Source organism: Malus domestica, chromosome 14, assembly GCF_042453785.1.
Source record: "Malus domestica chromosome 14, GDT2T_hap1".
NCBI classification, from domain to species: domain Eukaryota; kingdom Viridiplantae; phylum Streptophyta; class Magnoliopsida; order Rosales; family Rosaceae; genus Malus; species Malus domestica.
Window position 1 is genome coordinate 2,469,730 of NC_091674.1, and position 140,918 is coordinate 2,610,647.

General features: G+C 37.6%; 13 protein-coding genes, 2 long non-coding RNA genes and 2 pseudogenes across 22 annotated transcripts; 9 read left to right on the forward strand and 8 right to left on the reverse strand.

Moving 5' to 3' along the window:
- Positions 1-26,274: 26,274 nt before the first annotated feature.
- On the forward strand, positions 26,275-31,300 carry LOC103430956 (heat shock 70 kDa protein 4-like). Its single transcript, XM_008369098.4, has 3 exons — positions 26,275-26,660; positions 29,558-30,890; positions 31,026-31,300. Exons 1-3 carry the CDS (start codon positions 26,456-26,458, stop codon positions 31,027-31,029), a joined length of 1,542 nt encoding a protein of 513 aa, XP_008367320.3. The 5' UTR covers positions 26,275-26,455; the 3' UTR covers positions 31,030-31,300.
- A 9,297-nt stretch (positions 31,301-40,597) lies between these two features.
- On the reverse strand, positions 40,598-41,487 carry LOC114821050 (uncharacterized). Its single transcript, XR_003768467.2, has 2 exons — positions 41,275-41,487; positions 40,598-41,150 (listed from the first exon to the last, which is right to left on the reverse strand). It is a non-coding gene; the product is annotated as an uncharacterized lncRNA (long non-coding RNA).
- A 2,197-nt stretch (positions 41,488-43,684) lies between these two features.
- LOC103414883 (heat shock 70 kDa protein 18-like) lies at positions 43,685-48,269 on the reverse strand. The gene is made up of 2 exons (XM_029092837.2): positions 47,228-48,269; positions 43,685-45,090 (listed from the first exon to the last, which is right to left on the reverse strand). The coding sequence occupies exons 1-2, from the start codon at positions 48,156-48,158 to the stop codon at positions 43,979-43,981; spliced, it is 2,043 nt and encodes a 680-aa protein (XP_028948670.2). The 5' UTR covers positions 48,159-48,269; the 3' UTR covers positions 43,685-43,978.
- A 5,184-nt stretch (positions 48,270-53,453) lies between these two features.
- Positions 53,454-56,770, reverse strand: LOC103454034 (14-3-3-like protein G-BOX factor 14 lambda; annotated as a pseudogene).
- A 6,109-nt stretch (positions 56,771-62,879) lies between these two features.
- On the forward strand, positions 62,880-65,702 carry LOC103454016 (F-box/FBD/LRR-repeat protein At1g16930-like). The gene is made up of 3 exons (XM_008393602.4): positions 62,880-64,347; positions 64,555-64,740; positions 65,221-65,702. Exons 1-3 carry the CDS (start codon positions 63,256-63,258, stop codon positions 65,536-65,538), a joined length of 1,596 nt encoding a protein of 531 aa, XP_008391824.3. The 5' UTR covers positions 62,880-63,255; the 3' UTR covers positions 65,539-65,702.
- Positions 65,703-66,091: 389 nt separating this feature from the next.
- LOC108175198 (uncharacterized) lies at positions 66,092-69,081 on the forward strand. 3 transcript variants are annotated; one of them, XM_070812073.1, is made up of 4 exons: positions 66,183-66,330; positions 66,436-67,543; positions 67,729-67,914; positions 68,501-69,081. In XM_070812073.1, the coding sequence occupies exons 2-4, from the start codon at positions 66,890-66,892 to the stop codon at positions 68,789-68,791; spliced, it is 1,131 nt and encodes a 376-aa protein (XP_070668174.1). In that variant the 5' UTR covers positions 66,183-66,330; positions 66,436-66,889; the 3' UTR covers positions 68,792-69,081. The 3 variants fall into 3 exon arrangements, with proteins under 3 accessions (XP_028948824.2, XP_070668174.1, XP_070668175.1); XM_029092991.2 differs by having other exon boundaries at positions 66,092-67,543; XM_070812074.1 differs by lacking the exon at positions 67,729-67,914.
- Positions 69,082-70,303: 1,222 nt separating this feature from the next.
- Positions 70,304-73,025, forward strand: LOC103454033 (F-box/LRR-repeat protein At4g14103-like). 2 transcript variants are annotated; one of them, XM_029092996.2, is made up of 4 exons: positions 70,304-70,502; positions 70,615-71,689; positions 72,113-72,298; positions 72,470-73,025. In XM_029092996.2, the coding sequence occupies exons 2-4, from the start codon at positions 70,646-70,648 to the stop codon at positions 72,728-72,730; spliced, it is 1,491 nt and encodes a 496-aa protein (XP_028948829.2). In that variant the 5' UTR covers positions 70,304-70,502; positions 70,615-70,645; the 3' UTR covers positions 72,731-73,025. The 2 variants fall into 2 exon arrangements, with proteins under 2 accessions (XP_028948829.2, XP_070668118.1); XM_070812017.1 differs by lacking the exon at positions 72,113-72,298 and having other exon boundaries at positions 70,318-71,689.
- Positions 73,026-74,091: 1,066 nt separating this feature from the next.
- Positions 74,092-76,458, forward strand: LOC139191329 (F-box/LRR-repeat protein At3g59190-like). Its single transcript, XM_070812018.1, has 3 exons — positions 74,092-75,558; positions 75,734-75,916; positions 76,029-76,458. Exons 1-3 carry the CDS (start codon positions 74,494-74,496, stop codon positions 76,290-76,292), a joined length of 1,512 nt encoding a protein of 503 aa, XP_070668119.1. The 5' UTR covers positions 74,092-74,493; the 3' UTR covers positions 76,293-76,458.
- A 1,337-nt stretch (positions 76,459-77,795) lies between these two features.
- On the forward strand, positions 77,796-81,311 carry LOC103454014 (F-box/LRR-repeat protein At3g59190-like). Its single transcript, XM_070812019.1, has 5 exons — positions 77,796-79,215; positions 79,396-79,578; positions 79,690-80,458; positions 80,643-80,825; positions 80,938-81,311. Exons 1-3 carry the CDS (start codon positions 78,148-78,150, stop codon positions 79,924-79,926), a joined length of 1,488 nt encoding a protein of 495 aa, XP_070668120.1. The 5' UTR covers positions 77,796-78,147; the 3' UTR covers positions 79,927-80,458; positions 80,643-80,825; positions 80,938-81,311.
- Positions 81,312-81,353: 42 nt separating this feature from the next.
- LOC139191330 (uncharacterized) lies at positions 81,354-81,974 on the reverse strand. The gene is made up of 2 exons (XR_011575343.1): positions 81,836-81,974; positions 81,354-81,719 (listed from the first exon to the last, which is right to left on the reverse strand). It is a non-coding gene; the product is annotated as an uncharacterized lncRNA (long non-coding RNA).
- Positions 81,975-83,377: 1,403 nt separating this feature from the next.
- On the reverse strand, positions 83,378-85,867 carry LOC103454018 (F-box/LRR-repeat protein At4g14103-like). The gene is made up of 3 exons (XM_029092145.2): positions 84,396-85,867; positions 84,000-84,179; positions 83,378-83,827 (listed from the first exon to the last, which is right to left on the reverse strand). Exons 1-3 carry the CDS (start codon positions 85,443-85,445, stop codon positions 83,567-83,569), a joined length of 1,491 nt encoding a protein of 496 aa, XP_028947978.2. The 5' UTR covers positions 85,446-85,867; the 3' UTR covers positions 83,378-83,566.
- Positions 85,868-89,875: 4,008 nt separating this feature from the next.
- LOC103454019 (F-box/LRR-repeat protein At4g14103-like) lies at positions 89,876-91,920 on the reverse strand. Of its 2 annotated transcripts, none has more exons than XM_029093241.2 (3): positions 90,812-91,920; positions 90,490-90,687; positions 89,876-90,373 (listed from the first exon to the last, which is right to left on the reverse strand). In XM_029093241.2, exons 1-3 carry the CDS (start codon positions 91,868-91,870, stop codon positions 90,104-90,106), a joined length of 1,527 nt encoding a protein of 508 aa, XP_028949074.2. In that variant the 5' UTR covers positions 91,871-91,920; the 3' UTR covers positions 89,876-90,103. The 2 variants fall into 2 exon arrangements, with proteins under 2 accessions (XP_028949074.2, XP_008391830.3); XM_008393608.4 differs by having other exon boundaries at positions 90,220-90,356.
- Positions 91,921-97,123: 5,203 nt separating this feature from the next.
- LOC114821141 (NDR1/HIN1-like protein 10) lies at positions 97,124-97,711 on the reverse strand. The gene has a single exon (XM_029093057.2). The coding sequence runs from the start codon at positions 97,709-97,711 to the stop codon at positions 97,124-97,126; it is 588 nt and encodes a 195-aa protein (XP_028948890.2).
- An 814-nt stretch (positions 97,712-98,525) lies between these two features.
- On the forward strand, positions 98,526-107,768 carry LOC103414884 (uncharacterized). Its single transcript, XM_070812411.1, has 5 exons — positions 98,526-98,544; positions 98,674-98,975; positions 99,729-99,779; positions 106,910-107,089; positions 107,209-107,768. Exons 1-5 carry the CDS (start codon positions 98,526-98,528, stop codon positions 107,491-107,493), a joined length of 837 nt encoding a protein of 278 aa, XP_070668512.1. The 3' UTR covers positions 107,494-107,768.
- A 12,052-nt stretch (positions 107,769-119,820) lies between these two features.
- Positions 119,821-120,620, reverse strand: LOC103454037 (uncharacterized; annotated as a pseudogene).
- A 10,760-nt stretch (positions 120,621-131,380) lies between these two features.
- Positions 131,381-134,143, forward strand: LOC103424259 (putative F-box/FBD/LRR-repeat protein At5g44950). 3 transcript variants are annotated; one of them, XM_029092882.2, is made up of 5 exons: positions 131,408-131,643; positions 132,106-132,812; positions 132,951-133,210; positions 133,476-133,652; positions 133,741-134,143. In XM_029092882.2, exons 2-5 carry the CDS (start codon positions 132,161-132,163, stop codon positions 134,008-134,010), a joined length of 1,359 nt encoding a protein of 452 aa, XP_028948715.2. In that variant the 5' UTR covers positions 131,408-131,643; positions 132,106-132,160; the 3' UTR covers positions 134,011-134,143. The 3 variants fall into 3 exon arrangements, with proteins under 3 accessions (XP_028948713.2, XP_028948715.2, XP_028948714.2); XM_029092880.2 differs by having other exon boundaries at positions 131,381-131,643; positions 132,106-133,210; XM_029092881.2 differs by having other exon boundaries at positions 132,101-133,210.
- A 2,913-nt stretch (positions 134,144-137,056) lies between these two features.
- LOC108172124 (uncharacterized) lies at positions 137,057-139,924 on the forward strand. 2 transcript variants are annotated; one of them, XM_029092920.2, is made up of 4 exons: positions 137,057-137,355; positions 137,767-138,867; positions 139,086-139,265; positions 139,364-139,924. In XM_029092920.2, the coding sequence occupies exons 2-4, from the start codon at positions 138,511-138,513 to the stop codon at positions 139,622-139,624; spliced, it is 798 nt and encodes a 265-aa protein (XP_028948753.2). In that variant the 5' UTR covers positions 137,057-137,355; positions 137,767-138,510; the 3' UTR covers positions 139,625-139,924. The 2 variants fall into 2 exon arrangements, with proteins under 2 accessions (XP_028948753.2, XP_028948754.2); XM_029092921.2 differs by having other exon boundaries at positions 137,064-137,355; positions 137,762-138,867.
- The last annotated feature ends 994 nt before the right edge of the window (positions 139,925-140,918 follow it).

Consider the following 140,918-nt stretch of genomic DNA (forward strand, 5'->3'; position numbering starts at 1 on the left):
AAAGAAAGGTGCATTATTGTGGACTAGTGGGAACTCAATGTCATGACTCATTATCTTTGCAAGCGCGCGGAAGTTTTACAAAGTTGTCCGACGTATTATTTAAAAGGAAAACTAATAAAAATGACTTGAAAACTTTAATTTTTAAACAAAATAAAAGGTAAAGTGAATAGTATCAGGTTTGACTTTTTAGTATAAAATTGTAGTTTTTCGTTAAAATGAATAGTACCACGAGCTTTTCGTTAAAACTCTCTTATTTAAATTATAGTATACTGCTACTCTCATGGCTTTTTCTTAATGCTTTCAAGACTAATTGCAAAAGGTCCGACAAATAAAAAATTTAATTACAAAAGGTCCCAACAGGAAACTAGAAGAGGAGGCGAAATTACCGGCTTGATTAACGTATATATTGGTGAGAATCTAATGCCCCAAAAACCTAAGGGTCAAGAAAACAAATATATTATAACAATTTGTATATGGATGGATTATTAGTGTATTTTAAATATAAAAACGAATAATCTTTACACCTATTCTCTATGTCTTTTCCGTTGTGTATATATTTATTTATGTCGATTAATATTGTCTTCAAACTTCCTTTTGAATCTGTGATTCGTGTGTAGGTTATTACCACAGGTCCACAAGCTTTAAATAATGGAGAATGTTAAAGAGACAAAATTTAGAGATAAAATTTACAAACTAAATAATGTGTCACTAACATGAATGAGCGCGCTTATCAACGCTTAAGTAATAAATCAATTATTAACTTTCATGTCTTTTAGTTTTTAAAATTTTATCTATAAATTTAATCATCCTAACACTACCAGTTGTATTTATACACAAAAAAGAAGAAGATAATCTTGCGTCAAACCAGACCACATCTTGATTAGTTTAGTTTGGTTCGGTTTGGTCTATAAGGAAGCGACCTAAACAAGCCACACCGGTACACTTGGCATTTATTTATTGGTTTACACTATGGACAATCATGTTTCATCTCATAGATATAGGGTTGGGATCCAGAAACAAATTTTTTTTACTCTTTTTGAGCATTTAGGTTACATAGCATACAAAGGTCTGGATTAAGGATGATGTTGCAGAAAGTTAAAGAAAGAAAGAAAGAAAGAATAATGTTGTACAATTATCATACAGATGAGCCAAAAGCCCACTTTTAATAATACTGATACTGTCTCTAATTTGGTAATTATCACTTGTACAATCCGTCAGATGTGTAGTTTTATCACAAAAGGCTTCGGTATTACTTGGAGTGGAGTTCAGATATTTACATTCTTTTCTCAGAGATACGGCCGATGTGAGATATTTTAACCCCTCCCCCATGTGAGACCCAATTAATGGTTCACACGTCGGAGATAACAACCGCAGTTGAGGGGAAGATGTATCTGCTGGGTTTTTCCTTGGTCTTTCCCCTTCCCCTTCTTCTCGCTCGGTCTTTTCTTGCACTATTATTTCAAGAAAAGCTGATGATTTGCTCTTTTTCCAACTCTTCTATTTTTTTGCTTGCCCAAGTTCATTTCCAAGAGATTTACACCTTTCACAATTGTGCTTGTTTAGAAATTTAGCCATTGTTGGACGTACAAAAGAGTTCTCTGAGATCTGTAGATTCCAAATAGAGTTGGTGGCGGGTGCGGTGGCTAGGGTCTAGGTGGGGGTGAAGGATGAGGGAGGTCAAGGCAGGGATCAAGGCCCACTTTTTTTTTTTTTTTTTTTTAATTTTAGAATTTTTTTTCTTTTTAAATTAATTTTTCTTAATTTTTTTACATTTACATCAGCATAAATATGGAACCGCAATTACTACATCACCATTTAATGGTTAACTTAACATGAATTCTAACAGATGTATGAAATTGAAATAAAAAAATAAGTAATGTATGAAAGCGAAATTTAAAGATGTATGAAGTTGCAATTGATCCTAAACATGAACGGGTAAAATGTAATTTATTCACTTTTATTAATAATGACACACCCCGACCTGAATTTTAGTAGGCAGCAAAATCGAGGTGTGCTAAGCATCACCCAGATAGGTGATGAAGCCATGATATGCATGAAAGTATAACTAAAATTATCAACTAATTAAATTTACCGAAAATTCGGTAGAATTTTCTTTAAAATAGGGATAAGACCAAACTAAAACACCTGCAGAAAGTCACATTCATATTAAACACATCCCCGTAGAGCCGCACTAAGTGGGTCTCCGGTCCTCAATTATATACACAATAATAGTTCAGAGCACAATTGTCTAATTCCCGTTTACAGATAATGCTGAGCAAATAACAGACTCGATAAGGATGTGTCAACGCCTGAAAGGATTCCTCGACGTTAAAGATGCTCACATCAACTTCTACTAATTTTGGTTTACACTTGGAACTAATCGATACATATATACTAAACTAATACTTTCTGGTGGCAGCATACAATATCATCCACCAGCAATAACTAGTGGAAGATGCATAATATAATCATGTCATTGCTGAGTAACTCGAGGCAATGACAAGCTAAGAAAGCAATTGTGTAATCATGTCATTACTGAGTAATCTCAAAGTAATGACAAGCTGATAGTATAACTATAATACGCCCAATACACGTGTAAGTTGATATATAATCATCTACTAGCCGTAGCTAGTGGAAGTTGGAAATATAATCATCCACTAGCCGTAGCTAGTGGAAGCTGAAAATATAATCATGCCATTGCTGAGTAACCTCGAGGCAATGACAAGCTAGAAGGACATGTCCACAATGGGGACAAGCTGGTTATACTCATACATGTGCAAGTTGTGTCCTATGGCCGTGGACTTGTACAATACTCTAAGTCTGTATAGGTGTATGTGTACCGCAAGATAAGTAGTAATGAATCCAACATTCATAAAATCGTTATCGTCATCATAAATCATAAGCCATAAATCATAACTCATAAATCTAATAAAGTATGTACCAAGGTCGAATCATAAATTATCACATCCCGAACTCGGAGGCATGATACACCATTTAATTTTATATAATCTTATATATAGTTGCATCTAACTTTCGAGCTAAACTGCCTATATACTCCGTAAAGAAATCGAGCCAATCGTAGTTGACCCTCCATAAGAGAAATTCAACATACGCTACTTAGATCCATTTCCCTATCCCATTTCCAAAGTTAACAATCATGCAATACTGGAATACTTCCATTTTATAATTTCCCCAACAAGTCTAACATGAAAAAAATTAGCCAACGTAACGGTGAGAACATGAAAATCTTAACATCAATTACATAAAAAAATTATAATTGTCTTACTAAACTGTATTCTATTTCAGACAAATGAAATATATTCACCAGGCTATACTTAGAAAGATAGGAACGAATGCTTACATACATGCTCAAATGGGGAAAATTCGCGAACCCATTACAAGCAATTTCGAAACCCCAAATGGAGCAAACCAAGTGAATTTGACCAAACAACAAAGAGGGTTAGCTGCTAAACTAAAGCAACCCAGCACCTAAGAACCAAAAAGATAAAAAAAAAAAAAACAATTTCTAATTACAATTTTATAAGCCCTAATTTAGAAGGATATGAACAACACAAATATTTATCAGCACCACCATGAAAAACAATGAAGATATTTATTTGGGGGAACATTATATTAACAGATCAAACTACAACAGTATATTGGCAGATAATAAAATAAAATGTGAAATTAACTAGCAGAGGCATTAAACCTTAAACATAAGGAAAGTTGGATTCAAGATAGGAATATGGATTACCTGCTTAAAAGTGATCTGAGATTTAGAGAAAGGAGGTTCTAGAGAGAGATATGTGGTTATGATCATGACAAAGTAATCATATAAGGTGGTGGCAACAATGATAGTGGTGGAAGTGTCACTTTGTGATTTTCAGCAATATGGTGGTAGTAAAGATGGCATTTTTGGTGGCGATGATAATATTAAATGTGGAAATAGTGTTGCCAGCGTGGTGTTGATGTGGTGAAGTATGGGTGGCGGCGGTATGCTGTGTGACTATGGTGGTAGAGGCAGTCATAATAAAGGTGGTGTTGGTGGTGATCATTATGGGGTGGCGGTTATAAGTTGGTCGTAGGAAGTTGTGTTGGTGGTGAAGGTGGCGGTAATGGTAGTGGTGATGACTACAATAATGTGGTCATAGGAGATTGGACTACGGTGGTTATGATTGTGGCAAGTGGTGGTGATGGGACCGTGGTGATGGTTATAGTAAGGTGGTAATAGTCGAGGTGGTGTGGTGGTCGCAGTATCTATGTTGATAAGGTGGTGATGATGCTCATGGAAATGATGGTGGTGTGGCGATGATGACAATGATGATGGTGAGAGTGGAGGAGATAGTCATGATAAGATGATGGTGGTGACATGGTGGTGGTGGAGTATATTATTAAAATTGGAAAAATGAAAGCCATCAAAATCTTAGGGTAGGAGATGTTAGATTTGATATGACAAAAAACTTACTATAAAAGCACTCAAAGGGTCGGAGGAGATGTTAGACTTGATATGACAAAAAAACTTACTATAAAATCTTAGGGCTGTAGGAAATTTAGATTTAATAGTGTAGTTACTAGTGTATAGCTTTGAATTACTTTGTTAGGGCATGTGACTTACAGGGAACATGAATTGAAATCATTTTGATCTTTGAAATTTTAATGTAAACTACAATACGAGTATGAGAAGCATTTCACTTCTTTAACTTCCCATGTGTTCATTAACAACCTTTAAAAAGTAGTCTCTGAGTTGTTTGCATAGCAAAACTGCGCGACACTTGATGTGCTTTGACAAAAATTTTAACAAAAATTAATAGAGGTAACACATCCATACTAAAATAAGGTAGTGCATTTAGTAATGAAATTTCTCCAATGCACATTAAAAGTGCATATGTAAGTTACATATCTAAATAAGAGCCGTTAGATTCCGTTAAGTCAAATAATCTAATGATTTTTATTTAAATATGTACTAAAGAAAATATCGAGTTAGTAAACGGTCCAAAGAAAATTTTTTGGATGGCGTTTGCACATCGTCCAGTTTCTCTCCAAAACAAAAACAAAAACAAAAATAAATGGGCTTGGGTCATTGTCTTTGAGGTGTAGGTCAAAAGCCCAATTCAATATCCATTCCCTCATTCGGCTATTCTCCACCAGTTTTAGTTAAGCAAAACCCCAAATTAACAAAATTAGGGTTTCTCACTTCACTCTGCTCTGCTTCAAGAAGGGACCTGGAAAGAAATCCATCAAATTGAAGAGTCTGCAGAACCCAATATTGCTCGCTTATGATCCCACCGATTAGAGTAAGATCCAATTCTTATGGGTGCAAGAATTGTGACGGTAAAGTGGATACACCACTACTTTTTTTCGGTTTGGTTCAATGTGTAAAGTTCCCAAGTTAATTGGAGTTTTAGTGTCGATTTCTCATTGCATTGTTGTATAAACTGAAAACCCGAATACGTTAATGGGTAGTGCAAATTTTGAAGGCGAAGGTGTAGGAGCTTGTACTGAGAGTGTGATGGACAGGTTCAATAATCTTCGAAAGGAATTTGCCCATCTCATTCTTTCATTCATTAATATAAAAAACCTTACTTGTTTCAGCTGTGTGTCGAAAAGATGCAGAGAGCTTTCCCCGTCAACTCGGTCGTTGAATTTTTGTGGATTTTCATCGGCAGAGACAGCCACATGTGAGCTGAGGTTGAAGCTGTTGAATGTATAGGTTCTTGTTTCAACGTGGGAATAATAAGATACAGTCCTCTAGTCTTTCATGGGAAGCACCGTGCTTCTGTGCGAATGAGAATTTTCGAGTGGTCGCGTGGATTCAAATGGTGTAATGTTGAAGAGCTTTTTCTTGATGTAAGTTTACATGATTGGAAGGACCGGGTACCATTTCCCTCATGCACCTTTCTTTCTGCATCGTTGAGGTCATTAAACGTGGTGCAGCTGATGGGTATGTATATTAAAATACCGTCGTTTGCCTTTTCCTCTAATCTCAGTTGCTTGGAGTATAGGCGAGTCGTTTTTCAAATGGATCTCGTGTTCCTGCAAATGCATCAAGGAATTATCTCTTAGAGAAATTACTGGGATATGAAGTATCACGATTGAAAGTTCGTCCTTGGAGAGAGTAGATTTTTTTGAACCCTATTGGTCTCAAATCTGTCATTTCACTGGAGCCTGAAGTAGATGACTTTGAAAGCATATTTGAGGTTCTTCGTAGTGTACGCACTGTTGAAGTTCTTAGTCTATATATATGAATCAACCGTTAAGGTAAATGGAACCATCCTCTGGACTCAATTTTTATTTGTTGCAAAAACTAGATAATCTGCAATTTGGAAGGACTAAAGTTTTATTTTTTTTCCTCGTTTGGGAACAGTAGAAGTAGGTAATTTATGTTTCTTACGTATCAGTGTTATTCGAAACTTTGTTTGATGATCATCAATCATTATGATCTGGCTAACTAGAATAAATATCAGCCCTTATGTTTGAAGTTTGTGGTTAAAAGAATGCAGGTAACTGAGAAATATGATATAGCTTTTAACCGTATAACATTGCAGGCTCTGTTCAGGGAAGGATCCACGCCTGTTCAGTTCGATAATCTTTTTTATTTGGACATGAGTATTCGGAGCTTTTCTGATGAGGTCGTTCCTGCAGTGGTCTTTCTTTTAAGAGGAATGCCAAATTTGTGTACTAATCCTTATGAAAATAAATCCAGAACGAAATCGCGCTAAAGCTAGGGCGTCACCCGTAAGTGGCGCGCTGTGTAGTCCGAGCACAGTGATAAGTGAGCAAGGGTCGCTGTATCTCCATCGGCATCCGGATGCAGTGTTAAATGAGCAAGGGGCCATAGAAACTTCTTTTCGAACGACTCCACTCAAAGTTGTTTGGGAGTATATGCTCCTATCAACTTTACACAGGACACACAAAAGAAGTACTTTGATCATATTAGACGGGGGCGGGTGAAGAAGTTAGGACAGAAGGGTAGAGTTCAAGAGAGTAGAATGCGTTTAGGAATGTGGAATATAGGAACCTTAACGGGAAAATCTATGGAAGTAGTGGAAGTTATGGTGAGGAGAAGAATAAATATTATGTGCCTACAAGAAACTAAGTGGGTTGGTCTTAAGGCAAAAGATCTAGAAAACTCAGGGTTTAAACTTTGGTATTCGGGCACAAATAGAACGAGAAACGGTGTTGGTATCATCGTGGACAAGACCTTGATACAAGATGTTGTAGATATCAAGAGGGTAGGAGATAGAATCATGGCAATCAAGATTGTAATAGGACAAGAACTCATCAATGTGATTAGTGCGTACGCACCTCAAGTAGGGTTGGATACGAGTTTGAATGAGAAATTTTGGGAAGACCTTGGAGACTTGGTGCAAGGAATTGCTCAGACGGAGAAGTTATTTATAGGAGGAGATTTAAATGGACACGTGGGCAGGGAGACAGGCAACTATGAAGGTTTTCATGGTGGCTATGGTTTTGGGGAAAGAAACGAGGATGGGGAAGCTATCTTGGATTGTGCAATGGCATATGATCTCTTCTTGGCCAGCACCTTCTTTAAGAAGAGAGAAGAACATGTGATCACCTACAAGAGTGGGTCGTCAAAAACACAAATAGATTTTCTTCTAATGAGGAAAGGGGATTGTATAACTTGTAAGGATTGCAAAGTTATACCATGAGAGAGCTTGGCTAATCAACATCGCTTGTTGGTGATGGATGTCCATATCAAAAGAGTGAGAAAAAAGAACAAGACTTGGAAGTGCCCAAGGACTAGATGATGGAATCTAAAAGGAGAAAAACAAGCCATTTTCAAAGAGAAAGTAATCACCCAGTGTGTGTGGGATAGAGAGGGGGAAGCTAGCCAAAGGTGGGATTCCATGGCTAGTTGTATCCGAAAAGTAGCAAAAAAGGTACTAGGAGAGTCCAAAGGCTTTGCTCCACACCAAAAGAAATCTTGGTGGTGGAATGAGGAGGTACAAACAAAGGTGAATGCTAATAAGGAATGTTGTAAAGCCTTATACAATGATAGGACCGATGAAAATGGTGAAAGGTATAGAAGAGCAAAGCAAGAGGCGAAGAAAGCTGTGAGAGAAGCTAAGTCAGCGGCTTATGACGATATGTATAAGCGACTAGATACCAAAGAATGAGAGTTGGATATCTGTAAACTAGCTAGAGCAAGGGAAAAGAAGACAATGGACCTAAACCAAGTGAGGTGCATCAAGGATGAGGATGGAAAGGTTCTTGCTACAGCGAACGCGGTCAAAGACAGATGGAAAGGTTATTTTCATAATCTTTTTAATGAAGGACATGAAATGAGTACTTCTTTATGGGAATTGAGTAACTCAGAAGAGTGTAGAAACTACTCATTTTATCGTCGAATCAAGAAGGAAGAAGTGGTCGTAGCTTTGAAGAAGATGAAGCATAGAAAAGTAGTGGGCTCAGACGATATACCGACCGAAGTGTGGAAAGTCTTGGGAGAGACAGGTATAGCATGGCTCACTGACCTTTTCAATAGGATTTTGAAAACGAAGAAGATGCCAAATGAGTGGCGAAAGAGCACTTTGGTGCCTATCTACAAGAATAAGGGCGACATACAAAATTGCATAAACTATAAGGGTATTAAGCTAATGAGTCATATAATGAAGCTCTGTGAGAGAGTTATTGAGCATAGATTGAGGCAAAAGACACGGGTTTTGGACAACCAATTCAGGTTCATGCTAGGGCGCTCAACCATGGAAGCAATCTATCTCTTACGAAGATTGATGGAAAGATATAGAGATAGGAAAAAGGATTTACACATGGTCTTTATAGATTTAGAAAAAGCATATGATAGGGTCCCAATAGACATTCTTTGGAGGATTTTAGAGAAGAAATGAGTACGAGTAGCATATATTCAAGCAATAAAGGATATGTATGAACGAGCAAAGACTGCCGTAAGAACTCATGAAGGACAAACCGAAAGCTTCCCCATAACTGTAGGATTATATCAAGGCTCATCCTTAAGTTCTTACCTTTTTACGTTGGTAATGAATGAGTTAACAGCACATATTCAAGATGATATTCCTTGGTGTATGCTTTTCGCAGACGATATAGTGTTGATAGATGAAACTCAGGAAGGGGTAAAAACGAAGCTTAACATTTGGACAGAAATGTTGGAATCTAAAGGTCTTCGCCTAAGCCGATCAAAGACAGAATATATGGAGTGCAAGTTCAGTGCAAATGGAGGCCAAAATGAGTTAGGGGTGAGGATCGGAGATCAGGAAATACCAAAGAGCGACCGTTTTCGCTACCTAGGATCTATCTTGCAAAAGAACGGAGAATTAGATGGAGATCTCAACCATAGAATACAAGCTGGATGGATGAAGTGGAAGAATGCATCCGGCATGTTGTGTGACCGCCGTATGCCACTAAAGCTCAAGGGAAAATTTTATAGGACGACAATAAGGCCGGCGATGCTGTATGGTACAGAATGTTGGGCGGTGAAGCATCAACACGTACACAAAATGGGTGTAGCGGAGATGAGGATGCTTTATTGGATGTGTGGGCACACGAGAAAGGATAAGATTAGAAATGAGGATATCCGAGGTAAAGTAGAAGTAGCCGAAATTGTAGGAAAGCTGAGAGAAAATCGGTTACGGTGGTTTGGACATGTGCAAAGAAAGCCTACTGACGTTCCGGTTAAAAGATGCGACTACGGGACAGAGGTTCAGTGCCGAAGGGGTAAAGGAAAACCTAGGAAAACTTTGGAAGAGACTCTAAGAAAAGACTTAGAGTACTTGGATATAACGGAGGACATGACACAAGACCGAGCATAATGGCGTTCTAAGATTCATATAGCCGACCCCACTCAGTAACTTAGATTTTTCAAGTCTCTAACCAAGAAGTTTTCCTCACTCGGGAAATTAAGGGAACACTACCTCAACCTACATGCTCCACTCATAAAGCTTCAACATACAAGCTTCAACAAAAGAAAAATTCAAAGAACTTAGTGAAGAAGGCTTTGGTGTATTTAACACCATACGTTGAAATGAAGCAAAGCTTATTTATGGATATCTCCGATAAGTTACAAATATGTACATATACATGAGTCAAAATAAACGAACAAGAGGGAGCCTTCACAAAGGTTGTTTAGGAGAAGTCTCAGCAGTCGGTAGAGCCCCAGAAAAAGAAGGCACTGGAGGGGGATCATTCGGAGCCTCAATACGGGACAGAACCCTAAAAGGATGAGGCATCAGAGGTTGATCATTTGGAGCTTCATTACGCTGTACAGCTCTAGAAGACGAATGCAATAAATGCCTTTGGAACAAACCCACAAACCTCTGATGATCAAGTAAAATTTGACCATCAGATTCCTTCATCTGGTCAAGCTTTCTCTTCATGTTTGTAGCATAGTCATGTGCGAGCCGGTGCAACTGTTTATTCTCATGCTTGAACCCTCTAATCTCCTGTTTGAGACTCATCACTTCAGCCGCCAATGATTCAACTTGGCGAGTTCGAGTAAATAGGCGTTGGGCCATATTAGACATAGAACCTGCACACTGAACACTGAGAGCCAAAGAATCCTTAATAGCCAACTCATCAGACCGTTTAGAAAGTAGTCTGTTATCTTTGGGAGTGAGAAGGTTCCTGGCCACCACCGCAGCGGTCATATCATTCTTCATCACGGAATCCCCAACGGTAAGAGGACCAGTAGGAGATAAGAAGGATGGGCGCCATATGTTGTCTGGAGAAAGCGTGGCTGCCTCTTCAATAAGGTTCAAGTCAAAACGACAGTCGGAAGGGCCAGACATTTTCAAAGGTGTTGAAGAGAGAAGAGGTCAGACAAATCAAGATCTTAGAAGTGCAAGAATGAAGCTTCTGCTGGTGGAGATTCAAGTGTGCTTTGGAACTTAATGCCAGCCTCTGTGAAAATCTGCACTCAACGGAGCTTCAGAAATCGAAGAGGCGTCTGCTCAAAAATCAAAGTGGCGTTTGCTTTCTCAAAAGCTGGGCTGCTCAGAGACCACGAGGGCCGATCTCAGAAATCAAAGAGGCGTTTGCTTTCTCAAAAGCTGGGCTACTCAAAGACCACGAAGGCCGATCTCAGAAATCGAAGAGGCGCTTGCTTTCTCAAAATCTGGGCTGCTCAGAGACCACGAGGGCTGATCTCAGAAATCAAAGAGACACCTGCTTTTTCAGTCTTGTCAGCACCTGTCACATGCACACTCAGATTTGCGGAAATTACGGGCATTCTGTCAAAGATTTCTGGTGAAGTAGAAAGCACGTGAATCTTACTATTCAATCATCCACTTTCCACACGCAACATCATCTCATGAGTACCATAGATAACTTTGCCAAAGATCTCTGACAAAGTTTAGACACATGAAACTTGCAGCTCCCACTACATCGCTATGACCAAGAAGGGTAAAAGAATAGCAATGAAACAACACTAACAAAGTTTAGACACATAAATTTTGAAGGTCTAGATACCATTTTATTACCCACAAGGGTAAAGGAACATCACCACTGCTGGATAATTGGAAAGTCCCTGTGTGTCAACCTCTGTGCTCCATGGCAAGGTAGACTAGCAAACATGCCCAACCTTTACTCACATTCGAGAAAACACTCCCAACAAGATTGCTTGCTCGAAAATCGAAGAGACACCACCCTCCGAATCTCGAGAGCCAGACTCCCAACATGAATAATTTCTCAAAAATCGAAGAAACACCGCTATCCGAATCTCGAGAGCCAGACTCCCAGCAGGATTGCTTTCTCAAAAATCGAAGAGGCACCGTTCTCCGAATCTCGATAGTCAGATCCCCGACATGATTGCTTGTTCGAAAACCGAACAGGAACCGCTTTCTCAACTTCGAGAGACAGATCTCCTTGGATAAAGCTTGTCTGTAATCTTCACACGCAACATCAGCTTTCCAGATACCACAGACCCATTTTTCAAAGTGCTCTGACAGAGTTAAAACACGTGAAGCTGGCAGCTCCCACTACAGTGCTATGAGCAAGCAGGGTAAAGGAATAGCATTACTACTTGTTGTTAGGGAGACTCCTATATAAGTCGACCTTCATCCTCAACGGACAGGCAGACCTGCAAAAATGCTCAACCATTCCTCATTTTTGAGAGGGCACTCCCAACGAAGCCTCTCAAAATACTCAGCTTTCTTTCTCCCCGATAATACCTCTGCAAACAAGCTACACCAGAGCAAGAATATCTCATATCATCAGGGTTAAAAGTAAGAGTATCTCATATCATGCTTTTTCCCTGTCTTTTCCTTTGGCCTTGTTCTTACCTGCAAGACAATGAGAAAGAGAACAATCAGTCAACACTTGGAATCAAGCTTCCAGTCAAGAACTGACTGCCTGGAACCCCTTACCTGATTACTTACCTGGCATTGCTCTCGAGTACTCATCTTCAACATCTTATACTTCCAGAGAAGATACCACATCTGCCTGAGGAACAGATAGGGTAAGTGAGAGAGATACAAGGAAGCATGTGGAGACAAGCGTAACAGAACACGTGCCGATACATCCACTACTTTGTTAACAACAAAAGTATCCCATATCAACAAGGTCGAACGTACTCTAGATTTGATGGACTTGTTTTGACCCTCAAATTCTTCAGTCGGCCTTATACTTAGGAGGAAACCAGAAAACCCTCCAGCCGAGTTCAAGAATAAGCCTGTGAAAAGTTACTTCTTCAAAAGCAAAAGTATCTCATATCATCTATTCTCCTTTTTCTTCTCTTTATCCTTCATGCTGCCTGCAAGATAGGGAGAATGAGAACAATCAGCCGGAACTCGAAATCAAACTTCTGATCTGGGACTGATTGCTTGGAGCTCTGATTGCTTACCTTGTTTGTCACCTCTTTCAGTAAATCCCCTAGTTCGGCGACTTGGGGGACTCCTACTACATGATTTGTATCGCGCTTGACCAAGCCTGAAACTACAAGTAAGCTTCAAGTGAAATTGATACACTACCTTGTGCATCTCCACCAGTTAAAGATACCACTCCTGGATGGAGAAAGAGTACTTCCAGAGAAGATGCCACATCTACCTATGAGACAGATAAGGCAAGTGAAGACGATACCACACTTCAGTACTTAGAAGTTTCGTGATTACGAGATCATTCTCCTACAATATTTCCTAATGTCATTTGTACTAAATCATTCACTTGTACTCACTAAAGGAGAGCTTGAACCTATGTACTTGTGTAAACCCTTCATAATTAATGAGAACTCCTTTACTCCGTGGACGTAGCCAATTTGGGTGAACCACGTACATATTGTGTTTGCTTTCCTGTCTCTATCCATTTACATACTTATCCACACTAATGACCGGAGCAATCTAGCGAAGATCACAAACTTAATACTTTCTGTTGTACCAAAGTCCTCACTGATTTTGTGCATCAACAATCTTTAAGTCCTTACTTTTTTGCTTTGGTAATGAATGAGTTAACATGACATATTCAAGATGATATTCCTTGGTGTATGCTTTTTGCAAATGATATAGTGTTGATAGATGAAACTCAGGAATGGGTAAATGCGAAGCTTAACCTTTGGAGAGAAGTGTTGGAATCTAAAGGTCTTCGCCTAAGCCGATCAAAGACAGAATATATGGAGTGCAAGTTCAGTGCAAATGGAGGCCAAAATGAGTTAGGGGTGAGGATCGGAGATCAGGAAATACCAAAGAGTGACCGCTCGCTACCTAGGATCTATCTTGCAAAAGAACGGAGAATTAGATGGAGATCTCAACCATAGAATACAAGCTGGATGGATGAAGTGGAAGAGTGCATCCGGCGTGTTGTGTGACCGTCGTAGGCCACTGAAGCTTAAGGGAAAATTTTATAGGACAACAATAAGGCCGGCAATGTTGTATGGTACAGAATGTTGGGCGGTGAAGCATTAACACGTACACAAAATGGGTGTAGCGGAGATGAGGATGCTTCGTTGGATGTGTGGGCACACGAGAAATGATAAGATTAGGAATGAGGATGTCCGAGGCAAAGTAGGAGTAGCCGAAATTGAAGGAAAGATGAGAGAAAATCGGTTACAGTGGTTTGGACATGTGCAAAGAAGGCCTACTGACGCTCCTGTTAGAAGATGTGACTACGAGACATAGGTTCAGGGCCGAAGGGGTAGAGGAAGACCTAGGAAAACTTTGGAAGAGACCCTAAGAAAAGACTTAGAGTACTTGGATCTAACGGAGGACATGGCACAAAACCGAGCGCAATGGCGTTCTAGGATTCATATAGCCGACCCCACTTAGTAGGAAAAAGCTTTGTTGTTGTTGTTGTTGTTCAATTGGGTTGCTTGTTGACTTCTTTCTTTTACAGGCATCTGGGTTTGATATGGAATACTGGAAGCTACAAAATCTGGATTTTATTCATCACATTGAGGAGGTTACCGTAGATCTTTTTGATGGGTCTAATGGGATTGAGTTTGCAAGGTATATAATCGAGAATGCCAAGAACTTAGAACAAATGGTCATAAGTCATTTACCCGAGCAATCTGATGTTAGACAGAAGCTAAATGAAAGTAAGATGATGATGCTTTGACATTGTAAGATCTTTATACTAAGGTTTTGATATTCGAGATTTCAGTGTTTGAGATTCAACATGTTTACTGAGAAATAAATTTTGTTGCTGACACTTGTTGTATTTAGTTTTGTAACTCTCCTAAGGTTGTCTTGCTTAAGTTATCGTTTGATAATGAACAGTTAGGTCACAAATAAAAATCCGCAACATGGTCTTGAGCATGTAGAATTAGAGACGGCAACTTATAGGCTTGGCAAATGACTCGTGTTTGTTGTGTTCATGTTATTCTCGTTATCTTAACGAGTTGTGTCATGTCAAACATGTTATCTTAAAAAGTTCTTAACAGATGATCCAATGACAACTCGATTGGTTAACGGGACATGTTGTTTTGTGTCTGGTTAATGGGACATGTAAGAAATTGCCTAGGCTAATGTTTGGAAAACAGTATCTTTATTGGATTTTTAACAGGTGACTTGATAACCATCCAAAACGATAACTGGTTCTTAATGGACTACCCGATAACGATGCGACTCGTTAACAAGTTAGACCCAAAATCCATTATTTTTACGTTGTTTCGTGTTGGATTAACGGATCGTGTAAGAAATTACCAGGCTTAACAGCTTATATAGAATGGATTCATCATCACCTTACTGAACCAAATTAGACTTCGGAGCATCATTTTTTGGAGCTTAACACTAGAAAACCATCATCAGGGGGCCAAAATAGGGCTCTAAATCAAGGACCCCATTTTTTAGCCCAACCCACAATCCACTCCCTCGTTCCTTTTGCAAAAGAAATCCCCAAATGAACAAAATTAGGTTTATCAATCTCTCTGCTCCGTTTCTAGAGGGACCTGGCAAATTGGCAATTCATTGAAGTCCACGTGAGTAAGCTCGAATTCTATTGGGTACAAGAATGGTACGTACGACTACTTTCATAAATTATGGTTTAGTATTTTTAGTGTTGGATTTTCCCTTCCATTGCTCTATAATTTAAAATCCAATTTCTTCTGCAAAACCCACAATTTAGATGTCTACCATGTTCTAGGTATAAAGAAAAATCTGCTCTTAGTGGTGCAGTTAACATCATTAGAAAATTATGTCTTGTTTGGTTCACGAGATGTGAAGGTCTATTGACACCTTAAGGTCTCAGGGACGCCAACAATGGAAGGACAACGACTGCAGTCAGTCTATGTAATGTCAGTAAAAACTGCATCTACAAACAAGATAAGGAAGAATGAAACAACAAATGGCACATGAGGTTGGAATTGGATCCTCTCCTGAGCTTAGGATAGGGGTCCTCATGAACAACTCATCCGAACCGTACAAACTTGATCCAATGACTGCAATTATTATAACTTTTAGAGGGGCCCCCTGTTAGAAGCCGTTAGATCAACTTTCAATTGTCCGGATGGGCTGCTAAGGAAGATCCCTATCCTGAGCTCAGGAGAGGATCCAGTTCCCATGAGGTTGGGTCACATTTGTTGGAAAATAGTTATTTATTTAGTGTTTGGATTTGGGCTTAGCCCATTTGAATTAGGTTTTCATTTCCTTACTTATTAGGAACTAGGGTTAGTTTATTATAAATAGAGAGCTTTGTTATTCAGAGATATTAAGTCATTCACTATGTAGCCTCTTAGAGTTTTGTAACTGTTTCAGCATTCTCGTTTATTTAATATATTCTTATTTTGTTAGTCTTGTTCGTGACGCACATTCAATTTGGTATCAGAATAGGTTTGATTCTTCGGGATTTAATTTGCTTATGTTCAATATCAATTTGTCTGTCTCATCTGTTTGTTTGCTGTTCTGTTATCAATTGTCGTTGGCTTAGGTTGCAGAAAAAGTAAAGGAAAGAGTGTAGAAAAAAAATTTGTTTGACGACGGTTTTGATGAAGCTCTGACTCAAAAATCACAAACTCGGATCAAGTTCGTCTCTACCTTAAGCCTTCCTGTTAAACCCAACTTGCATGAACACACCATGTCAGCACCCGCCGCCACATCTGACTGAATTTGAACAGCCTGATCCATCGACCATTGCTGAGAAACCCATCCGCGCACTGCTGCTGCTTATGCACCCTGTCACCAAGCCTGCCGCTGCTGTCTATTGCGCCCTTCGAAATGTTTGCAACTATTGTTGGTAATTCTTATCTTTGCTATTTTTGTTGTTGATCTGTCAATTATATTGGAGTTCCTATGCATTCTGAGGATTGATGCACTTGTTTGGAGAAAACCAAAAAAAAAAAAAGAATGCACAGAAAGAAAAAAGAGGAAGAAGGAAAAAAGAGGAAAAAAGAATTTAAAAAGAGAAGAAATGGAAGAAACAAGAAAAGGAAAGAGAAAAGGTTTGAGGTTTAAAGGCCCAAATGGGCAAAAGAAAAAATGGGTTGTTTGGTCTTTTTTGGTTTAAAGTCCGAGGCCCACTAGTTGTTGGCCTATTTGGGATTGTTATGTGACCACTTGAGTATTGGAACCTCTTTGTCGCATTGTGGAGCATGTCTTTTTGTCTGTCCATATTGTGAAGCCTGCCTGTCTATCTGTCCGCGTTGCGGAGCTTGTCTTGTCGTGTCCACCTAACGAAGCTTGCATTGTCGTGTCCACCTAACGGAGCTTGTCTTATCTTGTCCACCTAAAGGAGCTTACATCTACATCTGCTTGTTGACAAACTCATGACATGTACCGCCATGAGTTTGTCGGGGGGTGTTGGAAAATAGTTATTTATTTAGTGTTTGGATTTGGGCTTAGCCCATTTGATTAGGTTTTTATTTCCTTGCTTATTAGGGACTAGGGTTAATTTATTATAAATATAGTGCTTTGTTATTCAGAGAGATTAAGTCATTCACAATGTAACCTCTTGGAGCTTTGTAGCCGTTTCGGCATTCTCGTTTATTTAATAATATTCTTCTTTTGTTAGTCTTGTTCATGGCGCATGCCAATTCAACTAGCTATCACAAGCTAGATGTGATGATGAAGAAATCAATGCTTAAGGGGCTACCTCAGCTTGATGTGAGAATAGACACAGTTTGTGCAGGATGCCAATATGGTAAAACACATTAACGACCATACTAAGAGTCAAAGTTCAAGCAAAAGAACCATTAGAGTTAGTTCACTTTGATGTGTTCGGGCCTTTCAAGCAACCATTGATAAGCGGGATGTAGTACATGGTGACATTCATTGATGACATCTCCAGGTACATGTGGGTTTTCTTTATGAAAGGAAAATCTAACACATTTCCAAAGTTAGAGAGACAATCGAAGGAGAAGTGGGAAAGAAGATCCATTGCCTACATACATATAATGGAGAAGAATATACCTCCAGTGAGTTTTCCTAGTACCTACGAGATTGTCGAATATGTCATTAGTTCACTTGTGCCAACACACCACCACAAAATGGAGTAGTAGAAAGAAAGAACCATATCTTGCAGAAATTTGTCGAAATATGCTACATGCGAATAATCTACCAGGAAGGTTTTGGGCTAAACCCATGGAAACTACATCTCATGTGATCAATAGGCTTCCTCAACCAAGGTTAGAATTTGTTTCGCCCTTTGAGAACTTGTAGGATATAAAACCTACAGTTCATTACTTTTGAGTATATGGATGTGAGTTCTACATATTTTCTCCAAGTCATTTTACGTAGCAAGTTTGGCAAGAAAGCAGTCAGATGTATCTTTGTGGGATACGACAGCCAGAGAAAAGGATGGAAATGTTGTGATCCTACGACTGGAAAGTGTTACACATCACGAGATGCGGTGTTTGATGAACCATCTTCTTGGTGTTCTAAAAAAATTAGGTGTTTCCTAACTCGAGAGAGAAATTGAAGATAAGTTGCATTAGAAGATAGGGGAGCAAACTGCTTAAATCTAATCAAGTTATGATGAGAACGACGATTCATCTGATGTTGATGATGTCGCGCAAGAAGTACCTTAAAATCTTGGTGTGTGTCAAGAAGTTGGAAAGGTTAAACCTAGTGAAGTGGGAGTATCAACCCACAATCATAACTAAAGAGAGTTAATAAGAATACGAAAACCAAATCCTAAATATGCCAACGTTGTCATAGTTGAAGGAGTACAAAAAAACTTGAGACGTTTGAAGAAGCATCACAAAGTTTTGAATGGACAAGAGCTATGAGAGAATAAATCAGTGCTTAAGCAAAATTAGACTTGGGCTTTGATGCCAAAGCCAAGAGATGTGAAACCCATATCCTGCAAATAAGTGTACAAGATAAAGTGTTGTCCTAATGGTTCAGTCGAGAGGTACAAGGCTCAGTTGGTGGTACGAGACTTTTCTCACCAGTAGAGACTAGTCTATGGTGAAACATTTAGTCTAGTGGCAAAGTTTACGACTATATGAGTATTACTTGCACTTGCAGCCAACAAAGATTGGAACTTGTACCAGATGGATGTGAAGAATGCTTTCTTGCATGGAGAGTTAGATCGGAGATCAACATGAATCAACCAAGAGGATTCGAGAACAAGATTCATCCTGAATACGTGTGCAAGCTGAGGAAAGCACTCTAAGTCTGAAACAAGCACTAAGGGCATGGTATGGTAAGATTGCAGAAATTTTAACACAAGTGGTTACTCTGTGGCGCATGCAGATTTTGGTTTGCTCGTCATAGCTAATGGACGAAAGTTAGTTGTTGTGTTAGTGTACGGGGATGAAATCACTGATGATGACGAGACAAATTCGTCTAACAAATAAGAATTTGTTTGTTCACTTTCAAATGAAAAAATTAGGACAACTCAAGCACTTCCTTGGGCTAGAGGTCGATCGCACACAAAAAGGGATATTTATGCAAAAGATTTGTTGGAAATTTTGGGATGCTTGAATGATAGCCAGTCTTAACACCGGCAGAACCCAATATATGTTTGGATGTGTGCACATGAAAGCAAAGACTTAGAAGACGCAACAATGTATCAACAATTAGTAGGCAGTTTGATCTACCTAACTCTGCTTCGACCTAACATTTCTTATGCAGTATTGTTGTGATGAGTCGCTACATGCGAAATCCAAATAAGCCTCATCAAGAAGTGGTTGGCGAATATTGAGATATGTAAAAAGAGTACAATTGACTATGGTTTTTTTGTACAAGAAAGGTGAAGACTATAAGCTGGTTGGCTGTTATGAAGCAAATTTTGCAAGAGATCATGACACTAGGAGATCAACCACTAGGTATGTCTTCAGAATTGGTTCTGGAGTAGTGTCATGGTGCAGTAAAAAATAGCCAACATTAATTGCAGCTTAAGAGATAGCATGTGTGGTACAGTTAACAAATTATATCTACATTAACCAATAGGTTACTCAGTACTATTATATTGCTACAATCAATTAGATATTCGTTTGGCGAAAAATCCAATCTTTCACGCAAGAACCAAGCATGTGGAGATACACTAACATTTTATCAAAGAGAATGTTCTACAAGAAGAAATTAGATGTGATTGATTAAGACAGATGATCAAGTTATGGACTTGTTCACAAAAGGTTTGAGTACCGGCAAGTTTGAAAAGTTTCGTTGTCAACTCAGCGTGGAGAAAAAAAATGAGCTAGTGTTGAGGGGGTGTGTTGAAGATCAACACCAACCCAAAGAATAAAGGCCTAACCCATGAAGATTAATTAACACTTGAGCTAGTAAAAATCTAGAATGATTGTGAGATTTCAACCTACATGCAAGATTAGTATAGTTAATTCTTGCAAAGGAAGTTAGTAGAATTAGCTAGGTATTTCTAGCATGGTGTTTCCATACTTTTCCAAGGCTCTATCCATGCCTATAAAAGGACAAGGTATCCACCTCATTTGAAGCAACAAGAAGCAAGCAAATAACCAAGAAGTGACAAGCAACCAAGAATGAGTCTCACTCTAAGTGTGAGCGTGAGATATAAGGTATTTGACAGGAGTATGAGCGTTCTAGAGTTTGTCTCTAGAAAGTGAGAGAGTGTCATAACTTCTACAATTGTGTCTTTGTGAGTTTGTTTGTTGTAATATTTATGAGTGTAATACAAGTAATTTGTTTATTTGTTTTGTCTCTAAAACACTTATATTAGAGTTGTGTACTGTAATCTTATTCAACAAAGTTTAGGGTGATTAATAACATCTTTGTTGCATAAATTGTAAATATTTTGTGACAAGAAGTCATTTATTTTACATATATGGTGGGCTATTTCAAATTTTGGTTTTATTTAGATATTTAAAATTAGATAGGGTTTAGTATAAATAATAAGAGTTGCAGGGGTCTATCACTAAGGAATTCTTTTTTTTAATGGACCAGTTTGAAGCAACGTGACATCCAAAAAGAAAAGTTTAAGATATATGCAGTTTTATCCCAGTCGTCTAATATCCTAGTGGATAGGGTGTTAAGTTTCTATCATGCTTCCCGCGTTCTATACTCATCCTCCTTTTAATTATTGTAATAGTTTCGAACCCTTCTCCTTCCCTTGATAATAATAATTAAAAAAAATATTATACTTTTCAACAGGGCTCTCCACAGTCCATATTTCCAAGTAAACGTGAGTACATGACCTAAGAGTACAAACTTAAACTCAACATCCATTCTTTGTGGTTACATTTTGAGCAGGTATTTATGTTCTGTGTTTTTATTTCTTGTTTACGTGTTAATATTTACCAACCTCATCCGAGTGTGCATATTTTGAAATGTTAGCGGCTCATTACTCGACAATTTTCTTTCGTAAAAGAACCCCTTATGCTTCACCATGTGTTTCATCATGTAACTGCTAGCTGTGAAAAGGAACCCTAGTGAATTATTCTTTTGAACTTGTTGAAATATAGAAAGTTCTCTTTAATAATCACCAGCACTTGGTTTATCTAATCTCTAGTTCTAAGTGGAGCCAATTTCTGGGGCTAATTAGTTTTGTGGTATATGGTATAGAAAGAAATTATTGATTTCAGAATTCGGTTGACTCTTACCAAGAAGATTTAGAAGTCATAGTCAAGCTATTCTTCATGCCTTTATGCTCTAACATGTGTAGAGATTTTATGTTTTATTTGTTAGATAAACGTACAGAAGGTTCCGCTTTGATTAATGGATTATTTTCTTTGCTAATTTGAATTTGTGATACGCTTAGATAAGCAGTTAGGTATTTATTTTGTCATACGAATGAGATGTAATGTGACTTAAAATTTTCTTTTTACATAGGCCGCTATTTCTGGATTCATCATTCACATTGAATTCCTTATCTCCTAATTAACATTTTAGTTATGTGAGCTCTTATTTCTGCTTTCTGGAGCGAATAAACCTTTAATTTCCTTTGCAATTGTGTGTTTCTATAATGTGTATATAATTGGCTCTTCTAGGTTGTACCCAATCAAGCTTGGTACATGGTAGTTATGTATTCGCATGTCGTTCATGAAGGTTTCATCATGTGCATATTTCTTCCCTTCATAATATTTTTATCTAACGTTTGTTATTGCCCAAGTACTACGTCTTTGTTGATTTTTTTACTTTTTCGAAGGATTAATGTGAAATGCTCTGTGGTTGATTACTTGGTGCTTTTCTTTTGTAAAAGTAGCCCTTGTTTTTAACCATGTGAGACATCATGTTGTGAGACATCATGTAAGCTTGTAACTGCTTTGCTAGGAGGGAATCATTACGGAGCGACGACGTGTTGCAATTGTGTGGATACAGAATGTGCCATCATTCTCTTTAAGATATAGAATGTCATATCTATGTGTTGCATGGTTTTGAATAGAAGAATTACGGAGCGACAACGTGTTGTAATTGTGTGGATACAATTTTGTATTTGGTTTGTGTATTTAAAACTTAGTCCACTTGCTGAATATTTTCTCTTTCTTTTGAGAAATATTCAGCCAAAAGGCTTTTCAGATATATGCGCTTTCTTACTTTGGAGGTTTGTGCATATTTCTCAACTTTTTCATTGGTGAATTGTTTTAAATATATGTTCTTTTCATTTTTATAGTATTGTGTTTCATTGCCGACTTTGTTATGCATATATGTTAAACGTCCTTAGTCCGACTCTTATGAACGAATACATGGTTATTACCTTTCAATTGAATTTTACAGAGATTATTTATGAGAAGTGCGAATAATATATTGTGCAATATACATGTATCTTACAATATTTTGGATTGTTGTTTTTGACGTAGTTTTGAAACAATGAATATTTATTCAAAAAACTGATGCTCCACTTTGTTTTACCATTTAATCATACCTTGAAATTGAATTATGCGTGTTTTGATGCTCCACTCATTCATGTGTTGTTTTTTTTGCATGTGAAGACATAGATGAATCTGAGACTCACTTATTTGTTCTTTTGAACATTTGGATTATAATGGCACAAATCTTTACTATGAATGCACAATTGCTGAGGTATAAACAACAATAAAGGAGACAAAGGGAAAGAGTTAGTTTAGAGCAGAGGACATTTGTTAAACTTCATGTTAGGAGGGAGGAGATAAATTGTATCACACGATTGAGTGATACTAATTGCCTGTGGGAGCTGCGAATGGATAGGAATGCATTTGCAGTTTTATGTGATTTACTAAAGTATGTAAACATGTATGGAAGCCTACTTCCGGAAAATAGAGACTCATAATTAATTTTTACACTGATGAATGTTGCCTTTTCACATCATTGATCCGATAAACTTCAACCATTTTGAAGCTAATCATGGTATTGTTGTAAAAGATGACGGAATGGTTGGACTAAATGAAGCCCCTTCCGCCCATATCAACTGCGAGGTTGAACACATGGTCAACATTCCTAGTAACCTTCAAGCTAGACCTGGCAATTCCTGACACGACTCGATAATCCGACACGACACGACACGAAATTAACAGGTGTTCGGGTCGACACGATAACGAATCGGGTCGTTATCGGGTAACCCGATAAGCACCTGTTAAGATAACGGGTTGGTTCGGGTATACACGTGGGTAACACGATACACGATAAGCAGAATATTAATTTAATAATTTTATAACCTTAAACAAATACTATAATTATATATATATATATTAATTTAACAATTTGATACCCCTAAAAACTATAATAATTATATATACTATAATAATTATACCCCCAAAATATTAACTATAATAATTATATATATATATATATATTAAATTTTATACCCCTACAAACTATAACAATTAATATGCATCTGCCATCCGCCCTTTGAAAGAAAAAAGAGAGGGAAAAAGTTTTCAAAAAAAAAGGGTGGGAAAAAAGAAAATGATAAGAAAAGTAAACAAAAAATAGAGGGAAAGATGGGTGTACTAGTATCACTGTACCGTGTAGTGTAGGTGAGGTGAGGTGTCCGCCCTTTGAAGAAAAAGGGAGGGAAAAAGTTAAAAATAAAAAAAAAAAGCGAGGGAAAAAGAAAATGATAAGAAAAGGAAACAAAAAAGAGAGGGAAAGATGAGATACGCATCCTACGAAACTAATTTCAACGATCCAACCGTCAAATATGTTTGTATATGTTTAGAGATCGTATACGCTAAAAATTGCAAAAAAAAAATATTCATAGATCAAGTAATGGGACAAAACTTTTCGACGATTATAAACGAAAAATCATGATTTAACGGTTATTTTAACTCCGATTTTGATAATTTTTTACAACTACACTCCTTGACCCTATATGAATACAATGAATAAACTCGATCTTCAATTTAAAATATTTACACTAGTGGATACCACAAAATCTTATGTTATACTTAATGAAAGTGAATCTATTGTTTTTATGGGATATACATTCTACGAAACTAGTTTCAATGATCCAACCGTCAAACATGTTTGTATATATTTCGAGATAACATACGCCAAAAATTGAAAAAAACAAACATTAAGAGATCAAGTAACGGGACAAAACTTTTCAATGGTTATAAACGAAAAATCACGATTTAACGGTTATTTTAACTCCGATTTTGATTATTTTTTATAGCTACACTCCTTGACCCTATATAAATACAATGAATGAACTCAATCTTCAATTTAAAATATTTACAATAGTGGATACCACAAAATCTTATGTTATACTTAATAGAAGTATGAATAAACTCTTAAGTATTAGTGAATATATATGGGATATGCATTCTACGAAACTAGTTTCAACGATCCAACCGTCAAACATGTTTGTATATACTTCAAGATCACATACGCCAAAAATTGAAAAAAATAAACATTAAGAGATCAAGTAATGGGACAAAATTTTTCGACGGTTATAAAACGAAAAATCATGATTTAACGGTTATTTTAACTCCGATTTTGATGATTTTTTACAGCTACACTCCTTTACCCTATATGAATACAATGAATGAACTCGATCTTCAATTTAAAATATTTACAATAGTGGATACCACAAATCTTATGTTATACTTAATGAAAGTATGAATAAACTCTTAAGTATTAGTAAATCTATTGTTTTTATGGGATACGTATTCTACGAAACTAGTTTCAACGATCCAACCGTCAAACACGTTTTTATATACTTCGAGATCACATACGCCAAAAATTGAAAAAAACAAACATTAAGAGATCAAGTAACGGGACAAAACTTTTCGACGGTTATAAAACGAAAAATCATGATTTAACGGTTATTTTAACTCCAATTTTGATGATTTTTTACAGCTACACTCCTTGACCCTATATGAATACAATGAATGAACTCGATCTTCAATTTAAAATATTTACAATAGTGGATACCACAAAATCTTATGTTATACTTAATGAAAGTATGAATAAACTCTTAAGTATTAGTGAATCTATTGTTTTTATAGGATGTGCATTCTACGAAACTAGTTTCAACGATCCAACCGTCAAACATGTTTGTATATACTTCGAGATCACGTAGGCCAAAAATTGAAAAAAACAAACATTAAGAGATAAAGTAACGGGACAAAACTTTTCAACGGTTATAAAACGAAAAATCACGATTTAACGGTTATTTTAACTCCGATTTTGATGATTTTTTACAGCTACACTCCTTGACCCTATATGAATACAATGAATGAACTCGATCTTCAATTTAAAATATTTACAATAGTGGATATCACAAAATATTATGTTATACTTAAAGAAAGTATGAATAAACTCTTAAATGTTAGTGAATCTATATATTAAATTAAATTTAAAATTTTGACTAGTAGTGTATGAATGTTTTTTTATTAAGATCTTATTTTCGAGTGTAGATGTAGTACTTAAACGATAAATGTGTTTTAATGTTTTGAAGTAATATTTATGTGGCAATGTGTGGTATGTGCAAATTTAAAAAAAAATATATTTTTCTTAACGGGTCATAACGGGTCGGGTCACTTTACCCGTTGGGTAAAGTGACCCGACCTGTTAAGGACCCGTTAAGAAAACAGGTGTGACACGACACAACCCGTTAAGATAACAGGTGTTACACGAAAACGATACGAACACGACAGACACGACCCGTTTGCCAGGCCTACTTCAAGCATCCCTGACCCTGAGGTGAACAAGATGGAATTCATGGCAGACATATTTTCAGTCACGTGCTAGTGTAAAAAAATATTATAGATAAGCATATATGTGTTCAAACTTCAAATATGAATAATTTTAAAAAAAAAAAGCAAAAAACAAAAATAAAAATTGTCACGTCTTTACCCACGTATAAACATTGTACCAAATAAAAGACTAAATATGGGTAAGTTAGTCATTTAATCTTTTGGTTCCGTTATGTTCTACACTTACCAAACACAGAACAGAACAACCGTCCCTTTCCATCCTGCGCGTACCAAACATAACACGAAACCTATGTTCTATCCCGTTTGAGTACCAAAGGTACCTTAGTGCGTAAGTATTGACTTGGACTTTTCATTTCTTCCCATATAAAGCTTCTTCCACATCTATTTCCTGCAATCATGTTTATCATTTTACGTTCTTCTTGAACCTCTCTGATCCTTCAAAAAATAAAAAATAAAAAAGTATTCTTCAAGCTCCGGAGCTGAGAAATGGCAGAAGGCCATGCCATCGGGATTGATCTGGGGACAACATATTCTTGTGTAGCAGTGTGGCAGGACGATCATGCGGAAATCATAGCGAACGACCACGGTAACAGGACGACTCGATCATATGTTACATTCACTGAAAGTAAGAGGTTGGTAGGTGATGAAGCTTTTAACCAAGTCGGGAGATTCCCCGCCAACTCAATCTTTGGTAGGTTTAAAATGACCATTTCTTTACCGTTTCCTTGTTAATTTCTTTCTATACATATACTACTATACTGCCTACGTTTTCTATTAGTTAGCTTTTAGGAAGTTGAAAACTTTTACTGGTCTCAATCTTTATTGATATCCTGCTCAAGTGCCCGACTTGGCAATACTTAGTTCATATACATTTAGTTCAATTTTTATTGGTATCCTGCTGAGTACCAGTTTGGTACCGCTTAAATTTTAAAAAAATAAACCTTCAAAATCAGTATTTTTTTCATAGTTTTGAGCCAAAAAAACTAACCTTTTATCACAAAACACGGTGAACAGTGCCATCAAATTAATTTTTTTAAAATGGCAACCTTACCCACTCTTTCTCCTTCATCCCAGTTCTTGACCCCACCCCCGTTTCTCCAGTCTGAGCGATTGCTCTCCGACGCCGTGCTACCCAGATTCGCCACCCCAGCCCCTCTATCTCTTCCTGCTGCCCAGATTCGCCATCCCATCTCTCTCCCAATCCCTACCAAATACACCCATCGCCACCTCGCTGACCACGGATCCCAACCCACTCCCTGCTAGATGATAACCCAGATCCCACCCAATCATCCACCACCCCACCTCCCAAAACATGCAACGCCCTGAAAATCGAAATGCCGAAAATAGAAATGGGAGTGAGGCAAAGGTTCCAGATCGCAGGAAATGAAAACGGGAGTGACAAAGAAGAAAGGAAAAAAGGTATAAAGAAAAAGCCATAAACGTTTGTCAGAAAGAAATAGAAAGAAAAGCTTTTGACGAAAAATGGAAAGAAATAGAAAGAAAAGCCAGATCACCACAGGGGTCGGTCATTGACGAAAAATGGAAGAAAACCCATGAATATTTTGTCAGAAAGAAATACAAAGAAAGAAGACTGAAAACGCTAGAAGGAAAGAGAAACCAAGAAGAAGAGCTTTCTGGCACAAAGAAAAAGAAAGGAAGAAAAGCTCATAAGTTAGAGTGTTTTTTTTTTTTTGTCGTTTTACACCATCATAATTGTTTTATATAAATATTTATCAAACATTATGATTTTATTCTTTTTATTAAAAGCACTTTTATAATTATAGATATCAAATATTTTACTATTTTATTTCACACCTATTTATTCTTACAACACAACAAAAAAAATAATTTTTTTTTCCAAAATATAACAATACCAAACTAACCTAAGTACCCTCCAACTCAATTTTTGTGAACTATTATTTGGAATAATTCACTTTCTAAAATAGGTCCAATTAATGATTATTATCTTTTTATTAAGTTTGTGATAAAATTAAAAATTTTGGAGAATTATATAGGGAAAATTAGAATCCTTTACAATTTTTCTATATTATTTAGATTAAGCATCTATGCTTTTTTTAAATTTGATTAAAGTGTTTTGACCAATATTCACCTCTATTTTTTAAAATTAAAAAAAATTTTGCATTTATCTTTTTATTTGCATGATACATTTTTCCTTATTTAATAGAGATATTAGTAATTAAACTATATTTTCTCTTCTTCCAAATATGTTTTTTCGATCACAGTTGTTTTTTGTTGTGCAAACATTTAATATTATTTATTTTTCCAAATGGTTTTTTCTTTTTCAAATAGTTGGTGATCAACATAAAAGCTCCGTGTAATTTTTTTTGTGAAATTATATTTTTTTTGCTGTTTTTTTTTAAGTATAGTTGTTGAAGAATTATTATTAGGTGCAATACATTACATATATATTATCTGTGGGTACGTTTGAATTTACAAAAATTATTAATTAGTACGTTTATTTGCAATTTTGGTACGTTTGATTTGAATAGTTGGTGATAAACATAAAAGCTCTGTGTAATTTTTTTTGTGAAATTTTTTTTTTTTTTTGCTGTTTTTTTTTAAGTATAGTTGTTGAAGAATTATTATTAGGTGCAATACATTACATATATATTATCTGTGGGTACGTTTGAATTTACAAAAATTATTAATTGGTACGTTTGAATTTACAAAAATTATTAATTGGTACGTTTATTTGCAATTTTGGTACGTTTGATTTGATACATATTATTAATATTGGTACATTATTTTTATTTTGGTACGTTTTATTTTGTACACATTGTGTATTGGTACATTTATATTATTCTCAATCCTATTTTCTCTTAACGTACTAAAAGAAAAACTTATTTCGGTACGTTTGATTTTGGGGGATTTAAAAATATTTTAAACTATTTTGGGAAGAAAATATCTTAAATCCTAGATAATTATTGCTAAATTGTAGCATTATTGTGAAAATAAATTGAATCTAACCAACTTTTTTTTTTTTTACAATTGTCTCTAACGGAGGAGAGTGTAATCAAAAGGCTAGATTATAGGAAATTTGTTACAATAAAATGTGCATATAGCACCAAAATTATGACAAACAAAAGTTTAATCAAATCACTAAAAAACATGAATGTTTGATCTAGAAAATTCAAAACTGAGGCGCCTGTATAAAAAATATCTCAATTATATATCCTAAATCATAAGAATTAACCCTTCAAAAACCATGTTGCATCAGTCTTTTTACTTATTTAATTACCTATATCGTAGAATTTTTTTTTCTCGATAATCTACCTGCATTATAGATAAATGGTTTTTAGCTACCTATGTTATAGATATCTTTTGATTGTAAATTGTAATCTATCTCTTCAGAATTAGTTGTATTCAATTCTATTTTAAATATGTTTCGCTTGGAAAATTTTGTAGTCTTCTTAAGATATAAATATGTTACAATTGGACTCAATTTAAAAAATAACTAGAATTTTTGGATGAGGATCTAACTGCCCCGTTATTATATAAGTTGGTAAAAGTAAGTTAAAAATATAAATCACTTTAAGAAATAATTAATTTAAAAGTAACTCTTGACAGATGCAAAGCGGCTAATTGGTAGGAAGTTCAGCGAGGACTCTGTTCAAAAAGATAAGAAGCTTTGGCCATTCAAGGTCATAGAAGGTCCTGCTGACAAGCCAATGATTGCGGTTAACCACAGGGGTGAAGAGAAAAAATTTTTTGCTGAAGATATCTCATCCATGGTTCTAGCAAAGATGCGGGAGATTGCCGAGTCCTACCTCTGCTCAAAGATAAGTGAAAAAAATGCAGTTATCACCGTCCCCTCTTACTTCAACGATTCGCAGCGTCAGGCTACAATAGAGGCTGGTAAATTGGCCGGCTTAAAGGTGTTGCGCATTCTCAATGAACCAACTGCTGCAGCCGTCGCTTATGGCATTGACAAGAAAGCCGGTTGGTTTAATAAGAGAAATGTGATTATATTTGATTGGGGTGGCGGTACTTTAGACGTGTCACTGCTTACCATAGGTCATGGCGCTTTTGATGTGAAGTCCACTGCTGGAGACACTCACCTTGGAGGTGAAGACTTGGACAACAGAATGGTGAATTACTGTGTCGAGGAATTCAAGAGAAAGCAAAACGTGGACATTTGTGGAGACGCCAAAGCTCTTCGGAAGGCCAAAACTGCCTGTGAGAAGGCAAAGAAGGCACTTTCTTTTTCCTTTGACACTGATATTGAAATCGATTCTTGGTATAAGGGTGAAGATTTTCACACAAACTTTACCCGTGACCTATTTGAAGAAATGAACATGGATATCTTCAACAAGTGCATGGAGCCTGTGAAAAAGTGTTTGGAAGATGCCAAAATGGATATAAGCAATGTTGATGACGTTGTTCTTGTTGGAGGATCTTCTAGAATTCCCAAGGTGCAAGAGATGTTACAGCAGGTTTTCAAGGGAAAGGAGCTGTGTAAGAGCATAAATCCGGATGAGGCCGTGGCTTATGGAGCCGCTGTTCAAGCTGCAGTCTTGAGTGGAAATATAGCTGGGAAGCTTCGAGACTTCTCACTGTCGGATGTCATCCCTATGTCACTTGGAATTGAAGTGGATGAAGAAGAAGACATGAGTGTTGTGATTCCAAGAAACACCAAAATTCCCATTAAGAATAACAAAATTTTCGTTTCTGCTCATGACAACCAAACTGCTATCTCCTTCCGAGTGTTTGAGGGTGAGTGTGAATTCACCAAAGGTAATAATTATTTGGGTGGATTTACCATCCTTGACATTCCTCCAGCTCGTAAGGGAGCTGTTAAAGCAGATGTTTGTTTTTCTATTGATGCAAATGGTGTCCTGACTGTTTCCGCTGAGATCTTGTGCACCGGCCAAAAAAATGCGATCACAATCCACAGTGACAGGTAAACTCTTGGGGATTAACAGGGTGATGCAAGTAAATGATATATAAAACGATATATGTAATGCAAAATAACATTCTTAGGGATTATAACATGATTTTACTAAAATTCTTTCATCAACTGTTTTACTCATGCCAGGTGAGCTCAAGTGTTCGCCAACAGTTTGTGTTGTTTTGAGGAGGGAGGCAATGGTTGGGCACTATCCCTTTTGCTGGCCGTTCGGCCCTGCGTGCATTGTTCTGTCATGCAGTTTTTTATCCTAGAAAAGATTTGTCTGGGTTTATTCTCGTTTGTTGTGTGGCTTTATTCTTGTTTGTTGTACTTCGCTTGATTACTATATACAGTGATGAAATAAAGTATACATGTTTCTGTGTTCTATCATATTGAGATGATGTACAACAGACATGTTGAGAATATTCTCTTTTTGGTACACAACAGATGATGGATAACATCCGCTCCAAGTAGCTGAAGATCTAAAAACTGAAGAGAAACTAACGTGGCGCATGCATTAAAAGCATATGGATATGAATTAGGAGTTGAAAATAAGAGTACGCACAACCAACAGAGAATAAAGGAATTATATGAAAAAAGTTGCAGTTCTACCATAAAACCAATTGCCAATATGGGGAGTAGTTCTTAAAACTATTAATTGAATATAATTTTATTGACCGACTTATTTTTCTACATTAGGTCATTTATATGAAGTATCAGATAATAATAAATGTAATTTAAAAGTATAATATATTCTTAGTTACTAGCTTAAACTTCAAAGAGAGCATCAGTTTAAGATCTCTTTGTTGAGAACGAATATTCCATTGATGAGAATGGACATTGCATAGGTTTATAAGAGATTTGGCTACTCCTCATATTGCCAATTGGTTTTATGGTGGAACTTTAACTTTCTTCATGGTATCAGAGTAGGTTATCCCATGTGTGAAGACAAACGGCCACACATGATTCACGTCACCTCGTTATATTATCTACGTGTTAGACTTGAAAATTCACCAAACGTGTGGGGACATGTTGAGAATGGATCCCTTATTAATGAGAGGATGGGTCTTGCATGAGTTTATAAGAGATTGGATTATTCGTCATATCGCCTATTGATTTTATGGTGGAACCTCAACTTTCTTCGGGCATTGTGCAGAATATTCAGATAATTATGCAAAAATGGCATTCCCACATTCGGCCGGTCCCTTGCCCTCTAAGCAGTTACCATCTTCAATGTCATTAGTAGAATGCATTTTTGCTAGCCCCCAAGATTTTGTGTACCATTACACATAATCAAGCAAAAAGGAAGCAGCCAAGGTAACGGTGACAACGGCATTCTCAAGGTCCAGTGGCCTAAAGTCAACCTTGATGGTGCTTTTTGCAGGTTGAGAGGGAAGGGCGGCGGTGGAGATGTTGTAGAGTTCTCTGTTTAGGGGCTGCTAGTCCACTTCATATATGGAGGCTCTTGTAGCGCGACAGTAGAAAAAGATATTACGACAAACTAATGTATTTCCAGTGCTAGAAATCTACAGACATATATAGCGCACGCTTTTATTGGACACAGGTGGATGGTGGTGCCGATTGGTACCATTCACCCACTGTTTGGCTCTAGCCATGCGGATTTCCCCTTTTAACACCGACAACAGTGCCGGATTGGCTAGATGTCAGTCTAATAATCATATATATAATAATATAGGAATTTGGGATATTGCAATATTAAAAGAGTTGGATAACTTTGATTAGCACCCTACATATTATTGAATACACCCCATATAAATATGTATTATTAGATGAACTGTGTATCTTCACATGAAATGACTATTTAGCCCCAAAAAATTTAAAGGAAATTGAATACACAAAAATATTTACTAATATGAACCTATCCTAAATTGATTGTCTAAACCTGAACCCTAAAATCCTAAAACCTCTAATTGCAAGATTCTAAAAGATGCTAAGCGCTAGTCGGGCGACGGACTGGGGCCTAACGCCTAGGTTGCTAGGCGCTTAAGCGAATTTAAGTAAATATATTGTATTTTGTGTAAATAAGTGTCTGTTTATACTTAAAATATATATAATTTCATCATAAACTAGAAAATAAAATGACATATATATTATGAAGTATTGGAACATAATGAAAATATGAGGAGCAAACATATAATGTATGTTTATTTAAGTGTTTAATAAGTCTCTTACAATTTATTGGAAACAATAAAATGCAAAAGGAAAGTTATCCATTTTCTATCTAAGTGAGTTGTAACCTAGGCAAGTGTCTAGGCGGGTCTGGGCGGGCTACGCGGATGCCTAGGCGGGTGCCTTAGCAGATCTAGGCGTCATTTCTTAATTTTCAAACGCCTAGGCATTAATTGAAGCGGTGGCCAGCCGCCAAGCGTCTAGGCAGGGGCCTAGGCAGCGCTACTTTCTTTTAATGTAAACAAATTTTTCTCTAAGTGGTAAGTTTGGTAGTTGGCATTACTTTCTTTTAAGTTTTGTACAATAAAAAGAATTGAACCCATTATAATTAAAAATAATAATAATAAAATTCACCCATGTCCTCTCATGCTTTTTTGGGTCAAAATTTTGTGAGATTGACTCTAGATGAGTAACAGAGAGGGATGCAAATTTTGGATTTGTGCTCTACCAGTGACATAAACCAACAATCAAATGTCATGTAGTCAACCTCATGATTAACCATGTTTAGCAAGAGTCTTGAAATTTGGAGGTGTGATGAGAATGAAAAATGAGAGAATGTTGGGGGGGGGTGTATGTAAGGCTGGTTTGACATTGCTGACATTATTTTAAAAGAAGTTTTTTTAAAATGTTGGGGCTAAAATTGTGTTTGGTAAATGAAAAATAGTGCTTTTTGTCAAAATCATGGGTCCAAAACAGTAAAAAGCATAAACAGCTCTACTCCTGCTTATGAAAACAACCTTTCTTTTTTTTCTTTTTTTTTTTACACCACAACTACCCCAAACTAGCCCGTATAAAGTTTGGGGTGTGATGGTAGTATAGGAAAGTATGTGGGGTGCATTACGATAAATTTTGATTGAAAAAGTAAATGTCGGATGTATTTCGTATGTGAGGCGTAGTCAACAATATGTGATATTAGTGGCGGATTTAGAAAATATTTTTTGATTGTGGGTGAGCCTTTAGCCTTAAGCAATGGTTATTTGTTTGTAGAATATTCTTTTTCAAAGCCCACCACATCAACCATACATAAAAAGATAAAGTTAAAACTAAAGCTAAAAATGACTCAGTCATTTCCTTGTTCCTTTTATTAAAAGATCTTCCTAATCAATAAATAAAAAGAAAAAGCTAAAGGTAAGGCATTTTCCTTTATTAAGTAAAGGATGCTCTTTGAAAATGAAATAAATAAAGCTAAAGCTAAAGTTAAAGCCAAATGATATAAATCAATACAAAGCTAAAGTTTTTATTTTTTATTTTTCGTACGTCTACGTTCCATTTTTCTTTTTCCACATAGACTTTGACTAGCTGCATATATTAATAATCACGAGATGGTTCGGTGATGGTGATGGTGATGGTGATGCTAATAAATAAAGTCGTGAGCATTATCACCATTTAAGGGTGGTAAGTAAAAATACAGTCCCATAAAAATAGTGCTTAATACATACATATTAAAAAGGGACACTTTGGATGCGGTCTCTAGCTATCAATATTCTTTGATTGAAACCTTGTTAGTTTTTAGTTTTTGATTGAGGTCCCTGATATTAATGTAATAATGTAAGTTACTATATTTTTTTAATTAAAAATTAAAAATTGAAATTTGTAATTGTTTGTATTAATGAGATTTTAAATAAAACCCATAATTTATGGGATTAAAAATAATAAAATATAAATTATTCTCTCTATTATATTGTGTGTGTGTGTGTGTGTGTATATATATATATACATATATGTATGGGTACATTAACCAAAATTAACAAAAAAAGTTATTGTACCAAAACATGGATACATTCTCAAATCAACGAAAAAGAATGTACCCATATAAGTTTAAACATGGATTAAAAAATTTGAATGGATTTTATATTAAAAAAGGGTACATTTTACATATAACAAATTGATATATTTGAGAATGGGTACATTTAAGATTAAAAAAATTGAAAAATTATATGAATGGGTACATTTAAGATTAAAAAATTGAGAATCTTTTTATATATAAAAAAAACTAATAGGTACAAACTTAATTTAATTTAATTTTTTATTATTTTGGAAATGTTTGAATTGAAAATTAATTAGAAGTTTAATAGAGGTGTGAGTATTAAACCCTAAATTAATTACTAATTTTTATATTAAAAAAAATTATATAATAAACATGTAAATTCATTATCACATTAATGCTAGGGACTTGAATCAAAATTTGAGAACTAATAAGGTGTTAGTCAATGAACAGTAAAAACTAGGGACCGGATACTAATTTTTCCTATTAAAAATAAAGACAAAGTGATGCAAAATCTTGTAACGACTAATACTATTCCGAATCATGCATGAAACATATACATTTGTTCCTTCATACCATGATTATAAGCAAACATCATGCACATGTTGGATTACTAATTATTACTATTCAACTTTCGCGAATAAACTTATAATTTTTGGCATCTAATAAATACCTAAATTGAAAATATTCATCGATATACAAAATGTTCTCATGGAGGTACTTATTTTTTGCCACATATACCAATATAGAGGTTAAAAGATACTACAATATTAAATCCACATGTAGTCGAGATATTTATGAATTTAACCCATTAAAATTCATAAACTCAATTATACATCCATGTTAGATCATTTTCTGAAGTTTTGGTCCACAATAAAAACTGATTACCTTGAGTTCACCTCTAAAACGTGCAGAAGTTATTTACATTTTAGCCGCAGTTTAATGTACGATGATTTTTTGTCCGAACACTTTTGTATCTCATAAATATCTACTATTGAAAATATTCTTTTTTTATATATACCAAACGATATTATCTACACTAAAGGAAGGATGTGAGCTTAGCCTCACAATGTGCTAGCAATAATGTGGTTCAAATTCTTCTTTGGCGAGAATCGAACCTAAGACCTCCCACTTACTAGTGAAGAGGAATACCACTAGATTGTACCAAAAAAATCTAATGGACGTAGCCATTTTTCTACCACGGATAGGAATATAGAGGTTATAAAATGCAAAATGAAAGTTATTTATTTTCTGTCTAAATAAGAGTCATGACCTAGGCTAGTCTAAGTGAGCGTCTAGACCTTTCAAACGCCTATAGATTAATCAGAGTGGTGGCCAGTCGCCTATCACTGCCTAGGATTTTTAGAACAGTGGTTAGTATTCAGTAACAGTTTTAATATTCTCATTTCTCCAATTAGGTTAAAGTTGAGGGACAATTTCTCTAATTTGGTTGAAGTTTAGGGACTATTGCTACAATTTTTCTCATTTTTTTTTCATATTTGCCCCTTGATTCAGCCTCTTGTGTGTGGCTCGTGACTCATTTTCACGAAAATTCCAACGGAGTTGACGAAAAGGACCATAAATGCATGTTTTGAAGAGTTAAGGGATCAATGGTTATCGATTTTTAGTTGAGGAACCATTACTCCAATTAAATTAAAATTGAAGGACCATTGCTACAATTTCTTCAAAATATAATGAGAGAGAGTAAAAAGAATAGCCCACAAGTCCTAAGGGCTGTTTGGGGTTATAGTGATTCTAAAAAGCATATTATTACAAAATTTGGAACACCAAATGTGTTTGTGACACATCCCGACCCGGAATGTCCACTAGGACCTCGAATCGAGCCGTGTTGGCCGACACCTGGAAGGTAACGAAGTCCTAAAGTGTGATAATGTATAAAATGTGAATAAATTAAAATCTAAAAGTGCCTAAGTACACGAGTGGGCGATGAGCAGGTCTGGACCCATTTCACACGTGATACAGAGCATAAGTAAAGTACAGTAAGGTAAGATAATAACTATACCATTTGTTGATGCACAAAATCAGTGAGGACTTTGGTACAACAGAAAGTGTGTGACATTCGTTAGATTACTCCGGTCACTAGTGTGGATAAGTATGTAAATGGATAGAGAGAGAGAAGCAAACACAAGATGTACGTGGTTTACCCAGATTGGTTACGTCCACGGAGTAAAGGAGTTCTCATTAATTGTGAAGGGTTTACACAAATACATAGGTTCAAGCTCTCCTTTTGTGAGTACTAGTGAATGATTTAATACAAATGACATTATGAAATATTGTGGGAGAATGATCTCCTTTTATAGAAGAGAGTTTCTAGCTTTGTTTTGACATTGACACGTGTCGTGTTGTGATTAGCTTCTGATGTTGACATGTGTTGCGCTATGATTGGCTTCTGATGTCAACACGTGTCGCTCTGTGATTGGTCTCATGGTTGGAGGGAAATTCTTCTTGGTCCTTGACGGTATAACATTGACCAGTGCTCAGTAGTTTCGGGATTGGTGAAGTATGGTACAAACACCATTAAAAGAAGCCACATGTACTGGGAAGTGCCATGAATCCTCGTCGATACGGAAACCTTGCTGCTAGAACCTGGAGGGGTGCATAAATAAAAAATATGAGTGGTCAAGACAAAGATTTTCAAAGTCATTTCCATTATCAAAGGTAATAACCCTTCGCCATAAAATCTGTATAGTTTCCAGCAAATCATACTACATAAAGCATGAAATCAAAAGTATACCAACAGTAAACCCAGAAGTATACTACTACTCAGCAATATAAATAATCATGTGCTTAATAAACCATATTAGCATACAAGTCGGAGTCACTTATAGTGACATGTACGACTTATCCATATCTCATCACATATATCACCAATCATTGCTAGCATATAAGTCGGAGTCACCTATAGTGACATGTACGACTTATCTATATCTCATCACATATCTCATCAATCATGGCTAGCATATAAGTCGGAGTCACCTATAGTGACATGTACGACTTATCCATATCTCATCACATATCTCACATATCTCATCAATCATGGCTAGCATATAAGTCGGAGTCACCTATAGTGACCTGTACGACTTATCCATATCTCATAACATATCTCATCAATCATGGCTAGCATATAAGTCGGAGTCACCTATAGTGACTTGTACAACTTATCCATATCTCATCACATATCTCATCAATCATTGCTAGCATATAAGTCGGAGTCACCTATAATGACATGTACGACTTATCCATATCTCATCACATATCTCATCAATATACTAGCCGGAGTCACCTCACGTGACCTGTACGACTGAATCAATATCTCATCAAAATGCTAGCCAATCAATATCTCATCAACATACTCACTACCATCACTATCATCAACATGTACTCACCTGAAGCTTACCTGGGCGTCCGCAGCATCATTTGGCACTTCGAAGCATTCATAATAATTAGGTTCAGGTAATACACATATGAATATGTTATGATGCAATCTAAAACTCAACTATAACATAGTATTTTCAAGTGTATATATATAACATGGCGTGAAATGCATAATCTGTAATGTCCCATTTCCAAACTATTTATTTTCGAGAATAACTATCGGTGATAAGCCCAATTAGACACTAGTTTAATTAACTAACATTACTTATGTTTCCTTACTTCAATTCCTTGATTATTCACACATTGATTTATGAACAACAATTAACTACCAAATCATAAGGTTAATTCTCACATTTTCCACCAATGTCCCTCACATTGTTCAATTCCCCAAACAAGGCTATTGTCCCAATTATTTAGTCTCATTTATTATATGGATGCATCTAACGCCTTGTTAGACTGCCTACGTACCCTAAACAGGGATCAAGCCATTCGTAGTTCGCATTAGTACTTCAAAGCATTGACAGTAAGGAAACGTAAGTAATGTTAGGTCCGTACTACGACTCCTTCGCAAGAATATCGAGACATCACGAACTATCGTCGCCTATGGCCAAGTATCAAATCACGTCTCAGAGTTCTTACTGATAGAATATATAATTTACATAAAACATATCCTCAAGGACCTTCAAGAATAATTTGAGACCCATTGACCAAGAGTCAACCGTCGATCAAAGATCGACGGTTGGGTCCACAACCCTGTATAACTCGATCCGGAAGATCTGCACATCAGATTTCCAATCCACAACTTCCAAAGATACACAATATGCTTCTAGAATAACATACTAAAATTTCATTACGATCCAACGGTCGAATCTTCGCCAATTGCCCAAAACCAAGTGGCGGTTAACATTTATTTTATAAACTTACAAATCCAATTTGGGAAGATCCATACATTGGATTCCCGATCCGTAAGTTCCTATGATCCTCAAATATTATGCATAATAACATATCAAATTTGGTGACGATCCAACGGTCGAATCGTTGGTTCATATTTTTACCAAATAACGTATCGTAATGAATCTAACTTCAAATAATCAGATTACGACATACGGACATCAATTATGAATTCAGGGCCTCTAATTGAACTTAGGAAGACACCATCGGCCCACTGGCCACGTGCCGCCGTGGGTGGCAGTCGGCCACCTCGGCTCACCGGAAAATCCAACTATTTCCAAAAATTACCAAATTTTACAGAAATGAAGATCTCAATGAGTAGAGCAACTTTTATACATGTGGCCAAGGCCAATTTGGCTGGGAACACCTCAATTTCATGAAATTCCAATGGAAACCCTATAAAGGGTGTGCTTCGATTCTTCCTCCTTGACATTCCACCGCCCCTAAAACCTATTGGGCTTTGTTCAGGAGTTCAAGGGAAGTCTATTGGTAATGATAATTGAATGAAATTGTTTCAGGTTTGGTGGATCTCAAGCAACCTTTCCCTCGACACCCATGGTGGTTTTTCCACCAAATTTCAACCAAATTCCTTCTAATTTTGGGTGGAAATGGAAGAATGGAGGTTATGAAAGAGGTTACTAGTAATAGATGGGTGAATTTCCCCTGAAAATATGGTGGAAGTGGCCGGAATTTCACACCGGTTCGAAACCGGGTTGTCGTGGGTGTACAGGTCGAATTGGTTGGTTAGGTGCTCTGCACCTCCCTCCTTTCCCCTCTTTTCCTGCTCTCCCATTGGTCATCTCCACACCTCCTTCTTCCTGATTGGGCAAAAGCCCCTTCTTTTTTTCTTTTCTAATTGGGCAGTAGCCCTCTTTTTCCTCTATTTCGTTTTTCCTTCTTCTTCCCCGATTTTTTTTTCCTTTTCTTTTCCAATCACCCCTTAAAATAATTGCAATAATAATTCATACGCGTCATGAACTAGTGATCAACGGAAATCAATATCCTCGCCTCTAGGGTATTCTCGTAATTTCATATTTTAAAATTTATAAAATAACAAAATTTGGGACAGGTTGTCACAGTTTGGTAAAAAAAAAAGTGATATAAAAAAAAACTGTTGGTAATGACAGTAAAAAAGTAGAAGCATGCCCACCATACTTATAAAACAAAATAAAAAAACATTTTTTTTTCCCAAAGCATAGCAAACGGTACTCATTTAATGAAATTTCAAATGATAAATGCACCTCCCATATTTTACAAAATTACAATCATTGCCCTTAAATTATTCTCTTTAGCTTATTATATCAGATTTAAAACCATATCATTTTTAGTCATTTAACATATTCACAATAGTTTTATATAAAAGTTTATCAAACAGTCGTACATTCTTTTTTTTTTAAAAGAGTTACAAAATAAATAAATAAAATTACCAAAACACTCAATAATTTTTTTTTTTAAAAACACATCAATATCAAACTCATACTGCAACTTGGTTATCGCATGCGCCACGTACAAGTTGGAAAATAGAAAGACTTGGAAAGTCTCTGTCTTTAATGGAAAAACTGGAATTCTTTGCCTTAAAAAAACAAAATAAAAGAAATAAAAATCATAATACGGCTGGAAGTTTGCGCCCTAAACTCGAAGTCTTCGTCTTCGTCTTCAACTCGAAGTCTTCGTCTTCGTCTTCAACTCAAAGTCTTCGTCTTCGTAGAAAGAGGTCACCATCCTTGCAAAGTCACAAAAATCATAATACGGCTGGAAGTTTGCGCCCTAAACTGGAAGTCTTCGTCTGCGTCTTCAACTCGAAGTCTTCGTCTTCGTCTTCAACTCGAAGTCTTCGTCTTCGTAGAAAGAGGTCACCATCCTTGCAAAGTCACACAGGAGAGGAAAAAAAGCCTACTGATTAGGTAGGCTGCTTACAAATTCAACAGCAATTGAGGATTGAAAATACGTCCATCGAGCACCCGACATATCTAAAAATGCCACCAAATAATTTAGTTAAAAGAAATATAAAATAAAACGCATCGTGAGTTATTGATTTAACAACCCAAAAATGAAAGAAAAAACAAACAAAAAAAAATACAAAGAAAAACTTACTGTTAAATCTTGAATATGTGATATTAGTGACGAGTTTAGGAAATATTTTGATTGTGGATGAGTCGTTAGCCTTAAGCAATGTTTTTTTGTTTGTGGGATATTCTTTTTCAAAGCCCAGGCACAAAAGTTTTGAATCATATAATTATCACCCTATCAACCATACATAAAAAGACAAAGTTAAAGCTAAAGCTAAAAATGAGTCAGGCCTTTCCTTTTTCTTATTAGTGAATGATCTTCCCAATCAATAAATAAAAGGAAAAAGTAAAGTTAAAGCTAAAGGAAAAGCATTTTCCTCTACCTTTTAACTAAAAGATGCTTTTTGAAAAAGAAATAAATAAAGATAAAGTTAAAGTTAAAGCCAAAGAATATAAATGCTCTTTGAAAAGGAAATGAATAAAGCTAAAGTTAAAGTTAAAGATAAAGGATATATATATATAAATAAAAAAATAAAAAAACTAAATTTTGAGATCTGTGTAGTGGATAGATACAATCTCAAAATTTAATTAAACTCAACTAACAGTGATAAATAAAGTTGTGAGCATTATCACCACTTGGGGATGGTAAGCAAAAATGCAGTACCATAAAAATAGTGCTTAATATATACATATTAAAAATGAAGACAAAGTGATGCAAAATCTCGCAACGACTAAGTGCTTAATAAATACATATATACATATTTAGAGATGTCAAATGATGAAGAAAATGAAGAGGAAGAGGTGTGGATGACTACAGAGGAGTAGATGGGGGTGCAGAATGACAACCATGGGAGATGAAAGGATTTTTAAACAGAGAGAGAAGGGGCTTGGCTCCATAGAGATGATGGACTCGTGGTTTTATTTTTTTATTTGTAAGTAGATTGAGTTGAGTGTAAAAAGAAGTATGGTTGAGTTGAGTTGAGTTTTGATAAGTAAGGGCGGCTTCGGAAATAATGTTTGGTGTAAAGAGATAATGATAAATAAATTAAATACAATGTGAGTATGAAAAGTAAGCTGGGTGTTAAGATACAAAATATAAGTTCGAATAAAATTTTCCTCATACCACTCACTAATTGAAATAGCCACCTTGTAAACTTATGTCAAGCGCACTAAAGGGCATTTATTCACCTATCCTAAAGAATAAGGCCTCGTTTGGCACGCCGTATAAAGCATCGGATAGGATAAATAATACGGGAGCAGTTGTTTGATGCACTATCGTACTAAATAAGCACCTGCTTAATTATCCGGTCTATCAAATTTTATACGGTTGACACCGTACTATTAAAACACCACAAAAGCTCGGGATAATTAGTCGGGGCGTTATCCCCTCCATCTTCACGATCGCCACACCAAACCGACTGCGTCCGTGCTGCAGATGTCCTGCTCATGAACTTCTTCAAGCATCGGATCCACATGCTGGTAGTCTAGATCCAGATATGGATCCATTTCTACGACCTGAGTTCAGATCCGGATTCTCCATAGCCTTTAGGTTCGAGAGCAACCTCACCATCCTCCCTGCTCACCTCGGTCTCTCGGTCCTGGAGCTTGCTTGCAGACGGGGAGTTTGGGGGTGCCGCGGAAAGAAGCGGGGAAGAATTATTTGGGATGCTTCTGCAGTCGGGGAAGAAGAAGGAAGAGAGAGGGAGGGAGTTTGATGGGTGCAGAGAGATCTGTGAAAAAAAAAAAAAAAAAAAGATGATTTCACTTTTCTTTTAAGTTTTATTCCGGTATAATACCAATTTTAAGTTTTATTCATCTTATCTGGTATAATACCAAACACAGTATAAATAATACAGTCATTAATCCGATACTGCACCAAACACTCGACTAATTTAGTCAGTACTATCCGGTGGCTATTTATCCTATCCGACAGAAATAGTTAGTACAGTCTGAGCTGACAAACGAGGCCTAAGGAGCCAGTTTTGAATCTAATATCTAAAATGAAACATAATTGTGCAAGGAGAAAAGATAAAAAAAAATTATGCAAAAATCACTTTCCTAAGAAATGTCTGTGGACTGCCACTAATTTCAATCGTACAACGCTGTCCATTAAAGGTTGTGGACAGCGACGCTGATGGATTAAGTCATTTATCAACAACTTTATGAATCATTTAAATTTGAATGACCCACACTCTCCTTTTGATAAAGGATTGGTGGAAGCTATGATGAGGATTGGTGGAAGCTATGATGCGGTACTGGATCCAAGATGCCCAACAAAACGGGAATCTCTTCGCTGTGTATAGAGAATTCCTCCGGTATTTCCTTGGTAACTAAACCCTTACGTTGGGCCTTCTCATTTCAATAAAAAAGCCCCGCTCCGGCCCCTCTCTGAACTTCATTTCTCCCTCCTCCCTCTTCATTTTCCATTCCTCAATTCTCCTACATGTTTTCCCTTGTTTCTTTTTACAAACTTTCTGTAAAAGCTGAGAAACAACTAAACATAGAAACTAAAATTGTATTAAACAAACCTTGAGAGAACATATGCTAAACAAAGAGGTTCGGAGGTATAACCTCCTCCAAACAACCCTAAGTAACTAAACACTTCTTTATTTTGGTCTATAACCGTAATTAATCACTCGTTATTACAAACACACAAAATAACTTAATCCATCAAAATATCCAAAATCTTCACCCAAATCAGACTGCCATAGTTTATTCACTAAAAGAACGGAGGAGAGCTTTGTATGGTGCAGGAAAGAGGCTGCGAGAAAGCCAATCCTGCAACAGGATCATTTCCTACTACCAAATATCGAAGAAAAGGGGTTGGTCCATGAATGTGGTTTGCCCCGTGCCGTCGTATCAGTTGCATCTGCCAAGGGAGTTGCCCCTGGCGAAGGAGTGACATCTGAAAGAGTCATGTAGTCTTGAAGCTTCCCCTTTCCATTCCCACTGGAGATTGCAGCTTGAACAGCTGCACCATGTGCTATTGCCTCATCCAGATTAATGCCCTTGCACAGCTCCTTCCCTTTGAAAGCCTGTTGTAATAGTTGTTGCACCATTGGAATTCTAGAAGAGCCACCAGCAAGAAGAACATCATCGACGCTACTTGGGTCCATGTTAGCATCCTTCAAACACTTCTCCACTGACTCCATACACTTGATGAATAAGTCCTTGTTAAGTTGTTCAAACATGTCACGGGTAAATGTTATGTTGAAATCTTTACCCTCACACAAACAATCAATTTCAATGTCAAAGTCAGACTCAAATGCGAGTCTCCTTTTTGCTTTCTCACATTGATTCTTTAATCTCCTAAGCGCTCTGAAGTCTTTGCTCACGTCCAATTTACTCTTACTTTTGAATTCCTCAACGCAATAATTGACCATTCTGTTATCGAAGTCTTCGCCGCCAAGGTGACCATCTCCACCCGTTGCCATGACTTGAAATGTCCCTGAAGTATTCATGGTAACCAAGGAGACACCTAAACTGCCACCGCCCAAATCAAATATCATTACATTTCTGCTGCTACTCCAACCGGCCTTCTTGTGCAGGCCATAAGCAAGGGCAGCAGCACTTGGTTCGTCAATAACACACTTTACATCTAGGCCAGCAACCACTCCAGCCTCCTTTACAGCCTGACGCTGGGAATCGTTGAAGTAAGCAGGGACAGTGATGACTGCATTTTTCACAGGTGAGCCTAGATAAGTCTCAGCAATCTTACGCATCTTTTTCAGAATCATGGATGCTATTTCTTCAGGAGCAATTTGTTCCTCTTCGCCACCATTGCGGGTAACCACAATCATTGGCCTGTCATCCGAACCTTGAGTGACTTTGAATGGCCAAAGCTTCATATCACTTTGAACAGAATCTTCACTAAATCTTCTTCCAATTAATCGTTTTGTATCTGCAAATTGATCCATGCAAAGTTGGATTGGAAATTGTTATTAATAAGCGAAACTAATAAAATGGCCCAAATTTTTTTTAATAAAAAAAACACCTAAAGAATTTTTATTAATAATAAAGAAAAAAAAAAGTGGCCGTGGCATGTTTGTAAATAAGTTAAACTTTGGCGGCACCAACTGTTTTTACATTATTATTTCAATTGTTGCTTAAAAGGTCAACTGTTTCTACATTATTAGATTATTATTTCTTAGAGAATTCTTAAGCTACAATTGACCAAATTATGTAGAAACAGTTGGTGCCACAAAAGTTTTAACTTATTTACGAAAATATCGCCAACTATTATTAGGTTAAGTCCAACATTATCTTTTCTCCACTTTTATTTTTTTTATACTCATTTTACATTTTTTCTAAAAATATTACAAAAAAATTAAAATCTTCTAATTTCATGCATCTTCTAATTCCAATAAATCTACTTAATATTTTTTTAACAAAAAAAACTAATATACTAACATCAATTCATATGTAGAACATACGATCTTAACTCAAATAACAAATATGTGAATGTATAACATCTATACGTGATATATAAAACCTAACTAAAAGGAACAAAAACATAATATACCTACAAGCAATATACATTATACAGGTGTATTATAAAAAATAAAATAAACAATATGTCATATAAAAATACAATTAACTTGTGATATAGGCTGATTATAAAAATTAAGAATAAAATCCATAAATGAGGTTTAGAGCATGAACAAGAAGAACAAGAAATAACGAAAAATAAATAAAGAAATTAGAAGAAATAATTAAAGAGATAATTAGAAATAAATGTATTTTGTACAGTAAATCTAGTTATTAATGAGATAATTATGGATAATAAAATAATCTTAATCTTAAAGGATTAGACTTATTTTATAAACTGGGCTATTCTTAATATTAGTCAAATAAATTAGACTTATATCAAATTTTCTCTTTTTTGTCATTATTATAAATAAAAGTTTATTAAGTGCTTTTCTTTAAATTCTTGTTAAGCCTTTTCATTAAAACCTAAATAATAATAACAACAGCAACATCATCATCGTGATCAACAAATAAATTATAATATTTATAATAATAATAATTAATATAATACTAATCTAAATTACCTATATTAATAGAACTCTCATTATCAACCAAAAAAGGTTAAAAATATTATTTAATCTTCTATCACAAAAAAAAAGTGATGGACAATAATGTAATTTCATATAATAAAATTTTACTGTTTTTTATTAAAACGTCACCTACGAGTGATGTTAAGATATATCTAGTATTAAAAAAAACAAAATAAAACAACAAAAACACAAAAACCTCTCAATCCCACTCCAACCCACGTCCTTTCACTCCCTCTCTCCTTCCCATTTAAAAAACAAAAAATAAAAAGTGTTCATAAACACAAAAGTGTGGAGGCCTATACTCTCTAGTATAATAATCGTAAGTAACACACTAGAATTTATTTTCAAAGAAAAATCAATATATGTAAATGGTTGTTATTTTATTGTTCTCTTCAACCGTGTGCGTCTATGTTTTGTTTAGAAATAGATGTCATAATGATTTTTAGTATTTAATTATTTACAATAAAGATAATGTTAATTAAGGATATTAAATTTTTAAACTAAATTTACAAACTAAATAATGTGTCACTAATAAGAAATAAGTACGTTAATCAATACTTAAGTAATAATTCAATTATTAATAACCATAGCATTTGATTTACAAATTTTAATTTATAAATTTGGTCTCCCTAACATTACCCTTACAATAACGATGGTTTTGATCCTGAAAATATAATGTGATGTGGGTTTTACAAAGTATTTTCCTAAGGAAACTGTTATTAGCACTCCAAAAATTTCATTTTACACTCCTCAGTATTTTTTTCTTCTAATTATAGAAAGTTTGGAGTGCCAAATGAGATTTTTGGAATGGTAATAACAATTCTCTCCTCTAAAGGTATTTTGAGTGATCCCTCCAGACAGCAAATTAATTAGTTATTAAAACCAAACAAATATCGATCAGTCAAGAGAACTAAAAAAGAAACTAACAGTACATAATTTTACGATAGGATAGGACAAGCTGATCATTCAAATCCTACATACCAAAGATCGAGTTGGCGGTGTTTCTCACAACTTGGTTAAATGCTGCATCGCCTATCATCGCCTCCTCAGTGTTTGTGAATGCAACATATGATGCAGTTTTCCTGTTACCGTAATCATTCAGAATGGTTTCTACATGATCTTTCTGCCACACGGCCACGCAGGAATACGTTGTTCCCAGATCGATACCGACCGCATGCTCTTCTTCTCCGCCACCCTTATCATGAGAGAGAGAAGGATGATGCAAATTGGGAGCGACAACAACACTGCCAGAAACAGTATTTGGAGGCGGCCTCGTCGCTTGATTACTGGCAGTATTTGTATATATCCGCTGTTCATTCAGCAGATGTATTTCCTCTTCCTGTTTCAACAACAAGTGTTGCACCTCTGGGATACTACGTGGATTAGAGTTTTCTAATCTTGTACGGTACTCCTTTGGCAGTCCCGTCAGGATGTGTAGATAAAATAAGTCCCCATCTTCCACACGAGCACCGGCATCTGCAAGCAATTGCGCCAGATGGAAGATCTTTTGCAGATAGTCATTCATCGACATGGCTGTGTCTTTCTTTACATTTTCTAGTTCACTTTTGAGATTATAGATGTAAGCAAGAGGGAGACCTTCGAAGTGTTTCTTGAGGTTTCTCCACACGGTTCGTGATGAGTCGGCGCCGGCCATGACACGGTGGTGGAGATCTATAGACAGAGTGTTTCTAAGCCACTCAAGAGCCTTTTGATCTCTGTTACTCCAATTAAAAAACTCAGCAGACTGAAGTTGCTGATCAGGACGAGAATCTGTTCCATCAATGATTCCAAGAAGATTATGGTAACGAAAATATGAAAGAGAACAAGATTTCCACTGTTGATAGCCATATATATTATCACTCGTGAGTTTGATTGGAACCAGTACTGCTGGTCCCATGTTCTCTCCGGCCATGGAAGTACCACCGCAAGATTAATTGGCTATGAGATCCAAGCTGGAGAGGTGAAGTACTATGGCGAGTTGATCATCTTAATTTTAAATATATGTGGTGGTTTATTACCAAGTCAATAAATCTTCTATATATAAAGCCGGAAGCCCTGTTTTGGGGGGCTTCACCAAAAATAGTGAGACCGAAACGCCCATCAAACAAAAAATAGTTTAGCAGTCCAAAATATGGAGTTTTAACGAAACATTTCCTGTACTGTTCATTTTTTAACGAAAAATCACATTTTTACCTTTTTCTGGTACTATTCACGATACATTTATTTGTTATTTTTCATTAAAACTTTGGACTTTTCGTTAGTTTTCCTTCCAAAATATTGCACAAAATAATGCAAGAGTAATTTGGTTAGGAAAAAAGTTTTTTTTTTTTTGTCATAAAAAAAAGGGATACTTTGGATGCGGTTCCTAATCCTTAACATTGTTTGACTAAAACCTTAATGGTATTCAAAGTTTGATCAAAGTCCCTTAACTTTGTACACCTCATTTACAATTAATATTTCTATTTTTATAGTTTTGACATTAATTGTTTAATATTTTATGAGATTTATAATCCTATAAATTTAAAATCCCTCATTATAATACTATTAGAAATTATTACAATAAAAAATTTCAAACATTTTGATTAAATAAATGGATAAAAACTACTTAAAAATAAGAAATAATAAATGGCAAAAGAATGTATCCATAGTGTTAAAAAAATTGGTACATTTTACAAAAAAATTGGTACATTTCACATATAACAAGATAGTACATTAATAAAGAAGAATGGGTACAATATAAATAAATTAGAGTATAGATAAAAGATTAAAAAATTATGAGTACAAATGAATTTTAAAAAAAATATAGGCCCTAAAAGAAATTAATACATGGGTACAAAATAAAACTAAAAAAAAATACTACAAATTTAAAAAAAAATGTTGCATATTAAAAGTGGGTACAAACTAAAAATATAAATATATGATACAAAGTTTAGGCATAAAACATAAATATACCATATGTAATTTTTCTATCATTGATTAAATATACAATGCCACGTGACGGTATACACATGGGTACAAACACAAATAAAACTTTAAAAAAATATGGGCACAAAAAGAAACTAATATATGGGTACAAATTAAAAATGACAAAAAAATTGGGCCATAAATATAAATATATTAATTGTAACATTTTTAACACTAAAGGAATATATTTAAAAATATAAATATTTTATTATTCAAATAATTAATGATGTTATTAATACCCAAGGACCTTGATCAAAAATTAAAAATGAATAGGATTTTAAGCAATGGAGTAACAAAAAGAAGGATGTGAACCTAATTTCTCTTAAAATAAGTTTTTTTTTTATAATTAATATCTCAGTATTACTTGGAAAAGTGATTACATAGAATCAAAACCAGCCAAAAAAAATGCAGGGATAATTTTGTCAAATGCTTGCATGCACCCTTATCTTTTTCTTTCTTCCCTAGGGAGATATATATATATACACACACACACACTTGGAGAAAGTGGGAAGAGAGAAAAGAAAAAAAAAATAAAAGGATGAGTGAAAGTTGCTGGTGTCTACGTGAAAGGGAAAGAAAAATATAATAACAAATAAGGAAAGTTATGAAGATTGTGGGATGGTGTCAGAAGAAAATGAAGGGAAAATACAATAAAAGCCATGCATTGTATATATAATATATACGTGTAATGATGGCAAGAATGTCACATCCCGGCTCGGGTCCACCTCATCCCGGGCCCACTCTACCATCGTAGCACGATATTGTCCGCTTTGGGCTTACCATTCCCTCACGGTTTTGTTTATTGGAACTCATGAGCAACTTCTCAGTGGGTGGTATTAGAGCCAATCTCTGGTCAGAAATGTGCCGACGAGGACGTCGAGCCCCTAAGGGGGTGGATTGTAACTTCCCACATCGCCTAGGGGAGTGATCCTTAAATATATATTCTCATCCCTACCTAGCACGAGGCTTTTTGGGAGCTCACTGGCTTCGGGTTCCGTAGGAACTTCGAAGTTAAGCGAGAAGGAGGCCAGAGCACTCCCAGGATGGGTGACCCACTGGGAAGTTGCTCGTGAGTCCCAAAAACAAAACCGTGAGGGAATGGTAAGCCCAAAGCGGACAATATCGTGCTACGGTGGTGGAACGGGCCCGGGAAGTGGTCTGCCCCGGGCCGGAATGTGACAAAGAAAATACGATAATTTAATTTTCAAAATATTTTCTTTTAATTTTCATTTTATAGGAATTAATATTTTTTTGAATAAATTATACTTAGAGTAAACTTTTAATACTTAATTTTATACTGAAACAACAATTTTTAAATATTTCAATGAAAGACAAAAGTTAATGCATGATGCCATTGGTTTTTTTTATCTGAATTGTATGTTACAAAAATACCCTTTACCATTTTATACTGAAACAACAATTTTTAAATATTTCAATGAAAGACAAAAGTTAATGCATGATGCCATTGGTTTTTTTATCTGAATTGTATGTTACAAAAATACCCTTTATAATGGTAAGTCTTTTTCACACTTCTATATCCTTCAATTGGTCATTCTCTCTGCAATTCCCTCACTCGTCGTCGCTTTCACATACAAAACCCATTGCTTCATTCTCCACAGCATCACTCCTGGTGATGAATAAGCAGCCTCTTTCCTCATATGACTCCATCTACGTCCCTCCCCACCACCTCCTCTGCTCTATCATCACCATCCCCAATTATACCTCGTATGTAATTGGCTCCAAGCTTTGCGAAACCAGACTGCTGATGCCACTGCTACTCTCAATCGGAGAAGCAGCACAAGTGGTGCTCTGGCGTACAACTAAACTCAACAGCAGCAGGCGCAGTTGCAAAAGCCCAAGCTTCAGCAGCCTTCTGCTTAAGACGACAACGTTTCTTAAAAAGGCTCTGATCGTGAAGCTGAGTTGTAGTCGCATTAGTGTCCCACCTAGCTTCTCATGCATATTTGTCAATCACGTCCATGTCTTCAGGGATGAATAGTGACTTTGAACGAAACATGTGCTCGTAGTGAGTATTAATGTACAGGAACTAGGCCATAAGGTAGGCCTGGCAATTCTTGACACGACCCGATAACCCAACATGACATGACACAACACGAAATTAACAGGTGTTCGGGTCAACACGATAACGAATCGGGTCGTTATCAGGTAACCCGATAAGCACCTGTTAAGATAACGGATTGGTTCGGGTGTACACATGGGTAACACGATACACGATAAGTAAAATATTAATTTTATAATTTTATAACCCTAAAAAAATACTATAATAATTATATATATATTATGTTGATGCACAAAACCGGAGGGGTCTTGGAACAACGTAAATCCGACCGTGAATCTGCAAGAAAGTAAAGAACACAAGATGTATCGTGGTTCACCCCAATGTTTGGGCTAGGTCCACACTGATGTTGATATTATTTCACTCTGAATGGTGAATATACAAGAAGGTTAAAGGCAGTGTGCTCTCTAGCCTATTTTTTGTGTGATTTCTTCCTATGGCCTAAAACTTGGTCTCTCCTAATGAGGAGAGTGATGAGTCCTTTTATAAAATAAGGGTTCCTCACTTATTACGTATTTGCCCCTTCATTTATTACATAATTACATTTGAGTCCCCCGAGTATTTATAGGAGATCTAAATACGGAGGCCCTAAGTATGGTACAAACAGTAGTCCCCCAAGTCTTCAGTCAAGAGAGTCTTTTGGCTGGAGACTTGAAATTCAGTCCATGTGTGGGCCGAAGTAACTAGATGTCGTCTAGAACTGAATACTCGATATGAGGCGGTGCTCAATGTGAAATGATGCTCAACTAGAAGTAGCACATGTTGCGAGGCTGCTCGGCTTGTGGTTTATGTTGCCTTGGTTGGCTCGGCTTGTGGCGTTGAAGGTGAGGGGGTCCCTTTTATAGAATAAGGGTTCGCTCCTCAATACATAAATGATGGGCTAGAGTTGATGCTCGCGGCAAGGCAGTTGCTCAGTAGGCGGCGATGCTCTCTAATAATGGTGAGGGAGTCCCTTTTATAGAATAAGGGATCACTCCTCAATACATAAATGATGGGCTAGAGTTGATCTCTAATGAAGATGAGGGAGTCCCTTTTATAAAATAAGGGTTCGCTTCTCAATACATGAATAATGGGTGCTCTATATATGGTACACTATAAATAATGGGTTAAGTCCCCCAAGTATTTTTCTTGAGGCCTAGTTGCGGAAGCCCAATATATGGTACATAGTGTAGTCCCCCAAGTCTTCAGTCAATAAAGTATGTTGGCTCGAGACTTCAAATTGAATCCATGTATGGGCCGAAGTGGCGATTGTTCGAAGACGGTCTTTGTATACCATGCACTGAAGCTTTCGAAGCTGGAGCTTTTGTAAATGAAGCTTTCGAAGCTGGAGCTTTGTAAATGAAGCTTTCAAAGCTGGAGCTCTATAAATGAAGCTTTCGAAGATGGAGCTCTATAAATGAAGCTTTCGAAGCTAGAACTCTGTAAATAAAGCTTTTGAAGCTGATTGACATGAGTGATGCTCATGAATGTTTATGTTGATTGACATGAGTGATGCTCATGGATGTTGACATGAGTAATGTTCATGAATGTTGACATGAGTGATGCTCATGAATGTTTATGTATAATTGACATGAGTGATGCTTATGATTGACATGAGTGATGCTCATGTATAATTTTGGAGTACTGGACGTACTTTTGATCACCTAGTTGGTGATAATAGCGGCAGGCTGCCGAATAATTTTTTGTAGTACTGGACGTACTTTTGATCACCTGGTTGGTGATAATAGCGGTAGGCTGCCTAATAATTTTTTGTAGTACTGGACGTACTTTTGATCACCTAGTTGGTGATAATAGAGGGTCTGGCTCTTTTGGGCATATGGGCATTAGCCCTCCACATAACATTCCAGCCCATTATTTTGGGCTTGCCGTTTTTTTTTATTACCCTCTGATGGGGTTATACATATGTTTCCGAAAGATAAGAAAAATAAATCACATCATTCAAAAATAAATCCGACCCTCTGCTCAATAGGTCATACCCATAATTCTCTTTTCTGCATGTCATCACCACCGCAATTATGTCTGCTTCTTTTTATCTTCTTTTGTTTTTTGCTTTTGCTTTCTGCTTTTACTTTTTGCCTTTCTTTCTGCTTTCTGCTTTTGTTTTTGTTTTTGTTTCTTATTTTTCTTTTCCCTTTTTGCAGATGGCAGACAAGGAATGATAAAGAATTAATAATAAGAAAAGAATCTTATCTCCGCTTTTGCTTTCGTTTCCCACTCCGTTTCCCGCATGTTCTCCTGTTTGGCCATGCTACAAGCTTTATCAGACTGATTGAGAATCTCATAGTAGAACACTGAAAAATTCAGTGCCAGACCCAATCTTATTGGATGAGTTGGTGACAGATCCGCAAGCGTTATGTCCTGGGCAGCCTTGTAAGCAAGCATGGTGTCCTCAGCAGCAGTCTTTCTCTCATCGGCGAACTTGAACTCCGCCATGTAGCGATGGTAGTCACCCTTCATCTTCAGATTGAAGACCTTGGACTCACTGGCAGACGCCGACGGCATGAGATTGGAGTCTAAGAGCTTCAATATGCTAGCGCAGATATCAAAGAGTTCGGACTCGACCTTGGATATGTACTCCTTGACGAGCGCCACGTGTTCCTCATTCTTCCGGCCCTCCTCATTCTACTCGATCTACGACACGATACGCTAGGCGGCACAGAGCGAGCCGATCACGTTCTTGTACGCGACAGAGAGAAGGTTGCACTCTTCGACTGTCAGCTCGGCGGCCGGAGTCAAACCAACGACCAACTTCTCCATGAACTGGACCATCTTCTCATAACGCTCCGCTTGCTCAGAGAGCTTCACCAAGTACATGTACTACTCCTTAGTGAGGTTATCGGGGATGACGGAAGCCATCGGAATGGGTGTTAGAAGACGAGCTTGGTGATTGCGCGTGAGGTGTTTGTGAAAATGTCTCTGTGAAAATGTCTCTGTGAAAATGTCTCTGTGATTTGCTTGTGGAATTTGAGGCTATTGGTCAGCGGATTCAAGAGAGATGCACCTGAGTTTCTCTTTCTCTCTGTAGATTGAATGGGTGTGTCTCTGAGTGTGGGTGTTGGGTGTCTGCAAATTCACAGTGGACAGTGTGGTGAGGTCTCACGGTGGTGAGATGAAAAAATGAAAGAAAACCAACATAGCTTTTTGTGTCGATTCCCACAGACGGCGCCAAATGTTAATGCACAAAATCAGAGGGGTCTTGGAACAACGTAAATCCGACCGTGAATCTGCAAGAAAGTAAAGACCACAAGATGTATCGTGGTTCACCCCAATGTTTGGGCCACTGATGTTGATATGGTTTCACTCTGAATGGTGAATATACAAGAAGGCTAGAGGCAGTGTGCTCTCTAGCCTATTTTCTATATGCTCTATTCCCATGGCCTAAGACATGCATGCAAGGAGAGAGAGAGAGAGGCGTTACCCATTTTGTAGAGAAGTGGATGTTGTTTAGTCGGACGACCAGGTGGAGAACTCCACCTCCATAGAAGAACGTTGGTAATGGATCTCAATAGCTCTAACTACTAAACCAAATGTGGAACCGTAGATTTCTGATCTGCGGATGGCATCGACTTCCGCGGCGGTGATTGACTGGTTGGCATGGTAATAGAGGCCCACGGCGAATGAGGAGTGGGCGGATGAGGAAGAAGAGGGGGAGAGGGAATTGGCCCGATTTAATAGCCTCTTCCCAATCAATCCATCTCTTGGTTCAACCTTTTCACAATGTTGTACAGAAGGATAATGATTTTTGAAGTAAAGTGACTGTTATTCGACTCGCGTGAGTTGATGAACAATGTGCTTCATTACTACATACGACTCGCGTGAGTTGACGAGTAATGTGCTTCATTACTATAAAGGTGATACCCTAGATGAACTTCATGGACTAGTTGATTTTACTGTGGAGATGGCAAAGATGAATGTGTGAGAACTTTATCCAATATCCAACCAATTTATTAACATTGAAAGCTAAGGATGTGGATAAGAATTTTATTTGAAATTTGCATAACCAATTACATCTCGACACATGTCATTCAAAATCTTATCCGAGAAATTATTAACATTACATAGAGATAAGAAATCTGGAGGAAACTCATTTATTAACATTGAAACTAAAGATAAGAACTTTCACATGGACATGAATTTTATCTGAAATTTGCATAACCAATTATATCTTGACACGTGTAAGCCAAAATCTTATCCAAAAGATTATTAAAACTATCTAGAGATAAGAAATTTGGAGACCTACTCATTTATTAACATTGAAAGCTAAAGATAAGAACTGCCACGTGGACATAAATTTTATATGAAACTTGCATAACCAATTACTTCTCGACACATATCACTCAAAATCTTATTCGAAAAATTATTAAAATTACATAAAGAAAAAAAATCTGGAGACTTACTCATTTATTAACATTGAAAGTTGAAGACAAAAGTGCCACGTGGACAAAATTAGCATAACCGATTACATCTTGACACGTGTCACTCAAAATCTTATCCGAAAAATTATTAAGATTACATAAAGATAAGAAATCTGAAGACGTACTCATTTATTAACATTGAAAGTTGAAGATAAGAACTGCCACGTGGACTTGAGTTTTATCATTTGCATAACCAATTACATCTCGACACGTGTCACTAAAAACCTTATTCGAAAAATTATTAAGATAGAGATAAGAAATCTGGAAACTCACTCATTTAGCTACACATGTCCCTCGAAAATCCTATTCCAAAAATTGTTGAGATCATATAAAGATAAGTTTTATTCATTTAGCAATTAAAAAAAATCATGTCTTAGATGTGACAACTCGTTCCTAATTTTACGTTTTTATAAATTTTAAATGAGTGATTTTACGAAAATGCCTTTAGAGGCAAGGATTTTTAACATTTGTTGACCTTTCGAAGTCATAATTAGTGTTTTTGAATAGATCTCGAAACCACGAGCGCATAGGCAAAAGCCGTTTGCGAATCCGGGTTTTAACGGTATAGTTACGGATATTCGAAGTCGTTTTATTAAATTTTAGATTAGAAATTAGTTAAACTCCCATTTTGTGGGAAAGAGGCCAATTAGATAAAAGAGTGGTGGACGAATTAGAATTAGAGAAAAGACGGCAACAACCAATTAAGATGAGAGAAATGAGAGAGATGGGCGGAAAAGAATGACAGAAAATGAGGAAAAAAAAAGGGAGGTTAGGCCAATGAGGAGAGAGAGAGAAATGAAATGGGCGAATCAGAAGGAGGAGAGAGGAAGGTGCCCAATCGTGAGGAAGAAAGAGAGGGCCAAGGAGGGAAGGAAAGAACGGGGGATTAGAGACCACTTTCTCTTTGACCCGTTTTCCCCCCATCAGACCAGTGTGACCCGACGACTTTCCCGTTGCTTTTCTGTCGATTTTTCGGTGACTCGAACCTCAGCACCACCTGCAAATTGGCCTAGAAATTGTGAAAACTGCACAGTGGGTGCGACGAACCTCATGGCGGCGATTTGCCATTTCCTAAAGCAAACTCCATCAACCACCACCCCTATTAGACTCTCCTTGACTTAGGAACAAACCCCAAACAACCTTGGAGGCGGCGGAGCACCGAAGAGGATGGGTCGAAGCCACCAATTTCTAGGGTTTTCGGCAAGTTCGAGGGAAATTAGAGCTTTTCCCATCCAATTTGGACTTGGCCATATGTATGAAACTTGCTCTACTCATTGAGATCTTCATTTCTGTGAAAGTTGGTAATTTTTGGAAATAGTTTTTTTTTCCGGCGAGTTGGGGTTGCCGGCCACCGAGTGTTGCGGCGCGTGGGCAAAGACACCCCTTGACCTCCCTAGGCTAAAATGGGTGCCTCGATTCCATATTAGACACCCGATTGATGAAATTTGTTGTTTGGTTATATTTTCTTTAAGGGCTGCCACTTGGTTATTATATGATTCAATGATCTGACCATTGGATCATCACCAAACTTTAATACGTAATAGTACATAATATTTAAGGATATTAGGAACTGACGAATCGGGAATCTAACATACGGATCTTCCCAGATGGGTTTTCTAAGTTTGTAAATCTAAACGTCGGCCGCCACTTAATGTTAGCAATTGGCGGAGATCCGACCATTGGATCGTTCTGAAACTTTAGGATGTTGTTCTAGAAGTTTATTGAAACTCTTGGGAAGTTACGGATAGGAAAGGTGCGAATCTTCCGGATCGAGTTACATAGGGTTGTGGACCCTACCGTCAACCTTCGACTGACGGTTGACTTTTGGTCAATGGGTTTCAAATCATTCTAGAACATCTTTGGAGATGTGTTTTATGTAAGTTATGTGTTCTATCAATAAGAATTCTAAGACGTGATTTGATATTTGTTCTAGGCGACGATCGTTCGTGACGCCTCGATATTCGTGCTAAGGAGTTGTAGCATGGACTTCAGGTGAGCGGGTCTTTTCCTTTTTATAGTATATATATATATATATATATATATATATATATATATATGATTGATAGTTTCCATTTACGCATTTGAAAAAGAATTTCTTACGTACACCTGGATTAGATCAAAGTTTATAAGAATTAGCGAAATGACGAAATATATGAAATATGCTTCATCCTACGGGATACACAGGTATGCTTATAATCTTTGATGCCATAATTATATCTACAGCTATGAATGTTAGTATGTTGATTAGAACTATTAAATCACTGTGGCATGCTTATATTTATATAGTCTACTCATTATTGCTACACCCCGGTGTTAGTGCTCGCCAAGGGCCAAGGCCAATCTTTCAAGTGTTGTTCATCTCCACACCGCACGCTCACCTTAGATCTAAGTAAGTGTCAGTCATGTCGTACAATTTGCATTAGGCAACTCCGACTCGTAGGTGACCGCGAATAGCGCCAGTCTTCACGTGATTATAGCACTACAACGTATATTATGATTGCACCCAGTCCTATTATACAGGTCGCATTAGGCGACTCCGACTCGTATGCTAACATAGATATATGAGCATCAGTTTAGTCATACATGTTGCATTAGGCGACTCCGACTTGTGTGCTAGTATAGATTGATTAAACACTTGGTTTTACTTATATTACTGTTGAGATATTGTGATGTGACATACTTATGGAATTATTGTTGATTTGCATTTGATTTCATATTTATACGTAGTATGATTTTCTGGAAACTATACAAGTTTTACAGCGAGGGGTTATAACGTTTTCAAAAGGTTTTCATTAAAACTTCATTTTTCAGGCCACTCACCCTTGTTTTTGCCCCTACAAGTTTTAGTAGCTGAACTTTCGTATCAACGAGGACTCTTGGCTAATCTCAGTATAAGTGGTTATCTCTGAGGGTATAATTCTCAATTCACTCTACTGTACTTTACTTATGCTCTGATGTCACGTGTGAAATGTGTTCATTCCCGCTCACCAGCGCACTCTTGTATTTAGGCACTTTTATGTTTAAATTTACTCACATTTTCCACATCACTACACTTTACGGCTTCGTCACCTTCCAGGTGTCGACCAGCACAGCTCGATTTGGAGTCCTAGTGGACATTCTGGGTCAGGATGTATCATTAAATAACTATAATATGGTAGTTTAATTGAATAAGCTAATACATTTTAAAGTAATAAATTATTGAGATGCTATGAATATAGTCTACAATTGTTCATCTAAAAGTAATATAGTATGTAGGGAATGGTTGTACTCGAGGGTTTTAGCTTCAATATAATTTCTTCTTGTTTCAAAAAAAAATTAATAATAATGTGGATGAGACATGTTTAGCCTATTTGGTTGGAGATAATATATGAATATAGTTTGAAACTGTTTATTTAAAAATAATATTTTGCAAAGCTATAATTATGGACGGGACATGTTTAACCTCTTCAGATGTAGAAGACTTGATTCTCCTAATCTTGTAATGAATTTGTCTTGATTACCTCTTACATGAATGCATGTATTAGTAGTCTTATCAAAATCTTTTAGAAAGTCTTTAAACATAACAGATAAACGGAAGGAACCTCAAGCCCTTTGTTGAAACCAAAAAACCCCTTTGAATGATAGAACAATCCACATCAAACCAAGAACATAAAAAAACACTTTTAAGTAACCTTGTTTTCAATTGAAGCTCCTTTACCTGGTGAAGAAACTTCTCCATATTACAAGAATTAAAAGATAGTGTATTCAAATGAAAGAAATATAATAAAATCGATAAAACCGTACTGTGGAAATTCTTTTCCTTTCATGTTTTACCTTCATTAGGTCTACAGAAACACAGAGTTAAGAAAAAAAACCCTTTGAAATGAGATAGACCTACTCGAAGTTGAAAAGAGTAACAATTAAAACACTAATCCAAAGAGCCTTGCATAATTCATGGGTACGAGACTATTTGGCTTCATGTTTTTATCTTCAATTCTTGGCTAGCTAGCTCTACATGCTTCTACTCTTGTTTCTCCTTTTTAAAGTTATTCTTTTCTTATGGAATAAGTGCATTAAATTTAAGTGATTACGATAAAGAAAAAGAAATATAATAACGATCGGTCAAAATAATGCAAACCCTAATAAAAGTAAATTAACTAGCACGTGACTAACTGTAACAACTCAATTGTTAAATGAAATATAAACTCAAGGATAAATTACGCTCTTAGTAAAACAAATTTCAATTTCTAAAATTGTGTTGTTATTAATTTGTTAACGGTGAAACAAAAGTGCACTAGACCTTCCCAAAACGGTTGTAAATCGAGTAATATTAGACAGACTACATAATTAGTGTACCATGATCAGCCCAAAGACAAGGCATTCTTCTTGGAAGAGAAAAGAACTGGCCATTTCAAATACTTGAGATTTGTCATATAGTACTACGGTCTAGTGGTATTCATCTTCACGTATAAGTGTGAGATTTTAGGTTCAATTCTCACCAAATGCGAATTTGAATCACATTATTGCTAGCTCATTGTGAGGCTTAGCTCACTCCTCCATCCCTTTAGTGTAGATATGTTGTTTGTTCAAAAAAATACTTGAGATTTTTTTTTTTTTTTTTTGGTGAATTGTTACTTTACTATCAACACAATATATTATATGAGAAGACCCAAATACTAATATACCGACAACAAAATGAACCCTCACAATAACCAAGGAGCCCAAAACAACATTTTGAGCCCAAAACATAAAAAACAACAAAACAAACCCTAAATAACGAAGCAAACCCTAGCAGCATCAAACAATCACTGCCGCCGAAAAGCCACTTGGACACCAACAGAAACAAAGGTCCCCAGCATCACATACTTAAGATTTGGAGTAGAGAAAAGTTGAACACTTTGTGGCCATATTCAGCCCAATTGATAAAAAAAATATTTCAAAAAGTTGAAAGTCCCATATTTGGATCTTCGGTTTCTAATTATTACGGTTGATTCATTGTATGGTTTAAACCAAATTTATCACTATTTAAAGTATAATATCGTTGTATATAGAAAAAAATTAATGAGACAAGTAATGGGTAGGAACCCAGGAAGGGTTACAATCGGGTCCAATTTGATCCTAAAATAGAGCATAATGGATTCTACCCACTCATGCCGATCTTTGTTTTAACCTCTCTAGGTTGAAAAGTTTCTCTAGCTAATACTTTGTATTTATAATTGACAATTCTATAAACAATTGGTTCGCGGTCTATCCGCGAGCCAGCTGTAAGTCAAACATCTTCCAAAATAAATTGAATTTTTAAACCCTCCAAATAAAAAACATGAAGTTTTAGAATCTAAGATGCGATTAAACTATTTAGCAACTTAAGATCATGTCTAATTTCGAATGCAGTATTGGAAATAAAACTTAAATCAAAACCCGAATCTTTTTATTGAAGTTATTAAAACATCAGGGGGTGTTCATAAGTTGAGATTTGTTTGAAGATTTGTTTGGATGCGTTTATGTTCCCCACAATGAATTATGATATATACTCATCATGCACTTTGTCATTTGACACGTATCATTTCACTTAAATATAGTTTTTTTTTTTTCAAAATTAGAAGAAAAAAACATTTAATATTAAAGTTAACCATAATTAGTTAAAAAGACACGTGTTAGATGATGAGGTGTAAGATGGGAACACACCATAATTATGTTGGTGAGGAAAATGCAAAGAGAAAGAGAGAAATTGAGTGAGAAAATGTTGTTGAGTTCGCAAAGGCCCTTGAGGGTTTAATATGGAGCATTGGAAGTTGCAACTTCTTTTATTTTATCTCTCAGGAAGAGGATCCGCTCCGGGCCTTAGTGTCCGGAGCCTCCTCATCAAGCAATCTGGACCGTTGATTGGTGTGCAAGTCAACTCAGGGTCATCGGTTATGTGTGGTGGGCCAGGGAAATGAATTAATGGAGACCGTTGGATTTAATTTATGCGATCCATATTATTTGATGAGAAGACTCCGAACACTAACGTCCGAAGCAAATCCTCTTCCGCTTAAATCAAGGAGGTTACCATACCGTTCAGTTGTACCATGGATGTTGTTGAGTTTCCCAAATCAACTTGATGGTGTGATGAAGTTAAAGAGCCAAACTAGGACAATTATGCTAGAAGAGACTATATCCCGCTTTAGTTTTGGAAATAATTGCGATGTAGATTTAAAGAGGGCGAAAAGACAATAGAGTCCTCTATAACAAAAATAAAATCTTAGGTAGTGATGTGATCTCGTAGAATTTAAATTTTGTTGTTTTATTTTCAACATCACCCACGTATTATTATAACATCTTTAATTTAAAAAATAAATAATTCCACATTAACTCTCTCCAACTTCTTTCTTTTTCTTATATATATATATATATATATATATATATATATATTAAATTTTTATATTCACACACATATAGTATATAGGTTTCATCTAATTTTTTTTATTAAGAATTCAAGTGCTTTTGAAAAAAAAAATTATTAAGAATTTTTGTGCTTCTTCATAAAACACAGTTATGAATGACAAAAAATAAAAATAATAATAAAACACAGTTATGAACTTATGATGTAGAAGCTTTTTAATTTATTGTCAATTTTAATCAAAAGTGTTTTTTGGTTGTTGAAAAATACTTTCAACTATTACAACATGAAACTACTTTTTTCACACGTGCATTGTAGACGTTAAAACTCAATTTCTGGTTAACATTTGGGCATGTTGAAGGCCAAAATAAGACCTCGATTATGTGAATAAACACTCTTGAATGTAACCCGTTATGAATTAGTCTGCTCTAAACCACTTTAATTACAAATATTTTCTAAACATTCTAGTCCAAAAATGATTAGAGTCAAATGTATATTCAATCACATCAGCTTGTGGCATTTTATCAGACTGCTATAAACAATAATACATATGCATCATGGTGCTGGTTCAATCTTTACTGATTTTTCTTCATATCAACAATTATCTATTTAACTCATTAACCCTATCATTTATATAAAAAAAATATAATTAAATCAGATTTAACTTTTCACATTGGAACTAATGAATATTTAACTCACTAACCCTATCATTGATTTAAAAAATAATATAATTGAATCAGATATAACTTTTCACATTGGAACTAATGAATAGTTATTTTTTTACCCAAACGAGAAACGATACCCCCCGAATCAACGGTTAGAACCATTTACCGTCTTAGCACCCCACACTCATGAAACACTAGTCAATCAATGGCACCCCCAAATTAAAAGAATTAGGGTTTACTGCGCCCTTCTTCGAATTCATCGAACTCCAGAATCTGTAGCACCAAGGAAGATGGAAGCACATTCACCCATTTGTGTTCGCACCCGCTCCTACTAACTACACTGCCAGAGTAAGCTCGAATTCATTTGGGCACAAGAATGGTACGCACTCTCTCGCAACTGCTTTTCTTCATTTGGGTTCAATCTTCAGTGTGTTAATTGATGTTTTCACTGTTTAATTTCCAAATCCCCGTAGTATAAATGGAAACCGGCTTCAATTGACAAAAACCCCAAAACACAAAATTTAGGTTTCATGGCACAGAAGCATAAGATATTGGATAGTTCAAGTTGTGAGGATGAAGGAAGTAGTCTTGGTCATAAGGAAGATAGATTCAGTGGTCTCCCCGACGGAGTTGCTTATCGCATTCTTTCGTTTCTTACTATAAAGGACGTCACTTGTTTCAGCATTGTGTCCAAAAGATGCAGAGAACTTTATCTGTCAACTCCGTCATTGGATTTTGAATTCAGGACTACGAGAACACCCTCGGGTGAGTATAAGAGTTTCCGCGAGGCCACATGTGAAGTTAGATTGAGTTTGATGAACTCATTGGATAGGTTCTTGCTTCAACGCGGGGATAACAAGATAGAGTACTTTCGTCTTGTGTGGGAGAATCACTCTGTAGTCGAAGAAGACAGTGACGACCTAAGGGATGAAGAACCATGCTTCTGTGTTAATGAGCGTTTCCGGATAATGACTTGGATTCATAATGCACTGAGGTGTAATGTTGAAGTTCTTGATGTTAAGAGCGATGTAGATTATTTTGAGGCTGAGCCGTACGCATTGTTTCCTTCTTGTGTCTTTCTCTGTGCAACTTTGACTTCTCTAGCAGTTGAAATGAATCATACAATGGTTAAAACACCTTCCGTTGCCTTTTCCTCGAATCTTGTAGACCTGAAGTTATTAAATGTTGATATAGAAGATGAGGGGTTTTTCAAATGGATCTCATGTTCCTGCAAATTCATCAAGGAAATATATCTTTGTGATATTAGTATAACTGCTAATATCATCATCAAGAGCTCGTCTCTGGAAAAGTTTGGATATGTGGACGGTGGAAGGTTTACACCGAGCCATTTTAACATCTCAGGCGAGAAACTTGAAATCATAAATATTACCTGGATGCTTAATTTACCTGGTGACAAGTCGTTAAATATTTTTGCTCCAAGACTCAAAGATTTATGTTGGAGGGGGAGTCGGGTAAATCAGGGAAACCTGGGACCTCTAGAATGTTTAGAAAAGGCTGTTATTTGCCTGGAGCCTAAAGCAGATGACTCTGACAAACTGATTAAGCATTTTTACAGTTTACGCAGGGTTGAACGTCTTGTTTTAAATGCAGCGACCTTTAAGGTAATGAGAACCACAACCCTTCATACTGAATATTACTTTTCGGTGGAAAAAAACTAGATATTTTGTTATCCGAAATAATTTAATTATTTTGTTTCTCTCTTTACATTTCAGTTTAAACAGGATAACAATACTTTTACATTAAAATGGTCACACTTGCTATAACAAAATGAGAAACATGATATAGGTTTTGCCTTTATGACATTGCAGGCTTTGTTCAGGGAAGGGTACACGCATGCTCAATTTGATCGTCTTTTTTATTTGGAATTGAATCTAAGGAGCTTTTCTGATGATATCTTTCCTGCAGTGGTCTCTCTATTAAGAGGATTGCATAATTTGTGTACTTTATACATAAGTTGTTTTGCTGTCCCAAGTTCTAAGGACCCTCAACCCAATGTAAGTTAAGTCTATGATTTCCTTTCTTAATATCGTAAAACGTCTATCTACTTATGAAATAAAATTTGGTTCCAACTTGGGCTAGTTACAAGTATTATTAACCTCCATGTCGTATTACGTAATAATTTCATTACATCTGTTTTAAAACTTGTCTCCACATTGCAAAAATTGTCAAAAAACCTAAAAGATGAAGTGTCATGATTTAAGTTTTAAGATGAAATCAAATAATTCTCTTAAGAATGCAGTCTCCCAATATTTATTTAGGTCCCGGTTTAAGATAAAGTTGTTCTACACATGGTAAAAATTGTCGAGAATAGTTTATTCTTTAGAGTTCTTGTCACGTCTTTGAGCTTGTGAATACATAATCACTTGTCAACATGGACACCTTTTTGGTGAAGCCGAGCTGCTCTTAGCTTCGTTTGGTTTCTTATTTTGTGGAAAATTTCAAATTGGTTGCTTGTTGACTTGTTGCTGTTGCAGTTATCTGGGTTTGATAAGGAATACTGGAAGCTGCAGAATCTGGATTTTATTGATCAGATTAAGGAGGTTACCATAGTGCTGGATGGGTCTAGTAACGGGATTGAGTTTGCACGGTATATACTCGAGAATGCCAAAAACCTGGAGCAAATTCACTTACAACATTTATTGGATCTGCCTGATGATGCTATACAGAAGCTAAATGAAATTGTCATGTCCAGGGCAGCAGTTAATTTTGAGGAAGACTACGAGGAAGACTCCGATGAAGACTACGAGGAAGACTCCGAGGAAAACTTCGAAGAAGACATTGAGGAAGACTAAACGAGATAACAAAGAAAGCAGTTTTGATGTTTTGCGGTTGTTTTTTGCTATGATATGGAAACCTTAATATACATGTTGATATAGCGTCGTTAATTCTTATCGTCTGAAAAAAATTCTCTTGAATTAGAGAAAACCATAATCAAGGAGAAAAAGAATTACTTCAATCTCATTTGGGATTCCGAAACTTAATTTGCATCACGTTGCACTTTGAAACTCAATTTTTGCATCATCTTGAAACTTAATTTGCATCACTTTAAACCGAAATCAAAGTCGCTTGAATTTTAAGCCTTTCAAATCAAAACCATGAAGTTTTAGAATCATAAGATGTGATTGAAATTTTTAGCAACTTAAGATCATGCTTAATTTTGAGTGCAATATTGATATAGAATTTTATCACGTTGTTGAAAAATAATTATGTCTATGTATTATGATGCCAATTTAATACCTACTTTTTTTATTTTTGTTATAAATAATTATTTAACTTATTGATGTTATCGGTTAAAAAAAATTAATGTACGTTGAATCAAATTTAACTTTTCACATTGGAACCAAAGAAAAGAGTGATATTTTTGACCCAAACGAAAATCGACACCCCGAATCAAGACTTCAAGAGTTAAACCCATTTACCGTCTGAAACACCAGTCAATCAACGCCACCCCCAAATTAACAAAGCTAGGGTTTACTGCGCCCTTCTTCGAATTCATCGAACTCCAGAACCTGTAGCGCCAAGGAAGATGGAGGCACATTCACCCATCTGTGTTCGCACCCGCTCCTACTAACTGCACTGCCAGAGTAAGCTCGAACTCATTTGGGTACAAGAATGGTACACAGTACACTCTCTCGCAACTGATTTTCTTTATTTCGGTTCAATCTTCAGTGTGTTAATTGATTTTTCAGGGTTTGGTTTTCAAATCCCCGTAGTATTAATCGAAACCGGCTTCAATTGAAAAACCCCAAAACACAAAATTTAGGTTTCATGGAATTGAAGCATGAGACATTGGCTAGTTCAAGTAGCCAAGTTTGGAGGGTGAAGGAAGTAGTCGTAGTCGTAGTCGTGAGGAAGACAGATTCAGCGGTCTCCCCGACAGAATTGCTTATCGAATTCTTTCGTTTCTTACCATAAAGGACGTTGCTTGTTTCAGCATTGTGTCCAAAAGATGCAGAGAACTTTATCTGTTTCTGCGAGGCCTCGTGTGAGGTTAGGTTGAAGTTGGTGAACTCATTGGATAGGTTCTTGCTTCAACGCGGGGATAATAAGATAGGGCACTTTCGTCTTGTGTGGAAGAGTCACGCTGTATACGAAGAAAATGATGAAGCACCATGCTTCTGTGTTAATGAGCATTTTCGAATAATGACTTGGATTCACAATGCACTGAGGTGTAATGTTAAAGTTCTTGATGCTAAGAACCGTGTAGTTGATTTTGAGGATGAATTGTACACATTATTTCCTTCTTGTGTCTTTCTCTGTGCAACTTTGACTTCTCTAGCGGTTGACATGGATTTTACAATGGTTAAAACACCTTCCGTTGCCTTTTCCTCGAATCTTGTATACCTGAAGTTATTAAATGTTAAAATAGAAGATGAGGGGTTTTTCAAATGGATCTCATGTTCCTGCAAATTCATCAAGGAAATATTTCTTTTTGGTATTAGTGTAAGAGGTAATATCATCATCAAGAGCTCTTCTCTGGAAAAATTTGGATATGTGGACGGTGGCAGCTTTACACTGAGCCATCTTAACATCTCAGGTGAGAAACTTGAAGTCATAAATATTACCTGGAGGTTTAGTTCACCTGATGATAAGTCGTTGAATATTTTTGCTCCGAGACTCAAAGATTTATGTTGGAGGGGGAGCCTGGTGAATCAGGCGAACCTGGGAGAGCTAGAATGTTTAGAAAAAGCTGATATTTGCCTGGAGCCTAAAGCAGACGACTCTGACAAACTGATTAAGCATTTTTACAGTTTACACAGGGTTGAACATCTTGTTTTAAATGCAGCAACCTTTCAGGTAATGAGAACCACAACCTCCGGTGAAAAAAACTTGATATTTTGTCATCCGAAATAATTTATTTATTTTGTTTTCTCTTTACATTTCAGTTTAAACAGGATAAAGATGCTTTTACATTAAAATGGTCTCACATGTTGTAACAAAATGAGAAACATGATATAGGTTTTGCCTTTATGACATTGAAGGCTTTGTTCAGGGAAGGATACACGCATGCTCAATTTGATCGTCTTTTTTATTTGGAATTGAATCTACGGAGCTTTTCTGATGATATCTTTCCTGCAGTGGTCTCTCTATTAAGAGGATTGCATAAATTGTGTACTTTATACATAACTTATTTTGCTGTCCCAAGTTCTATGGACCCTCAACCCAATGTAAGTTAAGTCTATGATTTCCTTTCTTAATATCATGAAACCTCCATCTACTCATGAGAAAAAATGATCCCAACTTGAGCTAGTTATAAATATTATTAACCTCCATGTCATAAATACGTAATAATTTCTTTACATCTGTTTTAAGAGACTTGTCTCCACATTGTAAAAGTTGTCAAAACAACCAAAATATGAAGTGTTACATTTTAAGTTTGAAGATGAAATCAAATAATTCTCCAAAGTACGCAGTGTCCCAATGTTTATTTTGGTCCCGTTTTAAGATAAACTTGTCGACACATAGTAAAAATTGTCAAGAATAATTTATTTTTTAGTGTTTTTGTCACGTCACTGAGCTTGCGAATACATAATAACTCATCAACATGGACACCTTGTTGGTGAAGCCAAGCTGTTACTAGCTTCTTAAGCATGCTTATATCTTCTTGTGATGAAACTTCTGGCATTTGATACTGTATTTTGGAGATTGAAATGCTCCTTATATTAGTAGAATTGCTTATTAGGGTATTTCATTTGGTTTCTTATTTTGGGGAAAATTTCAAATTGGTTGCTTGTTGACTTGTTGCTGTTGCAGGTATCTGGGTTTGATAAGGAATACTGGAAGCTACAGAATCTGGATTTTATTGATCAGATTAAGGAGGTTACCGTAGAGCTGGATGGGTCTAATAACGGGATTGAGTTTGCACGGTATATACTCGAGCATGCCAAGAACCTGGAGCAAATGTGCATACAATATTTTTTGGATCTGTCTGATGATGCTATACTGAAGCTAAATGATAGCAAGAAGATGTCCAAGGCCACAGTTATCTTTGAGGCAGGCTACCGCAGTAGGCCACGGTTTGATTTCGACTGGGAGGAAGACTAAGGAAAACTTCGAAGAAGCATTCGAGGAATACTAAACGAGATAAACAAAGAAAGCAAATTTGATGTTCTTCAGAAGTTGTGTTTTGCTATCATATCGAAACCTTAATGCACATGTTGATATAGCGTTGTTAAAATTTATCGTTGAATGGAAAAAAGTTCTCGAATTAGGGAAAGTCGAAATGTAGGAGAAAAAGAATCCACGACCAAGCAGATCTTAAATCAGCTCGTTAAAGGCTTATTTTTTGGTATGTCCCTTGTAATTTTACTTCAATTTCAGTTTGACTTCTGAAACTTCGTTTGCATCACCTTGCACTCTCGAACTCAATTTTGCGTCACTTTGCACTTTCAAACTCGATTTTGCATCGCTTTGCTATATTTCGCTAGGGGGAGAGAGGGAGAGAGAGAGTTAACACACTACTAATCAAAGCTAATGTCGTTGTTTTATTGATTTAACTACATATGAATACAAGTGTGGTAAATGGTCGCTTACAAAAACAACTTTTTCATGAGTGCTTCATATATATATATATATATATATATATATATAGGAAAGACTTATTATACAAAATAGTTTCTGAGATTTGCATGATCAATAAAAATGGTCTCTGAGATTAAAATCAATAGAAATGGTCTTTGAGATTGTCCACCATCCATGATTTTGGTCATTCCTAAAACTCTTTGGGCAATTTTCAAAGTTCTGTAACTCAATTTATTCTACACTTTTCTATCTTCATTTTAATATATTATGGTTCGAATTTGATTAAGAAACGATTGAGTTACAAAACTTTGAAAATTGCCCAAATAATTTTTAACAGAATGACCAAAATCATGGATAGTGGACAATCTCATAGACCATTTCTAGTGATTTTAAATCTCAGGGACCATTTATATTGATCATGCAAATCTCAGGGACCATTTTGTATAATAAGCCTATAGGAAACCTTAAGGAAATGGATTCTCATTTTTTGTTTTTATAAAAATGGAGATTAGTTGTGGAATTCACACCACAATCAAACTTTAACGATCTAAACCGTTTATATTTCAAGTTGCACCTTATAGATTATCCTTGCAAAGTATTAGCCAAATCAGAAATGTTTAAGACATCTAATTGAATTCAAAGAAATTAACGAATACTTTGTTATATAAGAAAAAAATGATATTTTATCTTAATAATTATATAGGCAAATAGTTTCGGATTGAATTGAATTTTTGTATGGTCTATAAAACGAGACTTACAAAATAGACAGTTCGGATTGCTGAAGTTCGATGTGAAGTGAGCCCACACATAATCCCCATTTTTTGAAAAAAAAAATGAGAATCTCTTTGCACAAAGGGCATATATACAGGCCCTTTAACAAGAGGGATCCCTATTTTTTTTTTTTTACAGGAACACCATTTTGATCGTTGGATTGATTTAAATGAAATTGTATAGTTGAGACTAAATTACATGGCACACAATTTCATTAAAGTCAAATCTAATTGTTAAAAAGGTGTCTCAATTTTTTTAGAAAAAATGGATCCCCTTGTTAAGGATTCCTATATATATATTCTCAAAAATCAGTAAAAAGACACCCCCAATTTTATAAAATTAGGGTTCTTTGTACTCTTCTTTCTTCGAGTTCGAGGTAAGGGCACAATGCATCGGCCCCAATTTTGGCTCCAACGTGCTGCTACTAGCTACAGTATGATCGGATTCTGTTGGTACGAAATGGGTAAGTACCACTTTTCTGCATTTTGATTCACATTGATGATTTGGTGTTCAATTCTCTTTGCATCGTAGTAGAAATTGAAATTCCAGCTTTACATTGCAAACCCCTACCACAGAAATTAGTTCACGAGTCGCAAGCTTAAGTTAATGGCTTCTGCAAGTCGTCGAGGTGAAGGAATTTGTGGTCGGCGTGAAAGTGAGAGTATGATAGATGTATTTAGTAAGCTTCCAGACCAGATTTCCCATCACATTCTTTGCCTACTTGCTGTAACCGACCTCGCTCGTTTCGGTTGTGTGTCCAAAAGATGCAGAGAACTTTGCCTGTCATCTCCCAAGTTGAATTTGGATGAATTTTCCTCGGTGAATACGTCCACTTGTTATAAGCGGCTCGAGTTGTTTACCTATTTGGATAGGTTCTTATTCCGCCGTGGCGATAATAAGATACAAAGCTTTCGCCTTCGTTGGTATAGGCATGATGTATGTGAGGGTGAAGATGAAGAAGCACAATGCGTCTGTGATTGTTGTGCGAGTTTCAGACTGTTTACGTGGATTGAAAATGCAGTAAGGTGTAATGTTGAAGTGCTTGATGTGGCGATGAATTATCAGGACGAGGAGGAACGGTTTCTGTTTCCTGCTAGTGTCTTTTTGTGTGGAACTTTGAGGCATCTAAGACTGCACCTGAACTGTACAGTTCTTAAGAATCCGTCGTTCGCTTTTCAATCTAATCTCAAGATCTTGGAGTTGAAAAATGTTGATATAGATGATGGTGGTGGATTTTTCAAATGGATCTCGTGTTGCTGTAAATTCATTGAGGAATTAAGCCTTGAACACGTTTGTGTGACACAAGAAATTTCTGTTGAAAGCTCGTCTCTGAAAATACTAAACTGTTCTGGTTTCTTTCTGATTGATAAATGTCATATTAACATCTCATGTGAGAAGCTTGAGTACATACGTATTTGCTGGGTATTTGACTCACCGAGAAACAAATCCTTAAATATGTTTGCTCCAAATCTGAAGTCTTTCAAATGGTTCGGGAGTTTGATGAATCACTCAAATTTGGGAAAATTAGAACGCTTAGAAGTAGCTTCTTTTTTCTTGGAGCCAACACTGGATATCTTGGACAATACAGTCGAGGTTTTTCACAGTTTATGCAGGGCTAAACTTTTTATGCTAAATGAAGCGACCATTAAGGTAAACAGAACTGTAACATCTCAAACTGATTTTTAATTTTCTTTTTGAACTTCTTTCAACTTTTTTCCTTTACTTCTTTGTGATATGGCAATGATAGGATTAGTTACTTTACGTTCCTTAAGCTACAATGCTGTTTTAAAATTGAGATATGACATTAATCTTACATTAACTAATGTAAATTCACTTCTATGCTGAGTTTTGTGGAAAATAATAAAAAATATATTGCGAAACAAGTTTGTTTCTGCAATTTGAATTTTTTTTTCTCATTTTGTTATCTGGAAACTATAGGATTAGATAATTTACGTTTCTTATGCTCCAATGTGATGATATTAGTTTTACGATTATCAGAATGTAAATTCATACCAATGCTAAATTTTGTTGAAAAGAATAAAAAATAAAATGAGAAACAATATACCATTGCAGGCTCTTCCGTTGAAGGAATTATCATCTAGGCCAGCTCCACTATGTGATACTAGTTCTTTGTGTATCGAAATTGGAAGCTTTATTGATGAGCTGATCCCAGCAATGGTCTCTCTCTTCAGAGCAATGCCTAAGCTTTGTACTTTATGCATAATGTTGAATCCGCCTTCTGGTGCCCCTACCTCTAATGTAAGTTTTTGCCGGTGCTTGCTTCAAGAGTATAAGCTCCCCCTCTGTACTTCTTTCTCCTTCTCTCTCTCTCTCTTCCTCTTGCTTTTTTTCATCCTGGTATATATTATAACGCAATTATTTCTTTCTTAAATTTGGGTTGATTTGCATGTTGCCTGTTTTCCTTTCCAGGCATCGGGGATTAGCATGGAATACTGGAAGTTGCAAAACCTCGCTTTTGTTTATCAGCTCAAGCACGTTGCTATAGAGCTTTGCCACGGGTCTAATGGAATGGAGTTAGCAAGGTACATTATCGAGTATGCTCAGAATTTGCAAAAGATGGTAATAGTTTATTCTTCCCAGGACTTGGAAAAAATTACAAGGGAGTTAGAGAAAAGCAAGATGATTCCCAATGCGACAATTGACTTCCAGGAAAAATCGATCAAATGGTAGAAGAAAGCTGTTTCGATAATTTTCAGAATTTATTTTTGTTGCAATGTCGAAACCTTAGTAGTCAGGGCCGGACCTGTGTACAGACATTAGGCTATAGCCGAGACTAGAATTTTTGTTTTCAAAATTAGCAAGGAAAGCTTTCTTTCAAAATTATTGTGGTTTGTCTTCTGAAGGCCTTTTGGAACTGCTCATGTATGAGCTTCTCTCTTTGGCTTCTGCATTTGCGTTTTAGTCTGTGAAAGTTGTAAAACACGGAATCACGCAATGCACGTAAACATGCCTAGTTTTCATTTCATGCTTTGCTCGGTATACATGGCTTTCTTCTGTCTCCCCTGCCCTTTTCCCGTCTCTCATTACTACCATATATTTCGCTCTAGTACAAATCGCAAGTAAAAATGTTGCCAAAGAGGCTAGGTTTTTTTTTTTGGTCAGTTCTCTCTCTCTTCTTGCACTTTGACAATCAGTGTGCTGACATGGTTGCGGCTGCCCCACCGCCGGGGGGAGGGTGGTGGGGTTGAGTGTGTGGCCGGCGGTGGTTAAGCTTGTGCGGGAAGCTGACAAGCCCGTGATTCGTGATTCATGGACTATGTCTACATATATTTCTGTAGACTGTCTATATTCTTACTGTGGCTGAACAATAATCATGTTTTGAAGCGTGAAACCAAATCTCCATAATTTGGGATTTATTTAAAAAAAGAAAAAGAAAAAGGAAGATTCATAAGAATTACAAATTTAAAGGAAGATTCGGTAGTACTTCGGTCTAGTAGTATTTATTTTTACTTGTAAGTGAGAGTTATTAGGTTTAATTCTCGTCAAAATTAAATTTGAACTACATTATTACTAACACATTGTGAGGTTAAGCACACCTCACATCTCATATCTCTTAATTTAGATAATATCGTTTATTCCAAAAAATAAAAATAAAATAACTTGTAGTCCTTCATCTAATTCCCCTCCAAATGAAAAATCATTCACTTCCACCTTTAAATATACCTTAAAATTTAATTCTTTGTTCTAACCTTTTTATGTGTATTCAACGAGCCATATCTTCTTATAGTTTGGAGGTCGCACTTGGTGTGATGGCAAATGTCTTCGCCCATGAGCGGTAAGTCTCGGGTTCGAGACTTGGGAGCAGCCTCTTCATAAATGGGGGTAAGGCTAGCCGACATTCACCTCTCACAGACCCTGCGTAAAGCGGGAGCCTTGTGCACTGGGTACGACCTACTAAATAATTCTTCCACTCAGTGTAAATATATTATTGTCAAAAAAAAAAAAACCTAAAATAAATTTGAATAATATAGGTTTCGGCGGGCGATGTCGAAAAAATAAAAAGTAAAAAGTAAATAAGGTTTTGGCGGGCCAAAAGAAAATTTCACGCGGCAAATCGGGACTCGAATTTGCGGGAACAAATTTAGAGGAAATCGACAAAAATACTAAACTTATAAAAGCCTAGGAAGGAACCGTCAGAACGCCCACCCCACTACCAAAAGCCCCAAATCAACAAATTTAGGGTTTTTCAAGATCCAGATTCGGGACGGAGGATGATGGGAGCGCACCGCCGATTCCGGCTCGCTGATGGACTGATGGTGGGTACGATCGAGATGGGTAAGTGAGTGCTGGCATTTCTTCATTTCTGTTCACTGTGCAAAGAGAAAGGCATAACTTGATTGATGCTTTACTGTTAAATTCTCCGTGATTCGTAGTAGAAACTGAAAAGCCATCTTCTTTTGCAAAACCCTAAATTCGGATTTTGATTAGCTTTCATGGAAGGCGAAGGTAAGTTAAAAGCTACTGCAAGTCCCCGAGGCGAAGGAGTTTGTAGTGAGAGTGAGAGTACAATAGATGTATTTAGCAAGTTTCCAGACCAGATTTCCCATCACATTGTCTCCTTTCTTACTGTGACCGATCTCACTCGCTTCGGTTGTGTGTCTAAAAGATGCAGAGAGCTTTGCCTGTCATCCCCTAAGTTGAACTTCGATGGGTTTTCGTTAGCGAATACGTCCACTTGTTATTACCGGCTCAAGTTGTTGAGTTATTTGGATAGGTTCTTTTTCCATCGCGGGGATAGTAGGATACAGAGCTTTCGTGTTCGTTGGTTAAAGCATGAGGAATACAAGCTTGAAGAATACGAGGGTGAAGAACCACCGTGCTTCTGTGCTCGTGATTGCTACGAAGGTACCCGAATGTTCACATGGATCCAAAATGCGGTTAGGTGTAAGGTCGAAGTGCTGGATCTTGAGACAGATGTATATGATTGTGAGCTTGAACCGTTTCCGTCTTGTGTCTTTCAATGTGAAACTTTGAGGTATCTAGTGCTGCATGTGAATTGGACGATTCTTAGGACTCCCTTGTTCACTTTTTCATCTAATCTCAAGTATTTGGAGTTGAAAAAAATCGTTATAGAAAATGAGGGATTTTTCAAGTGGATCTCCTGTTGCTGCAAATGCATCGAGGAATTAAATCTTCAAAAAGTTCATGGGATAGAAACTATGACCATCAAAAGCTCGTCTCTGAAAAAACTGAACCTTTCTGGTTTTTCTATTGCCCTCTGCCATATTAACATCTCGTGTGAGAACCTTGAAGGTATATATATAGGCTGGACTTTTTACTCAGCCAGCAACAAATCCTTAAATATCTTTGCCCCAAATCTCAAGCATTTGAAATGGATTGGGGACATGGTGAAACACCCAAATCTGGGAAAATTTGAATGTTTGGCGGACGCTGAACTTGCCTTGAATTCTCAAGGGGATGACAAGGACAATGTATTTGAGGTTCTTGACAGTTTATGCAGGGTTAAAGTTCTTGTTCTGAATGAAGCGACCATTAAGGTAAAGTGTCATTCGGACTTTTTTTTCTATTACTTCTTTGTGGTATGTCAATGATGGGATTAACTAGTTTATATTTCTTACAATCTCATTTTGTTTTTAGTTTTACAAATCCGTGTTATAGGTTTTTCTGAAAAGAAAGGAATTAAACTGAGAAATGTGATCTATAACGTTGCAGGGCCATTTCAGGGGTGGATCCAGGCCAGCTCCATTATATGATACATTTTGTTTGGGTATGGGTATCGATAGCTTTGTTGATGAGTTGATCCCAGCAATTGTCTTCCTTTTGAGGGGAATGCCTAATCTGTTCAATTTGTTATTAATGAACTATAATCTACCTCTTGAGGCCCCTGAATCTAATGTAAGTTTAACCCTGCTCCCCCCGCTCTTTGTTGGCATGATATTCATGATTTCAACTTGATATTTTCTGGGTATTGTCAATTGATTTGTGTCTTGTCGTCTTTCCTTTCCAGACATCTGGGATAGATATCGAATACTGGAAGTTGCAAAACCTTGCATTTGTTTATCAGCTTAGGCAGGTTACTATAGAGCTTTGCAATGGGTCTAATGGAATAGAGTTCGCGAAGTATGTGCTCGAGTGTGCTCCCAAATTGGAGAAAATGGTCATTGTTTATTTACCCCAGGATTTGGAGAAAGTTGCAAGGAAGTTAGAGAAAAGCAAGATTTCCAATGCCGCCGCAGCTGTCTTCTTTCAAGAAAAACCAATCAAGATATAGGATAATGTACTTCCGATCGTTTTCAGGGTTTCTTTATGTTGCAATGTAGAAACCTTTGTACGCTGAGATTATCGGAAGCATCGTTTCAGGATTTTGTTGGTTTTCTCAAGTGTTTTTGTTGTCTTCTTTCTTAAGCATTATTGAACTCGTCAAGTTGAACCTAAAATCGCACTTTTATGTCGAGAGAAATACTATTACATCGTAGTGCTAGTGGCAAAACTATGAAACTGGTTAGAAATAAAATCATGAAAGTGATGTACTCTAAACTTCAGTTAGAACCAAGGCTAGTTGATCTACTAACTTGAAAAGACAAGATTACGAAGACATCATCCTTCGAGATTTTACATACAGTACGAAGAACACAATAGCGCGTATACACATTCTGATACCCAGATCGTTTTCACCATTCTCCTTAATATTCCTCGAAAAGAATTGTGGCATTAGATACTGTGGTTTGTCTTCTGAAGGCTTTTTGGAATTGCTCCTGTATGAGCTTCTCTCTTTGGCTTCTGCATTTGCGTTTTAGTCTGTGAAAGTTGTAAAACACGCAATCACGCAATGCACGTAAACATGCCTAGTTTTCATTTGCGTTTTGTTGGTTTTTTTTTTCTTTTTTTTCTTTCAGTTCTATGATCTCTTCTTGCACTTGACAATCAGTGTGCCGACAAGGTTGCTTCCGGTGCGGGTGGTGAGGGGGTGGCCGGTGCGGTGGTTAATATTGCGCGGGAAGCTGACAAGCCCATGATTCATGATTCATGATATTTCTGTAGACTGTCTATATTCTTACTGGGCTGAACAGTTATCATGTTTTGAAGCGTGAAACCAAATCTCCATAATTTGGGATTTGTTAAAAAAAAAGAAAAAAAAAAGGAAGATTTCATAATAATTACAAATTTAAAGGAAGATTCGGTAGTATTACGGTCTAATAGTATTCATTTTTACTTGTAAGTGAGAGTTCTTAGGTTTAATTCTCGTTAAAACTGAATTTAAACCATATTATTGTTAACTCATTGTGAGGTTAAACACATCTCATCTCCGTTAGTTCAGATAATATCTTTTATTCAAAAAATAAAATAAAACTTAAAGCCTTAAATGTCCTCCATCTGATTCCCCTCCAAATGAAAAATCATTCACTTCCACCTTAAATATACCTTAAACTTTAGTTTTTTATTCTAATCTAATCATGTGTATTAAACGAGCCTTATGTTCTTATAGTTAGCCACATTTCTTTTTTTATTTTCTAGAAAAAGATTTACATATTTCCAAGGAGTGAAGTTTAAATAATTTTGTCTCTTAACCAAATAACTCTTCCTCAGTGTAAATATATTGTTGTCTTAAAAAAAAAAGGCTAAAATAAATTTGAATAATATAGGTTTCGGCGGGTGATGTCGAAAAAATAAAAAGTAAATAAGGTTTTGGGGTGGCCGAAAGAAAATTTCACGCGGCAAATCGGGACTCGAATTTGCGGGAACAAATTTAGAGGTAATCGACAGAACACTGAAACTATAAAAGCCTAGGAACCATCAGAACGCCACTCTCAATTCTCACACACCACCAACGCTTAAACGACACCACCCAAAAGGCCCAAATCAACAAATTTAGGGTTCTTCAAGATCCAGATTCGGGACGGAGGATGATGGGAGCGCACCGCCGATTCCGGCTCGCTGATGGACTTATGGTGGGTACGATCGAGATGGGTAAGTGAGTGCTGGCATTTCTTCATTTCTGTTCACTGTGCAAAGAGAGAAGCATAACTTGATTGATGCTTTACTGTTAAATTCTCCGTGATTCGTAGTAGAAACTGAAAAGCCATCTTCTTTTGCAAAACCCTAAATTCGGATTTTGATTAGCTTTCATGGAAAGCGAGGGTGAGTTAAAAGCTACTGCAAGTCCCCGAGGCGAAGGAGTTTGTAGTGAGAGTGAGAGTATAATAGATGTATTTAGCAAATTTCCAGACCAGATTTCCCATCACATTGTCTCCTTTCTTACCGTGACCGATCTCACTCGCTTCGGTTGTGTGTCTAAAAGATGCAGAGAGCTTTGCCTGTCATCCCCTAAGTTGAACTTCGATGGGTTTTCGTTAGCGAATACGTCCACTTGTTATTACCGGCTCAAGTTGTTGAGTTATTTGGATAGGTTTTTTTTCCATCGCGGGGATAGTAGGATACAGAGCTTTCGTGTTCGTTGGTTTAAGCATGAGGAATACAAGCTTGAGGAATACGAGGGTGAAGAACCACCATGCTTCTGTGGTCGTGATTGCTACGAAGGTACCCGAATGTTCACATGGATCCAAAATGCGGTTAGGTGTAAGGTCGAAGTGCTGGATCTTGAGACGGATGTATCTGATTCTGATGAGCTTGAACCGCTTCCATCTTGTGTCTTTCAATGTGAAACTTTGAGGTATCTAGTGCTGCATGTGGATTGGATGATTCTTAGGACTCCCTCGTTCACTTTTCCATCTAATCTCAAGTATTTGGAGTTGAAAAAAATCGTTATAGAAAATGAGGGATTTTTCAAGTGGATCTCCTGTTGCTGCAAATGCATTGAGGAATTAAATCTTCGAGAAGTTCATGGGATAGAAACTATGACCATCAAAAGCTCGTCTCTGAAAAAACTGAACCTTTCTGGTTTTTCTATTGCCCTCTGCCATATTAACATCTCGTGTGAGAACCTTGAAGGTATATATATAGGCTGGACCTTTTACTCAGCCAGCAACAAATCCTTAAATATCTTTGCCCCAAATCTCAAGCATTTGAAATGGATTGGGGACATGGTGAAACACCCAAATCTGGGAAAATTTGAATGTTTGGCGGACGCTGAACTTGCCTTGAATTCTCAAGGGGATGACAAGGACAATGTATTTGAGGTTCTTGACAGTTTATGCAGGGTTAAAGTTCTTGTTCTGAATGAAGCGACCATTAAGGTAAAGTGAACCAGAGTCATTCGGACTTTTTTTTCTATTACTTCTTAGTGGTATGTCAATGATGGGATTAACTAGTTTATATTTCTTACAATCTCATGTTTTTAGTTTTACAAATCCGTGTTATAGGTTTTTCTGAAAAGAAAGGAATTAAACTGAGAAATGTGATCTATAACGTTGCAGGGCCATTTCAGGGGTGGATCCAGGCCAGCTCCATTATATGATACCTTTTATTTGGGTATGACTTTCGAAAGCTTCGTTGATGAGTTGATCCCAGCAATTGTCTTCCTTTTGAGGGGAATGCCTAATCTGTTCAATTTAATATTAATGAAGTATAATCCACATGTTGAGGCCTCTGAATCTAATGTAAGTTTAACCCCACTCCCCTGCTCTTTGTTGGCATGATATTCATGATTTCAACTTGTTATTTTCTGGGTATTGTCAATTGATTTGCGTCTTGTCGTCTTTCCTTTCCAGACATCTGGGATTGATATCGAATACTGGAAGTTGCAAAACCTTGCATTTTTTTATCAGCTTAGGCAGGTTACCATAGAGCTTTGCAATGGGTCTAATGGAATAGAGTTCGCGAAGTATGTGCTCGAGTGTGCTCCCAATTTGGAGAAAATGGTCATTGTTTATTTACCCCAGGATTTGGAGAAAGTTGCAAGGAAGTTAGAGAAAAGCAAGACTTCCATCTTGTGTCTTTCAATGTGAAACTTTGAGGTATCTAGTGCTGCATGTGGATTGGATGATTCTTAGGACTCCCTCGTTCACTTTTCCATCTAATCTCAAGTATTTGGAGTTGAAAAAAATCGTTATAGAAAATGAGGGATTTTTCAAGTGGATCTCCTGTTGCTGCAAATGCATTGAGGAATTAAATCTTCGAGAAGTTCATGGGATAGAAACTATGACCATCAAAAGCTCGTCTATGAAAAAACTGAGATTTTCTGGTTTTTCTGTTGACCTGTGCCATATTAACATCTCGTGTGAGAAACTTGAAGGTTTATTTGTATGCTGGTATTTTGCCTCAGCCAGCAACAAATCCTTAAATATCTTTGCCCCAAATCTCAAGCATTTGAAATGGGTTGGGAACATGGTGAAACACCCAAATCTGGGAAAATTTGAATGCTTGGCAGACGCTGCACTCAGCGTGAATTCTCTAGGGGATGACAAGTACAATGTATTTGAGGTTCTTGACAGTTTATGCAGGGCTAAATCTCTTATTTTGGATGAAGCGACCATTAAGGTAAAGTGAACCAGAGTCATTCGGACTTCTTTTCTATTACTTCTTTGTGGTATGTCAATGATAGGATTCACTAGTTTATATTTCTTACAATCTCATTTTGTTTTTAGTTTTACAAATCTGTGTTGTAGGTTTTTCTGAAAAGAAAGGAATTAAACACTGAGAAACGTGATCTATAACATTGCAGGACAATTTCAGGGGTGGATCCAGGCCAGCTCCATTATATGATACCTTTTGTTTGGGTATGGGTATCGATAGCTTCGTTGATGAGTTGATCCCAGCAATTGTCTTCCTTTTGAGGGGAATGCCTAATCTGTTCAATTTGTTATTAATGAACTATAATCTACCTCTTGAGGCCCCTGAATCTAATGTAAGTTTAACCCTGCTCCCCCCGCTCTTTGTTGGCATGATATTCATGATTTCAACTTGATATTTTCTGGGTATTGTCAATTGATTTGCATCTTGTCGTCTTTCCTTTCCAGACATCTGGGGTTGATATCGAATACTGGAAGTTGCAAAACCTTGCATTTGTTTATCAGCTTAGGCAGGTTACCATAGAGCTTTGCAATGGGTCTAATGGAATAGAGTTCGCAAAGTATGTGCTTGAGTGTGCTCCCAATTTGGAGAAAATGGTCATTGTTTATTTACCCCAGGATTTGGAGAAAGTTGCAAGGAAGTTAGAGAAAAGCAAGATTTCCAATGCCGCCGCGGCTCTCTTCTTTCAAGAAAAACCAATCAAGAGATAGAAGAATGTACTTCCGATCGTTCAGGATTTCTTTATGTTGCAATGTTGAAACCTTTGTATGCTGAGATTATCGGAAGCATCGTTTCAAGATTTTGTTGGTTTTCTCAAGTATTTTTGTTGTCTTCTTTCTTAAGCATTATTGAACTCGTCAAGTTGAACCTAAAATCTCACTTTTAAGTCGAGAGAAATATCATTACATCGTAGTGCTAGTGGCAAAACTACGAAACTGGTTAGAAGTAAAATCATGAAAGTGATGTACTCTCAACTTTAGTCAGAACAAAGGCTAGTTGATCTATTAACTTCAAAAGACAAGATTACGAAGACATCATCCTTCGAGCATATACTATGCTAGCTCAACTCCTCCGTACCAGAAATCAATATTTGGCAGTCGTTGGAAAAGAGACCAGTGCTGGGACTAACTCAATCAACAAATCTTTCAATATGTATACGCAGAGACGAAGAGTCATCTAGTGCTGCTGCCGCCATGGATCCCTTTCGAAGAGCTTGTCGATAACAGACCTGCAATAAATCATGTTTCTCATTTTCCTTTTACTTGTTTCAGCAAAACTTGGCATAAACCTCAAGCCTTAAACAATAGTGATACAAACCTATGCCAAAGAGAGATGAAAATTTACCCTAATGGTCGGTTCCTTGACAAACAGCAGTTTCGCCTTACGTAAACTGCAAAAAAACTCAAAACACCTGGTCAAGAACATGTAGTCGGATTCAGAAAGACTGCAGCTTCTTCTAACAGTTCCAAATTACTCAGACTTGGGTGATTCATCAAACTCCCCGTCCAAGCCGAGGATCTAAGACTCGGAGCAGAAATATTTAAAGATTTTTCTTCAGGATTTCTAGTTCTCCAGCAGATATGTATATTTTCAAGTTTCTGACCAGAGATGTTAAGTATGCGAAGAGACTCGTCACCATCAATATACAATGCTTTTAAAGACGAGCTTTCAATGGTGATAGTTTCCACAGTAAGATCTTTAAGCATTAATTTCTCAAAGCATTTACAGCAACATGAGATCCATTTGAAAAATCCCTCTTCTATTCTTCCCTCGCGCAACTCCAAGAATTTGAGATTAGAGGAAAATTCAAAGGAGGGATCATGAAGAACCATACAATTGAGATCCGCAGATAGAGACTTCAAAGATCCAGAAAGAAAGACAGAAGACGGAAACTGGACAGTTCTTGGCATTGTTTCGAGACACATTCGAAACTGGGCAGGTGTGTGATAATAAGGTAGGAAAGGATGTGATGGGCAACATGGTCTGGAGATCACCCATTCTGTCTACCATTGTTCTGCTCTCGGGAGGATTAGCATCAACTCCTTCCATGAATCAAACTAATTATGTCTACCACTGAATTACTTTTCCGCCAGTGCCAGTTAATATTACGATCTAGTGATTTATTTATGGAGAGTTTTGATATAGGTGTTTTCACCAATGCACCTCAAATACAATGCAGAGCAGGAAACCATGTCTAGTTCGATTTGCTGCCAGAATAAGAAATTAGCCGGTGCTGTTTTCTGCTGAGTCTCCCATGAATCAAAGGAGAAGGCAAGAAAACAACAGGAATAGAAAGAAAACGGAAACTTGGTACGTCCATGTCCGATGTCGAGATCAAGCTCTTCAACATTACACCTGAATGCACTCTGGACGCATGACATAAACAGAAAATCATCTTCACCATCTGCACCACGACTCATCAAACGATCACGAAGGGCCTGTGAAGCATCCTCACCGCAGAAGCATTCCTTATCGTCATCGGGTTTTTTATTGCGCATCATTTTTAACGATGTTCATACTGCTAGTCGTATAATATGACCACAAGGCAATTTTTGGTAGTAGACAGTCGAAAACGTGAAGTTAAATTAGAAGAGCTCTACTAATACTGTTTAATTTTTCGGTAAGAAATGGTGTTTTGGCAGGTTAGTATTGAATTCATTCTAAAAGGTCAGAAGTTACCAACCGAAAGCTATGTAAATTTTCAACTGGTATCCCCCGAAATTCTTCGTGGCTTGGACGTGTTTGGGGATGCCCGTGGATGAGAAATTAGGACAGCGGAGAAATAGGAGACAGAGATGTGAATGGCGCTACGAATGCAGTCATGTGTAGTCAACCAATACAGTAATGCTCAAGGACAGCAAGAAAATTTACTTCAAAACGAAATGCTTACTGAAACTGATTCCATTGATCTGATAGTAGATACAGAACAAACAAAAGAATCATGGCACACATGAACATTGCTAGTCAACTTCTTAAAACTTAGTTCGATGTGCCATAACGGATCTGTCAACATTCACAATAAGGTGGTAATATTATAGCATAAATAAGTTCCCTAAAGTACCAAGACAGATTTCTTCATCCCCAATTCTGACTTTCCTTAAAGGAAATCATGGCATTGGAAATGTTATTGGTTTTGTCTAACTTCGTCAAAAGCTCGTCCAAATATTGGGGTAAATGAATTATGAGCATTGTCTCCAAATTCTGGGCATACTCGAGTATATACCTGATTAGCTCAACTCCATTAGTCCCGTGAGAAAGCTCAATGGAAACCTCCTTAAGCTGATGAATAAAAGCAAAGTTTTGCATCTTCCAATATCCCATATTAAACCCACATGCCTGCAAGGGAAAAAAGAGAATGGAATCAATTGGGGATCTCCCAACGAGTCTAAACCAAATATAATGAAAGGACAACTGCATTATCTTAAGGCCGTGATGAATATGAGCCTGAGGATACATTTTACAACAAGGCAAGAGAGAAGGAAGCAAGTAGCAACAGACTTTAACTTACATCATATTCATCGCCATAAAGAGGGCGCTTAGAATTCATGTATAAAGTACACAGATTGGGCATTCCTTTGAAAAGAGAGACTACTGCTGGGACCAACTCATCACCAAAGCTTTTAATATGTATATGGAGAGATGAAACATTATCAAACGATGTTGGAATGGATCCTTCCCGATATGAAGCCTGCAATAAATAATGTTTCACAATTTCTTTGACTCATTTCAACAAGACTAATAAAAAGCAATATCCGTCTTCAAGCTTAAAAGTCTACTGATACATGAGAACAATATGTATTAGCTTACCCTATCACCCCATACAAGAAATAAATAGAAGATTTAAGTTCAAATTGCCAACACAAAAATATATCAGTCTGATCTAAAGAGTTCTGGTTCACAGTACCTTAATTGTCGCTTCATTTATGCTAAGAACTTTAACCCGGCATAAACTGGAAAGAACTTCAAGTACATCGCTAGAGCCATCTACTTCAGGCTTCAGAAGAATAGCAGCTTCTTCTAAGAATTCTAATTTTCCGATATTTCGGCTTTCCATCAAATTCCCCTTCCAACTCAAATATTTAAGACTTGGGGCATTAATATTTAACGATTTTTCTCTAGGAGAGTGAAGCAGCCAGTCGATAACTATTTCTTCAAGTTTATTGCCTCTGATGTCAACTGTGTCAGTTAAATTGTCCCCCACAAAAGAAAATTTTTTCAAAGACGAGCTTTCAATGGTGGTATCTCGTATATGAATTCCATCAAGAGTCAACTCCTCAATGCATTTGCAATAACATGAGATCCATTTGGAAAACCCCTGTTCTACTATGCCGCTTTTCAACTTCAAGTGTTTGAGATTAGAGGAAAACGCAAAAGAAGGCACGTGAAGCACTATAGGACCCAGGTCCACGGACAGAGACGTCAAAGATCGACAAAGAAAGACAGAGGACGGAAACACCGGAGCTATCGCCTCTCCAGGACCAATATCAAGATCAAGCTCCTCAACATTACACCGCACTGCATTGTGTATCCATGACATCATTCGAAAATACTCATCACAGGAGCACAGTGTTTCATCATCATCCTCATCATCGTCATCGACATGACCATCACCATCACTATCACTAACGTCTACAAAGTGACTCATCCAACAAACACGAAGGCGCTGTATCTTATTATTACCACGAAGAAAGAAGAACCTATCCATACAATTCAACCACCTTTGCAGCTTACTACACTTGGCATCAGACAAACGAGGAAGTTCATCAATGTTCAAAAATGGAGCTGACAGATAGAGTTCCCTGCATCGTCTGGACACGCAGCCGAAACGAGCAAGGTGCGAGATAGTCAGGAAAGAAAGTATGTGGTGGGCAACATGGTCAGGAAGACTACTAAATCTGTCTATCATCCTCCTCTTACCATCAACTCGCTCACCCTCACAACTTCCAGTATCCATTAACTTGCGCCAGTAATTAGTCAGAAATAAATTATCTGGAAAACCCCTCTTTCAATTCACTCACAGAAAATTTGAATTATACAGAAACTAGAACATCAATTTGATTCATTTCTACAATGAACAAAAGTAAAGATGCGTTCTTTTGGTCGGAAACTAGAACATACCCAGATTCTGCTTACTAGGAAGACTAGGAGGATGTGCAAGCCGGACTAGGTCGATGCAGATTCTGGAAATGTGATTGATTTGCAAGTTCCCCTCTCGAAAACCTAAACCTAATTTTGCGCATTTGGGGGTGTCCTGCTCGTGTGATTCCTGCAGGGGTTTTCTAATTTCTATGGCATCGGTTAAAGTAAGGGGAAAATTGGTTTTAACCCATCAAAATATGGGTACGGGTTCTAAAATGGTTTATGGGCTTTCCGTGTGTGAACATATGCTAGTAATACTATAATATATACTATTATTAAGAGAATCCTCTTTGTCAACTATTTTGCCAACTTTTTCCAATTTTGCCTCTCATTTTTTTAATACACAATGTTGAGATGAAGAGGGCAAAATAATAATTTTGTTCATTTTGACAAAAAGACAATCATATCCCTAAAAAGAGAGGTTAACGGTAGTTGGCAAAGTGTGAAACTGACTGCCCCCACTTCCTTTTCAAAGTGCGAAAAATGTGGGGGGAGAGACATAGAAGAACAAAAGGCAACAAGGCAAGAAAGCAAAAGCAAAAACAAAACAAAAAAAAGGAGAGGAGCACAAAAGGGTTGATGGCGAGGAGGAAAGAAAATCTGATGAAAGCCCCTGAATATAAGCTCAAACACATCAAAGAAACAAAACTTGATCAAAAAACAAAAAATGGCGATGGCGTCGAAGACAAACACAGTGTTTGCCTACACGGTGATTTACGTGAAGGATGTTGCCAAATCCACAACCTTCTATTCCAAAGCCTTCGGCTACGATATTCATCGCTTGGAAGACTCCAACAGGTACAAACATGTTTTTAGGAAAATTATTTTCTCACATCATTTTTTTTCTTTTCAATTGTTTGTCATGTACCTATTGACTGCATAAGGAAGGTTTTGTAAATAATCATGAAGAAATTTAATAATTTAATAATTTAGGTGGGGGGAGTTAGAAAGCCGGCAAACGACGATAGCATTCACACCGCTACATCAGCAAGACCGATAATCTGACAGGTGCCGTCTAGACCCCAAGCTCCTACCGTGAGAGGCAGCCGATTAAGGTTTGCTTTGCGTACAGTGACGTTGATGCTGCCTATAAGGTAAAATCGTAATTAGCTGCCTTAACATGAAGGATACCATGTTCTGGTTTAAAACTCTTTTTATCTTTCTTGGTTTTGGCTTTTGTTTCTCTATTGTGCATAAACCAAGAAGAGACACCCATCACGGGGATTTCGAACCAAAGTAGAAAGCCATAGGCCACTGGAGATCTGCAGCAACAACAAGCGTGAACCTGCGAAATGGGAAAGTGGCAACAAACACGAACCTGCAGCAGAGGAAGACAAAAAATAAAATGAAATTGTTCACACACACAAAGTGTGTGCTCATCTACTAGTAATAATAATAATAATAATAAAAGATGACATGTATAGGAGGTATGAGACGGTGGGGTGCATAGGGAATGGTCAAGTTGTCGCGTATATTATATTTGATGGAAATTTGAATGAGATGAGAAAATAGACAATATGCGATAAATAAGCTAAAAATGTTAAGTCTTTCTTAAAAGAAATTTCGGGGAAAAATCAAAATCAAACACATTCTTTAGGGGAATTTGAATTTCGATCAGTTTACTTTTTTCAATGTTTAGAGGAAGAATAAAAACTTTTATTTTTGTTGTGGTCTATTTTATCTGATAAGGAGAGAGAGGGTCAGCGGCAAGGAGGAGAAAGAGAGAGATGTGTTTGTAGAATTGTAGGAGAATGTGTGTTATTATCCCTCCTACATTGTGCATTTATTCATAGTAATATAAGGAGAGAAGATATTCCTTCATCCCCAAGGAATACAAGATACAATAGGAAATAATACATAGAATCAAATCTAATTTAGGATTTACACAATCACACTTAAACTAGGAATGTTTACAACACTCTCCCTTTTGTGTGTAAATACTCAAGGTAAATTTAGCATCATGCAGAAGTTGAGGAAGTCGACTTATTGACACTAATTTTAAGGAACAACGCTTATTCTCAATAAGGTAGGAACTTGCATAAGTAGAAAGTCTCACTATAAAAACCCTAAGGCTATGGCAAAAACTCGAGTAGGAACAAAATCCATAGTCTAAGGCCATCTCCAAACGAAAGGTCCAAAAGCCGAAAATAGCCCGAAAACCGTCTCCAACTAAGGGTCATGGGCCCCACATAATCTGAAAGGGCCAAAGGGCTAGTCGCATGCAGCTAGCCAGCCAGCCCGGGACTAGCCATAAATTCCAGCAATCATGTCGGATATAACCAACAGGAATATATTTAATATAAATTTATTCATGTTGGTTATATCCAACAAGAATGCTTAAACAAAAATTTGAATCCAACGGTTAATTAACGCCAATTACTGTTGAATTCAAATTTTTTTTTATTTATTGGTGGGCCCTTTTTTTTAATTCTTAAAAATTCTAAATTTTTTTCCTATAAATACCTAAACAATTCATGTAGTTTTTAAATTTAAGTTATATTTTTTAAATATAAGTTGTAGTTTTTAAATTTAAATAAAAAATTATGTTTGACCATTTGGCCCTTGGTTGGAGACGGTTTTTTGTGACAGGGATAAAACAAGCCCTATGGCCCTTTGGCCCTCGGTTGGAGATGAAGGCAAATATGGTCATGTAATGTTCATTAAAATATTAATATTTTGGAGAGAGCCCTTTGGCCAGCCCTTGGTTAGAGATAGCCTAAGGAAAAATGCGTGAGAAATGCAAAGTCAAAAGAAAAGTCTAGATGACGTCATCAAGGATATGACCAGCCCAATGTGGGTGCCTCGTTAAAACCTAGTTAGGTAACAAAAATCCAGTGAGAAAAACGCTCCTATTCGTAGGCAAAAAGCCCAACGTGGGTGCCTGGTAAAAACCTATTTAAGTAACAATTTTGTTATTGTTAATTATTTTTTTAATTATGTGAAACTAAAGAAGTTGAGCCTATATATATTTCCTCCAAACCACAAAATATTTTTAAAAAATAATAATTCCGGCCAATAGGTCCTTTACCACAGTAATAAAAAAATATTGAACCTTTGCAGGATGATGTAAGTTTAAATCATATCGATGACTAATCTAACATAATTTTTTTTAATTATTTTAGATTATTCCATTAGGGGGCGTTTGTTTGCCCTCGTTAACTCTCACTGGATTGAACTGGACTAAGGGTTAGTCCAGTCCCATGTTTGGTACCTGTTGGAACTAACTTTAATGGCACTAACCTTCACTCGCCCCGACTAACCATGGGATTAGCCGGTTTTCGTGAAACCCCTCAAAAACTATGGGATTGCTAGTCCCGTTCTCAAAATTGTCTGCATGTCGTATGAAAGCTGCAAGTCTCCATGCTTCTGGGCAACTCCATCTGCCCAGATTTGAAGCCCAAACCCACTCACAACCTAAATCTCAAAATCCAACCACCAAAATCCGAAAAAAAAAAGAAAAAAAAAAGAAGAAGCAAAACAATAACATCAACAATCTCAATAGAAAAATTCTACCTTATTTTCGAAAATTCCCAGAAAATTCCCATAAAGGTTCCCTTTTCTCCAGAAAATTCCGGAGAAAAATGGATAGAGAAGGGGAGAGAGTTGGGGACGAAGAGAGATTAAGAGACAGAGAGGGAGGAGAAGGTACCTTTGGGAACGATTTTGCAGGAAACTTGCTATTGAAGCCTTTTGCAGGAAAATGATGGGAGGAAAGCAAGAATTGGGGACGGAACCAAAGAGGAACAAAAGTAAAAATTTCTGGAGAGAGGTAGAAGTGTTTGTTCGAACTTTTAGGGAAAAACAAAGTTGAATTAATAATAAAATATTATTAGATATATATTAAATAATATAATATTATAATTTGTTATTTTATATAATTTTTTAATCCGACACTGCATCAAACGCTTTATTAAGTTAGTCCAGCTTAATCTAATCTAAGACAATCCAGCTTAGTCCCTAAAGCTAGTCTACTCCGATCCGAGATAGTCTGGTGCAACAAATGCACTCTTATAGTATTACGTTAGAGAGGTTTCACCATAGTACACTGATCGTAGATTTTACATTGGACAAACTTTCAGGATCCAGGCGTTACTTGATTCCCAAGTTTTCACAATCCAAAAACCAATTCACATAACACATTGGGCACACCGTTTTGACCTTAAAAATCTCAGAGATTCAACCTGACAGACCTGCTTTCTTTAGAGGCAAAACACTGTGAAGTTCATAGCGAAGGAGACTTTGAAATAAAAGTTGCATAAGAACTTAATACTAATAAAAAAGATATGGATCTTCCATATCCTTGAACAAAATACATACGATCGATCATCCAGTTCCGAACTTCCCATCCTCCATATCCTTGAACAAAGCATACAGGATCAACCGCCCAGTTCCGTTCTAATAACACATAGCTGGAAAACAAAACCTACTAGATTTAACATTGAAACCCCAAAATGTGGATGTAGAGTTGGGTGATTAGAACCCTGTACGACCCCCACTTTTTTCCAGATAGCCAACTGCAGCATTGGAAGAAATAATCCGGCTGCTCCTCAACTTCCTTGCGAAATTCCATTGATTGGGCAGGCAAATCACAAGCATTTCCTCCAAATTCTGAGCACGTTCAAGCAGATACTTTGCAAGCACGAATCCATTAGACCCGTTAGTAAGCTCTATGATTGCATACTTCAACTGAGAAACAAACTCCAGGTGCTGGCGTTCCCAATATTGCCTATCGAATCCAGATGACTAGAAAATTAACAAACAAGCATTTCAATTAAAGTTCCCAAGTAAGAAATGATAACTAAGATTGTCAATGGTAAAATTTACTCCGCATGTTGGAGAGAACATAGATTTTCACTTACAGTAGCCGCATTTGCAGTGCGAAAGAAGAAGGGTAACTGATCAGATACCGTCAATTCCAAAGTAGTCAAATTAGGGAGTCCTTTAAAAAGTGAGGCCAGCGCCGGGACAACCTTGTCATCGATACCGCTCCAAATAGTCACATTCAAGTAACAGAGTTCATGTAATATTGGGGGTGTGTAACCATCCTTGAACAGATTCTACAACAAAATTAAAGCCAAAGGATTTTATCAAATCAAATAGAAAAGATAATAAAACCCTAAACACTACAAAAAGAATTAGATCAGTAAGCCGATTGTATCCTCTCAATTTCGTACTCTTTACCTTTGTAGTCCCTTGATCAATACGGAGTGTTTTAGCACTGCGAATGCTAGAGAGGAACTCATGTATTTTGCTTTCGGGATCATCTACTCCATCAGCCATGAGAGAAATCTGAACTTCTTCCAAACAATTCAACTCCCCCAGATTCTGGTGATTCATCATATAACCAACCCAATTCAAACCCTTAAGATTTGGAGCGAAAATCTCCAACGAATTCGTCCGAGGCAATGGAGCATTAAAATTCCAATTTATATGCACATCTTCAACGTTCTCACCAGAGATTTTAACATGGCAAAGATCATAACAAGAGGGACACTCAACACCAAATGATTCCAAAGACGAACTCTCAATGTCGATTTTTCGTAAACCTATCACACACTCGAGCCTCAACTCCTTAATATTTCTGCAGCAGAAGCAGATCCATTTGCAAAAACCCTCATCATCTTCCATGGTAACACTTCTCAGCTTCAGAAAAACCAGATTACAGATAGAAGATGCAGAAAATGTGGAAGCTTTAAGAGTTGCACACTTCATATCTAGAGAAAGAGACCTCAGAGACCCAGAAACAAACACAGATGAAGGAAAATCTATCTGGGTCTCGCTAATAATATCGTCTAGGGTTGGCATCGCAGTTGTAAAGAAATAATCAAGCTTTTCAACGTTGCAAGTCAGTGCATTTTCAATCCAACCCAAAACCCTAGATTTTTCAACAGAGCAGCAACTTTCAATATCTGTTTCCCCAAGTTCGAACTCAGAAACCCAATCCAGAGAAAAGCTTTGTACCTTGTTATGGTGGCGACGCATGAAGAACTTGTCCAAGGAAGCCATCAACTCCAAACGGCTGTTGAAGGTGCGAGTGGACTCCGAGGGGAATTCAGTGAAGTTCAATGTGGGAGTCGACAGATAAAAGGCTCTGCATTTTTGGGATAACATGCCAACTCGAGTGATGTCGGATATGGGAAGTAATGACAAAATGTGATGAGCAACTTCGCGTGGAAGAGCACTGAACCTGTCCAAAGTGACATTTAGATTGGCAGAAGCACCTTCAGCAAGGGGTTCCATGGAAGTTTGATCGACAGGGAAGAGGAAGAGAAACGGTTTGTATCAAAGGCAACTAGTGTCAAATGAGAGGACTCTATTTATATCGTGGGTTAATTTCATAAAAACCATTTTTAGTAAAAATCTATAAATTTGAGACGTGAAAAAATTAAAAATAAAATTTACATCTTTCTAAGAGCAAGTCCACTTTAATGATTTTGTGCCAGCACTCAACGCATTTATCCACTCAAGTGAACAGTAATAGACTTCAGTGAACAGTAATAGACCAAAACATCTCCACCCCTAACAAAAAATAACCTAGTCCATTTTATTAAAGTATTATTATTTTTTATTATAAAATAATATTTTTATTTTTAATTTCTGAATTTATAAAAATAAAATAATAATAATAATAATATCTAAATTTATTAAAAAATTTATGTATTTTTTAAAAGTGAAATTCTTAATTTTTTGGGGAAAAAAACGTGGACCGTTGATATGTGATTGGACGGTCCATTTGAAAAGTCAAATTTAATTTTTTTTACCGTTGGAAATCCAACGGTCTACAAAAACTAGCCGTTGGAAATCCAACAGCATACATTTCGCCACGTCGCCCACCCGGGGTGGGGTGTGAGTGCGCCTGCAAGGCAGGCCCAATCTCTGAACGTCTGTCGGCTACTCGCCATGAAGGCCGCGTGAAAGGCACGCGCCAACCCAATTGCCCGGTTCCTTGCTCAATCAAATTTGGGCTGCCCTGAAGACCAGCTTGGGCTGCGTCCCAAGCAAAAGGGTGGGCTAGAGTGGATTGACTGGCTCCCAGCCTGATTTTTGTACTTTGTGCTGGGCTATTCCACCTCTGGTGGACTTGCTCTAAGATGTAAATTCGAGTTAATTATTAGAATCAAATCAATGCTTCATTTTTTGACTTTTCTAAATTAAATATTTATTCTTTCAATTTCAGAATAAAATGTTTTCACTTTTGATTAAATCCTACAATCCAATTATATTCTAAATATATGTGTTTTTCAAATTCATTTTTGTGTCAAAAATGCAATCAATAATATTAATTAATTTATTGCTATATTTTATGAAATTTCATCCCTTCTCAATTTAAGGATATAATTATATATAGTGAGTTCGAAATTAATTTGGTCTAAGAAAATAAAAAACCAAGCATCTAGATCAAAATGCCCCATCTATAAATTATGGTAAGGTTTGGTGAACCTAGCACGAATTCAATTCCAATTAATTTATCTTTTTTTTTAATAAAAATTAATAAAATCCAAGAATGTAAATTAATAAAAATTTAGTTCAGAAATCAAATTTAAAATTGTGTATGAATTCAAGAACCATTGTGTAGTTTACTTTTTTTCTTTAAACAGAAAATAAACTTTCATTAAAAATGGGAAAAAATTACAACTTGTGTATTTTACTTTTTAAGTCACCTCGTATCTTTCTTTAAAAATGGAAAATAAGTATGTCAATCAGTTGCAATTGACAGCAAATTACAGCTAGGTCTACCTATTTTCATTGGAAATATAAGCCCAATAGCACAAGGACCGCCATTGGTATCTCCACGCGATAGATTTTTCAATGAGATCGGTACACAATATGGTACATCACATGTCAATATATAAATTATATGATATATGTGTTAAAAAATTAATAACTTAAAAAATAAAATTTCACACCATTCTTGTTAAAATACGTGGTATATCACTTGTGTTTCCGTCATAACTAAAAATTTCTCCTACATTGGACTAGGATTCTCTCATTTTCTTTTTTTTTTTCCATCCATTTTTATCATTTCCTCTCATGCTTTTTATTGTTATTTTTATTTTTATAAAAATTTAATATAAGATGTTAGCGTAGTTTAAACGTGACCGTTCAAACAGAAGAAAAATGAAAGAGTGGGAGAAAAATAGGGAAGATAATCTTTCTCCAAATGTGAGAGAAGAAAAACTAGGCCCGTCAGTCACATCACAGACTAAAGTAGGAAGTAGAAGCAGAGATCTTCGTCAAGATCTACACTCGATTGCTTGCGTAATTATGTGACTAAACCCTGACATCTCAACATTGGAACGGAAAATTTTTAATTATGACGAGAACGGGTGTGGTACATCACGTGTTTTTATGTAAGTAGTGAAACATTATATTTTTTAAGTTATTAGGCACACATATCATATGACGATCAAAAAAATCTCTCTATTGGAACCACAAACTCTGATACTTTGCAATACGAGACAGTCGTGGTGCGCAAATGATTTTCTCTCGCTCCTGAACTCCTCCACAACCATTTTCTTCAAATCCTGAGCATGTTCAAGCAAAAACATTGCAACTCGGATTCATTTGACCCGTAAGATAGTTCCAACGTTACCCCCTTCAGCTGAGATATTAAATCAAGGTTCTGGCTTTCCCAATTTCCCTTATCAAATAAAGATGCCTACAAAATTAAAAAACAATCAATTCAACAAAAAAATATTCTACATATAATATGTCAAAACTCTAATTCTTTGTTTGGACAAAGAACTTTAAAGTTCTATGGAACTTACTTAAGCTCAATTTGGTAAAAATGCTCTATGCATAGATGAGGAGTTTAAGCTCAATTTAGTAGAATACGCTACATAAATTTGACGGAATAACTTTAAAAATGACTAAAATGTGTCATTGTTACTTCGAACTAGCCCAAATAACCAAAATAACAAGGACAATAAGGTAAGCAGAAAATTTCACCTTTTGAACTTGAAGGCTAATATCGCCATCACGGAATAGAATATGAGATATTATTTAAGTAATGGTGTAGGTGTGTAACCACATTGAACTTCAACTTCGCCAGATGCTGATGATTCATCATACCACCATCCCATTCCAAATACTTGAGGTTGGGAGCAGAAATTTCCAACGAATTTTCCATCAACGGTAGATACTCATCAATATCCCAGATTATATTTATATCATCATGTTTCTCACTAGAGATCTTAAGATGGAATAGTTGAAGTTGAAAGAAAGAGGAACACTCAACCCGGAATGAGTCCCAAGACGAGCTTTCAATGATGATGTTATGTAGCCCTATCACATTTCTGAGCCCCAATGTTTTCAAGAATCTGCAGCAAGAACAAACCCATTTGCAAAACCCCTTCCCACCATCCCCGATAACATAACTCATGTCTCAAGGTCAAGAACCAATAAAAAAGAGGTGTGATATTCAGATACCCTATTTTACTTTTTACACGTCTTTTTAATTTTCAGTTGTCGAATCAGTTGAATTGAAGATGATCAACGAACATAAATTATCAAAAATGTGTGAAAAATAAAATAGAATGTGTGGATAACATATTTCATAAAAAAATATCAAACCCTTTTAGTATGGTTTAAAACCTGTTTTTGTAATTGTGTTTTGAGTCAAAATTTGCAGTCATTGTGGGCTGTTTCCTTTTTCTCGCGAAAAGGGTAGTTACCCAAAAGAACAGCGTCAGATCACGGTCTTCGAAGTGATAATTTTATCCTTTAAAGTGGGATAAATTACACTTTACCATCTTAAATTTGAAGTCGATTTCAATTCCTTACAATATCTTTAAAACATTTAATTGTTATACCTTAAATACTATTTTATTTCAATATAATACATCCGTAACATTTTCAATTCATTGATCCGTTAATAGATGACGTGGATGCCACATTTGTGCCAAATAGTTGCTAAATATGTGTCACGTGGCAATTATTATTATTTTTTAATTTAAAAAAAAACCTGAATCTTCACAAAAAAAAAAAAAAAAAAAAAACTGATAATGCAAAACCCACCCCCGCCTCCCCGGCAACCGCTTCCCACCCATCTTCTCCCTCCCAAGCCTCCACTCTCTTCACCTCCCCTCCCATCCAAAAACCCACCCCACCCCCACCTTCCCCGAGCCCTTTCTCCTCTTCAACCCCACCCCCTTTCTCCCTTCTCTCATCTGTAACCCCACCCACCATTTTCTCCTTTGCAACTCACACCCACCTTCTTCCTCTCCTCTGCAACTCGCACTCACCTTTCTCCCCCATCCGAACCCTGCTCCCTGATGCATCACCAAGTGGGCTCGTCAGTCAGCTTCAACAACAAGGTATGTATTTAATTTTGTCCTTCAAATTTTGAATTTTTTCGGTGCTTGGTTGGTGGTGGTCTGGATGATGTTAGGTTTGCTAAGGGTGGGTGGGGTTGCAGATGAGAGAAGGGAGAAAGGGGGGTGGGGTGGGTTTTTGGATGGGAGGGGAGGTGAAGAGAGTGGAGGCTCGGGAGGGAGAAGAGGGGTGGGGAGGGGTTGCGAGGGAGGTGGGGGTGGGTTTTGCGTTTTCAGTTTTTTTTTTTTTTTTAAATTAAATTTTTTTTTTGCCAAGTGGCACACATTTGGCAGCCACGTGACACAAATATGGCAGCCACATCAGCTCTTAACGGATCAATTGATGGAAAATGTAACAGATGTATTATATTGAAATAAAATAGTACTTGAGATATAAAAGTGAAATGTTTTAAAGATATTGTAAGGAATTGAAATTGATCTCAAACCTGAAGTGATAAAGTGTAATTTACCCTTTAAAGTACGTTATTAGCAAGCCACGTAATTTAAGTACACAGAGAATTGTAAGTTTGTGAGTGTCAAGGAGAATGATTTTTTGTTCTTGACAAACTTGTTATTCTGTTTATGAGTTATCACGTTGAGAAAATCACGTTTTTATTTGGCTAAGATTAGGAGCCCTAATAACATGCAATTATATTCAAGTAACCTTATCATGTTTTGACAAGAGTTCAATACCAAGTAGGATTATATCGAAACCCTAATTAATATGGAATATCCTGAGCATCAGTTAATAGGACTGATATCAAGGATGTTTTGACAAGAGTGTAGAACTCTTTCTCATTTCCTACAGCAATGGCAAGTTCTTCTTCAGGTAAGCATACTTCCTTTACGTATGCATGTTGTAATATACATGTGGTTCTATGCATGCAGTGTCTCTAATGGTTTACAAGAATTAGATGAAAAGGCTTGAAATCTCAAAAGATGAAATTGATTGTTTTTAATGAGTTTATGCACTTACTTTCCGAAAATTCAATACATAAATTTAATTTTCACTCGAGTAATAATTTAAGAACTAAATCGTCAGTTCACTCCTAATAAATCCAATGTATACATTCTGCTTACGAATTAAGAAAACAAAATCCAATATACATAATCAAACCCTATATAAAAAAAGGACAGAACATCCTCTCCATCGATCCCATGATCCCATTGGTCATGCATATTAATGAGGGACGTTGGACGCCCTATTCGCAAAAGGACATAACTTCTTCTTGGTTGCACGACATAGTTTCTCCTTCAAGTCACACGTGACCCTAGACGCCGTATTCGGATACACGAACTCCATAGGTGACATGAAGAAGTAACTGTTTCGAAGAGAGAGTTCGACGTCAATTTCGTAAGCTCCACCTGCATCTTCTTCAACGCTGGCAATGAAGCCGCTTACTTGCCCTTCAAACGAAAGCGTCCCAAGAGTTATATTCTTCGGCACTTGGAGAAAAGAAGTCAATTTTGCAGTGGCAAACTTTTGGCGTTTGTAATAAGCAACGACTTGAATGTTTTCGTGGCGAAAGTGGCGGTCGGGGTTTTGGACGGCGACGGTAAAGGCAACACTGTAGTGGAGGGCGTGGAAGCCATTGGTGGTACTGGTGAGCTTGAACCCGGTGAGAAAGGCACGAGTTACGTTAAATGTGTTGCGGCGGTCGTGGGCCGTATTGTCAGTGTAGACGGCGACGATACTGATGAGGATGCCGGCAATGAGGGCGACCATAACACGTCGAATATTTATTGTAGGGCGAGGATTTGAGGTCATGGTTTGAGAACAAGAATATGGCAAACAAAGCTTGAGATGATCAAGGGTTTAGTTCAATATAGTAAGTATTCGAAGGTGTAAATATGTATATATAGGGTTTTCAATTAGATCATTTTCCTAATCGGAGTATAATTCCAAATGTGGCAAGGATTTCATGATGTTTCCAATTAATCCTTTTCCTTATGGCGGTTTCCTAAAGTTGCAAGGATTATTGTCTCGATCAAACCGAAATGAGTGTATTATAATAAGGAACTATTTTTAATTACGTACAAATTATATTTTGACATATATACAAAAATATATATTTAAAATTACAAAATGAAGTAACTAGTATTATTTTCAAAAAAAAAAAAAAGAGTACCTAGTATTACTGTCTGTATCTCGTCATTTCTAAGTAAGAGTTTTTGAGTTCGACTTACTTAAATAGCCAGAGTCAGTCTACATGCAAGGCGAACAAAACATATACCTTGAACCTCACTTTGAACTTGTCTTGATATTTTTCATGCCCTTATTTACATGTATCTTGAAAATTTCATCATTCGTCTTACTATAGACTTAATAAGGAAAAAACCAAAAATATGTTCTTATTTCTCCAAAATCTACTTCAACGTCCCTCAAATTCATAAAGTTGTGGAGACAGTAAACTAGATTGGAAAATTTCTTAATTTCACTAGTTTATTAAAATAGACACTTATATATTAAGGTACTAAACGAAAAGTTTCCCGTAACATTTTCGTCAATGTCTCAACTTGCATTGAAAAACGAGTTTGATATTTAATTATTGTGAATAAGACAATAAGATAATTACAGGGTTATGGTTAACAATTTTTTCAGTACAGGGTCGATTTAAAATGGGAGCTCACCGCACAAGGATGATGAAAACTTTTTGGTCAAATTCTAAATAATTCTAGCCGTCAGATTTGTTGAGATTAATCTCAACCGTTGTTGAAAAGCGTGAAAAGATGGGAAGACTCAGTTCAGTCTCTTTCCACCTCTTCTCGATTTCGAACCAGACCCCAGACCAGAGACCACCACCATCCACCACTCCGTCGCGACTCGCTCTTCCCCTCACGTCCAAAACGGTGAACAGCCACCACTAGTCCGTCCACTCCCTCAATACAATCGACCACCACCGTTGCACCACCACCGCACCTCTATTCAGCTTCAGTCTCCAACATCTTCCTCCACATCCAAAACGAAATATCCGGGTTTGGGAGGAAACATCACCTCAACTCCACTTCCTTCCACCCTCAATTACATCAAGGTAAGTTTTCAAGTTGTGAAATTTGTGGTTGTGAATCTATGACTTAGGGTTTTTGATTTTCGAATTGGTTATGATTTTGTGAATGGGAATTAGGTTTCCAATTTCGAAACTATGTGGGGAGGGAATGAAATCATTGGTTTCAGAATTTGTGAATGGGAACCAGGGTTTCAAACTTTCAACTTTCCAAATTACGTGGGCAGGGGATGAATTTGTTTAATTCAGAATTTGTGAAAGGAAAATATGGTTTTAATTTTGGAAAAGATTGGGGGCTGGGAATATTAATTTTCGAAATCTTTTAGGAGTTTTGCAAATTATTGATTTATTTTCTCGTTGATGAATTTTGTTTCCATGCTCCTGTATATATCTGTGAGTTCAGTGCATGATCAGAGATTGAGATGCTGATAAAATGTTGGTCTTTCTAGACTTTCTTGGTTGCTGACCAGGGAATGTTTCTTGTTTGCAGCTGTTGGATAATCTATTCGTTTTGTAATCCGTTTATTTGTTCATATGTTTTGTGTACGCTGATTTTCAACTAAATAATTTATACATTAATACAATTTTAAGATCTCATTGTGCAATGTGAGAAAATGAAACCTAATAGTCAATTTTGAAAACCACCTCAAACTTGAACGGTGTAAAATATAGTTAGCCTAACAGAAAAATCATGTACGCCATTGCAGATTTGTCATGTTCTAATTTACTCTCCTTTATGGATTGCGATGTTCCAATATAGTAATTTACTGTCCTTTACAGGAAAGAGATTCGAACTTGGAGGAGAAGGCACACAAATATTTAATTGAACTGGTATACAGCGAACTACAACATTTTTACAGGAAAATGAGAAATAATTGAATTTTCACGGGAACATGAATGGTCCGCTCTAGCTTTGCATTTAGGATTTCTAGTCTCCTTGATTAATGAGTTGCCTTTCAACTCTTCGCATTCCTTGCAATAAATATTGGAGAAATGGAACAGTCGCCAATACTTCTTATAAAGTAGAAGAAGAAATCCGGTAAGCATACGTCAGGGAGTTAGAGTTCGTGCTAAGAGTATGTCTGACAGAATCACTGATCTTCCAGACTGGGTTGCTTATCATATTCTTTCCTTCCTTGCTGTTACAGACCTCACTCGTTTTGGCTGTGTGTCCAAAAGATGCAGACAACTTTATCTGTCAACTCCTTCATTGAATTTTGATGGATTTCCTGATGCACATATTGTTTCCTGTGAGAAGCGGTTAGAGTTGTTGAGTTCATTGGATAGGTTCTTATTGATGTATCGTGGAGTTAATAACATACAACGATTTCATATCTATTGGGATGATCTCCTTTTGAATGCAAGTTCAAGCTTCCGTCAAGATGCGGTCTTTCGGATGATGACATGGATCCATAATGCTGTAAGCTGTAACGTGGAAGTCCTTGAGATTTTTGTCCACATAATAATTGATCCGCCAAGAACTTTGTTACCTTCGTCTGTCTTTCTTTGTCGATCTTTGAGGTCTTTGTCGATATCAATGTGCTATAATATTCTTAAATCACCTTCGCTGACTTCTTCCTCTAATCTCGAGTGCTTGACATTGAGTAGTGTTACTATAGAAGATGAGGAGATTTTCAAATGGATCTCGTGTTCATGTAAGTGCATCAAGGAATTACATCTTGAAAATGTTTCAGGAAGCAGTGTCACCATTGAAAGCTCCTCTTTGAGATTGTTTAGTTTTTTGAATCCCAACCACTCATCTAGGTACTGCAACCTCAGCATCTCAGGTGAGAAACTTGAAGAAATACTTATCGACTGGGGATTTGATTCCACTTGCAGCAAATTATTGAATATTCATGCTCCAAATCTTAAGTATCTGAAGTGGTTAGGGAATTTGTTGTTTCACCAAAATTTTGGGAAACTAATACAACAACAACAACAACAAAGCCTTTTCCCACTAAGTGGGGTCGGCTATATGAATCCTAGAACGCCATTGCGCTCGGTTTTGTGTCATGTCCTCCGTTAGATCCAAGTAATCAAGTCTTTTCTTAGGGTCTCTTCCAAAGTTTTCCTAGGTCTTCCTCTACCCCTTCGGCCCTGAACTTCTGTCCCGTAGTCACATGTCCAAACCACCGGAACCGATTTTCTCTCATATTTCCTTCAATTTTGGCTACTCCTACTTTACCTTGGATATCCTCATTCCCAATCTTATCCTTTCTCGTGTGCCCATACATCCCACGAAGCATCCTCATCTCCGCTACACCCATTTTGTGTACGTGTTGATGCTTCACCGCCCAGCATTCTGTGCCATACAACATCGTTGGCCTTATTGCCGTCCTATAAAATTTTCCCTTGAGCTTCAGTGGCCTACGACGATCACACAACACGCCGGATACACTCTTACACTTCATCCATCCAGCTTGTATTCTATGGTTGAGATCTCCATCTAATTCTCCGTTCTCTTGCAAGATAGATCCTAGGTAACGAAAACGGTCACTTTTTGGGATCTTCGCTAGATTGCTCCGGTCATTAGTGTGGATAAGTATATAAATGGATAGAGATAGGAAAGCAAACACAAGATGTACGTGATTCACCCAGATTGGCTACGTCCACGGAATAGAGGAGTTCTCATTAATTGTGAAGGGTTTACACAAGTACATAGGTTCAAGCTCTCCTTTAGGGAGTACAAGTGAATGATTTAGTACAAATGACATTAGGAAATATTGTGGGAGAATGATCTCGTAACCACGAAACTTCTAAGTCCCGGAGTGTGGTATCGGCTTGACTTTCCTTATCTGTCTCATAGGTAGATGTGGAATCTTCTCTGGAAGTACTCTTCCTCCATCCAGGGGTGGTATCTGTAACTGGTGGAGATGCACAAGGTAATGTATCAATGTCACTTGAAGCTTACTTGTAGTTTCAGGCTTGGTCAAGCGCGATACAAACCATATAGTAGGAGTCCCCCAAGTCGCCGAGCTAGGGGATCTGCTGAAAGAGGTAACAGACAAGGTAAGCAATCAGAGCTCCGGCTGATTGTTCACATTCTCCCTATCTTGCAGGCAGCATGAAGGATAAAGAGAAGAAAAATGAGAAGAGATGATATGGGATACTTTTGCTTTTGAAGAAGTAACTTTCCACAGGCTTATTCTTGAACTGGCTGGAGGGTTTTCTGGTTTCCTCCAAAGTATAAGGCCGACTGAAGAATTTGAGGGTCAAAACAAGTCCATCAAATCTAGAGTACGTTCGACTCTGCTGATATGGGATACTTTTGCTTTTGACAGAGTAGTGGATGTATCGGCACGTGTGCTGTTACGCTTGTCTCCACATGCTTCCTTGTATCCTTCTCACTTGCCCTATCCTCAGGCAGATGTGGTATCTTCCTTGGAAGCATAAGATGTTGAAGATGAGTACTCGAGAGCAATGTCAGGGTAAGGGGTTCCAGGCAGTCAGTTCCTGGCTGGAAGCTTGATTCCAAGTGCTGACTGATTGCTCTCTTTCTCCTTGTCTTGCAGGTAAGAACAAGGCCAAAGGAAAAGACAGGGAAAAAGCATGATATGGGATACTCTTGCTTTTAACCCTGATGATATGAGATATTCTTGCTCTAGTATAGCTTGTTTACGGAGGTATTATCGGGGGGAAAGAAAGCTGAATATTTCGAAAGGCTTCGTTGGGAGTGCCCTATCAGATAAGAGGAAGGGTTGAGCATTTTTGCAGGTCTGCCTGTCCGTTGGGGATGGAGGTCGACATATATAGGAGTCTCCCTAACATCAAGTAATAATGCTATTCCTTTACCCTGCTTGGTCATAGCACGGTAGTGGGAGCTGCCAGCTTCACAAGTTTTAACTCTGTCAGAGCACTTTGAAAAAGTGGTCTGTGGTATCTGGAAAGCTGATGTTGCGTGTGAAGATTACAGACAAGCTTTATCCAAGGAGATCCGGCTCTTGAAGTTGGGAAAGTGGTGCCTCTTCGGTTTTCGAACAAGCAATCCTGTCGGGGATCTGGCTCTCGAGATTCGGAGAACGATGCCTCTTCGATTTTTGAGAAAGCAATCATACTGGGGGTCTGGCTCTCGAGATTCGGAGAGCGGTGTCTTCGATTTTTGAGAAAGTAATCATGTTGGGAGTTGGGAGTGTTTTCTCGAATATGAGTAAAGGTTGGGCATGTTTGCTAGTCTACCTTGCCACGAAGCACAGAGGTTGACACACAGGGACTTTCCAATTATCCAGCAGTGGTACTGTTCCTTTACCCTCTCTTCGATTTTTGAGAAAGTAATCATGTTAGGAGTCTGGCTCTCGAGATTCGGAGGGCGGTGCCTCTTCGATTTTGGAGCAAGCAATCTTGTTGGGGGTGTTTTCTCGAATGTGAGTAAAGGTTGGGCATGTTTGCTAGTCTACCTTGCCACGAAGCACAGAGGATGACACACAGGGACTTTCAAATTATCCAGCAGTGGTACTGTTCCTTTACCCTCTCTTCGATTTTTGAGAAAGTAATCATGTTGGGAGTCTGGCTCTCGAGATTCGGAGGGCGATGCCTCTTCGATTTTGGGGCAAGCAATCTTGTTGGGAGTGTTTTCTCGAATGTGAGTAAAGGTTGGGCATGTTTGCTAGTCTACCTTGCCATGAAGCACAGAGGTTGACACACCGGGACTTTCCAATTATCCAGCAGTGGTACTGTTCCTTTACCCTTGTGGGTAATAATATGGTAGCTAGGCCGTCAAAATTTATGTGTCTAAACTTTGTTAGTGTTGTTTCTTTGCTATTCTTTTACCCTTCTTGGTCAGAGCGATGTAGTGAGAGTTGCAAGCTTCACGTGTCTCGACTTTGTCAGAGAACTTTGGCAAAGTTATATGTGGTACCCGTGAGCTACTGTTGCGTGTGGGAAGTGGGTGATTGAACAATACGATTCATGTGCTTTCTACTTCGCCAGAAATCTTCGACAGAATGCCCATAATTTCCGCAAAGCTGAGTGTGCGTGTGACAGGTGCTGACAAGGCTGGAAAAGTAGTCTCAACTTTGTCAGAGAACTTTGGCAAAGTTATATGTGGTACCCATGAGCTACTGTTGCGTGTGGGAAGTGGGTGATTGAACAGTACGATTCATGTGCTTTCTACTTTGCCAGAAATCTTCGACAGAATGCCCATAATTTTCGCAAAGCTGAGTGTGCGTGTGACAGGTGCTGACAAGGCTGGAAAAGTAGGTGCCTCTTCGATTTCTGAGATCGACCCTCGTGGTCTCTGAGCAGCCCAGCTTTTGAGAAAGCAAACCTCTTCGATTTCTGAGATCGGCCCTCGTGGTCTCTGAGCAGCCCAGCTTTTGAGAAAGCAAACCTCTTCGATTTCTGAGATCGGCCCTCGTGGTCTCTGAGCAGCCCAGCTTTTGAGAAAGCAAACCTCTTCGATTTCTGAGATCGGCCCTCGTGGTCTCTGAGCAGCCCAGCTTTGGAGAAAGCAAACCTCTTCGATTTCTGAGATCGGCCTTCGTGGTCTTTGAGCAGCCCAACTTTTGAGAAAGCAAACGCCTCTTCGATTTCTGAGATCGACCCTCGTGGTCTCTGAGCAGCCCAGCTTTTGAGAAAGCAAACGCCTCTTCGATTTCTGAAGCTTCGTCGAGTGCAGATTTTTATAGAGGCTGACATTAAGTTCCAAAGCACACTTGAATATCCACCAGTAGAAGCTCCATTCTTGCACTTCTAAGATCTTGATTTGTCCGACCTCTTCTCTCTTCTACACTTTTGAAAATGTCTGGCCCCTCCGACCGTCGTTTTGACTTGAACCTTGTTGAAGAGGCAGCCCCGCCTTCTCCAGACAACATATGGCGCCCATCCTTCGTCTCCCCTACTGGTCCTCTTACCGTTGGGGATTCCGTGATGAAGAATGATATGACCGCTGCGGTAGTGGCCAGGAACCTTCTCACTCCCAAAGATAACAGACTACTTTCCAAACGGTCTGATGAGTTGGCTGTTAAGGATTCTCTGGCTCTTAGTGTTCAGTGTGCAGGTTCTGTGTCTAATATGGCCCAACGCCTATTTGCTCGAACCCGCCAAGTTGAATCATTGGCGGCTGAAGTGATGAGTCTCAAACAGGAGATTAGAGGGCTCAAGCATGAGAATAAACAGTTGCACCGGCTCGCACATGACTATGCTACAAACATGAAGAGGAAGCTTGACCAGATGAAGGAATCTGATGGTCAGGTTTTACTTGATCATCAGAGATTTGTGGGTTTGTTCCAAAGGCATTTATTGCCTTCGTCTTCTGGGGCTGTACCGCGTAATGAAGCTCCAAATGATCAACCTCTGATGCCTCCTCCTTCTAGGGTTCTGTCCAGTACTGAGGCTCCGAATGATCCCCCTCCGGTGCCTTCTCTTTCTGGGGCTCTACCGACTGCCGAGACTTCTCCTAAGCAACCTTTGTGAAGGCTCCCTCTTGTTTGTTTATTTTGACTCAAGTATATGTACATATTTGTAATTTATCGGGGATATCAATAAATAAGCTTTCCTTCATTTCAACGTATTGTGTTAAATCACCAAAGCCTTCTTCGCTAAGTTCTTTGAATTTTCTTTTGTTGAAGCTTGTATGTTGGAGCTTTGTGAGTGGAGCATGTAGGTTGAGGTAGTGTTCCCTTAATTTCCCGAGCGAGGACAACTTCTCGGTTGGAGACTTGGAAAATCCAAGTCACTGAGTGGGATCGGCTATATGAATCTTAGAACGCCATTGTGTTCTGTCCTGTGTCATGTCCTCCGTTAGATCCAAGTACTCTAAGTCTTTTCTTAGGGTCTCTCTCAAAGTTTTCCTGGGTCTTCCTCTACCCCTTCGGCCCTGAACCTCTGTCCCATAGTCGCATCTTCTAATCGGAGCGTCAGTAGGCCTTCTTTGCACATGTCCAAACCACCGTAACCGATTTTCTCTCATCTTTCCTTCAATTTCGGCTACTCCTACTTTACCCCGGATATCCTCATTCCTAATCTTATCCTTTCTCGTGTGCCCACACATCCAACGAAGCATCCTCATCTCCGCTACACCCATTTTGTGTACGTGTTGATGCTTCACCGCCCAACATTCTGTGCCATACAGCATCGCCGGCCTTATTGCCGTCCTATAAAATTTTCCCTTGAGCTTCAGTGGCATACGGCGGTCACACAACACGCCGGATGCACTCTTCCACTTCATCCATCCAGCTTGTATTCTATGGTTGAGATCTCCATCTAATTCTCCGTTCTTTTGCAAGATAGATCCTAGGTAACGAAAACGGTCGCTCTTTGGTATTTCTTGATCTCCGATCCTCACCCCTAACTCGTTTTGGCCTCCATTTGCACTGAACTTGCACTCCATATATTCTGTCTTTGATCGGCTTAGGCGAAGACCTTTAGATTCCAACACTTCTCTCCAAAGGTTAAGCTTTGCATTTACCCCTTCTTGAGTTTCATCTATCAACACTATATCGTCTGCGAAAAGCATACACCAAGGAATATCATCTTGAATATGTCCTGTTAACTCATCCATTACCAACGCAAAAAGGTAAGGACTTAAGGATGAGCCTTGATGTAATCCTACAGTTATGGGAAAGCTTTCGGTTTGTCCTTCATGAGTTCTTACGGCAGTCTTTGCTCCTTCATACATATCCTGTATAGCTTGGATATATGCTACTCGTACTCCTTTCTTCTCTAAAATCCTCCAAAGAATGTCTCTTGGGACCCTATCATACGCTTTTTCCAAATCTATAAAGACCATGTGTAAATCCTTTTTCCCATCTCTATATCTTTCCATCAATCTTCGTAAGAGATAGATTGCCTCCATGATTGAGCGCTGAAGCACTTATTCTAAGCAAAGAGATCACCATGGTAACAATATACTACTTTTTTAGTTTTTGAAGTAAATTTGTTTTTCTTAATTCTCAGAAACTGATGCAACTTTTACATGAATACTGGTTTTGTTTGGTTGAATTCATTTAGTTGTTCTTGTGCAGGCTCTGTTGAAGGGAGGTTTCATTCCAGGACTATTAGAGAATGTTAGTCATTTGTCTATTAATATTGGAAGCTGGCTTGATATTATACTCCCACAAATGGTCTCTATTTTTGGAAGAATGAATAATTTGAGTAGTTTGAACATCATGTCTGACATACTATTTTTACACCCTATAACTGATGTGAGTACTAGTCTTGCCTCTTTGTGTATTCACTCTTTGCGGTTCTTTTCTAACTTATTATCTTTGTGATCGCTGAATTTTTCGTTTGATTTGCTTGTTGATTTTTGACCTTCCTGCAGTGTTGTGGGTTTAATATGGGATATTGGAGACTGCAAAACTTTCCTTTTATTCATCAACTCAAGGAGGTGACCATAGAGCTGTCGAACGGATCTAATGGAGTTCAGTTTGCAAAGTATATCCTTGAGCATGCTGGGAATTTGAAGGAGATGAAGATTGTTTATTCACTTGAGCAATCTAAGGCAATAGCAAAGTTAAAGAAAAGCAAGAGAGCTTCCAAAATTGCCACGGTTGTCTTTGAGGAGGATAAATTTAGAATGTCCATCCGTCGATCTTTCCACCTTTAATATGCACTTATTCTATCCATTCAACATTAATGTTAGTAATTTTGAGAGGTACATCTGTTTGAGTAATGTGGTTGATGTACATAGCATTAAGTAAACGATGTGTCGGAAATTGAGGGTCCCGAAATCGATCGGGGTGGCGCATGTAAGCATCAAATTTAGATCATGGTGAGTCTTAGCGATCGTCAAATCAGTTGAGTTGGCTTGGTTTCATGCTTGGTTAATGTTTGTATTGAAGCAGATTCGGAGTTAGTCGTTCATTTCTTTAGTTCTCTTAATTTGCCTGCATGTTTCCCTCGTTTGTATTCTTCTTTTTTCCTTTCTAATATATTTCAGTAGGTTTGGTGCTTGAGGTCATTCCTCTTGCTCATTTTTACGGAATGACCAAAATGATTGATAGTGGACAAACTCAGGAATCGGTTCTATCGATTTTAAATCTTAGGGATCAAAGTGAGAGTTATGCTCTTTTCAAAGCTTGTTTTGGCTAAAAAGCCAAAGTCAATGCTAAAATAAGGCGACTGGTGCAGTGGTTAACTAAATTTCACCGTAATCAAGGTTGAGTTGTTGACGAAACTCATTAGTGATTAATCGGGCTTTTTGCCTCCAAATGACCCATCAACTAACTTTAAAAATTCATTTATTGGGCAAAACATTCATGAATTAGGGGTGTGGCATAGTTACTAAATTACGAAACGGGCAGAATGCGTGCAAAATTATGTATGTGTGTTATTCAGTAACTTTGCTAAAAAATAATATGAAGAATTCGCAATTTTTATATTTTATTTATTAAAATTATTTATTTATTTTTACTTCATTGATAATTTGTTAAAAATACGTATAGAAAGCGTTATTCTTAATGAAAATTTTATCAAGATAATGTGTATTAAATATTAAGAATATGAACCTACGTGTATGGTACTTTGAGTTATAAAAAATGTGTACAAAATACAGAAGTATTTTCGAAAAAAAAAGAAAACGGAAGTATTTTTTAAAAAAAAGAAGATAATATACGCGAATTTAATTATTAATAACAAGAGAGTTTTAACGAAACACTCCCGGTACTATTCATTTTTAACGAAAAATCACATTTTTACCTTTCATGGTACTATTCACTTACACCTTTATTTGTCATTTTTCATTAAAACTAAAGTTTTTGAGGACTTTTCGTTAGTTTTTCTTAATAATTAAGGTGCATCCGGGAGAAGTTAATGGCAGCTGCAAGTTAATGGCAAAGCGTAAGTTAATGGCACCTACAAGTTATCAACGTCAAGGAGTTAGAGCTTGTGATAAGACATTGTAAACATGGAAATTCTGTAGTGAATGAAACAAGAATACGTATACAAAGTAAATTTGTATTAATGAATTTGTAGGGTTACAATCTCTGTTTACAATTTTCCTCTGATTTAGTCTTCAAATTTGATGTAGATGCGTAGGTTGTTGATCCAAGGCTCACAATGACTTGATCTCGAACGAACGATTGAACAATTGCTTCAAGTTTTGAGCTTGAAACGATGCGTGGATAGTCTTCACCTTAGGTTTAGGGCTATGTCAAAGATGTTCTAGATGTAGAATTTCGTTGATTCTAGGATCCTGGCGACTTGATCTTGAATCGAACGTCGTTACAAGTTTTGAGCTTGCAACAAAGTCTTGAAGGAATCAACACAGGTGCTTGTTGATTCTTTAAGGGAATGCTTTGGCTTTGGTCGAAAGAAAGCTTCTGCTTTTGTTGGGCGTTCTTCGAAGAGAGCTTTGGCAGCGTATTAGTCTTGAAATATTTGTGCAGAGGTTCTTTTGGATGTGTAAATTTCAGCCCTTCAATGTAGAAATTGTCGATCTTTTTGATGTCTTGGGACCTTGTATTTATAGACTTCTCAAATCTTGCATTTGGATGAATTTGGCTTTTATTTGTGTCTTGATTCGTCCATAGGAGAATTTAGGCATGTTTTGTGTCTTAATTTCAGCCATTTTTCCTTGCTTGGCCAAATTATAGGGCTTTCTTGTCTATTTTGTGAGCAATCTTCAATTCTTGCTTGTTTTGTGAAGATGCTTTAGCTTTATTTCCGGTTTGGGAAGCAATTTGGACCCCTTGCCGATTTTAAGGAGATTTCTTCCCCTTTGCCAAATTTTAGGAATGCTTTTGAGCTTCCATTGTTTGATTTGTGCCACATGTCATTGATGACTTGTCAATTTGTGATGAGTCATACACCACGTGGAGCTTTATGATGCATCATTTGTATGCAACGAAATGTAACTGTCTGACAGAATTAGTGATCTTCCAGACGGAGTTGCTGATCACATTCTTTCTTTCCTTGGTATAACAAACCTCACTCGTTTCGGATGTGTGCCCAAAAGATGCAGACAACTACTTAATCTGTCAACTCCTTCATTGGATTTTTAATGGACTTTTTGTGAACATATATGGTTACATGTGATAAGCGGTTAAAGTTGTTAAGTTCTCTGGATAGGTTCTTATTGGTGCAGTGTGGAGTCAATAACACACAACAATTTCGCATCTATTCGGAGGATGATACCTTTGATGACGAAAGTTCAAGCTTCTGTGAAGATGTGATCTTTCGAATGATAACAAGGATCCACAATGCTGTCAACTGTAGCATGAAAGTTCTTGAGGTTAAATCCGGATGCTTGATCCAAGGTTCTTAAAGCACCCTCGCTTACTTCATCCTCTATTGGTTGTGGATCTATGAGATCTCTATTCGTTTGCATGCAGCACTGCAAGATTCATAAAGCACTCTCGCTTACTTCATCCTCTAATCTCGAGTACTTGAAGTTGTCTTCTGTTTGTATAGAAGACGAGGGGAATATTTTTAAATTTATTTTCATGTTCATGTAAGTGCATAACTCCGCCTATGTCTTACATGGCCGGTCCCAAGCCCGGATAAAGGAGGAGGGGGAGGGCGTCAGGTAGTCGACAGCCGGCACTCCATGATCACGTCGAATCCTTATGAAAATGAATCCAGAACAAAATCGCGCTAAAGCTAGGGCGTCACCCGTAAGTGGCGCGCTGTGTGGCCTGAGCACAGTGATAAGTGAGCAAGGGTCGCTGTATCTCCATCGGCACCCGGATGCAGTGTTAAATGAGCAAGGGGGCCATAGAAACTTCTTTTCGAACGACTCCACTCAAAGTTGTTTGGGAGCATATGCTCCTATCAACTTTACCCGGGACACACAAAAGAAGTACTTTGATCCTATTAGACGGGGGAATGTGAAGAAGCTAGGACAGAAGGGTAGAGTTCAAGAGAGCAAAATGCGTTTAGGAACGTGGAATATAGGAACCTTAACGGGAAAATCTATGGAAGTAGTGGAAGTTATGGTGAGGAGAAGGATAAATATTATGTGCCTACAAGAAACTAAGTGGGTTGGTAGTAAGACAAAGGATCTAGAAAACTCAGGGTTTAAACTTTGGTATTCGGGCACAAATAGAACGAGAAACGGTGTTGGCATCATCGTGGACAAGACCTTGGTACAAGATGTTGTAGATGTCAAGAGGGTAGGAGATAGAATCATGGCAATCAAGATTGTAATAGGACAAGAACTTATCAATGTGATTAGTGCGTACGCACCTCAAGTAGGGTTGGATACGAGTTCGAAGGAGAAATTTTGGGAAGATCTTGGAGACTTGGTGCAAGGAATTGCTCAGACGGAGAAGTTATTTATAGGAGGAGATTTAAATGGACACGTGGGCAGGGAGACAGGCAACTATGGAGGTTTTCATGGTGGCCATGGTTTTGGGGAGAGAAACGAGGATGGGGAAGCTATCTTGGATTTTGCAATGGCATATGATCTCTTCTTAGCCAACACCTTCTTTAAGAAGAGAGAAGAACATGTGATCACCTACAAGAGTGGGTCGTCAAAAACACAAATAGATTTTCTTCTAATGAGGAAAGGGGATCGTATAACTTGTAAGGATTGCAAAGTTATACCAGGAGAGAGCGTGGCTAATCAACATCGCTTGTTGGTGATGGATGTACATATCAAAAGAGTAAGACAAAAGAACAAGACTTGGAAGTGCCTAAGGACTAGATGGTGGAATCTAAAAGAAGAAAAACAAGCCATTTTCAAAGAGAAGGTAATCACCCAATGTGTGTGGGATAGAGAGGGGGAAGCTAGCCAAATGTGGGATTCCATGGCTAGTTGTATCCGAAAAGTAGCAAAAGAGGTATTAGGAGAGTCCAAGGGCTTTGCCCCACACCAAAAGGAATCTTGGTGGTGGAATGAGGAGGTACAAACGAAGGTGAAGGCTAAGAAGGAATGTTGTAAAGCCTTATACAAGGAGAGGACCGATGAAAATGGTGAAAGGTATAGAAAAGCGAAGCAAGAGGCGAAGAAAGCTGTCAGAGAAGCTAAGTTAGCGGCTTACGACGATATGTATAAACGACTAGATACCAAAGAAGGAGAGTTGGATATCTATAAACTATCTAGAGCAAGGGAAAAGAAGACAAGGGACCTAAACCAAGTGAGGTGCATCAAGGATGAGGATGGAAAGGTTCTTGCTACAGAGAACGCGGTTAAAGACAGATGGAGAGGTTATTTTCATAATCTTTTCAATGAAGGACATGAAATGAGTGCTTCTTTAGGGGAGTTGAGTAACTCAGAAGACTGTAGAAACTACTCTTTTTATCGTCGAATCCGGAAGGAAGAAGTGGTTGTAGCTTTGAAGAAGATGAAGCATAAAAAAGCAATAGGCCCAGACGATATACCAATCGAAGTGTGGAAACTTTTGGGAGAGACAGGTATAACATGGCTCACTGACCTTTTCAATAGGATTTTGAAAACGAAGAAGATGCCAAATGAGTGGCGAACGAGCACTTTGGTGCCTATCTACAAGAATAAGGGCGACGTACAAAATTGCATGAACTATAGGGGTATTAAGCTAATGAGTCATACAATGAAGCTCTGGGAGAGAGTCATTGAGCATAGATTGAGGCAAGAGACACGGGTTTCGGACAACCAATTCGGGTTCATGCCAGGGCGCTCAACCATGGAGGCAATCTATCTCTTACGAAGATTGATGGAAAGATATAGAGATAGGAAAAAGGATTTACACATGGTCTTTATAGATTTGGAAAAAGCGTATGATAGGGTCCCAAGAGACATTCTTTGGAGGATTTTAGAGAAGAAAGGAGTACGAGTAGCATATATCCAAGCTATACAGGATATGTATGAAGGAGCAAAGACTGCCGTAAGAACTCATGAAGGACAAACCGAAAGCTTTCCCATAACTGTAGGATTACATCAAGGCTCATCCTTAAGTCCTTACCTTTTTGCGTTGGTAATGGATGAGTTAACAGGACATATTCAAGATGATATTCCTTGGTGTATGCTTTTCGCAGACGATATAGTGTTGATAGATGAAACTCAGGAAGGGGTAAATGCAAAGCTTAACCTTTGGAGAGAAGTGTTGGAATCTAAAGGTCTTCGCCTAAGCCGATCAAAGACAGAATATATGGAGTGCAAGTTCAGTGCAAATGGAGGCCAAAACGAGTTAGGGGTGAGGATCGGAGATCAAGAAATACCAAAGAGCGACCGTTTTCGTTACCTAGGATCTATCTTGCAAAAGAACGGAGAATTAGATGGAGATCTCAACCATAGAATACAAGCTGGATGGATGAAGTGGAAGAGTGCATCCGGCGTGTTGTGTGACCGCCGTATGCCACTGAAGCTCAAGGGAAAATTTTATAGGACGGCAATAAGGCCGGCGATGCTGTATGGCACAGAATGTTGGGCGGTGAAACATCAACACGTACACAAAATGGGTGTAGCGGAGATGAGGATGCTTCGTTGGATGTGTGGGCACACGAGAAAGGATAAGATTAGGAATGAGGATATCCGGGGTAAAGTAGGAGTAGCCGAAATTGAAGGAAAGATGAGAGAAAATCGGTTACGGTGGTTTGGACATGTGCAAAGAAGGCCTACTGACGCTCCGATTAGAAGATGCGACTATGGGACAGAGGTTCAGGGCCGAAGGGGTAGAGGAAGACCTAGGAAAACTTTGGAAGAGACTCTAAGAAAAGACTTAGAGTACTTGGATCTAACGAAGGACATGACACAGGATCGAGCACAATGGCGTTCTAAGATTCATATAGCCGATCCCACTTAGTGACTTGGATTTTCCAAGTCTCCAACCGAGAAGTTTTCCTCACTCGGGAAATTAAGGGAACACTACCCCAACCTACATGCTCCACTCAGAAAGCTTCAACATACAAGCTTCAACAAAAGAAAATTCAAAGAACTTAGCGAAGAAGGCTTTGGTGTATTTAACACAATACGTTGAAATGAAGGAAAGCTTATTTATTGATATCCCCGATAAGCTACAAATATGTACATATACATGAGTCAAAATAAACACACAAGAGGGAGCCTTCACAAAGGTTGCTTAGGAGAAGTCTCAGCAGTCGGTAGAGCCCCAGAAAGAGAAGGCACCAGAGGGGGATCATTTGGAGCCTCAGTACTGGACAGAACCCTGGAAGGAGGAGGCATCAGAGGTTGATCATTTGGAGCTTCATTACGCGGTACAGCCCCAGAAGACGAAGGCAATAAATGCCTTTGGAACAAACCCACAAATCTCTGATGATCAAGTAAAACCTGACCATCAGTTTCCTTCATCTGGTCAAGCTTCCTCTTCATGTTTGTAGCATAGTCATGTGCGAGCCGGTGCAACTGTTTATTCTCATGCTTGAGCCCTCTAATCTCCTGTTTGAGACTCATCACTTCAGCCGCCAATGATTCAACTTGGCGGGTTCGAGCAAATAGGCGTTGGGCCATATTAGACACAGAACCTGCACACTGAACACTGAGAGCCAGCGAATCCTTAACAGCTAACTCATCAGACCGTTTGGAAAGTAGTCTGTTATCTTTGGGAGTGAGAAGGTTCCTGGCCACCACCGCAGCGGTCATATCATTCTTCATCACGGAATCCCCAACGGTAAGAGGACCAGTAGGGGAGACGAAGGATGGGCGCCATATGTTGTCTGGAGAAGGCGGGGCTGCCTCTTCAACAAGGTTCAAGTCAAAACGACGGTCGGAGGGGCCAGACATTTTCAAAGGTGTTGAAGAGAGAAGAGGTCGGACAAATCAAGATCTTAGAAATGCAAGAATGAAGCTTCTACTGGTGGAGATTCAAGTGTGCTTTAGAACTTAATGCCAGCCCCTATAAAAATCTGCACTCGACGGAGCTTCAGAAATCGAAGAGGCGCCTGCTCAGAAATCGGAGAGGCGTCTGCTCAGAAATCGAAGAGGCGTTTGCTTTCTCAAAAGCTGAGCTGTTTAGAGATCACGAGGGTTGATCTCAGAAATCGAAGAGGCTTTTGCTTTCTCAATAGTTGGGCTGCTCAAAGACCACGAAGGCCGATCTCAGAAATCGAAGAGGCGCTCGCTTTCTCAAAAGCTGGGCTCCCCAGAGACCACGAGGGCCGATCTCAGAAATCGAAGAGGCACCTACTTTTCCAGCCTTGTCAGCACCTGTCACACGCACACTCAGCTTTGCGGAAATTATGGGCATTCTGTCGAAGACTTCTGGGGAAGTAGAAAACACATGAATCTTACTGTTCAATCACTCACTTCCCACACGCAACAATAGCTCATGGGTACCACAGATAACTTTGCCAAAGTTCTCTGCCAAAGTTGAGCACGTGAAGCTTGCAGCTCCCACTACATCGCTCTGACCAAGAAGGGTAAAAGAATAGCAAAGAAACAGCACTAACAAAGTTTAGACCCATAAATTTTGAAGGTCTAGCTACCATATTATTACCCACAAGGGTAAAGGAACAGTACCACTGCTGGATAATTGGAAAGTCCCTGTGTGTCAACCTCTGTGCTTCGTGGCAAGGTAGACTAGCAAACATGCCCAATCTTTACTCACATTCGAGAAAACACTCCCAATAAGATTGCTTGCTCCAAAATCGAAGAGGCACCGTCCTCCGAATCTCGAGAGCCAGACTCCCAACATGACTACTTTATTAAAAATCGAAGAGAGGGTAAAGGAACAGTACCATTGCTGGATAATTGGAAAGTCCCTGTGTGTCAACCTCTGTGCTTCGTGGCAAGGTAGACTAGCAAACATGCCCAACCTTTACTCACATTCGAGAAAACACTCCCAATAAGATTGCTTGCTCCAAAATCGAAGAGGCACCGCCTTCCGAATCTTGAGAGCCAGACTCCCAACATGATTACTTTCTCAAAAATCGAAGAGACACTGCTCCCCGAATCTTCGAGAGCCAGACCCCTAGCATGATTGCTTTCTCAAAAATCGATGAGGCATCGTTCTCCGAATCAATCGAAGAGGCGCTTGCTTTCTCAAAAGCTGGGCTGCCCAGAGACCACGAGGGCCGATCTCAGAAATCGAAGAGGCACCTACTTTTCTAGCCTTGTCAGCACCTGTCACACGCACACTCAGCTTTGCAGAAATTATGGGCATTCTGTCGAAGATTTCTGGTGAAGTAGAAAGCACATGAATCTTACTGTTCAATTACCCACTTTCCACACGCAACAATAGCTCATGGGTACCACATATAACTTTGCCAAAGTTCTCTGCCAAAGTTGAGCACGTGAAGCTTGCAGCTCCCACTACATCGCTCTGACCAAGAAAGGTAAAAGAATAGCAAAGAAACAGCACTAACAAAGTTTAGACACATAAATTTTGAAGGTCTAGCTACCATATTATTACCCACAAGGGTAAAAGAACAGTACCACTGCTGGATAATTGGAAAGTCCCTGTGTGTCAACCTCTGTGCTTCGTGGCAAGGTAGACTAGCAAACATGCCCAACCTTTACTCACATTCGAGAAAACACTCCCAACAAGATTGCTTGCTCCAAAATCGAAGAGGCACCGTCCTCCGAATCTCGAGAGCCAGACTCTCAACATGACTACTTTCTCAAAATCGAAGAGAGGGTAAAGGAACAGTACCATTGCTGGATAATTGGAAAGTCCCTGTGTGTCAACCTTTGTGCTTCGTGGCAAGGTAGACTAGCAAACATGCCCAACCTTTACTCAAATTCGAGACAACACTCCCAACAAGATTGCTTGCTCCAAAATCGAAGAGGCACCGCCCTCCGAATCTCGAGAGCCAGACTCCCAACATGATTACTTCCTCAAAAATCGAAGAGACACTGCTCTCCGAATCTCGAGAGCCAGACCCCAGCATGATTGCTTTCTCAAAAATCGAAGAGGCATCGTTCTCCGAATCTCGAGAGCCAGATACCACAGACCACTTTTTCAAAGTGCTCTGACAGAGTTAAAACATGTGAAGCTGGCAGCTCCCACTACCGTGCTATGACCAAGCAGGGTAAAGGAATAGCATTACTACTTGTTGTTAGGGAGACGCCTATATATGTCGACCTCCATCCCCAACGGACAGGCAGACCTGCAAAAATGCTCAACCCTCCATCATATCTGAGAGGGCACTCCCAACGAAGCCTTTCGAAATATTCAGCTTTCTTTCCCCCCGATAATACCTCTGCAAACAAGCTATACTAGAGCAAGAATATCTCATATCATCAGGGTTAAAAGCAAGAGTATCCCATATCATGCTTTTTCCCTGCCTTTTCCTTTGGCCTTGTTTTTACCTGCAAGACAAGGAGAAAGAGAGCAATCAGTCAGCACTTGGAATCAAGCTTCCAGCCAGGAACTGACTGCCTGGAACCCCTTACCTGATTACTTACCTGGCATTGCTCTCGAGTACTCATCTTCAACATCTTATGTTTCCAGGGAAGATTCCGCATCTGCTTGAGGAACAGATAGGGCAAGTGCGAAGGATACAAGGAAGCATGTGGAGACAAGCGTAACAGCACACGTGCCGATACATCCATTACTCTGTCAAAAGCAAAAGTATCCCATATCAGCAGGGTGGAACGTACTCTAGATTTGATGGACTTGTTTTGACCCTCAAATTCTTCAGTCGGCCTTATACTCTGGAGGAAACCAGAAAACCCTCCAGCTCAGTTCAAGAATAAGCCTGTGGAAAGTTACTTCTTCAAAAGCAAAAGTATCTCATATCATCTCTTCTCATTTTTCTTCTCTTTATCCTTCATGCTGTTGCAAGATGGGGAGAAGGTGAACAATCAGTCGGAGCTCTGATTGCTTACCTTGTCTGTCACCTCTTTCAGCAGACCCCCTAGCTCGGCGACTTGGGGAACTCCTACTACATGGTTTGTATCGCGCTCGACCAAGCCTGAAACTACAAGTAAGCTTCAAGTGAAATTGATACATTACCTTGTGCATCTCCACCAGTTAAAGATACCACCCCTGGATGGAGGAAAAGTACTTCCACAGAAGATGCCACATCTACCTATGAGACAGATAAGGCAAGTCAAGACGACACCACACTCCGATACTTAGAAGTTTCGTGATTACGAGATCATTCTCCCACAATATTTCCTAATGTCATTTGTACTAAATCATTCACTTGTACTCACTAAAGGAGAGCTTGAACCTATGTACTTGTGTAAACCCTTCACAATTAATGAGAACTCTTCTATTCCGTGGACGTAGCCAATCTGGGTGAACCACGTACATCTTGTGTTTGCTTTCCTATCTCTATCCATTTATATACTTATCCACACTAATGACCGGAGCAATCTAGCGAAGATCACAAAAAGCGACCGTTTTCGCTACCTAGGATCTATCTTGCAAGAGAACGGAGAATTAGATGGAAATCTCAACCATAGAATACGAGCTGGATGGATGAAGTGTAAGAGCGCATCCGGCGTGTTGTGTGACCGTCGTAGGCCACTGAAGCTCAAGGGAAAATTTTATAGGACGGCAATAAGGCCAGCGATGTTGTATGGCACAGAATGTTGGGCGGTGAAGCATCAACACGTACACAAAATGGGTGTAGCGGAGATGAGGATGCTTCGTGGGATGTGTGGGCACACGAAAAAGGATAAGATTGGGAATGAGGATATCCGAGGTAAAGTAGGAGTAGCCGAAATTGTAGGAAAGATGAGAGAAAATCGGCTCCGGTGATTTGGACATGTGCAAAGAAGGCCGACTGACGCTCCGGTTCGAAGATGTGACTACGGGACAGAGGTTCAGGGCCGAAGGGGTAGAGGAAGACCTAGGAAAACTTTGGAAGAGACTCTAAGAAAAGACTTAGAGTACTTGGATCTAACGGATGACATGACACAAAACCGAATGCAATGGCGTTCTAGGATTCATATAGCCGACCCCACTTAGTGGGAAAAGGCTTTGTTGTTGTTCATGTAAGTGCATCTTGTATATGTGGAAGGAATGTCACCATTGAAATTGTTTAGTTTTGTGCGCTCTGAAGAACCGGAACGCGATAGGTTTTCACACTTCCGCCTTAGCATCTCGGGTGATAAACTTGAAGAAATATTAATTGACTGGGAACTTGGTTCTGCGCACACAAAAACATTGAATATTTTGCTCCAAATCTTAGTATATGAAGTGGAGTGGGAAATCGTTGATCTACCAAAATCTGGGGGAACTATTGTGTTTAGAAAAAGCTGAACTTTTTTTGGATTTTGAAGACCACCTTAACTTCTTGTCTGAGGTTCTTTGCAAGGTTTAAGTTCTTTGAGCCAGACACAGTGCCGACTATGGTAACGAGACTCTACTCTTAAGATATATTTTTTCTTTAAAAAGTATTTATCAATTTGGTCTTTTATTCTTTCTCTGCAAGGCAGAGAGTTAGCAAGCCAGGTTTTTTTTTTCTTTAGTTTATTTAGGAGTATTTATAACATGCAGGCTCTGTTGAAGGGAGGAGGATTCTCTCCCCTCCTAATCTCTCTTCCCTTCCCTCCCTTCCTATTTGAACGGTTACGATTAAGCCACGTCAACATCTTATATTAATTTTTATATAGAGACAATAAGACAAAAATGAGTGTGTGAGAGGAGGGGAGGGAAGGGGATGAGAATAGGAGGGGAAAGAATCCTACTCCATGTTGAAGGGAGGTTTATACCACTGTTAGAAAATGTCAGTCATTTGCGTATTGAAATTCAAAGCTCGCTTGATGCCCTACTCCCACAAATGGTCTCTATTTTTAGCGTGGAATGCATCCTGCAAGAAGCACACACTTCAAATGCTGGATAACTTGCATTTTTAATAAGGGTTGTTTCGAAAACCATATTTCTCTAAAAGCACTTTCAGTTATTTAAAATTCTTCCCAAACGAGCTCTAATTTGCATATATGCAATCACATATTAGAAGGTCCTACTCCTACAAAAAAGGTTGCCTCGAGCATGTTAGAAAGAAAATATGAATAGCACATGAGTGATGTAATGCGATCGATCATCCACTTTTTGCACTTGCTGTAACACCATGCCAACTATCGAAAGATACGTGACAGCTTGACTTAGTTCTTTATTAGGTCCTGGAAAAGCTCCGGCAGATGGAGGTTTGTAATCTTGGTCCTCTTTCTGATCTTCTTCGCCTTCGGTTTGCTGGATTTGTTAGGAATTCCTTGAGTCTCTGCCAAGGCCCTTCTTTTTGCAGTATCCGTGGCCGGCTTCATCCCATTCTTCTGGAGCTCTTTCTCAATCTCAATCATATCGTGAGGCAACTCAATCGCCCTAAAGTGCGCCTTAAGTTCATCATCAACCTTGAAGGACCGCTTGGGGGGGGGGGGGGGGGCGTTTGGATATGCTATGTTCTCTTGTGAATCAAAGTTTGAAAGCAGCCAGATGTCGCCCGAAGCTTTTAAGGCCTGTAAATCGTCCATCACATTCGGGTATGCATTCTTCAGATCAACGACAGGTATTCCCACTGGAAACTCCCCTATTAGGGACCGGAGCTGACTTTTGTCCGCGATATAATGCTTGGGATTATAAGAGAAGCTCTTGCCATCGTAAAAAAACTTTAGGGTTATTCCTCACACTGTCAAAGACGGCTTTGTTAATTAGCATTCACATCAACATAACGTGCTTGATTAATTTGCTCCATTGTGTACGAAAGCCTCGTCTCCCTCAACAGGTCTATAACAAACTTGATCTGAGCTCCTAGCGGGGCTTTCCGTATGCTAAGAATGTGTTGGAGTCTCGCTATATCATGTGAAAATTTGACAGGCATTGGAGCAGCAGGAGGCTTAGAGACTACTGATTGAAATCCCATTGAATTTTGCGGTTGGTTGGTTTTGGCTGCGATGAGAGGAACGGAGAGAGTCGAAGATCAAGGATCAATGGGGGGATGAGATATTGTCGTTCTCGTTTGGGTGTTCGAATACTCTGCTACTGCGACTGGGGAATTTGTAATCCTCTATTAATTTTCTATACTTGTTACGAATCCTATTCCTATACTTGTTAGGAATGAATGTTTCTCTCCATTGCGGTGTAGTATTTGAAAGGGAAATTAGTCGGTCGATCACATAAGAGAGTCGGTTAACTTGAGCTTTGCTCTATAAATATCGGGTAACAAAACCCTAGTTTCACATCCTTCAAGTTTTGACGTGCTCAGATCATCCATGTTGCGAGATTCAATCAAACGTTCTAGTCTACTAGCGCGTGGGCGTTCTAACTGACACATGGTTCCTCTAGACATGTAGTGTTTTGCTTTGTGTTTTAAGTACACTGAAAAATCTCTCCCTAAATTGAATAAATTTCAAATGTATAATTACGTATTGGTGCCAAATATGAACGTTATATCAAGAGAAATTTGGAAAAACGTCATTTTTTATGAGTTTAAAAAGACTTTTGCCCTTCCTTTTAAAATTTCTATAATCTTGTCCTTTTTACGTGTGAAAAGAATTAACTATCCCTAATTGCATTCAAACTCTTTCTCTAGTATTCATTGATCAAACTCCCATCGGAACTCTTGAATAATATGACAAGAAGCAAATATAACACTCTCTACTATACAAGAGAATATGGGCTCGAGTTGTTTTCGAGGAGGCTCGAGTTGTTCTCAAGGGTTCTTGAGCAATAAAGACTAAGCAAAGTGTTTAAATATACCTCCCATGGAAAAGTCATCATCACGGTAGGGCGCGGGTCCATTTTTGGTGGATTCGAACTCGACTGGTTTTTTGTAAACGGCTAGGTCAAATGGATTCTTTTTCGATCATACATCGTATAACAAAACAACAATATAATAAATCTTTACATATTTCTCTTACTAAAGGATTGCGTCTAACAAAGTCAATACCAACCGATGTTCTAAAAGAAATCAAAACTCCAAAAGTCCAAGAAACCACTTAAGCTATTAAAATAACTTTATCACCTAACTAAAATAAATCAAAGAAACGCCCATAGTGCAAACTATCTCATGCAGTTCAATCTTCAATGGTTTGAATCTGCCCTTGCAACCATAAAATCAAATAAGAAACTAAAAAGTGATTATTGAATGTGTTAGCTAAAGCAAATATTTTTTTTTAACAAACAACATTATCTACACTAAGGGGGTGGGGGAGGGCTAAGCCTCACAATAGGCTACCAATAATATGGTTCAAATTCGCCTTTGGTGAGAATCGAACCTAGGACCTCTCACTTACAAATGAAGAGAAATATCATTAGATCGTAGTATTAAGTGACAACTAAAGCAAATATTTAGAGTCGCTAGATCATGAAATGCATAGAATAAATCAACATATATACTTGGATTCAGTTGGCGTGCCTTCTAGTTATATGGCCAAACATAAGCTTTTTTCTTTGATTACATGATCTATTGAAGGTGAAGAAGTTTGATATTTGTTTACTTCTTAAGGTTATATAGACACAAAATTATGGATTATGGGCTTCATTCTGGATCACTAATAAAATAAAAAGTGTTAGGACAATTCTTGAAAGATCCAGGCCATTTTACTCGCACATAAGAAATATAAACTCAATTTTAGACTCGTTTTTACACAAGCCGCGTCCATCCATTCGGCTTGCTTTAATTAATTAATAGTTGTGCAATTTCATCGGTGTTAGAAAGTAAATTGTGTTTTGTATTGAATTTGACGTGCTATACTCTAAAGTGTGATGTTATATGTCTTTTAATTATCTATTATATGAAAACCAATAAATTAAATAAGAAACGAAAGTTCAGAAACTATAAGTAGGACGATGGTAGAAGTTCTAGATGATGAATAGGCAATTGGTTTTGGCGGTGGGGTTCTTGGTGGAGGCGGCGATGGGGTTTTCTGTGCCGGCTGTGAAAAAATGGGTGATTATGGCAGTGGAGGTGATGCTCATTTTGATGAGGGAAGGGTGGTGGCGGCTAAGGGTATGTTCCATGGTTGTTGTTTGTTGACTGGACAGAGCGCCATAGTTGGAGATAGCTTGGTTGGCAAGTGACGGTGAAGGATGACATTGAAGAGAAAAAGTAATTATTTTCCTTAAGAAATCAACTAAGTCCTTAGTGATATTTTATATATGGATACAAGAGTATTTTTATTAAATAAAATTGATAAACATCCAAAGAAAAATTTGGGTGTACAAAGAACTATTCGTTTTGTTTTCTTTGTTGGATATAAAATAAAGAAATCTAATAAAAAATGCTTCAAACTTTAACATTTTAATAAAAAATTATCTACTAACTTTATTTAATAATAAGAAAAAAAAACATAAAAAACCCAACTTCCGTTGGGAGTGTCCCCACTCCCTTAAACCCCCCCTTTTCCACACTTCACCCTTTTTTCCCATTGTAGCTATGTTAATAGGTTTTTTTTAGAGGTCTTTTGATATGGGTCCAAAGTAACTAAAAATTAAACCTATTTCAAAAGTCAAAAGTCACTAAAAATTGAACATATTTCAAAAGTTGACCTATAAAATTGGACCTATTTCAAATTTTCCCTTTTTTTACTACTTAGAATAAAAGAAAGACTTCGAATTGAATTACATTTTTCAATTGTATTTTTGTGGTGTTGTATCCCAATGGTAGTCAAGATGACGAGAGATTTTTCAAAGTGCTCGGAACACGAGGTGATACACCACGTATCTCTATACAGGTTGTGAGATTCTTGTGTTAAAAAAATTAATAACATAAAAAATAAAAATTTCCACTACTTACATAACACTTGGTGTACCACTTGTGTTACGAGCACAAGGAAAAATTTCTCTAAGATGACACCCAAGCTCAAGAAATTGAATGGAGAGCTACATTTATTATTGTAGGCATATAAAAAATGTGAGGAAATTTTAATTTGGTAATTGAAACAGCTTTTTAAATATAATTACTGAGGACATAATTTTCTCAATGTTTTGATCTAAAGGATCACTTATGGGTTCATTATTTTTGGCGCAATGGGTGCTTTTACAAGACAAAAAAGGGTCTAAGTTTCAAACCTTATGAAACTGAACCAAGAATTAAACATTATTTATAAAACTTGACAAATAAGTAGACATTATTTATGAAACTGGACCAATAAGTAGATACTATTTCTGAAACGAAAACAAGAATTAGGCACTATTTCCAAAACTAAACCAATAGGTGAAAACTATTTATGAAACTGGGTTAAGAACTAGACAATATTTATGAAAGCTGACTAAGAACTAGGCACTATTTATGAAAGTAGACCAATAACTAGACACTATTTATGAAACGGGACCAAGAAAGAGACACTATTTATGAAATTGTACCAATTACTATACATTATTTATGAAATTGGACCCAAGAACTAAGCACTATTTATAAAACATGACCAAGAACTGGCCATTATTTATGAAATATGACCAAGAAGTAGGCACTATTTATGAAATTGGACCAATAAATAGTGTAGTACCGTTCAATTTCATAAATAGTATTCAGTTTTATAAATAATGTTAAGTTTTTAGCTTGCTGGTACGTGCTGTTACGAAGATTACTACTTTTTCTTTATTGTTGCATTGGTACAGTGGGTTTCTACCTCTGTCACTTTGGCATTTTTGTTTTCTGCAAAAATTGCAACGTAATAACTGTTAAGTTTGCATTATCTTTCGATTGATTGCAATGTTGATCTCTTCCATTTTAACTTCTGTTTTTATTTGCGATCAAACGGGTTAAGGGTAGTAGTGAATTAGAAAACCTACGCCGATAACTCTATGTTTTATTGCTCAATGGGATAAAAAAAACTCCTCTTCTATCTACTTGTCATGCTCTAATTTATATCTAGTTGTGCAATTCCTTTGGTGCTATGAAGTAATTGGGGGCTTTTTTTTTCCTAGAGCATTGGGTTTGACGTGTTTATCTCTTTGAAATGTGATGCTATCAAGGACGTCCATGCGAAAAGCCCGAATGAATTCTCTTTATTATAGTTTAGTGTAGAAATGTAACTGTTCTATTTGTACTAAATTTGGTTAACTGAGCTCTTCAACCATCCTTGTAAATGTGCAGAAATGGAAGAACCAGTTTTCTTACTGTTGACCCTAGAAACTACCAAGCCAACGTGGCGCGCAGGCCGAGTAATCTATAAGCTAACTACGTCCTTCGGTGAATGCGGGGGGGTGCCAACTCGTCGGCCGAGCTCGGCTGATGAGTAAATTTGTTGATGTTGCGTTGGGTGCGCGGCTGACTTCTGCGTCTTGCAATTGCGACCGAGGAAGGAATGCGTCTCGACCTCTTGGGTTCTCGAACCTGAAGACAAGGTTACTATTCTTACGAAGTTCACGAGTCGTCGTCGTCGGATTCAGTCACGGTGATGTTATTCGTCAGAGTAAACTCACGCCGAATCGACACCAAAGTGTAAGGGCACAAATACTCAAAGCAAATATAAGTTTTAATGGTGAACGTGGTTCGGTCGTCCGAATGCCGAACTCTAAATCCCACTTGGGAATATCCAATCATAAAATAACTCGGCGTGCAATGCGCCGAGCTCGATATACTGTAACACCTCACTTCGCCGATGAGGCTAATGAGATGATCTCAATCAATAAGGATCCGGAAATCCTTATCGACCGAGACTTGGATAGGTAACCAACCGTCCTCGCCGCAGTGCTGTTGATGCCAACGGAAGATACTGCGAGACCGACTGATTCTACGATGACAGAGCTATCTATGCCGACTTAAGATATCACCGGTTGCTTCCACAGTGCTGTTGATGCCAACGGAAGATGTGTCAGCGAGAAAAGAAAAGAAAAAAATCTCAAAGTTGTTAAGAAAGCTTGCGCAGGGCAGTTTTGTGTTGAATTGTAGGGGGTTTGAATGATGCACAACCTCCTCTATTTATAGCACTGGATACCTTTGAAGTCGAGTCAAAACCCTACTCGAACTAGGTCTTCTTCTTCGGATCAAACACCCACTCGACCAGTCCTATGTTTACTAAGATTGTGAACCTAGTCCTCTATTGAGCCGGATTCACTTCCGGGTTATTACCCTTGCCGAGACTCCTTATTGCACCAGGACTTGACTTATCCTACGTCCTTGTTGGAAATGTGCCCTAAAGCCAATCATATGATGATACTTTACGGACATTTCACATGTTAAACTAATCTAGTTTAAATATAAAGGGCAAATATTATTGTTTGAGCCGTCTCATATAAATGTTATATGCTTAAACGATAAAGTCCAAGGAATATGTGATTGGGAGAATGCAATCTAATGAAGTTAGATTCATGAGACCATTCTTTCGTAGACACATCCTAAATGTTCCTGATCATAGGATTGTCAATTGGGCATTGACAGTCCGTCAAGATCGGTACGTGCTATGTCTTCTCTCAGGGAGAGTGACTAGTCTCGAGTCATTGGTGTGTGTGACATCAAGACAAGTACGTCGGTGCTCAGTAGAGAATGAGTTCACTGAACACGATCAACGAAGAGTTCTCATACTCATGTCACATGAGAACTCATGGTTGGGATAATGCAAAGTAGTCCTTTGACCTGAGGCATCACAGTTGTCTTGTGGTTAAGTCCTTGATCTTTGATTATGTCAAACGTCATTCCATTGGAGTGTCCACGGCATCGTTGGGGTTAAGCCACTTAGCCATGGAGGCAAGTGAATGCGCAACAAGGGATCTCTAACCTTCAAACCGTTGGGGGAGAATACTCTATGATATGATTTAGAATCTCTGGCCAGAGTATGAATGAGATTTAGGAATGCGTTCCAAATCACATTCAAGGTAATCATATAAGCACACGAATCATATTGGATAGTAGACATGAATAAATAAACTATCAAACCAAACAATGTGGTCAAGAGTATTGTATTAGAGAAAGACCGTATTGCATTTGTAATCCCAAACTGAATAGGTTTTCTCTACCTCTTCTGATTAGCTTGGGTAACCATGATATGCTGCAAGGTGTCACTCATGATTTGTGGAAGCCCTAAACGTGTGTAATCACTAAAGGGAGAATTGAAAGTAAGTTTCAATTCACAATCGATGTAAAATGGTTTTAATCGCCCACTGCCTCGCTAAAAGAAACCTAATGGATCGCACACCGTGTAAGGTGGAGATTGAAGAAACAATGGAGATGAGTAAGAATGATTAAATGGTTTAATCATTTATTTATGGCAAGGATTAATTAATATGTTAATTAATCAAACGAATAAGTTCGTTAAAGACCTCGGGATAGTTTTGGACCTTAAGGCCCAATGGGCTTGGAACGTCAAGCCCATTAACTTAAGTTGTATGACAACTTAATGAATAATGATTCACAAAGGCCCAATTAGTCCAAAATATCCTAATGGCCGGCCATATTGTTTAGGGTAGTGAACTTGGACTTATTTACAAGTTTGCCACTCAAATGAATAAAGGTATAAATATGACTTTATAGCCAAAATTCATTAAGGGTTTGTTTTAGAGAAAATTGGTGAGAACTTGTCTCTCCATTTCTCTCTAAAGAGGCCAGCCACCTTGGGGGGTGCATCTTGCAATCCCACTACTCCAAGGTCACTCATTTCTTCTCCAATCTCTCCTTGGTGAAGAGACTTAGAGGTTCTCAATTTTGGGAACTTGGAGAAACCTATTCTTCCATCCAAATGCATAGATTTAAGATGCAAGGAATGAAGGCCCTCTCTTTGGGAGATTAGCCTTTGCTTATGCAAAGAGGAATCTACAAAGGTATAAATTTCAACTCACTTTGTTTTGAGTTGAGTTTTGGTTCACCAATCTACTAGGCTTTGAATTTCTTGGTTAAAGTTTTGTTTTTAAGTGCATGCAAGCATGATTCCGCCTTTAATTGTTAATTGCATGCTTATTGTTGTTGCTTAAATGAACTTGTTTTCACAAAATATTCCTTCAGTCCTGACCTAGCCGACCTAGGTTTGGAGGTCCACGTACCAAACGATCTATGCCGCAAGGCCTTCCGGGCCGAGAATGATTCTCTACTCGGCCCAAATGTTATTTTGGGCCTAAACATTGCCCCCTCGCTTCTGAGGCCTTCGACCTGAACCCTCTGGTTGAGCTTTGACCTTGAAGGAGCGAAGTTAAAACTTCAAAATTCAAACGCTCCCCTTCCGAGGTGCATTTATTGAACACGATCCCACGATCTCGATTCTGATAACCACCTTTCTACGTGGCCTTCTTTTATAGGGTTAATCCATAGTGACGTTTGGAGCGTGCAGCCCCCTGCACCGTCATATCATCACGGTCTTGTTACTGAACGCCACCACGCCGCCTCGATCTACGAATCATCCAGTATCGTGTAGACGCCAAACCGTCTTTCACCATAAATCTCGCCGTCACACGCAATCGTGCGTCCCCATCTTTGAGTTCGGCAAAAAATTCCTTATTTCCACACATATGGTTGCTTGCACCAGAGTCCAAATACCAAACATCTTGTTGGCTACTGATATCATGGTGTGCTAGTAAGACTGTAAATTCCTCAGCAACATTTCCACTTGATTATGCCATGTTGACATGCTCACCCTTTTTATATGAACATTCATTTGCATAATGTCCATACTGCTTGCAATTATGACACTGGATATGCACATTTCCTTGAGCAGATCTTCATTCCTGAGACTGACCTCGATTTTGTGCATAGCCTCGACCTCTTCCTCGGGCTCGTCCTCGACTACGGTTGGATGAACTCCCACAACGTGAGTTCCACAGCCCACGACCTCCATTTGGTTTGTCAATATTCAACTTTGACTCCAAAGCTTGCTTTAGCGTTGTGGGGCTTGCATTCTTTTGAATGCGTTGCTCGTGAACTAGGGGGGATCCTAGTAGCTCATCTGCGCTCATCGTCTCTAAATCCTTGGATTCCTCAATGGCAGTCACCATATGCTCAAATTTGCATGTAATGGATCGAATGATTTTCTCCATAACACGTGCAATAAGCTTTCTCCTTGCATTCATGAGAGTGAGAAACATATCCTCCATATGTATAATGTACCCTTTATATAGCAGTTGACAAATGCTCAGAATGTTGCTCTTCATACCTAGTATGTAGTAGGTATCAGATATGTATTCTTCTACCATCATTCTGGATGATCTTTACACCCTTTCACACATTAAACTATGTGGGTGATAAGTTTACAAACTCTATCACACCTCTCACTTGCACTCTCAAGAAAATTGGACAAAGAAAGAAATAAGTAAATGAAGAAGCAAGCTTCTGTGTTGCACATAACTGCATGACAAACAAGCAAACACTTTGATATATCTAAAAAACAGTTTACAAACTGATGGAATAAGAAAGCTTACAAGCTTATTCAATTTTGGAAGTGGGATTCGGATGGTCTATTTATACAAAACAGAAATGAATAAACAATACAACATGGTAGCTATGAAGCACTAGCTGCTAGACACTTTCACACATGGCTAGATGCTCTTTACACCCTTTCACACATGCACCGCCTTTGGATGCATACACACATACAACTTTCCTGCTTGCAATACATAAAAGAAGTTCAACTATCACATGACAGCACACTGCTGTCTTGTAATCACCTTTCGGCTAACAAGTGGAGGGAGCAATGATGTTTGTAGTTGAAGGTGAACAACCTGGAAAGCACTAACAGCTAGCCTTAACCATTGACAACCTATTTTTATTTGAATTTCCAACAAAACTGATGTAAGTAAAAGTCTAGCCTCTCCTTCTCCCCTTTGTGTCACATCCCGGCCTGGGTACACCACATCCTGGGCCCGTTCCACCATCGTAGCATGATATTGTCCGCTTTGGGCTTACCATTCCTTCACGATTTTGTTTTTGGGAACTCACGAGCAACTTCCCAGTGGGTCACCCATCCTGGGAGTGCTCTAGCCTTTTTCTCACTTAACTTCGGAGTTCCTATGGAACCCGAAGCCAGTGAGCTCCCAAAAGGCCTCGTGCTAGGTAGGGATGGGAATATACATTTAAGGATCACTCCCTGGGCTATGTGGGATGTCACACTTTGTGTGTTTGTGTTTTTTTCTTCAATTGATTTGCAGTTGGTTGTTGCCTTTCCTGCAGTGTTCTGGGTTCGACATGGGATACTGGCGTTTGCAGAACCCTTCTTTTATTCATCTTAAGGAGGTGACAATAGAGCTTTGCGATGGATCTAACGGAATTCTGTTTGCAAAATATATCCTCGAGCATGCTCAGAATTTGAAGAATATGAAGATTGTTTATCCGCCTCATCAGTCTTATGATGTAGACAAGTTAAAGAAAAGCAAGATGGCGTCCAATATTGCCACAGTTGTCTTTGATGAAGAAGAAAGTGGATCAATATGGCTTCCTTCATTGATCAATTTAGGAATATCAATATAAGAAAAGCGGAAGGGTTGTCTGGTAATAGATAATCCGAATTTAAACAGGCTCGCGAGACGAAAGATCTAGTCGTTTGAAAGTTCTCTCAAACGTATTGCATCTTGTTGTTTTAATGATGCTCCATATTTAATCTTTCTTTGTGGATCTTTGAGGTATTTGTTGCAAAATATTTTGGAGTTGAGGCATGTTGCTACAGAAGATGATTTTATTTTTATTTTTTTATTCAACTGTATCTCATGATGTTGCAACTGCATTCAGAGGTCACTTGGTTCAAGAAGTTCATGGAATTTTTTACGAGCTTAAAAAAACAGAAGCGAACCGAATTGAGGTTAATTGTAACTAAGGTCCCTAAACTATACTTAAAGCTGCATTTTCTTCTGCACATATACAATAAAATCTTTATAAATGAATAATTTTGAGACCGTTGCAGTCCTAAATCCTTATGGATTCTCCCTTTCTTAATGACTACAAATAAAAAAAACTAAAGGTGAGATAACACACATTACAAAATTCACTAATTCTTCCTTCTCTCTTCCCCGTCGTTCTCCCTCTCCCTCTCCATAATTGTTCTGTAAAATAGACCTACATTTTTGTATTGTTCATTTTTTTTTTGAACAAAATGTATTGTTCAATTTTGTTTTTTATGATAAAGACATGTATCTTATAAAAAAAACACAAAGGTAGGTGTATTTTTAAAGGAAAACTAATGAAAATGGCTTGAAAACTTTGAGTTTTAACGATAAGGACAAAATAAAAGGATAAAGTGAATAGTACCATGATTGACTTTTCAGTGTAAAAATATGGTTTTTCGTTAAAGTGAATAGTATCGGGAGCTTTTCGTTAAAATTTCCTATTTTTAAAGGTTTTAAGCTTTTAAGATAATTTAAGAATAAGAAGATCAATTATTTAAAAACATTAATCTCCTAAAAATACAGTATTTTAAGATGTTTTATATGTGCCACCTAATACTAGTGGTATTCTTCTTTAGTTGTAAGTGAGAGATCTTAGGCTTGATTCTCGTTAAAGAAAAATTTGAACCACAATATTACTAGCCCATCTCATTCCTCTTAGTGTAGATAATATCATTTATTAAAAAAAATATATGTATATAGAACATGATGGCTTTATATATAAGTAATTGTTTAGACTCTTAGGTTAAAATTAGAATAATACTACACATACCATATTTGTACCGCTCACCCCTCTTTACTTTCTAAATTTTTTTCTTAATTTCTGACACTGTAACAAATAAATTCAAGAAAATCAAAAAACAAAAAAAAAACAAAAATTATGCCAAGAGTAAAAAAGGTGTGTCAGTGACTCAGTCCAAACTTAAACCCATAAAGCAAACGCTGTCGTCTGTTTTATCATCTTCACAAGAAATTAGGCAATCTTCAACGAGGGTTCTAGACCTCTGCAACTTTAGCCAAAACACCATATACTCGCAAATCCAGCCGTATCTCAAGCCGTTTCCGGCCGATCCAGCCGGTTCCGAGCCGTACCTCAAACGAACCGAGGTGCTCCCGCTTCCGGAGCGCGATATGGGCGCCAATGTGCCGAATCGGTCCTTCAAATCTAAGGAAGAAGATGCTTGCTGGTACGTCCTGTTATGAATCTAATAATTGTCTTAGTTGTTGAATTGGTAAAGTGGGTTTCTATTTTTGGCTCTTTCGGGGTTTTTGGTGCTGCAAAAATTGCATTATCTTTCTATTGAATTGTCGACCCCCATCAATTGTTTCTTTTAATGGGTGAAAGATAGTAGTAAATTAGAAAAAGCACCCTGATAACTATAAGTTTTATAGAAAAGCACTTCAAGATCATGATTGGATTTGTAGTTCTGAAATTTCCTTTGGGGTTACAAAGTGTATTGGTTTTTTTTTTTTTTTCTCTAAAGAATTGAGCTTTCACATGGTTTTCTCTAAAGTCTGATGTTATTAAGGGCTTCCATGGCGAAAAACCGGATGAATTCTCTTTACTTTAGTTCAGTGTATAAATATAACTGAGTATTTGTATTTAATTTGGTTAACTGAACTCTTCCACCATCCTTGTAAAAGTGCAGAAAATGGAAGACCCAATTTTCTTGTAAAAGTATAAAACCCAGTAAGTGCATCAGTATGGATGGAAATCGTAAATTAATGGCAGCTGGAAGTTATCAACGTCAAGGAGTTGGAGCTTTTGCTAAGAGTATGACAGACAGAATTAGTGATCTTCCCGACGGAGTTGCTCATCACATTCTTTCCTTCCTTGCTATCACAGACCTCACTCGTTTCGGCTGTGTGTCCAAAAGATGCAAACAACTTTATCTGTCAACCCCTTCGTTGGATATTGATGTATTTTCTGATGCACATATGGTGTCCTGCTTTAAGCAGTTGTTGAGTTCTTTGGATAGGTTCTTATGGATGCATCGTGGCGTTAATAAAATACAACGATTTCGTATCTATTGGGATGATTTTCGCCATGACGATTTCCTTGGACTTGATTTTCTTGAAGATGCGACCTTTCGATTGATGACATGGATCCACAATGCTGTAAGCTGTAACGTCGAAGTCCTTGAGGTTGATATCCGGATGCTGATTGATCGGGAGAGACGACCTTTGTTTCCGTTGTCTGTCTTTCTTTGTGGATCATTGAAGTCTCTTTTTCTGAACATGGGCCGTATACTTCTTAAAGCACCCTCACTTACTTCTTCCTCTAATCTCGAGTACTTGGAGTTGAGATGTGTTTGTATAAAAGATGAGGATTTTTTCAAATGGATCTCAAGTTCATGTAAGTGCATCAAGGATTTACATCTTGAATATCTTGATGGAATAAACAATGTCACCATTGAAAGCTCCTCTTTGAAATCGTTTAGTTTTGTGATGGTCGCTGACTCGGCTGACGGTGCCTGCCACATCAACATCTCAGGTGAGAAACTTGAAGAAATATGTATCAGCTGGGAACCTACTCCTACAGGCAGCAGATTACTAAATATCCGTGCTCCAAATCTTAAGTATCTGAAGTGGTTTGGGTGTTTGTTGATGCGCCAAAATTTGGGGGAACTAATGTGTTTAGAAAAAGCTGAACTTTCTTTGAAGCCTGAAGCGGATGACCTTAACTTCTTGTCTGAGGTTCTTTGCAGTATAAGCAGGGTTAAAGTTCTTACTCTAAACCATGAGACCACCATGGTAGCGAGACACTTCTCTTTTAAATATTTTATATCTTTTTTATTCTAGTATTTTACAATCTGGTCCTGTATTATTTCTTCGAAAGGCTGTTAGAGTTGGTTAAATTAATTTGAAACTAAATTTAAAATCACACTTGCTAGAAAAAACTGATATTTATGTTTCTAGTTCGGTTTGAACTGTTGTTCTGGAACGCTGTTAGATTACTTTGCCTGATCAAGTAAATTTACCTTTTGATAAATTTGGGTATCATGTTTATAACTTGTAGGCTCTGTTCAATGGGGGTTTGACGGCAAAACTATTAGGATATGTTTTTCATTTGTGCATTTCTATTGGAAGCTTCGGTGATATCCTAGTTCCAGGAATGGTCTCTGTTTTTGGAGGACTACATAATTTGAATACGTTGGAGATAAAGACTGATCACTGGTCATGTGACCCTGAATGTGTAAGTAAAAGTCTAGCCTCTTTGTCTCTCCTCTGTGTGTGTGTGTGTTTTCAATTGATTCGCAAGTTGATTGTTGCCTTTCCTGCAGTGTTCTGGGTTTGACATGGGATACTGGGGTTTGCAAAACCTTTCTTTTATTCATCAACTTAAGGAGGTGACGATAGAGCTGTGCGATGGATCTAACGGAATTCAGTTTGCAAAATATATCCTCGAGCATGCTCAGAATTTGAAGAAGGTGAAGATCGTTCATTCGCCTTGGCAGTGTAATGATATAGCAGAGGTAAAGAAAAGCAAAATGGCTTCCAATATTGCCACAGTTGTCTCTGAGGAATATAGGACACCCAGGTTTTATGTTTAATGGAAAATCACAAATAAATAACAAAATTCAGCCACTTAGTAGGGTTTAGTGTTATTCCTCTCTATTTGTAAGTGAGAGGTTTTATGTTTGATTCTTGCCAAAGGCGAATTTAAATCACATTATTGCTAGCTCATTGTGAGGCTAAGCCCACTCCCTCATCCTTAGTATAGATAATATCGTTTGTTAAAAAAAAAAATATTCATGTAAGTGCATCAAGTGTTCGACAAGCGCCGCTACCCTGCTAAAGCGCTAGGTAGTTGGTTACAGTCACGATTAATTTCTAGGGGTTTAAAAAATAAAAGGGCTCCTAGACCTACCTAGGTGACCGTTTAGCCTGCCGGCATCCGTCTAGACTACCTACGTCCATACATAGGCCCCGCAAGACGCCTAGGCGCTAGGAGGCCCTTGCTTTCATTCTAACCCTTTCAATTTCGATTAGAATTGGCTTGTTGTAACAGAGCTGTGAGTGTGATAGAATATTCAATGTTTTTTTTGCAACTTCTCTAAAGTAGCTTGCATTGATCCTATGTTTTAATAACACACAAACTCAAAATTTCACACCGAGATTTCCTACGATAATGTTGCACAAATTAAATTCACCTAAGCTACATTTGTTTCAATCACACATATTCAAAATTAAACATAACTCACAATCTCAACATATATATATATATATATATATCACAATTAAATAAATAATTTTACTAAAAATTAAAATTAAATTAAGAGATAAATAAATACATTTTCGTTAATTTATTCTAATTCATTTACCAACTTACAACAAACAAAATTAATTAATTACACAATTTAAAAAATATTTAACAAATAAAAAAACAAATTAATTGGGAGAGAGGGGAGGGAGGGAGGTTTTTGCAAAGGGCAGAGGAGAGCAGCACTGGGGAAAGCGGAAGGGTTGTCTGGTAATAGATAATCCGAATTTAAACGAGCTCGCGAGACGAAGGATCTAGTCGTTTGAAACTTCTCTCAAACGTATTGCATCTTGTTGTTTTAATGATGTTCCATCTTTAGTCTTTCATTGTGGATCTTTGAGGTCTTTGTTACAAAATATTTTAAACGCTTTCGGAATTGTCGTTGTTTTCGATCTACATCTGACTCGAATGTTTGGAGTTGAGGCATGTTGTTGCTTTTAGAAGACGGGGTTTTTCTTTCCAACTGCATCTCATGATGTTGCAACTGCATTCAGAGGTCACTTGGTTCAAGAAGTTCATGGAATTTGTTACATGCGTAAAAAAGAGAAGCGAACCGAATTGAGGTTTAATTGTAACTAAGGTCCCTAAACAATACTTAAAGCTGCATTTTCGTCTATACGTATACAGTTAAATCTTTATAAATGAATAATTTTGAGACCGTTGCAGTCTTAAATCCTTATGGATTCTCCATTTCTTAAGAGCAATTTCACCCCTAAAAACTTTGCGCCAGCACCCAACGCATTTATCCACTCAGTAAACAGTGATATACCCCAATGAACAGTAATAGGCCAAGAACATCTCCACCCCTAAAAAAAAAAGCCTAGTCAATTTTATTAAAATATTTTTATTATTTATTATAAAATAAAAAAAATTTATTAAAAAAAAAAAAAAGATAAGTTAGGAACCTTTCCCACTAGAACCTGTATACTCTCCCTCTACATCCCCAACCGGTTCTCTCTCTCTCTCTCTCTTCCAGCTCCTTCCCGTGAGCTCTCCTTCTCATTCCTCTTCAAAACCTTCAACAAATCAAACACAAAATATTATTTTTGTAATCCCTGGAGCTCAAGGATCCCAACCATGGCCTTGCATCCGACATCGGTGCATGGTGCGAGGTCCTACCATTGAAGCCGAGAACTTGAGCTCTCAATCTCTAACCCATGTGATGTTTCTATCACTGTATTGTGTTCTTGAGCTTTAAATCCTGTTGTGTTGCAATTTTTGTGGTTAATTTGAGGGCTTAATTCCCTGCATGTGATTCCGACAAAGGAAAACGGACAACTCCGACGAGTTCAAGGTCCTATCTCTGTGAAATCTCTTGCATTTCACTTGGGTAAGTTCTCAATCCTGTTCTTATGGTTTCTAACATATAAATTGTGTTGGAAACCTTTGTGTTGATGCAAACGTGCTGTCGGTGCATTTTTTGTCAGATTTTCCGACAAACTTAGGCCATCACTTTCAGGCCATTTGCCTTCTCCCTCTGTGGCTCCTTCCATCCATGACGTCAACATGGCGTCATACGGGCCGGTCCCAAGGTCTGTCAATTTTGGGCTGGCCTGGAGACCAGCTTGGGCTGGGTGCCAGGCAATCCCGTGGGCTGGAGAGACTTCCCTAGGTGCTGGGCCATTTTTTTGGTTGTGTGCCTGCCTATCCCACCCCCTATGGAAGTGCTCTAATGACTACAAATAAAAACACTAAGGGTGATATAACACACTACAAAATTCACTAATTCTTCCTTCTCTCTTGCCGCCCTTCTCCCTCTCCATAATTGTTCTATAAAATAGACCTACATTTATGTATTGTTCATTTTTTTTTTGAACAAAATGTATTGTTCACTTTTGTTTTTTTATGATAAAGATACATGTATCTTATAAAAAACAAAGATAGGTTTATTTTTAAAGGTTTTAAGCTTTTAAGATAATTTAAGAATGAGAAGATCAATTATTTAAAAACATTAATCTCCTAAAAATATAGTATTTTAAGATGTTTTATATGTGTCACCTAATACTACGGTTTAGTGATATTCTTCTTTAGTTGTAAGTGAGAGATCTTAGGTTCGATTCTCGCGAAAGATGAATTTGAACCACATTATTGGTAGCCCACCTCATTCATCTTAGTATAAATAATAACATTTATTCAAAAAAAAAAAATATATATATATATATATGTATATAGAACATAATGACTTTATATATAAGTAATCTTTTAGACTCTTAGGTTAAAATTAGAATAATGCTACAGATACCATATTTGTACCGCTCACCCCTATTTACTTTCTAAAGATTTTTCTTAATTTCTGATATTGTAACAAATAAATTAAAAAAAATCAAAGAACAAAAAAAAAGTATGCCAAGAGTAAAAATGGTGTTTCAGTCCAAACTTAAACCCATAAAGCAAATGCTGCCGTCTGTTTCATCATCGAAATTAGGCTATCGTCAACGAGGGTTCTAGACCTCTGCAACTTTAGCCAAAACACCATATATTCACAAATCCAGCCGTATCTCAAGCCGTTTCAGGCCGATCCAGCCGGTTCCGAGCCGTACCTCAAACGAACCGAGGTGCTCCCGCTTCCGGAGCGCGATATGGGCACCAATGTGCCGAATCGGTCCTTCAAATTTAAGGAAGAAGATGCTTGCTGGTACGTGCTGTTATGAATCTAATAATTGTCTTAGTTGTTGAATTGGTAAAGTGGGTTTCTATTTTTGGCTCTTTCGGGGTTTTTGGTGCTGCAAAAATTGCATTATCTTTCGATTGAATTGTCGACCCCCATCAATTGTTTCTTTTAATGGGTGAAAGATAGTAGTAAATTAGAAAAAGCACCCTGATAACTATAAGTTTTATAGAAAAGCGAAATTTCCTTTGGTGTTACAAAGTGTATTGGGTTTTTTTTTTTTTTCTTTTCTGTAAAGAATTGAGCTTTCATATGTTTTTCTCTAAAGTCTGATGTTATTAAGGGCTTCCATGGCGAAAAACCGATGATTTCTCTTTACTGAGTATTTGTATTTAATTTGGTTAACTGAACTCTTCCACCATCCTTGTAAAAGTGCAGAAAATGGAAGACCCAATTTTCTTGTAAAAGTATAAAACCCAGTAAGTGCATCAGTATGGATGGAAATCGTAAATTAATGGCAGCTGGAAGTTATCAACGTCGTGGAGTTAGAGCTTTTGCTAAGAGTATGACAGACAGAATTAGTGATCTTCCCGACGGAGTTGCTCATCACATTCTTTCCTTCCTTGCTATCACAGACCTCACTCGTTTTGGCTGTGTGTCCAAAAGATGCAAACAACTTTATCTGTCAACCCCTTCATTGGATATTGATGTATTTTCTGATGCACATATGGTTTCCTGCTTTAAGCCGTTGTTGAGTTCTTTGGATAGGTTCTTATGGATGCATCGTGGCGTTAATAAAATACAACGATTTCGTATCTATTGGGATGATTTTCGCCATGACGATTTCCTTCGACGTAATTTTCTTGAAGATGCGACCTTTCGATTGATGACATGGATCCACAATGCTGTAAGCTGTAACGTCGAAGTCCTTGAGGTTGATATCCGGATGCTGATTGATCGGGAGAGACGACCTTTGTTTCCGTTGTCTGTCTTTCTTTGTGGATCATTGAAGTCTCTTTTCCTGAACATGGGCCATATACTTCTTAAAGCACCCTCACTTCTTCCTCTAATCTCGAGTACTTGAAGTTGAGATGTGTTTGTATAAAAGATGAGGGTTTTTTTAAATGGATCTCAAGTTCATGTAAGTGCATCAAGGATTTACATCTTGAATATGTTGATGGAATGAACAATGTCACCATTGAAAGCTCCTCTTTGAAATCGTTTAGTTTTGAGATGTTCGATGACGCGGTTGATGGTGACTGCCACATCAACATCTCAGGTGAGAAACTTGAAGAAATATGTATTGACTGGGGAGATCGTCCTACAGGCAGCAGATTACTAAATATCCGTGCTCCAAATCTTAAGTATCTGAAGTGGTTTGGGGGTTTGATGATGCGCCAGAATTTGGGGGAACTAATGTGTTTAGAAAAAGCTGAACTTTCTTTGAAGCCTGAAGCGGATGACCTTAACTTCTTGTCTGAGGTTCTTTGCAGTATAAGCAGGGTTAAAGTTCTTACTCTAAACAATGAGACCTCCATGGTAACGAGACACTTCTCTTTTAAATATTTTATATCTTTTTTATTCTAGTATTTTACAATTTGGTCCTGTATTCTTTCTTAGAAAGGCTGTTAGGAAAAAACTGATATTTATGTTTCTACTTCGGTTTGAATTGTTGTTCTTGAACGCTGTTAGATTATTTTGCCTGATCAAGTAAATTTACCTTTTGATAATTTGGGTATCGTGTTTATAACTTGTAGGCTCTGTTCAATGGGGGTTCGACGGCAAGACTATTAGGATATGTTTTTCATTTGTGCATTTATATTGGACGTTTCCATGATATCCTAGTTCCAGGAATGGTCTCCGTTTTTGGAGGACTACATAATTTGAATACTTTGGAGATAAAGTCTGATCATTGGTCATGGGACCCTGAAGCTTATGTAAGTAAAAGTGTAGCCTCTTTGTCTCTCCTGTGTGTGTATGTGTGTGTGTGTGTGTTTTCAATTGATTTGCAAGTTGATTGTTGCCTTTCCTGCAGGGTTCTGGGTTTGACATGGGGTACTGGGGTTTGCAAAACCTTTCTTTTATTCATCAACTCAAGGAGGTGACGATAGAGCTGTGCGCTGCATCTAACGGAATTCAGTTTGCAAAATATATCCTCGAGCATGCTCAGAATTTGAAGAAGGTGAAGATCTTTCATTCGCCTTGGTGGCGTAATGATATAGCAGAGGTAAAGAAAAGCAAAATGGCTTCCAATATTGCCACGGTTGTCTTTGAGGAATATAGGATACCCAGATGAGTTTATTGTTGATGAGTAAATTGATTTCCAGCTTACATGTCTCGTATTCAACAAAAGTAACGTCCAGTGTTTTTTTTTTTAAATTTATTTGTAACGGCTAGTATGTTGACTCAGTCCAACATTTGCAAGTGTAAGGCTGAGAACAGTAGTGAAGGGTTGGTTGACAATAGTTTATCATAATTTAAGCGAGCTCGCCAGACGAAGAATCTAGACGTTTGAAAGTTCTCTCAAATGTATTGCATCTTGTTGCTTTCAAAGTCCACCCATCGTATAGCGCTTGGTATCTAGTCGTTTTAATGATGTTCTGTCTTTCGTCTTTTCTTTGCGAACCTTTGAGGTCTTTTGTTGCAAACTATACAAGGTCAGTTGTTAACTCCAAGTCCTTGAGTTTACATCCGGATGTTTTTCTATCGGGAGAGACGGCCTTCGTTTAAATAACAAAATTTAACCACTTAGTACTATGGTCTAGTGGTATTCCTCTCCACTTTCAAGTGAGATGTCTTAGGTTTGATTCTTGTCAAGGACGAATTTAAACCACATTATTGCTAGTCAATTGTGAAGCTAAGCCCACTCCCTCCTCCTTAGTATATATAATATTGTTTGTTAAAAAAAAATCATGTAAGTGCATCAAGTGTTCAACAAGCGACACTACCCCGCCAAAGCGCTAAGTGGTTGGTTACAGTTTTAATAACACACAAACTCAAAATTTCACACCAAGATTTCCTAAGATAATGTTGCACAAATTAAATTCACCTAAGCTACATTTGTTTCAATAACACACACATTCAAAATTTCACATAACTCACAATCTCAACATATATATATATATATATATATATCACAATTAAATAAATAATTTTACTAAAAAATTAAATTAAGAGATAAATACATACATTTTCGTTAATTTATTCTAATTCATTCACAAACTTACAACAAACAAAATTAATTAATTACACAATTTAAAAAATATTTAACAAATAAAAAAACAAATTAATTGGGAGAGGGAGAGGGAGAGATAGGTGACCAGTTAATTAATTACACAATTAAAAAATATTTAACAAATAAAAAAACAAAGTAATTGGGAGAGGGGGGAGGGAGGGAGGGAGGTTTTTGCAAAGGGCAGAGGAGAGCAGCACTGGGGGAAAGAAAGAAAGAAAGAAAGAAAGAAAGAAAGGAGAGGAGAAAGAGAAGGGTGCCGAGCCTGTTTGTATGAACATGATGTTGACTGACGAAATGGTTTGTCAGACAATGTCAAAAACAACGTTGAGCAAATAAAAGAGAGAGAATATTTTTG

Coding starts and splice junctions, on each gene's coding strand:
- LOC103430956 (XM_008369098.4), top strand. CDS start 26,456: ATGGCAGAAGGCCATGCCATCGGGATTGATCTGGGGACAACATATTCT. Junction 26,661..29,557: donor CCCCGCCAACTCAATCTTTG/GTAGGTTTAAAA, acceptor AACTCTTGACAG/ATGCAAAGCGGCTAATTGGT.
- LOC103414883 (XM_029092837.2), bottom strand. CDS start 48,158: ATGGCCGGAGAGAACATGGGACCAGCAGTACTGGTTCCAATCAAACTC. Junction 45,091..47,227: donor CACCGCCAACTCGATCTTTG/GTATGTAGGATT, acceptor ATCAATTTGCAG/ATACAAAACGATTAATTGGA.
- LOC103454016 (XM_008393602.4), top strand. CDS start 63,256: ATGGCACAGAAGCATAAGATATTGGATAGTTCAAGTTGTGAGGATGAA. Junction 64,348..64,554: donor TAAATGCAGCGACCTTTAAG/GTAATGAGAACC, acceptor ATGACATTGCAG/GCTTTGTTCAGGGAAGGGTA. Junction 64,741..65,220: donor CTAAGGACCCTCAACCCAAT/GTAAGTTAAGTC, acceptor TTGCTGTTGCAG/TTATCTGGGTTTGATAAGGA.
- LOC108175198 (XM_029092991.2), top strand. CDS start 66,890: ATGACTTGGATTCACAATGCACTGAGGTGTAATGTTAAAGTTCTTGAT. Junction 67,544..67,728: donor TAAATGCAGCAACCTTTCAG/GTAATGAGAACC, acceptor ATGACATTGAAG/GCTTTGTTCAGGGAAGGATA. Junction 67,915..68,500: donor CTATGGACCCTCAACCCAAT/GTAAGTTAAGTC, acceptor TTGCTGTTGCAG/GTATCTGGGTTTGATAAGGA.
- LOC103454033 (XM_029092996.2), top strand. CDS start 70,646: ATGGCTTCTGCAAGTCGTCGAGGTGAAGGAATTTGTGGTCGGCGTGAA. Junction 71,690..72,112: donor TAAATGAAGCGACCATTAAG/GTAAACAGAACT, acceptor ATACCATTGCAG/GCTCTTCCGTTGAAGGAATT. Junction 72,299..72,469: donor CTGGTGCCCCTACCTCTAAT/GTAAGTTTTTGC, acceptor TTTCCTTTCCAG/GCATCGGGGATTAGCATGGA.
- LOC139191329 (XM_070812018.1), top strand. CDS start 74,494: ATGGAAGGCGAAGGTAAGTTAAAAGCTACTGCAAGTCCCCGAGGCGAA. Junction 75,559..75,733: donor TGAATGAAGCGACCATTAAG/GTAAAGTGTCAT, acceptor ATAACGTTGCAG/GGCCATTTCAGGGGTGGATC. Junction 75,917..76,028: donor TTGAGGCCCCTGAATCTAAT/GTAAGTTTAACC, acceptor TTTCCTTTCCAG/ACATCTGGGATAGATATCGA.
- LOC103454014 (XM_070812019.1), top strand. CDS start 78,148: ATGGAAAGCGAGGGTGAGTTAAAAGCTACTGCAAGTCCCCGAGGCGAA. Junction 79,216..79,395: donor TGAATGAAGCGACCATTAAG/GTAAAGTGAACC, acceptor ATAACGTTGCAG/GGCCATTTCAGGGGTGGATC. Junction 79,579..79,689: donor TTGAGGCCTCTGAATCTAAT/GTAAGTTTAACC, acceptor TTTCCTTTCCAG/ACATCTGGGATTGATATCGA.
- LOC103454018 (XM_029092145.2), bottom strand. CDS start 85,445: ATGGATACTGGAAGTTGTGAGGGTGAGCGAGTTGATGGTAAGAGGAGG. Junction 84,180..84,395: donor TAAATGAAGCGACAATTAAG/GTACTGTGAACC, acceptor TATTTATTGCAG/GCTTCATATCGGGAAGGATC. Junction 83,828..83,999: donor TTTATGGCGATGAATATGAT/GTAAGTTAAAGT, acceptor TTTCCCTTGCAG/GCATGTGGGTTTAATATGGG.
- LOC103454019 (XM_029093241.2), bottom strand. CDS start 91,870: ATGGAACCCCTTGCTGAAGGTGCTTCTGCCAATCTAAATGTCACTTTG. Junction 90,688..90,811: donor TTGATCAAGGGACTACAAAG/GTAAAGAGTACG, acceptor ATTTTGTTGTAG/AATCTGTTCAAGGATGGTTA. Junction 90,374..90,489: donor GCACTGCAAATGCGGCTACT/GTAAGTGAAAAT, acceptor TTAATTTTCTAG/TCATCTGGATTCGATAGGCA.
- LOC114821141 (XM_029093057.2), bottom strand. CDS start 97,711: ATGACCTCAAATCCTCGCCCTACAATAAATATTCGACGTGTTATGGTC.
- LOC103414884 (XM_070812411.1), top strand. Junction 98,976..99,728: donor CCACCCTCAATTACATCAAG/GTAAGTTTTCAA, acceptor TGTCCTTTACAG/GAAAGAGATTCGAACTTGGA. Junction 99,780..106,909: donor ACAAATATTTAATTGAACTG/GTATACAGCGAA, acceptor GTTCTTGTGCAG/GCTCTGTTGAAGGGAGGTTT.
- LOC103424259 (XM_029092880.2), top strand. CDS start 132,161: ATGGATGGAAATCGTAAATTAATGGCAGCTGGAAGTTATCAACGTCAA. Junction 133,211..133,475: donor TAAACCATGAGACCACCATG/GTAGCGAGACAC, acceptor TATAACTTGTAG/GCTCTGTTCAATGGGGGTTT. Junction 133,653..133,740: donor GGTCATGTGACCCTGAATGT/GTAAGTAAAAGT, acceptor CCTTTCCTGCAG/TGTTCTGGGTTTGACATGGG.
- LOC108172124 (XM_029092920.2), top strand. CDS start 138,511: ATGAACAATGTCACCATTGAAAGCTCCTCTTTGAAATCGTTTAGTTTT. Junction 138,868..139,085: donor TAAACAATGAGACCTCCATG/GTAACGAGACAC, acceptor TATAACTTGTAG/GCTCTGTTCAATGGGGGTTC. Junction 139,266..139,363: donor CATGGGACCCTGAAGCTTAT/GTAAGTAAAAGT, acceptor CCTTTCCTGCAG/GGTTCTGGGTTTGACATGGG.